At 37.9% G+C, this 144179-nt stretch overlaps 1 protein-coding gene and 1 long non-coding RNA gene across 5 annotated transcripts; one reads left to right on the forward strand and one right to left on the reverse strand.

The window, feature by feature from the left end:
• Positions 1–2563: 2563 nt before the first annotated feature.
• LOC145909734 (uncharacterized) lies at positions 2564–68343 on the reverse strand. The gene is made up of 7 exons (XM_082997088.1): positions 68333–68343; positions 67755–67828; positions 67511–67646; positions 63255–63599; positions 3345–3527; positions 2912–3286; positions 2564–2735 (listed from the first exon to the last, which is right to left on the reverse strand). The coding sequence occupies exons 1-7, from the start codon at positions 68341–68343 to the stop codon at positions 2564–2566; spliced, it is 1296 nt and encodes a 431-aa protein (XP_082853214.1).
• Positions 50877–54868, forward strand: LOC145908426 (uncharacterized). Of its 4 annotated transcripts, none has more exons than XR_014402994.1 (5): positions 50877–51232; positions 51395–51517; positions 51621–51721; positions 53612–54272; positions 54363–54868. It is a non-coding gene; the product is annotated as an uncharacterized LOC145908426 (long non-coding RNA). The 4 variants fall into 4 exon arrangements; XR_014402992.1 differs by having other exon boundaries at positions 54425–54868; XR_014402993.1 differs by having other exon boundaries at positions 54462–54868.
• Positions 68344–144179: the final 75836 nt, after the last annotated feature.

A 144179-nucleotide genomic window follows, 5' to 3' on the forward strand; every position in this document is an offset into this window, starting at 1 on the left:
GTGAACCGTACCGCTCGTATTCTAAATACGTTCAAAAAGTCCAACAACGCGGAGTTGGACAAACGTTGCTCGCCGATAATCGCACGCAGGGAATCATGGAAAAGAGTCAACAGGAATTAAAGCGGACTCGGATCAACGGCAGAAAGCTTAACGGCCTGCACGAATTTGCGAAAATGTACGACGATAAACATAAAGCGCTTATAGTTGAGTTTATGGACAGTGGGTACCGCCGAAAACCCAAGCGCAAACGCGTTAGACAGGAAGCTGAGGTCGAGGAGAAATGGGGGAAGAAGGCAAAGGTTGTTGGGACGGACAAAAGTATAGGAAGATACTTTCAAAGCGAAATGGATAGGGTACCGACGTACACCCCACAAAAGAAGTTTATCCAAATAATTAATGTTAACAGTAGCCATTGGGTAACACTTTCAAATATTTTCGCATTAAATAACCATACCATTCAAGTATATGACAGTCAGCCGGACAAGTATCATTCGGAAGAAAAATTCGTTATTTCTAAGTTGCTAAATTTAACAAATGCCAAATACATAAATCTGGAATTCCCAAATGTGCAAAAGCAATTTGGTTCAGGTAACTGTGGGGTGTACGCCATTGCGTTTGCGGTCGCTTTATGTTATAATCACCATCCAGAACATCTAAATTTTAACGAACCATCGCTGCGAACTGATATAGAAAAAATGTTGCGCAAAAAAGAATTTGAGCCTCTTTTTAAGATGAAGAAGCTTATCGTAAACAGAAGAAAGAACAGCGAGACGGTTGCGATTCATTGTAATTGTAGACTTGCAGAAAATATGCAACAATATTTTATTGAGTGTAGTAAGTGTAAAGAATGGTTTCATCCGGAATGTTTAGAGCGCGCCATACCGGATGAAGCTAAAATCAAGGGCGTGCATTGGTTTTGCGGAAAATGTTAACGTATCCAGCGGGATATTGTAGTATATGCTAAGTGTAGGCTTGTCAATGTAACAAATGTGTAACATTTTTTTAAAGTATTTTTCAGGTTGGTCGCTGGGTTGTTTGTGGCCTATTTGGCTCAAACACCAAGTCATCTGTGTACCTCCTCGTGGTGCGACTGGAAGCAGCTTCGGCTGACCAAACACAGAGGCGAATTTGACAAAGAGTGTGTATCAGGTTGTTTGATTGACGGGATTTCAGCGGTTATTGTTTGTGCAACGTTGCATGGCCGAAACCTGTTCGCGGCGGGCGCAAAACGTGGAAAAGTATAGGGGGTTATGGTTAATATTCTTCAAATTTGAGAAGCTTTCCGTTTTTCCTCGCGAAAAAGTTTGATATTTTTAGATAGTATGGACGCCAAAGAATATCTACCCTCAAGGATGTCAACGGAAATCGATGTTTACTTATAGTTATGGCATAGCAAACATATCATATTCATATTCGAATATTAATGCAAATTTTTTTTTGATTTTTCTTTTGTTGGAAAGTTCAGCCTGTGATCTATCTTTGTGTGAAAAAAGTAAGTCGCTGGCTTATAAGATGGCAGAGTTACACGCGGCCAAAGTTTTGTTAACTGGGAATTTTTTTGTTACCTTTCGCGGCGGGCGCGAAACGTGGAAAAGTATAGGGGGTTATGGTTGATATTCTTCAAATTTGAGAAGCTTTCCGTTTTTCCTCGCGAAAAAGTTTGATATTTTTAGATAGTATGGACGCCAAAGAATATCTACCCTCAAGGATGTCAACGGAAATCGATGTTTACTTATAGTTATGGCATAGCAAACATATCATATTCATATTCGAATATTAATGCAAATTTTTTTTTGATTTTTCTTTTGTTGGAAAGTTCAGCCTGTGATCTATCTTTGTGTGAAAAAAGTAAGTCGCTGGCTTATAAGATGGCAGAGTTACACGCGGCCAAAGTTTTGTTAACTGGGAATTTTTTTGTTACCTTTCGCGGCGGGCGCAAAACGTGGAAAAGTATAGGGGGTTATGGTTGATATTCTTCAAATTTGAGAAGCTTTCCGTTTTTCCTCGCGAAAAAGTTTGATATTTTTAGATAGTATGGACGCCAAAGAATATCTACCTTCAAGGATGTCAACGGAAATCGATGTTTACTTATAGTTATGGCATAGCAAACATATCATATTCATATTCGAATATTAATGCAAATTTTTTTTTGATTTTTCTTTCGTTGAAAAGTTCAGCCTGTGATCTATCTTTGTGTGAAAAAAGTAAGTCGCTACCTCGTAAGGCGGCCGAGTCACGTCCGTTTAAACTTTTGTTAACTGGCGATTTTTTTTTGTCAACTAACATCCCTCTGGTGTGTAAACACCGTGTGAGCCAGACTGTGCTGTGCCGTGCCAAACTGTGTTCGTGTGTTAACGGGCCTTTAGGAATGGGTATTTTTCCTGCAGCGGCGAAACACATCCTTAACACCTGCATTAGTTTATGAGTCGTGCCAATGAAAACAAGTCATGTAGTATTTACAGACACTTAACACATCTTACACCAATGCAAGTCATAGATTCCTAGTTACGCAATGGATGTCAGTGGTTTCAATCCAAAGAATAAACTAATGCTTTATCACTTACTAATGAAATTTGCCACAATCTTTGGTTTTCCCACTTTGACAAAAACATTCATCACTTTTATCGGGACAGTCGGTGACGTCATCACACACATTTGACCTTGAGATGATCTTAGGGTCATTTGTACATTGGAAACATGAACGATGATTAAATGTCTGAGAACTTCGAATGTCTCTGCAAATGAAGTCCATTCTTTTTCAATAAGAACTGATGATGCTTTTAGCGAAACATGTTTTCTTTACAATAAACTGCGTTTGACACGAGGTTATTTATATTGTAACATTACAAGTCCATTCTGTCTTATCTTAACCGGAAGATACTTTCAACCAATCACAACATTTTATCAGTACCTGGCGTCTCCATTCTCCGAGGTGTAACACAAATCAGATTTATCATCACAATCGGCAATGCCGTCCCATAGAAACATTTGCGGAAGATTGCAATTCCTGCCATTCCGAACACATTTGAATCCATGTCCATTATTCCAGTGTTGGAAAGCTGGGCAGTCATTGCAAGGATCGCCATCACAAACAGTCGAACGTTTCCAACACGCTGAATTCGGACACTGGAAGTGGGAGGGGCAGAGGTGCTCACATGGGGAATTCCCCAAACAATGAGCGAGATTGTCGCAGATTTCATTTTTTGAGTTACAGGAAATGTTGGCTTGATAAATTTTGTTGTAACAGACTCCATAATTGTCGAAACAATCACAACGTGGTTTTGAACTAAATAAACATGATAGTTTATTTGCATCAACGAAATAAAAGTTTTTTTCAAACCTACACAAAATTCACTTTCTTGTTCTTAATGCATTGGTCATGGAATTTTCCAATACAACCGCATTCATCACTCATATCAGGACAATCTATGACGTCATTACAAACACTTGACCTTGAGATGATCATTGAGTCATTTTTACATTGGAAACACAATCCTTTTTTCATGGATGAAGAATAACGAATATCTCTGCAATCAGAAACTTGTTTACAGAAACAACATTTTACCACAAGCAAAGCAGTTATCGCCGTTCTTTTTAACATTTATTGCCATAAAACAACTATGCTCATTGGACTAAAACTATATTCGTCTTTGCAAATATTTCAGTTTTTTCTGTTTTCACATGGAGCACAGAGGAAGAGGTTAGTGTGGAGCAGTGCTGAAAATTACGCATATACAAAACACAATCAAAAACGAAATACCTGACATCTCCATTCTCCGAGGTGTAACACAAATCAGATTTATCATCACAATCAGCAATGCCGTCCCATAGAAACATCTGCGGAAGATTGCAATTCCTGCCATTCCGAACACATTTGAATCCATGTCCATTATTCCAGTGTTGGAAAGCTGGGCAGTCATTGCAAGGATCGCCATCACAAACAGTCGAACGGGACTGGAAGTGGGTGGGGCAGATGTCACACAGCGTTTTCCCAACACATTGGATTATTCCTTTGCAAAACTCCTTCACTCTTAGGGCGCATACTTTGTTTGCATTGAAGTCCAACTTGTTGTCGCAACTGTAACAAGAGTAATGTATTACGTCATATATCAATAGTTTCGGGAGATTTTTGTTTGTAAATGTTAAACATGAAAAGTCGTCATGGCTGATAATCTGTTAATGTTGGGTTTGGTTTTAAATAAACTCTTAATGCCAACTAGTCATGCACGATGGTGTATGCAGATGTGTGAATAACAATACACAATCTACGATTTTACAATAATTTTGCGTAACATCTGCTGAAAAAAACTAATAGAAAGCAAATTAGTGCCAATATTATAAGTTCTGTGAGCTGTAAATTGTTCACCACTGTTTCGTACTATAAGGTCTCATCAGTGCAACTTGGTGCGACTGTTGTAAACGATCATGCCGACCATCGGGCAGGCAAATCATTCTACTTTGTGGTGACTATACAGCCACCGTCATCCGTTGGGCACCAAACTAGGTGCATCCATGCGGAGGAAACAAGGTGGAAGAAAACAATTGGAATCAGGTAATTATTCGTGTCTAGAACTCTGCCAAGCAATAGCAAATTTATCAAGTTCCTCGCGAAGTAGTAAAATTTTCTATTTTTCGTGTAACTTTTCCGCTTTCTCGTTTAATGATCTGTTCTGATACACTTACTGATTCCACTCTGTCCAAAGCCAGTCCAGCCCTTGTCTGTGCTGCTGTTGTTTTGGAGGAGAGTTGAGATGCCAGTGGCCAGCCCGTGCGCTATTTGAGTCGTACAAGAAACTGCGTAATCAACTACATGAAGGTAGTTTTCCACCTTAGTGTTTCGGTAGGTGGTGTGAAAGAGGTTGATGCGTTTGCAACGGACGACAACCATGACGTTGAAGCCCGCTTTAACCCTGAGCTATAAAAACTTTTTCAACTGATGAAAGAACTTAAGATGACCGTAATGTGCACGGTGGCAAGAAATTGGTGATAATACACCTTTCCTTAATGCGTCCTGGTCGATGTCAAACATTTTATAAATATAAATTAATTAACCTTCTCTCCTCCCCATTCTTACATCCGCAAAACCTAATCCTGTACCATTATTTAATTGGTTTTTGCTCTTCACGTTTAACATAAATTTCTCTTTCTGGCGTGTTTTTCCCATCCTCTCTACTCGTCTCCCACATATTTCTTTCCATTTAATATTATGTAACATGTATTTTCCGTTTTCTGCCATCGTTTATATTATTTCCGTTTAGATTGCTTTGTGTAAATTTTTGTATGATATTCGTGGGGGCGGATTAGTTTCCCTCATAAAAAAAATGAAAAGAAACAGTGGCCATCTGTCTGCAGCTCACAGAATTCATATTATTGGCTCCACTTCGCTTGTATGCAAGTTAAGCAAATCATTCCAAAATTATCAACAAGAAAAGTTTTACAAATTTGCAATCAATCCAAACAACCATTTCACGTTTCTGGTTTTACTCCCACCATTGAAAACTTCTTTTTTCCACGACGGGATTCGAACCCAGGATATCCCGGCCACGATCAGACCTTCTCCTTGGTATCGAGGGGTGGCCAACTTGTCAGCGAAAGCAATCGAGCTTCTGAATAAGCGACTCACATGCGACGGGAATATTTGAAAGGTGGTCGAATTTTGGGGAAGTTTCCTGTATATTTTCGCAGAACCATGTTTGCTGCTTGAGTTCGAGTTGGGCAGAAAACCTACATGGGGTTTTGCGGCGTCGCATTTAAGGTAGTTTGCGTAGTTGTGTTGGATTACCGAAGAAATAAAGTGCGCATTTTACAAATAAAAGCTTTTACGTCGGTGAATTTCCAAGAAAGTAAATCAGAATGACATTAAATACGTGCCTGTTGTAAGTGGGTTACACACTTTTCGTGCGCTATAATAGTCAATTACTCAACAAAAGGTTTTAGAAGTATATGCATTATGATTGTAACGTATTTATACCACCTACAATATCCAAAATATTTTAACTTTCGTTCTGCGACAAAAATGTTTCAATGAGGAAACTAGTAATAAAGGCACAGAATGTTGCTTCTTCGTATTGCCGAATAATACCACATGTGTGGTAATAATGCCACGCGTTACGAAACACTGCGCCACGTGTTTGGAAAATAGCTCAGTTTAAAAACAATGTGTTAAACTGGCAAACATGAAACTTTCAGTTTTCTCGGTAAATTATGCAAAAAGATTGACGATTACGTTTGTTTAAAATTTTGTAAAGTCAACGCAAACTGTGATGCGATCGACGTGTTGGCCACCCCTGATATAAACCTTTTCTTATCTTAGATTAACTCTTTGCGCCACCCAATGGCCACTTTTTACCTCAACAACATTGTTGTTACGTGTGAGTGTTTAGCAATCAATAATTTCCTTGAAATATTAAAGTAAAAACACTTTTCAACGCGTTGGGTTTTGAAATTCTTTTATTTGACCCGACTTTAATATAAACTGTTCAAAATTGGTTATTTGAAACATATTTAAGTGCTTTCACCTCATGTAAGGACTGGTGAGGTTTTCGGGATAAGTGGGAAAGTTGACCGGTTTCTCATCACTTCCGTCACTGCAATCGGGGCCACGAGAATAATCATTACAAAACAACGCAGCCCACACCTCCCTCCCATCATCGCAAGTGAACTCTGCACAAAACACATCAACGTAAATCGATTTGAAATCCATCAAAATCCGCAAAACTAACCAATATATTAAATTAATTGAGAGTTTATGATTTGTAACAAAATACTTACTATCGCCATATTTATACTGTGCTGAAGCAATTGTGACGAAGGAGAGCAGGATTCCAACCACCTTCAACCAATACCTGATAAAACACCAAGAGTTTATATCTTGCAATGATATATTTCACTTACTCAGGGGAATGACGTAATCATTGATTTTATTGGACTTTTACAAACTTTATGTCCAAGAAACACTGCAAGGTTATTTAAGTTAACTGGTAACCCCCAAATGGCTTTTATATAAACTTTTTCTGATTGTCTTTATTCTCATCCGCTTGTTGCTCAAACGCTTACAATAAATATTCAGTAGTTTTCGCCAAAACACACTGAACCATTCATATTTTTTTATGAAACTTACATTAAAAGGGTTTTATTGTCATTTTTGGCAAAACAAAAGTTTAATCACCACACTGGTTCAACCATATGTCTGATATAAATACTTTAAACCACGTTCAGTTTACTCCAGCACATAAAAAGGTCCGGCAAATATTGTAAGCAACCGTTTATAACCAGATGTCAGATTGTGACCTGGTATAATTTTTGCGCGATATGAACGGAACAAAATTTCGTCCCGCACTCACAGTGCGACTGGCGAAGCGTGAGGCACCGGGCAAGTTTATGAGACAAATTGATTATTCACTTTGATTCACATGCTAGGCCGAGTAAAACCTAACTCAACAAACCTTAGTCTCAGCCATGATAAGACTTTGCAGAGAAATAACAACATTAAATAGTTAAAAATATCCGCGCTTGGTTTGACCCAGGAGAATATTTATTTTCCTTATTATCGCGCAAAATGTAGCTTATTTATGGTTTTTCCGAGAAAAATACGATTATTTATTAACTTGAATATAATTTAAATAGCTTACAAACCTTGCTCCCATTTTTGGTCTGCGGTCAACACGACTGATCCCGCCCCGATCCGTCTTAAATCCACTCTTTGACCAACCAACGACTTCGGCAAAGTCAACGACTTTATGATATAATGTTTGTTGACATAGATTTATTGCAGCCAAACTACCCATACCTGTACGAGATTGAAAAGTTTGTTTGCAAATAAGCTGGCCTAAATCACAGTAAACTCTGAAACAAAAATATTTGCAGACGTTTTATAGAAACGGAAATCAAAATGAATATATTTATTTCACTGAAGAGAGAAGCCTAGTTTCCATTTAAGCAACCTTTCTACTTCCTATACGTTTCAAATCGCACCCTATAGCCGGCAAATAAACACATCCACATATTGCCGCACTAATATATGGATTTTTCGCATTCTTCCTTTATATTCTGACATTTTAAACTGACAGTTTCTAATCCACTGCCTGTCACACGTCTCAAAGACATCCTGTGAAACAAACGTCATTGTGTGAAATTAAAAAATCCAAATAATGACAAACGTTGAAAAGGATTTCCTCGATTCATGCAGTCTACCATTGCACTCGTTTGTTCCGGGGTTGTAATACTGATGTGTTGAGACGCACGCAAGCACCATTTGTGTTCCTACAAACACTTCGTGAAGATTAGTAATAAGAACAATACCTATCATAATTAACTGGCTCGTATACGCCAATTCCTTGCAGAAAAACCTGCACTTCTTCTAGAAAAACCTGCACCGCTTCTAATGAAATTCAAACTTAAATATCCTTGAGGTTGGCTGTCAAACTAATCGTTGGCTGTTCAATGAAACACGTGTACCAAGGTGGCCTAACAGGAATTTCTTACGTTTAGCGAACGATGCAAAAGTACTGCTCGGAAAGACAATTTAACTTAGCCTATGTGCATTTGGCCTGACAGCGTTGTGTGTTAAGCTTTGTTCCATTACCCACCCATTGAACAGGGTTGACTAATAAAAGGTATGCATTCATTTTGGTCTTTGTGTGACTGAATTCTGTATTATTGCATATATTTATTCTATGTTATAAACTTGGATTTTGCAGTGACAACGTTTAATTATATTGTTGATATTTGTTGGTACAGCAGCTCTCATTAATCAGTTAAGTTGTAATCGCACAAGATATTGTGTGTATATAATTGAATAAATCTCTTTTACAGTAAACGGGCATCTGTTTAAATCAACGCAGGCTGATCAAGAGCCAATGCAAACTATTTGACATCTATAGAATTCCTCCCGTCCCTGGGAAAACAAAACGTGGATGTGTAAAATGAATATGTTTATACACTATAATATCCCAACCGCTACAAACCTTACCCTTTTTTGCTCCGGTGTTATGACATTTAATATACTAAGACGAAACAAGCAATAACTTAAAACATGTGTGTTTTTTCCAACTTTGATTTTTCCAACCAAGATAATATTACAAAAGTTAATAAAGAATATTCACTGGACAGGCGAATTGGTTTGTGGTGGCGCGGATTAAAAGTGAATGTTGTAAAATAACTGTGTTGACTTCGAAACATGCATCGTATAAAGTTAAAGAATATGGGCAGTGTATAATTTCAACGTTGGGGAAGATCTTACCTTGCTTCCCGCAGATTTTTATTTTAACGCTCAGTGTTCCTCTTCAACAGCGTGACAGTGACTTCCTGCTCAGCATTGAAATATTTCCACAATCATTACGTTGCAACCATGGTTGCAAGTTGATTGACAGCTTCTTGCTCTGCGCTTCTTGCGTGTCAATAAATTATTAACACGTTGTCTTGGAATTGTTATTTATTCGCATACATCGAATGGTAAAACACAGCCTTATTACCGCCCAGTCATCGACATGTTGGGTGTATATTGCCCACATCCTAACAAACGAACAGAAGGTAATTAACAAAGATATACATGCATTTTTGGCTCTTGTGGGACTGAACTTGGGGTCAGAATTCATGTTTATTTCCCTACGGTTTAAACTTGGATTTTGCCGTGACAATTAGACTTATTTTGTAAATGGTTTCATGGACCCATGACATTTTATGTTTCATATTTGTTGTTCATTGGCGTAGTTAACGTGCAAAATAAAAATGATTTCATATGTAAGCCTTTCGTGATGATTTCATGATTCAGTTACATGACTTGATTCACTTACATGATTCAGTTAAAATGTAATCGTGCGGGATATTGTGTATATTTGACAAAATAAATCCCTTTCAATATTAATGGACATATGTTTAACTCAACGCAAGCTGATCAACAGCATTCAAATTATTTGACGGCGATCGGATCTTATGCCATATTTTGCACCCATTTTACTGGTCACGCTTGAAAAACGTCCTGGTATAAAAACGTCGTTGTGTCAAACGAATGCATATATGTGGAAGCGACATAGGAGTTAACTGCGCTGGTGAACGAACAAGAATATTAAACACGCCCGGTTTCTGACTACAAATACAAAGTTGATTTTTACTTGACAAATCATCATCGAGCAGCCATTGCCAAAAATGTACAAAAGTTTCTGTTGTATGTTTGTTTAGCGTCTGTTCAAAATGATATAAGTTTTTTGGGTGCCCGGACTTTCACAATTTTACCTAACCTTTTGCTTAGGCAGTCGCTTTATTGCAAGAAAAACGCACGAACAACGGTTTTTTAAACTAATTAAAAAGGGAAATTGACAAACTACAAATGATTGACCAAAAACATTTTTTCTGTGAGTAAACTTAAACGTTTTAAACCCCCAAGAAATAATTTCATTTTGACTCTCAGCTTCATAAAGTACAACTGGAAGTCGACTCGCTTGAGGGCGCACTTTTTGGTTAAACATATTGGAAATTTTTGTTTTGAGTACGAACAACGGTTATTGAAATTTTACGCTTTCTTCCTTTGTATTCTGACATTTAAAACTGACAGTTTTTATTCCACTGTCTTTCACACGTCTCAAAGACATCCTGTGAAACAAACGTCATTGTGTGAAATTAAAAAATCCAAATTATGACAAACGTTGAAAAGGATTTCCTCGATTCATGCAGTCTACCATTGCACTCGTTTGTTCCGGGGTTGTAATACTGATGTGTTGAGACGCACGCAACCACCATTGGCTCAAACATATGTGTTCCCTGCAAACACTTCGTGAAGATTAGTGATAAGAACAATACTTATTATAATTAACTGGCTCGTACACGCCAAGTCCTCACAGAAAAAACTGCACTTCTTCTACTTCTAATGAAATTCAAACTTAAATATCCTTGTGGTGGAATGTCAAACTAAAAGGTGGTATGACAGGAATTTCTTACGTTTAGCGAACGATGCAAAAGTACTGCCCGGAAAGGCAATTTAACTTGGCCTATGTGCATTTGGCCCGGCAACGTTGTGTGTTAAGCCTGGGCCCATTACCCACCCATTGAACAGGGTTGACTAATAGAAGGTATGCATTTATTTTGGTTTTTGTGACTGAATTCGGTATCATTACACATGTTTACAGCAGCTCTCATTGGTCAGTTTGGTTGTAATCGTACAAGATATTGTGTGTATTTAATCTGTTTAAATCAACGCAGGCTGAACACGAGCCAATGCAAACTATTTGACATCTATAGAATTCCTCCCGTCCCTGGGAAAACAAAACGTGGATGTGTAAAATGAATATATTTATCCACTATAATATCCCAACCGCTACAAACCTTACCCTTTTTTACTCCGGTGTTATGACATTTAATACACTAAGACGAAACAAGCAATAACTCAAAACATGTGTGTTTTTTTCCAACTTTGATAATTATGCGTGGAGATTTCTCTGGTCAACTCACCATCAAATTTCCTCGGTTTTGACGAAATAAAATCCTTTCACCACCCTGCGATAATTTCGGAAAAAAGTCAAAATAGCAGATAATATTATAAAAGTTAATAAAGAATATTCACAGGATAGGCAAATTGTTTTGTGGTGGCTCGGTTTAAAAGTGAATGTTGTAAAATAACTGTGTTGACTTCTTCCGTTTCGAAAGATACATCGTACAAAGTTAAAGAATATGGGCAGTTTATAATTTCAACGTTGGGGAAGATCTTACCTTGCTTCCCGCAGATTTTTATTTTAACGCTCAGTGTTCCTCTTCAACAGCGTGACAATGACTTCCTGCTCAGCATTTAAATATTTCCATAATCTTGACGTCGCAACCATGGTTGCAAGTTGATTGACAGCTTCTTGCTCTGCGCTTCTCGCGTGTCGATAAATTATTGACACGTTGTCTTGGAATTTTTATTTATTCGCATACATCGAACGGGAAAACATAGCCATATTAACGTCCAGTCATCGACGTTTTGTGTGTATATTACCCATAACCCAACAAAAGAACAGAATGTAATTAACAAAGATATATATGCATTTTTGGCCCTTGTGGGATTGAACTTGGGGTTAGAATTCATGTTTATTTCCCTACGGTTTAAGCTTGGATTTTGCCACGACAATTAGACATACTGTAACCACGTACACTGCGCTGGAACAAACGAAGAACCCCCGACAAGAGGGTTTCGCACTTCACCAAAACTCCCACTTAGCAACATTGAAAGATTTACCAGATGTTGGTTGACAAAAAAAAATCGCCATTTGAAAAAAGTTTGAACGCGCGTGACTCGGCCGCCTTACGAGGTAGCAACTTACTTTTTTCACACAAAGATTGATCACTGGCTGAACTTTTCAACGAAAGTAAAAAAAATGCAATAATATTCGAATATGAATATGATATGTTTGCTATGCCATAACCATAAGTAAACATCGATTCCCGCTGAAATCCTTAAGGGTAGATATTGTTTGGTTTCTGTTCTATCTAAAAATATTAAACTTTTTCGCGAGAAAAAACGCGTACCCTCTCAAATTTGAAGAACATTAACCATAACCCCCACATTTTTCAACGTTCTGCGCTCTCCGCGAAAGGTAACAATATCCCGGACATTATTTACAACTAATTCATTATATTTATTACCGAAAGTATTATTATTTTAATGGGATTTGACGTTTTCCAGTTGTTTACCACAAAGGAATGTTACTTATCAGTTGTTTTCGCAACATTATTTTTATGCTGGACCCTATTAGGCGGGGGGTATCTGATAAGTCGGCGAGCCGAGTGATCGGAATCAGCGAGGCTCAAGGCCGCGCGGCGGGCAGAGAGATCGTGGGCTACGAGACTCAAGATCGGGCGGCGTGTTTTCTGATCGGCACAAATTGGGTGATTATAGTTTCTTCAATATAAGCGAACACAAACAGAAAGTCATTCATTCTCATTGAGAAACCAATTGCAAATGGCGAAGCTACGACATACTTTGTTACGAAACAAGCTATGGAGAAGTCGATTATTCGAAACTGGTTGAATGTTTGTACCCAGCCAAAGGTAAGAACTGTTTTTCGAGCATTGTTTATTGTTAATGTGTATAAATTAAACTTCTTTCACATTTTTGCAGCCATCAAGAGTGGAGAAGTACGGCCTTGGGTTATCTGGGAAGCAAACGATGTGGCGGGTTCCCGTCAAAAGCAGCCGGAAACTGTTGCTGTGCATTTCGACAGAAAGGTAAAACCATGAGAGGGTCTTTTGATTTTGCAGCTTTAAGCATGCCTGGTGCTACCATCGTTGAAGACGTTGTGGTCATAGGGTTTGGCACCAATGATGTTCTCGCAATGAAAGGTGACAACCCTATGAATGGTGGCATTAACGGAATTGTTGGCCGCATGAAAGCTCTTGTCCGATTGGTACAGACTCTATACCCATTCGCCAAGGTATTAAGAAATACTATACATTACTATGAGTTCGTTGGCTATCCAGGATTTTCCCGAATTAAAATGCGGGAACAAAGATGAACCCGAGTCCACTGTCGGTGAGTACGAATGTTTTTACCAACAAAATTATTAAATTAACAACAATATTTTTAACTAGAAATTCATTGAACAAATGGAACTGGTGAAAACAAGACCAACATTTCTTGATGTTGTTCAGGAAAGGGCACATCAGTTAAAACATTACTCTATTATATATATAACTCGCTGTATGTTAGTATAATTTGTAGCCAAACTTGTATTTGCTAGGTTGACAAACCGTCATATGTACGGTTAGCCCCAGTACAGCGATCGCTTCCATAGTACGATTGGCTCCAGGGTCCCGCTCAAATATGGGGAGGGGGGGTTTTACTGGATTCCAACCAACAAGACTTGCGGTCGTCCACCAAACTGCGCACCAGACCACAACGGAAAGTGACGGAAGCATCGGAGTCCGGATGGAAGGTTGTATCAAGAGGAGGAAGAGCGTCGGGGTACTCGAGTAGCGAGGGGTTCCAGCCCAGCCCAACATCTGAGGACACGGAGATCACCAACTCAACATCTGAGGACACCGAGATCACCAACTCAACATCTGAGGACACGGAGCTGACCAACTCAACACCTGAGGACACCGAGGAGACCACCTCCCCATTGAAGAAGTGTACGAAGAGAAAGAGGAAGAAGAGTCCTAACGCCAAGAAGACCGCGTCACCACCGATGAAGTTCACACGAAAGGGAATTCCCGATGCTAAGAACACCAACTCCCCTTCCAAGTGTTCGAGGCCATCATCATATTCAACGAACGTAGAAGCCATCGATGAAATGCGAGAGTTCGAGGAGGGAAAGTGTTGATGTTGGGAAGAGAGTTCGAGAAGGAGAAACCCCGCCCCATTTCCGAAGTGCGCAAAAGGACAAGCTCGAGGTAACCTAACAGTAGACATGTTTGTGTCAGCATTATCCACGTACACTTCATTTGACCTTCACACCCCCTCTTCATGACATGTATTAATAAAGCATTTTTTTCCGAAGACATGTCGGGATAACAAAATTCGAAATCTGAAATACTTCTGGGCAAAACATGACGGTCAAATAAAATGTTGTCTCGATTTGTTCGGCGACTGTAATGTTGATGGTAAAACCGAAAACAATATTAATAACTGACAAAATATTTGAACATCAATGCAATGTCCAGCGTAGTGTCGACACAACCCATTCATATGCTCGAAAAAGTTGAACCCGGCGTCTTAGAATCAGGAAATGTTACGCGGTCGTATCGGGAGAAGCAAGTGACAGGCAGTTAAATCAGAAGCCGTTCCTACATTTATGTAATAGTCACATAATGAAAAACTTGAAACAATTATGCGGATTAGTCAAAAAGCGACTCGCCGAATCGATGTTTATCGTTGGTTTGTTAGTAGCCGCAGAGGGTATGAAGGAAATTGAAGAAATTTTGTTCCACATGACTTTGCTTTATAATTCAAAAGACGCAATTCAAGCTAAAACCAATTGGGGTAAAAATAAAGCGCAAAAATGTTGACCCCACATTTCATTTAACTGAAACTGTAGAAGACATTGACGATACCTTTTCCACAACCAACACCGATAATCCATTTAAGGACCATTTTGGACAAGTGATTAACCGGGCTAATTTAAATGTCACCCATACCTTTACAATTAAAAATGATTTTTATTGTCCCGAATATATAACCAAATTTACCGAAAAATTCCTTCCGAAAAACCTCTGTGAAGCGCTTTACTCTTGAGGGATCTAGGTCGTCACGGAAGTAGTGAACCGTACCGCGCGTATTCTAATTACATTCAAAAAGTCCAACAACGCGGAGTTGGACAAACGTTGCTCGCCGATAATCGCACGCAGGGAATCATGGAAAAGAGTCAACAGGAATTAAAGCGGACTCGGTTCAACGGCAGAAAGCTTAACGGAATGCACGAATTTGCGAAAATGTACGACGATAAACATAAAGCGCTTATAGTTGAGTTTATGGACAGTGGGTACCGCCGTAAACCCAAGCGCAAACGCGTTAGACAGGAAGCTGAGGTCGAGCAGAGATGGGGAAGAAGGCAAAGGTTGTTGGGACGGACAAAAGCATAAAATACTTTCAAACTCCCAACAAACCTTTGCGTGCTCCCAGCAGATCATCAGAAAAATCATGAAGTCAGGCGTGTTTAAAAATAAACAACAATATTTAATTGAGTGTAGGGAATAAAAAACTAAAGGACATAGGCCAATTTGGTTTTCAGCGCTCGTTTTGTACTGGCATCGTGTATTTGTGTGCAAAACTTCAAGTCGCCTGATTCAAAAAGATTCAAATCATAGGCGGGCAAGTCTCAAATTTACTTAATTCCGCCCAACCTTAGCCACCTTAGTGTCAAACATGCGTTTTCACGCAGAAACAAAAAACTAAAGGACATACGCCAATTTGGTTTTCACTGCTCGTTTTGTACTGCCATTTAGTATTTGTGTGCAAAACTTCAAGTCGCCTGATATAAAAATGTTCAAATCACAGACGGACAACTCTCAAAATTACTTAATTCCGCCCAACCTTAACCACCATAGTGTCAAACATGCGTTTTCGTTCGCGAATAAAAAACTAAAACACATACGCCAATTTGGTTTCCACTGCTCGTTTTGTACTGGCATCTAGTATTTGTGTGGAAAATTTCAAGTCGCTTGATATAAAAATGTTCAAATCACAGACGGACAACTCTCAAAATTACTTAATTCCGCCCAACCTTAACCAGCGACAAACAATAACTACCCAAAAAATATTATTCAGTAAAAACCTATTCCGCCGAACCTATAGGGATACGCAATTCCTCACCTGTTCAACACATCACATCGTCTAAGTATGCGAGTGTTCCTTGCCACTATACACCCTGTAGAACAATACGCATTAAGTGTTGGAAGCTCGCCGCTGAATTGCATAATCCCATAGGCATCACGGTGAATTCAAACAAACCCATGTGACTGGCAAAAGCTGTCTTTTCCCTTGATTGTTCGTCCATGGGGATCTGCAAGTAGCCAGAATTCAGATCAAGGGTGGAAAAGAAACGTGACCCAGACATTTCATCCAGGCTATCATCAAGCCGGGGAATAAGGTAACTGTGTTTATTTGGTTGCTTCGTTTACTTGTCGATAGTCGACGCAAAATCGCAACTCACCAGACTTCTTTTTCACCAGAACAATCGATAATAATAGACATGCAACGTTGCCAAAGCCGTGTACTGGAATCGTGACAGCCACCTGGTTGCTGATGGTACTAGGATTGGGTCATCGCTAAAATTGGCTATACGTATGTTTACCTCATTTTTCCGCACAGTTGAGACACAGTTCGCTGTACAGAGTCCAATCTTTTCTGTGAACCCCGGTCTTCGCGCAATATACACTTCGAAGTCGGGGATGTCTTCTTCGCGGGCGTCAAGGTGGTAACGACATGTGACCCACACCTCCGACATTAGAGGAACTTCTGTCGCGTCGGTCACACAAATATCTCTGGTACGTTGTACGAAAGACGACGAGAGTAATGGCACTTTAGCACGGCCCGCTGTCAACAAATTTTGGTCGTAACACACAAAACATCATTGAGATATCGAGATGGAATCTTGTGGCCTTGTTAAAAAACTTAGGTGTCAGTCATACACATGTTAAAGTGCATGTGGCATTGAAAATTAAAAAAAAAAATAATAATAATAATTTAACTAAGAGATGTTCATAACTTTTAACAAAATTTGGCGAAAAAAGTAGCTTGATAGGGCGACTGGTTTCTGAAATACAGCTGATCGACAACTCCATGAAACCTTTTTGATGATGGCCAATGTTACGACCTACAAGTTCCCACAAATGCAGCACGGTGTGACTGTGGAAGATCTTGTCGACCAAACACATTGGGGCGAGACAGCAATATTGATGTAGCTTTTGGTTGGCCATTGCAATGTACCCGCCTTGTTTCTCCGTGTTGGTGCCCAACGAATGACGAAGAAAGTTACCAGAAAGTTATAGTCTTTTCCTGGCCGTTTTGCCGGCAAGTTCAAGTTACTGACTCCGTGTTTATCTCCGCATAAACCTATGTAAAATGCTGCTTTGATCCATATCTTTTCATAACGAAGTACATACTAAGCAAAGCCCATAAATGTCCACAATCACCATTGTTTGCTTAAAATCTATGTGTTGTCTGTGTGATTTCTATGTTCTCGCGTCAACACATTTTAGGGCCCTGCATTGCAATGCTCTATTAGTCATTTTTCTGCTTGTTGTAAATATTTCAAACAATCCTGGCTTTCTGATTCGTTCGTTAATTTCTTGGTTCACAATCAAACACCAACAAGTAACCATGCACGACCGTGTTATTTTCGTTGAATTTATTTTATCTGATATCATGAATTGCAACAAATACAGAGGCAACAACACCCGCCTACGTCGTGTTATGTAGCTGAGTGATAGATCCAACATATTCCACGCACTTTATATCAAGAAACAAGCAATGTTGGTTAACTAACTAATCACGTGCCACGTTTTGAAACACTGTCATGCTCTGGTGCTCCCACGCAGTGACTTTATTGTTACAGACTATGTTTTTGTCACTCAGTAATGAATGGATAAAAGTTAAATTGGGACTCAATTGTATTTCGTAAATTAGAACAACATTACAATTATACTGCTATTTTTGTTGCCAGGCATACTAATTAATCGGAATTGCTCTTCTGGCACTTAGTTTCTAAAGTGTTTTATGTGCGTGATGCTTCACTCTTTCACATAACCCTGAAAAAGTCTCGCCGGATGGCAGACAGAAACGTTGGTTTCCAATAAACACTTTAGAAACTAAGTGCCAGAAGAGCAATTCCGATTAACATTACAATTATCCTCATAATGCTCTGATTTGAAAATCGAACAACTGGAAATTGACAACTACAATGAACGTGAACTCTCGTACGTTTGCCAATGTGTGTCGCAATACGCACGATGTACTCAAACAAAATCTATATTGCAAAATACAAATCGTTTTTTGTTCTAAATCATGACATCACTCTTTGCTTTATTATTGAAACTTAATGTACACAAAATTCTCACAACAAAATGGATTCATCTAATAACTCTAACACAGTTACAATGCAATATATTGTTTTAACATAAATCGATTATATCATTAAGAGGTGTGATTAAAACTAAACACATTTCATGTAAGCTTCCTCAGGGTTGTTTTTCACACCCGTATTTACGTAATCCGGTTATTTGATGACGTCATAGTTGTGGACAACTTTGTTTCTTTCATCTCGATTTCTGGGTTCTGTGAAAAAGAAACCAATACATATTTCTCAACCCCGACGATTTTTGTGAAATATTTGGAAAGGGTTAATTCATACTGAAATTGTTGAGGTAAGTTTGGTTAAGTGAGGAAATGTGTTAACTCACCTATAGACGCAACATTCTCCATAAGGTTGATTTGAAGATCAACTCTAAATATCACATTTTTACACACTCGTTAGTTGAAAACAAGTAACGTTAATCATATGCAACAGCACACAGACTTACATATGTTTTGTACGCGACCAGAAGCAGATAATCCCAATGACAACAGCAACAATAATAATGCCAGGCTATGTTCATGATTGCAGGGTCGTGATTGTATTGGATTGCATCTGACGAACCTGTGAGAATTGTTGCTCAAGGCAAACAAAAGCATTTGTTCCGGAAAGTGAAAATACTCTTTCTTTAGTTAATAAAAATTAACTTACGTGTGGATGTTGCAGAATTTGGTTTTGGATCCTTTGTAGCAGAAGTTTGGAGATCAATGGTTGCGGTTGTAGCTGGGTTTGGTTTGTAAGAGGCTGCGTGGGTTGTGGCGTGACTCGTTGCTATTGTCCTCGTTGTTGTTGTGCTTGATGTTACTATTAAACATGTGCACGTCTAACATATAAGCAACCTAACAGTGTTTGTAGATTATTAATTTAAGTTGGATTTTTAACCAAGGTGTTCCCTGACATGTCGATCGCGCACCGTATCTCGATATGTATTTCTATGTAAATTCCAATACAGCGATCATGCACAAAACTCCGTTTGTTGATGCTCAGAAAATATATTTCGCATGAAGACATCATCAGCTTCTGATTCAAATACAACCCGTTTTGAATAACATTTATCACATTAAGAAACTGATGGCGCCTTTAGACGAAATATAACTGAGCTGTCTGCATGACTTGTGTTGGAAGTTACATATATGTTTTTTCTATAGAAATACATAACAACCTATGTGTTGTATGTCAATGCATATCTATAGAATATTATTTTAATGCGTCTGGGTAATTACCTCCTGGTAATCTTTGACAAATATATCTCGAAGTAACATTGCATTCCGTACTTCTCCACTTGTATGTTGAATCAAAGGAAGTCAAAGAACCAATTATCACACAATACTTGGATCCTATTGCGATCGGTTCCCCTGTTGCCCACTGTCCATTGACAATATTCGATCCATTCCACGTCCACATATAGATGCTTGTTCCTGCTGCTCGTGTTGCTCCGATGTAGAACGAATATGGGGCGACTGTGCACATCAACAATTTAATGTGGTTTAATGTTACATCCATGAAAATGTATGCATGTAGTTCCAGCACGAATCCTGTTGACTCGTGGGTGATGTCAAATAAAAATAATTTACTTAGAAATGTGACTTTGTTACGTTTACGTTTTTATTTGTTCCATTTTGAACGAACATTATGTTTCTGAGGAGAAGAAACGAAATTTTATACCTGTTGTATTTCCAATTATTTCAACCAGAAAGTCAAATATGGCTGTTGTTTGAACATTGGCGAGTTGTGCATTGTGTGCAGCGCATGCAGTTTCAGCTTTTGTGTATGAATTAACTTTGGATCCGATCAAATATTCGTGGTGGTCGCCATACTTGTACCAAGTTTGTCCAAAAACAACCGGTAGATAATTAACAAATAACACAACAAATATTTTCATTGTCCTCTCTGTCCAATTAATGTAAACTTTGTTGGAATTATAAAGGGTGATTATCTTTACACGCACAAACTGATGACATATGAAACGCATACACGTTAATTAAATATTTGAAAATGAACGCTTTATTGCATTGTAGATATTTGACGAATGCGAATTTTTTCTATAACTCTCTGTGTGTGACGTCACAAATTGCAACAACCTGCAAACGCATCACTAGTTTACAGGAAATAAGTGTAGTGGAAAACTGCGTTTTTGTGACCAACTTCAATTCTAAACGAGCCCACATCTCATCAACGCCATGTTAGCAAATTTCTATCAACAAAAGTTACAAAAGAATTCGTCAACTCGTTTAAACGTTTACAAGGATGTAAGTCATTTGCATCATTCTAAACCATTGTTGCAACTGACAAAATTCCGAGAGAACAGACAGAAGCAAAGTTTATGTAAATTGAAATTTACATATTATATGCGCAAAGGAGCCATAACAATCAATGAGAGCTGCAGACAGGGTGTATACACGCACTGCTACGACCTGTAAGGTCTCATCAGTGCAGCTGTTGATGTGGCACTGTGCTAGCTGGTAGACTAGCAGGCACACAGATTTCCACTTTGTGGTACCTTTCGGTCAATCGTCGGTATGTTGTGTACCAAACTAGATACCAATTAACACAGACGAACCACGTGGAGCGCACTATGGCCAAAACAACTGTTTGGGATCCAATAGCGCTATCGGCTCGGCTTTCACCCAAATCATATTATATGCGCAAAAGAGCCATAATAATCAATAAGAGCTGCATACAGGGTGTATACACGCACTGTTTCGACCTGTAAGGTCTCATCAACTGTGCGAGTATACACCCTGTCTGCAGCTCTCACAAATTTACATATTTCATCAATAAAACAATTTAAAACCACAGACCGCAATGTAATATAGCTGCTTCTACTTACTGCTGCGGTTACAACGGCTTGCAAATACGTCATCAGCCCATGTTCAGAATGGAGTGGGTTCTTGTGGTGTTTTGTTTCCTCTTGTGTCAGCGAAGAACAAATAAGTTGTGGATTTTCTACGTATGCATAAAAAAAACATAAAATTTGAGTCTTCGCAAGCTGCTATAGGTTTAACCTATTACCAGTACATGGCCAAAGAAAATGTGCTAAGTCAGGGTCGGAGCCATCGCACAAATCAAATGTTGTTGTGAATCCTAATCCTGCTGCGTGAATACTTTTAACTAGAGTCTTCGAGAGAGAAAACTACTGCGAAGTAACGTAGCCTTCACGATAAGATTTCCTTAGTTTAAAAAACAAACAATGGTATTCGTGGCCCCATTTTTTGTTAACGGCCTCCACAGACGGACAGGGCCCACAATACCCGGAACCGGCTGTACTGCCCCAACTTGTGGGGCTGCTTTTAACATAACATTTGAAGTCTTTCCGTCAGTTGTAATGATGATAATACGTGGGACGCAGTCCGTAAAACACACCAGTAAACTGCGCACAGTGGAATGCTCTGCAACATAGAGGTAACCACAATATTACCCACCCACATTACAGTCGTATTGTATATTTAGTTATCTTGTTTCACAACAAATATATCGCTGTTTATTGATGAGATTGTCACGTGGTAGAAAACGGAATACACCAGACAGAAAGACTCAACATATAATGAACCAACATGTGTGTTGCCATTCGCGATCTTATATTTCCGCATAAAATCGCTAAGTTTTGTAAAATCTGATTTTAAACCGTACGTCGCCATGTGCTACCAATGAATTAGCTTTATATCTGTTGTCACAAGGTTATCTCATAAATCTCACTTATTGTAATCAACAAGTTTCTATCCTGTCTATGGCGAGTATAAATTTATTAAAAATAGAAAAAACGCGATTTCAGTGCAAACTAACTCGTACGTTTTTTAATTAAAGTTGACTAAAAATCAATAAAACTAATTAAATTCGAACGAATCACAACGCAATTGTATTTTCAAATTTTGACGGAATTTTAAAAACAAGTTTTAATACGACAAAGTGAGTGTGCATGAAGCAACAAAATACAAATTTACTCCACGAAACCCATTGATCCTAATGTTTTCTACAAATTCAGTTTGTATGAAGATTTTAAGCTAATAGTGGTTCAAAAAGCAACAGCAACATGCAGGTATTTTGGCAACATTTGAGTTTTAATCCATAGAGTCTTACTCATAGGATACATTGTGAAACAACAAGCATCAAATTTATGTCATTTTATTTGAAAAAATGTAAGCATCGTCAGGTTCTGCAAATATTACATGATAATAATAATAATATAAAACACAACACACATAAACACCGCTGCACATAAGTTGTTTGAAATTGGAAACTGAAATTCTATTTTTGACGCTATACCTTAAAAGGTGTTACTGTAAACAACAGTGTGGTAGCGAGTTATTGAGCAAGTCCTACTCATGTTCATTATTGTAAACTTCACGTGATTTTTTACTTCTGCAAAATAATTTTTTTTTCACGAGACAAATTAATTGTATAAACGCATCAATTTTGATGCGACTTATTTTAATATTCGTTGATTAAACCGGGGACGAATCAGAATTAATCCTAGACGCATTTTATGTAGGCGTCTTCAATCCCAGTATTGAAGTTGCTTTGCAAGCCAGTATTTGCATAATTCTATTGCTTGATGACGTCATACTTGTGAGATTTGTAATTTTTATCTTGGTTTTTGGAACCTGTTTAGTTTCAAAAGATGCCGATTATATGTCAGGTAAATTGAGAATAAATTCGTAAAAATAACCTACTCGGTACATTCGATTGTTCACCCAACATATTTCCAATTTCAAGGTTGTTTTGGTGATCAACTCTAAAATTAACAAAACAATGGCTTGCATAAAGTTCTGATTGCAAACGAGCCAACAAAAGACAGTAGCATAACAACACATGAACTTACGGTTGTTTCTTACGCGACCTTAAGCAGATGATTGCAATAATAACAGCACCAATTGTGATGACGTCAACCACCACAAAGGCAATAATCATGCTGGCGTTGTCCTTAATACGTTGGATTGCATCTGACAAACCTGTGAGAATTTCTGGTAACAAATAAACAAAGCTGCCATGTGAAGAAATTGGAATAAAGTAATGACAAAGGTTGGCTCACGAATGGAAGTAAGGGAGTTTGGGTTTGACTCTATTCTGTTATCTGTACTGTGGTGAGCAATTGTGACGACGCTTGTTGCTGATGTTGGCTGTGCAATGAATGCGTAAGTTGTTACGTCACTAGTTGCTGTAGTTGTGGTTGTTGAGCTTGGTGTCACTGGTTAGACGGTTTAGTCGGTATGTTAGACAAATATACAGCTTTGTACAGTAATTTATTGTTTCAACCGTTGTAGTATTTAATGTGGTGTACGCGTGAACCCCTTGTGAAAGATGGTATTTCTTCTGCTATTTCCACGGTTACGTAAATTTGCAATTTTGCATTTATCCGACAGAAATTCTTTTGTAAATATTGAACATTCTTAACTTCTTCGAAAAGTCAAAGGAGCTTGTTGATTACCATAACTGTGCATTAAGGCTAAGGCAAGAAGTAAACGCAACGTGTGTTACCAGTCGGGATTCCATAGTAAATGTATGTTGGCATATCATTTTATGGAAACGGGAAACCACCCCAATGCACATTATATTTTAACAAATGCTACGGGGATGATTTACTAAATTACTATAATCGGATACAAGACACATGTTGTTATAACGCCTACATTGTGGAATTCTTTCACAAATGTATCTCGAAGCAAATATGCAAGGAACATCTCTCCATTTGTATGTTGGTTCAAGTGAGTAAATCCATCCCATTATCACACAATCCTCATTTCCACCCTGGTTGTTTGGTTCTTGCGAAAGCCACTGCCCACTGTTAGCACTTGATCCATCCCACCACCGGAAGTTGCGTATCCCCGGAACTCGTGTGGCTCCGACAGTTTAGCCCACAAGAAATTTTCGCTTCATTAATAAGTTTCAAATTAAAAATAATTTGGCTGTAAAGTAACCACGATGGTGAAGATTTTTGCTCATAATTGCTCACAACTTGTACACAAAAATTATCTATTTTGAAACATCACTGACTGCGGAATAAAAATTTTCTGATCTTTACTCAAACACATGCAAAAACAAGTATCACATACATAGATCTACAAGTAATTTTACGAAACCAAAGTAAAACTTTTCTTTAACAAAGAATAGTTAATGATCAACGCATTACCTGTTATTGTCACAATCTTTTCCACCGAAAGTTAAATATGTTTGTTGTTTTAACATTAGCGAGATGTGCATGCAGTTTCAGCTTTTGTGTATGAATTAACTTTGGATCCGATCAAATATTCGTGGAAGTCATCCAACTTGTACCAAGTTTGTCCAGAAACAACAGGTAGAAGATTTACAAATAATATAACAAGCAATCTCATTGCTGGTTGTATTGCCGGTCTAATTTAATTGCATAACGTTTTAAGCTTCGCTAAAACCAATGGGATTATGTTGAATAAGTTCCTTTTTTCTCTCACTCATAAAAATTTTTTTCCATATACTCACCGAAACTTTAACCATGGAAATATTTTTTAACATTAAGACAAAGGCGACATCTAGAGGATACAATTGTTCGTTTCAGCAATGTTGTTGAGTGAATAAACAGACTGTAATTTAAAAACAAGCAATATATCCTATGTAGCTACTACGAAGTTCAATTTCATACAGACGTTTCGATTGTAACCACACTCATTCTCGATGTGAAATGCAGACGAGAAGACAAATTGTTGCTGTAAAGTAGCATGAATGAGGTAACAGTTTATTTTAGCTGATTATAATTGACATTAGAGCAAGTGGTATGAAAGACCATGTTGTGAAATTAAGACAAGACTTGTCTCAATATGCATGAGCCAATGGCGGTACGCAAATTTTCCTGAGGCTTGCGCTCTACGCTTGCGTGAGTGATCGACTGTGTGCTGTCGCGCACGTGTTCTGTTAGTGTGGTTTTTCGTTCTTGTCCAGGTGTATGTACTATTTTCTCTTGATTTTAACGCAAAATGTTTTGAATGAAAACAGAAAACAACTGCGTTATTTTCAACAAAAAACATCTGGCAATCGCGCTCAAAGCTCCTTCCTTGTCGAGAACATACGAACACGACAACTTGCTGAAACTGGCGTGGTTTCTAATCAAATCAGAAACACAATTTACGCACAACCGATTCAATGCTGAACTGTTATTGCGAAACTAGCAATGCGTGTGCTTCAGTCGAACCAATTGCAACGTGTATGAGACGACTCACTTCACACAGTACTTCCGTTGATTTTAACGCAAAATATTTTGGATCCCACTCGGCGACGTCCGCTCAACGGAAAATGTGTTGCAAGCTCGCTGTGAGGCTTGTTGATTGCAATTACCTTCTCCATACAAGTGTGTGCGGTATCCAACCTTTCATTCCATTGTTTATTATTCAAGACAAAACGTTCGAATACATGGAAACACATTGCGTGTCAATCGTGTCAGAGGTACAATTATGACGACCCACCAGTTATGAGGGGAATTTCAGCTGCTACAAACTGATGAAGTTTAATCATAGCCCAATCCAATACTTGTATTTGACTCACTGGTGATTTGCAAATTTCTCTCGAAAGTTACCATTGTTATAACCCAAGATTATACAGAAAGTTGCTCATTAAACAAAAACTGTTTAAAACCCAATCTCATAGTAGTAAAATATTCACGCATGCATCTCAAAGTGGACCGCGAAAACATAAACCGATGAAATTGCGAGCTGAAGAGGTTGGGTACTGATCTTACCAATATACTCACCGAAACCTTAACCATGGAAATATTTTTCAACATTAAGACAAAGGCGACATCTAGAGGATGCAATTGTTCGTTTCAACAATGTTGTTGAGTGAATAAACAGATTGTAATTTTGAAACAAACAATATATCCCATGTAGCTGCTACGTAATTCAATTTCATACAGACGTTTCGATTGTAACCACAAACATTCTCGATGTGAAATGCAGACGTGAAGACAAATTGTTGCTGTAAAGAAACATGAATGAGGTAACAGTTTATTTTAGCTGATTATAATTGACATTAGAGCAAGTGGTATGAAAGACCATGTTGTGAAATTAAGACAAGACTTGTCTTAATAGGCATGTGCTAATGGCGGTACGCAAGTTGCCCTGAGCCTTGCGCGCTCTACGCTTGCGTGAGTGATTGACTGTGTGTTGTCGCGCACGTGTTCTGTTAGTGTGGTTTTTCGTTCTTGTTCAGGCGTATGTACTGTTTTCTCTTGACTTTAGCAGTTGTTCCTTACTTACAGTGTCTTAAAGCCTGATGTATGAAATAAACAATTATCATCACCACAATTTAAGTCACTGTTATATGATATGGATGCGTCAATGAAACCAGCACGATTGGATTTGGACTCAAATTCACCAAGTGCAGGAAAAAAATGGAAGCACTGGAGGAAGACATTCGAGAACTACACCGATGAAATCTCTGCTGGACTTCGAGAGGATCAGACTCTAGATAAGTTGAAACATCTAACTAACTGCGTATCACATAACGTGTACGAGTATATTGAGGACGTGGGAACCTACGACGACGCTATAAACGTTTTGCAACGGCTATATGTGAAAACTCCAAATGAAATATTTGCTCGTCATATTTTGGTTACAACACGACAAGAACAAGGTCAAGACGAGTTTTTGCAAAAACTTCGTAATCTCAGCAAAGACTGCAATTTTAAGTCGGTGACCGCAGAGGTTTATGGAAAGGAATATATTAGAGACGCATTTATTAGCGGAATATTGTCCAATTCTATACGACAGCGCCTCCTAGAAAATAAAGTCCTTTTGAAAACAAAACATGGATGTGCAAAATGTATATATTTATCCACCGAAACATCCCAACCGCTACAAACTTCACTTATATGCTCCGGTGTTATAATATTTAATATACTAAAACGCAACAAGCAATAACTTAAAACACATGTGTTTTTTCCAAGTAATTTTAAAAGAAAAGCAATGATAATTATGCGTGGGGATTTCAATGGTCAACCCACCATCAAATTTCCTCGGTTTTGTGTTCCAACCTTTACTGAATATTCTTTGATTGCACACAGCAACATTGCAACGTGTTAGAGATGCCTAACGACGCAGAGCAGTTCTGTTGATTTTAACGCAAAATGTTTTGAATCAAAACAGAAAACAACTGCGTTATTTTCAACAAAAAACGTATGGCAATCGCGCTCAAAGCTCCTTCCTTGTCGAGAACATAAGAACACGACAACTTGCTGAAACTGGCGTGGTTTCTAATCAAATCAGAAACACAATTTACGCACAACCGATTCAATGCTGAACTGTTATTGCGAAACTAGCAATGCGTGTGCTTCAGTCGAACCAATTGCAACGTGTATGAGACGACTCACTTCACACAGTACTTCCGTTGATTTTAACGCAAAATATTTTGGATCCCACTCGGCGACGTCCGCTCAACGGAAAATGTGTTGCAAGCTCGCTGTGAGGCTTGTTGATTGCAATTACCTTCTCCATAAAAGTGTGTTCGGTATCCAACCTTTCATTACATTGTTTATTATTCGAGACAAAACGTTCGAATACATGGAAACAGATTGAGTGTTCAATCGTGTCAGAAGTACAATTATGACGACCCACCAGTTATGAGGGGAATTTCAGCTGCTACAAACTGATGAAGTTCAATCATAGCCCAATCCAATACTTGTATTTGACTCACTGGTGATCTGCAAAGTTCTCTCGAAAGTTACTATTGTTATAACCCAGACTTATACAGAATGTTGCTTTATAAAAAAAACCCTGTTTAAAACCCAATCTCATAGTAGTAAAATGTTGACGCATGCATCTCAAAGTGGACCGCGAAAACATAAACCGATGAAATTGCGAGCTGAAAGAGGTTGGGAACCGATCTTACCAATATACTCACCGAAACCTTTACCATCAGTATTTGCTAACTTGAGCAAAAACTGCCACCCAATAGCAATAAAATCACGGAGATTTTCAGTATTCGACCAACAATATATTGCCCAAGAGGTGTCTCGGTTATACAAAGACGGAAAAATCAGCCCAACTATAAATCTATATACTTAATTAGATGCATATCCGTTACCCCGGATTGATGACATTGTTAACAACCTTGCGAAAAACTTCTGGTTTTCCACGTTTGACCTCAAGTCTGCGGCATTTACAACCATCGATGAGCATCAGACTTTCGTAGTTGAATGCGACGCATCCGATATTGCTATCTCCGCCACACTTAACCAAGGGGGACGACCGGTTGCATTCTGGCCTCGTGCTCTCCAAGGAAGTGAACGGTTTTACCCGGCAGTCGAAAGGGAAGCAACTTTTATAATAGAGGCTGTAAGAAAGTGGGGTCATTTGTTGTCCCGAGCTCCCTTTGTTATTATTACAGATCAACGTTCAGTTTCGTTCATGATGGACAATCGTCGTCGATCTAAAATCAAGAACAGCAAAATCCAATCCTGGAGATTGGAGCTTGCTTCTTATTCATATGAAATACGATACCGACCTGGAAAAGACAATATTGGCCCGGACACGTTTACTCGAGCAACTTTTTCTACCGTTTTTCCATCGTCGCTTATGGATATACATGCTGGATTATGCCACCCTGGGGTAACACGTTTATTTCATTTCGTACAGTCTACAAATTTGCCTTTCACAACGAGTGATGTCAGGCGAGCTTGTACTTCGTGTAAAGTTTATGCAGAACTAAAGCCTAAGTTTTATTCACCGTCTGATGCTACATTAATTAAGGCAACACACCCGTGGGAAAGGATATCTGTTAATTTCAAAGGCCCGTTGCCATCATCAACAAAAAATGTGTATATGCTCACGATAATAGATGAGTACTCGCGTTTTCCATTTGTTTTTCCTTGTGCGAATATGTTATCAACCACTGTTGTAAAATGTTTTGAAACATTATTTTCTCTGTGTGGTTTGCCCAGTTACGTTCATTTGAACCGCGGTAGATCCTTCATATCTTCTGAGTTAAAAGATTATTTGCTCCAACGTTGCATTGCGTCCAGCCATTCAACCCCTTGTCATCCGCTTGTTAATTCGCAAGTGGAACGATTTAGTTGCATTATATGGAAAGCAGTTCGTCTATGCTTGCGTTCCAACAACATGCCAGTTACTCAATGGGAATTAGTATTGCCCAATGTACTCCGGTCAATTCGTTCGTTATTGTGCACCGCTACCAATTCTACGCCCCATGAGTTACTTTTCGCTTTTTCCTGTCGCTCACCGAATGGGAAATCACTGCCATCTTGGCTACGAGATTCCAATTACCCTTTTCTCCGAAAATTTGTGCGTTCTCATAAGAACGATGATTTGGTTGAACGGGTGGAACTAAAAGATGTTAACCCCACGTACGCAAGAATCCGTTTTTCTGACGGGCGAGAGGATAATGTGTCAGTGCATGATTGATCGCCTTGTCCACCTGCGAATGAGTCAAATCATGATTTATCATCTAATGTGGACGAATCGGGTGATAATGTTGGGCTCAACATTGAGGAAACTGTGAACCAGCTGTGAATGACGATATTGTTCATAATGACCGCACGAGTAATTTGCCACTAGAACCTGTTCTTCGTCGTTCTTCACGTTCCAATTTTTGGTCCACCTCCGCGCTATTGCAACAATTTATAGCTGGGGAGAATGTTATGAAATTAAGACAAGCTTAATAGGCATGAGCCAATGGCGGTGCGCAAGTTGCCCTGAGCCTTGCGCGCTCTACGCTTGCGTGAGTGATTGACTGTGTGTTGTCGCGCACGTGTTCTGTTAGTGTGGTTTTTCGTTCTTGTCCAGGCGTATGTACTGTTTTCTTTTGACCTATGTGTTTTGGAATTTTTCCTTAGTTACAGTGACTTAAAGCCTCATGTATGAAATAAACAATTAACATCATAACAGACCGGATATTTGTTTAATAGATTTTACGAAATGATTTTCCAACGACTTTTATTGAAAACACACTTTGGTTGCGCTCAGGCTTTATCAACGTGTTAATGTCGTCATTTTACAGCAAAAATGTTGAAAAAATTAGATGTTTTGTCTGTGCTGAGTGCGACGCGGACGCACATTAAGGGTCATACATCTTATTAAAAGTTTCCATGGATTTTGACTGAGAAGTGGTATGTATGTCGACCATGCTATAAAATTAATGGTTTATAGCTGGTTGGTCTTCATTCATGCTCGACGTAACCTTGGATTAAAAGGGGCCCAAGCAATTACCTTTCAAACAACAATGGCAGTTATAATGTTTCTGTTGCTGCCAGGCCTATTGTAATTTAATAATCTGTTCTTCTGGCACAATAAAAACGTAACTTTATTCACAGACATTTTTCACAATAAAAACGTAACTTTATTCACAAACATTTTTCACAATAAAAACGTAACTTTATTCACAGACATTTCGCTTGTTACTGAACAATGACATAGAGTGCTCAATGAGCACTTAACTAACGTTACTACTCATCTGATTACCAGGAATGGAAAGTAACAAGTAGGACCGGATTGATGTCAGGGCGATAATGTTACAGAAGGAAAATTGACAAGTCTTGTCGGGAAAGAATCTGAATATTTTGATCTGTGTTTTGCTCATGTCTTACATTTGAATGCAAAATTTCCCGGCAGAAAACGATCTTTGTGGTAAGTCCAAAAACCTCATGATCTCGAAATGTTTCCAGACCCTAGTTTCGTGACTTGTTCGTGAGTCCTTTGGATCGTGAATGACTTTATAAATTTGCCAGGCGCTCAAAGATCTGCCATATAGTTGTGTGCAATGGCTTTTGAACTTGCACCACAATAAGTTATCTATGTTTAGCATGCGTCCAATATTGTGGTCAGTTATACGCTGGAGTTTATAGTTGTTAAATTCGTGATTACAAAATGCAGATTCTTTCAAAAAAATCATAAATAAGTTCAAGCTTCACCTGAAAAGGCTTGGTGTTTTTGTTGTTGTGAAAACATCAGTGCTTTTGCGTAGTTTGAGAAAAGCTGCAAAAAATGTTGTTTGCAAAAATAGAGGATCTCCATCACCGTATGTGAAGGTCGCCTGACAAGTTGTGCGCTTGCGCACCAGTATACCTTGGCCACAATATACCCCGTGAAGCCACTGAGCTCCTGTTGCTCAGTTGGTAGAGCGTTGGGCGTTGTTAGCCAAGGGTTGTGAGTTCAAACCTCACCGGGAGCTTGATTTTTCAGATTTCGCTCCGACTTGTTTGGAAAAGTGGTCGATCCAGCTTGGCTGTAATGCCTTGGCTGCGAAGCCGGTGAACCTTATGATTAGAATATTAGAGCTGTGATCGCCAAATATAAAGGGACTGTGCAGTGGGGCGATCCTGCCTTGCTATGCGAAAGCATGGCATTACTTCTGCATACACCGAAGTATTTTTGTTTATAACGCGCTATAATCGTAAAAACGCTTTTTTTCTGCGTGACAGCGTTTGTCAAAAACGCATGTTATGTTTACTGAAAAAGTTTAGTCGCAAAAATGACTGTGCGGTTATTTTCTGTAGTCCAGCGTTGCAAAACTAGGGAAGAATTAAATACCAAATAAAACCTGTGATCACCTGGTTTTCCAAAGATCGTAAGTATTTCAAGAACAAGTTCAGAATGAAGGATTTTCCTTTTCTTAAAGCTCCAGCAATGGAATGAATTGCCACAGGCATTCCCCTCACATTATGAAAGAGTTCATTGAGTTCATCTTTGGTAATTTGCCGCCCTTCTGTGTCCGAAATCAAAATCACCCGATGGTTGTCATCTGCTTGCTGTACAGTTTTCAAATTTAATTTCTCGTTCAAACATTGTGCGAGTTATAATGGGTTTGAAGATACATTTAAGTCACTCCGAGATTGTATGACAAATATCACGCAAAACCAAAATTACTACAAACATTGGAGTAAAACGTGCTCGATGATGATTTGTCAGACTTTGCTTTCATTTGTAAAGTAAAACTCAACTTAGTATTTGTAGTCAGAAACCGGGCGTGTTTAATATTCTTGTTCGGTCACCAGCACAGTTAACTCCTATGTCACTTCCACATATATGCATTCGTTTGACACCACGATGTTTTTACGCCAGGATGTTTTCTAACAGATAAACAGGGATTGAAAGTAAAAACAAATGATCAACGAAAAAACGCTTGTTTCCCAATATTTCAGATGAAGATTGTTTGAGAACTTGTTCGAACAACGGTGAATGTTTGTCTGGAGTTAACGACCAACATTGTTCTTGCAACCCCGGGTTGAACGGGTCAGACTGTGAAATAGGCAAGGAATTGCCCTGAAAACTGGAATATTTAATACTTTGAAAAAAATTAATCACAAAAAAAAGAAGGCGAACTCCGTTTGAATAATATGCAAAACTCACACTGAGTCTGTCGCCTATTAAATATTCTGTTATGCGACAAAATACTTAATAGTTCCGAGTTTTTGGCATTACGAACTTTCACTTCCCGTGTTGAAGGAGCTGTTCTTAATGAAGTTCATGCCTCGCGTTTACTTCGGAGTTAAATGCCACTCAGCATGTAACAGTCCACTGAAATTAATCGTAATTATCATATTCAGATATAAACGAATGCGTGAATGTAATGCACAACTGTCATCAACATGCAACTTGCATCAACACCGTCGGCAGTTTTCAATGTTCTTGCAACGCAAACTACACTGGAGATGGCATTGATTGTTCTAAGTTTGACGTCGTTTTTACAATATTCAAATACAGGGATTCCATCCTTCGGGCCGCGAACCGGTTTGAGTGCGTGAGGCATTCGTAACCGGTCAGTAAAAAAGAGAAAAATGATGGCTTACATTTGTGGAGGCTGTACATGAGCATGAAGAATGCAAACCCGCAATATTAAATCAAAGTTACTTTTAGTTCCAGATTTATGTGCACAAAATCCTGATATTTGCCAGAACAATGGAACATGCATGGACACAAAAATCGTCTCCAATAATGCAATCCTAAACTAAACGTTTTACAAATTTAAATAAAAACTAAATACAAATGTTGTAAAAATTCGAATAATAGTTGGTTTTAAAGTCAAATGCATTTGATGAGCATTTACCGAAACAAAGTGAACCTACAGGCCCACCAAGCAAAACGTTTCAACACGCTCAGCATCAGTTAATCCAATTTAAATTCCAGTGTATTCTACAATATTATTACAACGAATGAATTTAATCAGGTTTGGAGAAACTGCACGAAATCACCAGTGCGGTCACTAGATTTCGCCTTCGTGTTGATGTTCAGGATTTTTCCGGAGATCAAGGTTTTGCCAAGTATAGGTAAGAAGACTATGGCGTGTTTCACAACTTAATAAATTCGAATCAACGATAATTTTACCAGATGCTGCCAGTTCGTTATAACTAACAAAATATTACTGACCAATATATTGGGGGAGGAATACCCCCCCTTATTACCCCAGATACCAAAAAATTAAGTTCAAATCAACACAGAATATTCTTGCTGTGTTTCAATGCATTTACTCGGTTCAAAATAATCATGAAAACAAAAAGTTTAGATACCGCACACACATAGGAATGGTAATTAACTTGTAACGGCCTACATCACCGTTCTTGAAGTTTGCGCGATCGCGTGGTCGTTGCGTGGTTAATTGGATATGGTTGGGCCTTTCAGCAAGAAAATGGGTGCATTGCCCTGGAAAGTTGATTCCTTATTCCATAGTCTTTGACTGGAAATTTATCCGCTTTGTTCTTCAGCTACAACAAAGCCTCTTTGTAATCGCCTTAAATGAACGTTTAACCGAGGCCCACGTACCCTGCCAGTGACGTAGGATCAGAAATATTAAGAAACTTATCACAAACAACATAGCTAAATGCGGGTTACGGAATAGTCTCGGCAAAAACTCATCTAACCTTTGCTTCCAATGTAAGATATTCCAAATACATCTTGCAATGTCAGCAATGTATGCTTGATTGACATCTTATTTAAATGGAACAGGTTTCAGGTTGCTTAAAAATGGACCTGAAGTCATTTGTGAACTTGAAGTTGAAAATATCTGGGTTTCCTTCTCAAAACTTCTAATCCCACTCTGTGTTTATTGCTTAGTTGACAAATAATTGTCCCACACAACACAATGTATGACACATGTCGTTTATTACGTCATAAAGTGTTTTATTTTTAATAATTATTTCCATGAGCAACAAACCAATGCAAGCGGATTGATTTAAAACAACAAATTATCCGTTGTTATTTTAATTACTTTGCATTAAACTAAACATTATGACATTGTTGTTTTTATTACTTTCAGCATTGGCGATGAAGGAAGTTCTTACACAATTACTATATCCGGATATTCGGGGAATGCAGGAGACTCCATGTCAACCTTTTTACGGGGAGAGATTTACAACTCGCAACAGACACAATGAAATGTGAGTAATAATAATACAACACTCCCAAATAAAGGGATACAACACTCCTTTCTCTCCCAAATAAAGAAACAAACATTTCGTAATCAGACAATGGCAACTTTTGATGTAACCAGTTTATTCACCAACATCCCGGTAACCTTTACAATTCAACTAATCCTGGACGAAGTTTTCTCTGGCGGCGTAACTGACTTTCAAGGTCTAAATAAAGATCAATTGAAGAAACGTTTGTCATTGTGCGTCTGCCACACAACCTTCCGGTTCAACGACAAGTTGTACAGGCAAGTCGATGGCGTTGCAATGGGCTCCCCGATAGCGCCTCTAATGGCTCAAATCGCACTGTGATATACTGCTTATTGCGTTGATTGCAACAGCTTACACATACGTCATCAGCCCATGTTCGGGATAGAGTAGGTTTTTGTAAAGTCTGGTGTAGACTTGGCTCTGGTGATGAATCCCCACAACATATTTATTTCCTTTTTTAACTTTTAACAAACGACTCGACTTCGTGCCAGTGTGAACGACCTGAGGCAATGCCAGTGCAGCACATAGTGTCCATATTAGTGGGGAGTTACCCTAAATAACAAAAATGCCCACAAACACTATCTTTTGCTTCAAAACCCTTCACAAAGGGTTGTCCATCATAAATGTTCGATTCAACCCAAATGTGTTTTCCATGTTCTCGCGGCGACACATTTTAGGGCCCTGCATTGCAATGTTCTGTTACTCATTTTTCTGTTTGTTGTGAATATTTCAAACAATCCTGGCTTGCTGATTTGTTCGTTAATATCTTGGTTCACAATCAAACAGCAACATTTAACCACGACCGTGTTATTTTCTTTGGATTTATTTTGTCTGATATCATGAATTGCAACTAAAACAGAGGCAGCAACAGCCGCCTACATCGTGTTATGTAGTGGAGTTATAGATCCAACATTTCCCACATGCATTATATTAAGAAACAACCAAGGTTGGTGCAGTTATACGTATTTTTGTTAAGTACGAACCACACTGTACCTGTCGTACTTTGTTTGAATTACGGAATTCTTGAAAATCCACTGCCAATCGAAAAGTTAGCGGAGAAAAATGAACGCGTAATTTATAAAATTCATGTTTGTTTTAAAGCTTAAATGAAAGATAACAACAGGCCAATAAATGTATCAGTTGGATTGCTCAACGGGTGTGCAGGTTTGTTTTAACTGATTATGACGTAACAAATGTCTGACAATATATTTCCGCTCCGAAAACAATGCTGTAAAAAGTTTGTTTCATACGTCATAAAGCAATTTGGACAAAGCTACTACGCGTTCAGTTTGTAAATTTGCGAAAAGTTCTGATCAGGTTTCAAACAAAGATCGTAAAGCGAGGGTTATTAAATTACTTAGCGTTCAAAAGTTGTGCAAAACATATAATTGCTCTTCACAACTGTTACTTTCTCATCACCTGTTGTCTATCTAATCACGTGCCACGTTTTGAAACACTTTCATGCTCTGGTGCTCCTAGTGACCTAAATGGATGAAGGTTAAATTGGAACTCAATTGTATTATATAAATTAGAAGAACATTACAATTATCCTCATATTGCTCTGATTAGAAAATAAAACAAACAGAAATTGACAACTACAATGAACGTGAACTCTCGTACGTTTGCATGTGTGTCGCAAAGATGTTCTCGAGCACAATCTGTCTGGTGACACAGAAATCGTTTTTTTGTTCTAAATCATGACATCACTCTTTGCTTTATTATTTAAACTTAACCTGGTGATCCCAGTGACTTTATCGTTACTGACTATGTTTTTGTCAGTCAGTCATAAATGGATGAAAGTTAAATTGAAGCTCAATTGTATTATACAAATTAGAAGAACATTACAATTATCCTCATATTGCTCCGATTAGAAAATAAAACAACTGTTCTCAAGCACAATCTGTCTCGTGAAACAGAAACAGTTTTTTGTTCTAAATCATGACGTCACTCTTTTGTTTATTATTGAAACTTAACGTTCACAAAATTCTCACGACCAAAATGATTGATTCAATAATTCTGACACAGTTACAATGCAATATATTGTTGTAACATAAGTCGATTATATTATTAAGAAGTGTGATTAAAACTAAACACATTTCATGTACGCTTCCTCAGGGTTGTTTTTCACACTCGTATTTACGTAATCCGGTTGATTGATGATGTCATAGTTGTGGACAACTTTGTTTCTTTCATCTCGATTTCTGGGTTCTGTGAAAAAGAAACCAATACATATTCCTCAACACCGACGATTTTTGTGAAATATTTGGAAAGTGCTTATTTATACTGAAGGTGGTGAGGTAAGTTTGGTTTACTGAGGAAATGTGTTTACTCACCTATAGAAGCAATATTCTCCATTCTAAGGTTGATTTGATCAACTCTAAAAATAAATATGTTACATTATTGCACACCCTACTAGTTGAAAACAAGTAACGTTAATCACAATCGGCAACAGCACACAGACTTACATATGTTTTGTACGCGACCAGAAGCAGATGATCCCAATGACAACAGCAACAATAAGAATGGCATCAAGTGCCAAAGAGGCTATGTTCATGATTGTAGGGTCGTAACTGTAATGGATTGAATCAGACGAACCTGTGAGAATTGCTGTTCAAGGCAAACAAAAGCATTTGTTCGGGAAAGTAAAAATACTCTTTCTTAAGTTAATAAAAATGAACTTACGTATGGAGGTTGTAGAATTTGGTTTTGATTCCTTAGTAGCAGAAGTTTGGAGATCAGTGACTGAGGTTGTTGCTGGGTTTGGTTTGTAGGAGGCTGCGTAGGTTGTGGCGTGACACTTTGCTATTATCATCGTAGTTGTTGTTGCTGTCATTGTTGTTGCTGCTGTGCTTGGTGTTACTAGTAAACATTTGCATGTCTATCATTTACGAAACCTGGCATTGTTTGTAGAATATTAATCTAATCAAGGTCCCTTGACAGGCTGTCGATCGCACACCGTATCTCGATATGTATTTCTCTGTAAATTCCAATACAGCTCTGCTGGTTGATGTTCAGAAAAATATATTTCGAGTGAAGGCATCACCAGCTTCTTATTCAAATACAACCCTTTTTTGAATAACATTTAATTTATCACAATAAAAAACTGATGGTGCCTTTAGGCGAAATATAACTGACCTGTTTTCATGACCGCAGTGTTGGAATTTATATAGAAATATAACAATCTAATAGTTGATTGCTTTGAAACAATGGTTCTTTAGTTGTGAAGTTAGATTTTATTGATTAATAATCTATACGTTGTTTGCTGATGCATATTTTCAGAATATTATTTTAATGCATCTTGGTAATTACCTTCTGGAATCCGTTGGCAAATATATCTCGATGTAACATTGCATTCCGTACTTCTCCACTTGTATGTTGAATCAAGTGAAGTTAATGAACCCATTATCACACAATACTTGGATCCTAATGGTATCGGTTCCCCTGTTGCCCACTGTCCGTTGACAATATCTACTCTATATTCCTTCACTTGATTCCACCACTTATAGTTGCTTGTTACTCCATCTCGTTTTGCTCCGATGTAGAACGAGTATGGGTCGACTGTGTAGATGGACAATCAATGTGGTTTAATGTTACGAAACATCCATGAAAATGTATGAAAACGAATCTAGCACAAAGGCTGTTGACTCGAGAGATGTCAAACAAAATATTTAAATTATAAATGTGAGTCTGTTACGTTAACGTTTTTAATTGGTCGTTTTTAAACAAATGTTTCTGAGGGGAAAAACGAATTACATACATGTTGTATTTCCACTCTTTCCAACCAGGAAGTTAAATTCAGACCGTTTTTTAACACGGGCGAGATATGCATTGTGTGCATTGAATGCTGTTTCAGCTTCTGTGTATGAATTAACTTGAGGTCCGATCAAATATTCCCTGTAGTCATCCAACTTATGCCAAGTTTGTCCACAAACAACAGGTAGAAGATTTACAAATAATATAACAAGTAATTTCATTGTCCCCTCTGTCCAATTAATGTAAACTTTGTTGGAATTATTAAGGGTGATTGCCTTTACACGCAAACGCTGAAATTAAAGTTCTTATCATGGCTAGCACTAACTAGGTCAGCTACCACAACAAAAATCCTTCGCAAACTAATTACATATGGCACACAAACACGTTAAATAAATATTTGAAAATGAACGCTTTATTGCATCGTAGATATTTGAGGAATGCGAACTTTTTCTACAACTCTCTGTGTGTGACGTCACAAATTGCAACAGCCTGCAAACGCAATACTAGTTTACAGGAAAAAAGTGTAGTGGAAAACTGCGTGTTTACGACGAACTTCAATTCTAAACTAGTCCAAATCTTATCAACGTCATGTTAGCAAAGTTCTATCAACAAAAGTTACAAAAGAATTCGTCAACGCGTTCAAACGTTTACAAGGATACAAGTCATTTTCATCATTTCAAACCATTGTTGTAACTGACAACATTCCGAGAGAACAGACTGAAGCAGAGTTTATGTAAATTCAAATTTACACATTTTATCAACGAAACAATGTATAACCACACACCGCACTGTAATATAGCTGCATCTACTTACTGTGCTGATTGTCACAGTTTACAAACACGTCATCAGCCCATGTTCAGGATAGAGTGGGTTCTTGTAGTGTTTAGTTTCCTCTTGTGTCAGCGGAGAACAAATAAGTTGCGGGCTTTCCATGTTGAAATGTTTGTAAACTTATCTCGTAGTCATGTGTAAAGTGTTTGATGCTATAGCTTTGGCCAGTGGTCAGTACATTTGGCGAAAGAAAATATTTGTAGACTACGTGATACATTAGGTCGAAGCCAACCCCCAAATCAAATGTTATTGTGAATCCAAATCCTGCTCAGTGCATACTTAACAACTAAAGAAAAAAATAGTCCGTTGTGTGGATCCTTTTTGTGATGAAGATCACGTGACATCTTTAAAGGAACCCACTCTTTACGATAGAATTCCCTTAGTTTAAAAACAAACAATGATATTCGTGGGGCCCCATTTGCTATTTAAGGCCCGATACACAGACAGGCTCCTAGATACGCGGCACCGGCTGCACTGTCCCAACCTGGGGGCTGCTTATAATATTTGAAGTTTTTTCGTCAGTTTTGATGATCATTTTACGTGTGACGCAGCTCATAAAGCACACCAATAAACTGCGCACAGTGGAATGTTTTGCAACATAGAGGTAACCACAATATTACCCACTCACATTACAGTCGTATTGTATATTTAGTTATCTTGTTTCACAACAAATGTATCGCGGTTTATTGATGAGATTGTCACGTGGTAGAAAACGGAAAACAACAGACAGAAAGACTCAACATATAATCAACCAAAATGTTTATTACAATTCGCGATCTTATATTTCGGTATAAAATAGCTTAGTTTTGTAAAGTATGTTTTTAAACCGTACGTCGCCATGTGCGACCAATTATTTAGCTTTCTGCTGTCAAAGAATTCCTTATAAATCTCACTCATTGTAAATTTAACAAGTTTCTTTCATGTCTATAGCGCGTATAAATTTAACTAAAAATAGCAAAAACACGATTTCTGTGCAAACAACCTCGAACGTGTTTTAATTAAAAGGCACTAAGACACCAATAAAATTAACTAAACTCGAACCAATCACAATTCAATTTTATTTTCCAAACTATAATTGACGACGACTGTATAAGAAAAGTACGGTAGAGTGGCTGTGCATGACTTTGAGGATCAAAATACAAAACGACTCAACGAAAACAATTGTTCCAAAAATTTACCACAAATTCAGTTTGTATAATATACAATATTTGAGTTAATATTGGCACAAAAACAACAGTAAAATGTAGTTATTTTGGTAACATTTGTGTTTTAATCCATACAGTCTTACTCATAGTATATATTGTGAAACAACAAGCATCTAATTTATGTCAATTTATTTGAAAAAATCGATTTCGCTTATGTAGGCTACTGGAAGCATCGTCAGTTTCTGCAAATAATGCATGATAATAACAATAAAATAAAACACACAAAAACACCGCTGCACATAAGTTATTTGAAATTGGAAACAGGAAGTCTTTTTTTGACGTTATACCTTTTAAGGTCAAACTGTAAACTGCAGTGGTAGCGAGTCATTACGCAAGTCCTACTCATGTTAATTATTTTAAACTTCACACAATTTTTTACTTCTGCAAAATATATTTTTTTTCACGAGACAAATTAATTGTACAAACGCTACAATTTTGAAGCGACTTCTTTTAATATTTGTTGATTAAACCTCGGACCAATCAGTATCAATACTAAACGCATTTCATGTAGGGGTCTTCAATCCCAGTACTAACGTTGCTTTTCATGCCAGTGTTTGCATGATCCGGCTGCTTCATGACGTCATAGTTGTGAGATTTGTTTTATCTTGGATTTTGGAACCTGTTTAGTTTCAAAAGATGCTGATTCACATTTCTCATCATACGATTATATGTGAGGTAAATTCACAATAAATTCGTAAAAATAACCTACTCGGTACATTCGGTTGCTCACCAGACATATTTCCCGTTTCAAGGTTGATTTGTTCATCAACACTAAATTTAACAAAACAATAGCTTGCATAAAATTCAGATTACAAACGAACCAAAAAAAGAGTAGCATAACAACACATGAACTTACGGTTGTTTTTGACGTGACCTAAAGCGGTTGATTGCAATGATAACAGCACCAATTGTAATGACGTTAAGTACAACCAAGGTAATAATCATGCTCGTATTGTCCTTTATACGTCGGATTGCATCTGACAAACCTGTGAGAATTTCTGCCAAAATATAAACAAAGCTGGTATGCGAAGGAATTGTAATGGAGTAATGACAAAAGTTGGCTCACGAATGGAAGTAGGGGAGTTTGGGTTTGACTCCGTTCCGACGCTTGTTGCTGATTTTGGATGTGTAATGAATGCGTAGGTTGTTACGTCACTGGTTGCTGAAGACGTGGTTGTTGCTGTAGTCTTAGTAAATGCTGCTGTTTTTGTTGTTGTTGATCTTGCTGCCACTGGTTGAAAGGTTTAGCCGATATGTTAAACAAATATACAACATTGTACAGTAATTTAATGGTTCAACCGTTTTTATGTAGCATTTAGTTTCTTTTGCTATTTCCACAGCTATGTAAATTTGCAATTTTGCATTTATCCGACAGAATCTCTTTTGTAAATATTGTACATTCTTAACTTGTTCGAAATGTCAAGGTAGCTTGTTGATTACCGTAACTGTGCATTGAGGCTAAGGCAAGAAGTAAACGCAACGTATCTTACCACTGGGGACTCCATAGTAAATGTATCTTGGCACATCACATTATGGAAACGGGGCAGCAACCCCAGTCCACATTATATTTTAATAAATGCTACGGGGATGTTTTACAAAATTACTATAATTTCTATAGAGATACAAACCACATGTTGTTATAGCGCCTACATTGTGGAATTCTTTCACAAATGTATCTCGATTGATGTCAGCAAGGAACATCTCTCCATTTGTATGTTGGATCAAGTTCGTAAATCCATCCCATTATCACACAATCCTCATTTCCACCAATGTTGTTTGGTTCTTGCATAAACCACTGTCCATTGTCAGCACTTGATCCATCCCGCCACCGAAATGTGTGTGTCAACGAAACTCGTGTTGCTCCGATGTAAAATGAGAATGGAAACCCTTAACGTTATTTATCAAAATAATTTTGAGCCGATCAAAACTTTAGACCACAAGAAATGTTCGCTTCATTAATGAGTTTCAAATTAAAAATAAGTTTTACGGTAAAGTAACCATGATGGTGAAGATTTTTGCTCACAATTGCTCACAACTTGTACACAAAAATTACCTATTTCGAAACATGAGTGACTGCGGTATAAAAATTTTCCTATCTTTACTCAAACACATGCAAAGAACAAGTATCATACATCAAGCATCATAAGCATCATGCATAGATCTAAAAGGAATTTTACGAAACCAAAACTTTTCCTTAACAAAGAAGAGTTAATAATCATTGCATTACCTGTTACTGTTCCAATCTTTTCCACCAGGAAGTTAAATATGTTTGTTGTTTTAACATTAGCGAGATGTGCATTGTGTGAACTGCATGCTGTTTCAGCTTCTGTGTAAGAATTAACTTGAGGTCCATTCAAATATTCGTGGAAATCATCCAACTTGTACCAAGTTTGTCCACAAACAACAGATAGAAAATTTACAAATAATATAACAAGGAATCTCATTGCTGGTTGGATTGTCGGTCTAATTTAATTACATAAACTAATTACATAAACGTTTTGAGCGTAAACCACTGGGATCAACTTGAATAAGTTACTTTTTTCCCCTCAATTCATTAAATTTTTTTTCGGTCACGCAATCATTCCAAATAAAAAGCTGTAACGGCGCACCCGAGAGATGTTGACGTACAGTGATTCGTTTATATCACTGCTACACAGAGGTATATGCGGTAACTAATTTCCACAAGTAAGTTTGCGACGCCCCCAAGAACAACAAATGGACGCGTGCGTCATTTGGAACCTCCGTAAGGAAATGTGTGATTGCCCAAATATCTGTAAGTCAGCAAACCTTTTCGGGGTTTGACGGATGCGGGAGAAAGAAAACCCGCGATACCTCGAATAAATCCTGCTTTCACAGCTACCATAAAATGTTACAGCGAGTTTGAGTTCAAATTTATGTCTACGTTTAAGAGTCTCAGTGATATTTTCACAGTACGCAGTATTTTAACACCATTGTAAATAATTATCCCCTTTCCTGCGCATCTAGTTATAAGAGATATGCTACTGTATAGTGCTGCTACCAGCTTAACCCATCTTCTTCTATTGACTTTTTAGGAGGCATCATATTGTAGGTGAAAATGCACTCACCGATGATCACGCAAGCAGTGGGTTGAACATGTGGGACAAGTCAGGCGGGAAATTAACATCATCCTAAACTGGCATTATGACTCTAACTCACAATTACGCCTCTAGCTTAAAAACTGTCAGAAAGTTTGGGCGATCTAGTTATGTTACTCAATTACATACGAACACCTGATGGTGGTGAGGATAATCCACGTTGTGTTTTACCTCCGCATTAACCAATTCTTACTTGTTTTGTGATGTCATAATTGCGAGCTGCATGAGTTGCTAGACTGTGTTGGTACGTTGGCGCGTTGTAGAGGATTGGTTGATGAAACAGTTTGTGGAACAAGGTATAATAAATCTGGCTGCATTCCAGCATTTGTTTTTAGTTTAAATACAATTGATTGTACAAACCTTTGTCTAATGTCGTCTCCTACGGCAGAGCGTGAATCTCCTCGAGTAAAACCGATGAGCTCCTGGCCTGGTCAATGGGGCTCTTCCACGCAAGACATAGTTACGGGCAGACTAATCTTGCAATTTATGTTAAATATATTCTAAACCATAAGCCGTAGGAAAAACCTACCAACATATATTTATTCGACTCCCAATTACACAAAAAGTTTTTAACGAAAAATATCCTAAATTGTGGTTTTTGGGAATTGTTATGTGAGTAGCAACTCCCAGACATAAGTAGGTTTATTTCAAGGTCGATCAGAACTTTTATAGCGTTTCGTCCAGGGCGACACCTTGCGGACAATAAAATAAACAACATACACAGCATACATTTGGCTGATGGTGCCCCTTTAAGGCGAAATATATCTTTTTTCTCAATAAACATCTACCATCAGAGCTGTCTACAGATCGCTTTGTGGAATTTAACATATATAATTTTTAAATAGCAAAAACACTTCATTTGTATTGTAATGAAAAGTGATTATGCTATCAACAAAACTAATTAAATTCGAACGAACCAAAAAGCAACTCGAAAAAGTGAGTGTGCATGACTTTAAGCAACAAAATACAAAAGACTCTACGAAAACTGTAGATCCAAGTAGTGAAGTAAATGAACCCATTTCACACAATACTTTCTGTTGCGATCGGTTCCTCCAGCGCCCACTGTCCATTGACAATATTTGAAAAACGGTGGTCACTCATAGTTCACTGTTAAAAATGTGGGTTTGTTTACCCAAAAAAAATGGAGAAACATTTTGCGTATCCTCAAAATCTACCCAAGTGAAATTGGGTAGCATGTCTACCCAAAATAATTTCAATCAATCATTGGGTACAAAAACATTCTACCCAATTCCATGAAAACTTTTTTTTGGGGGTAGTCAGCTTTTATACCCAAATATGCAACCGAGTTTTGTGCCCAAAATAAACGAATTGGGTATGATCAACAAGTACCTAAATTAAAATCTGTACTTTGTTGGGTAATGACTGTTGTTCAGACAGACTTGGGTATTTCAACCCCAAAATAAAATAACATGTTCAAACATTGGCGGTAAAAAATTGCACAAAAATTGCCTTGTTGCAATGTCTTGGCTGCGAAGCCTGTAAATCTTATGATCAGAATATTAGAGCTGTGATCGCCAAATTTGAAAGGCCTGCGCAGTGGGGCGATCCTGCTTTGCTATGCTAAAGCATGGTATCACTTCTGCGTTGTTTTATTTAATTTTTATAGCTTTGCAATTGCATAAAAAGTCGCCGCGAAGAGTTTTGAAATCAAATTTCAAAATTGCCGCGAAACTTTACGTCACACCCAGTGCGGCGCGGCAATAGAGGATGCTTTTGTTTTGCTCATGGTGCGGCGTGGTTTAAAAGTTAAATGATATTTTCTGTTTGTTTGCGAAGGAAATAGTGCTCGTTTTCACGTTTTTCAATATCAGAAAGTCATAATGAACCGTAGTGTAGACGATGTTGTAGCTATTCTGTCCTTGGCGTTAAAAGATGAGGATGATAAAGAAAGGGAAAGTGTCTGTCAACAATTTTATGGTAAGACAACATGTGTATTTTTGAAAATTAAAGCCAAAGCTAAAATGCTGTTATACATTAGTAAACGTTTCGAACACTAACTGCGTTCATCATCAGTACTACAATGAGTGCATGCAAGAAAAGCGTCGGGGTAATAAAGGACTGAGCAGGCAGAAGGGAAACAGCAGCAGCAGCAACAACGCGCAACAAGCCAGAGGCATGTCGCGTGACAACAACATGGAAGCACAGCAGCGACGTCATCATTAACGATGTGTCAGGCCGCAGTACGGACCTAGATGTTGAATAGGTAAAGCGGTTTTGAGCTATCATCCACGTTCAGAGCTGGTTTATGGTGTTGGATGTACAGTGTTTCCAGAATTAGTAATTTAGATTTTATATTACAAACTTTAGGCAAATTGAATTTAACCTGATGATCCGAATTTTCCCACAGGTGGTTGCTGACCTCGCTTTCAGCTTTCGTAGAAGGATGATGCTCCTTCATGCGAGTGGCAAGGTTGCGCGTGGTCTCACCAATGTAAGTGGCCCCACAGGAGCAGGTGAGTTGGTACACAACATTACAGCGATGGAGAAGCTGTTGCTTGTCTTTAAAGTTGAAGAGTTTGGAGAGGGAAATGGTATCGTGGATCATGCTGCTGAGAAAGCTGGAGAAAGCTGCGTGTGTTAATGAATTGTCGTAATTCCTGACGTATGTAATAGTTTACAGGGCCAAGGAACACTGTTAAAAATTTTGGGTACAAATTTCTAAAGTTTTGGGTGGTGTGTTTGTTTACCCAAAAAAATGGAGAAATATTTTGGGTATCCTTAAAATCTACCCAAGTGAAATTGGGTAGCATGTCTACCCAAAATAATTTCAATCAATGATTGGGTAGAAAAACATTCTACCCAATTCCATGAAAACTTTTTTTTGGGTAGTCAGCTTTTATACCCAAATATGCAACTGAGTTTTGTGCCCAAAATAAACGAATTGGGTATGATCAACAAGTACCTAAATTAAAATCTGTACTTTGTTGGGTAATGACTGTTGTTCAGACAGACTTGGGTATTTCAACCCCAAAATAACATTGCATGTTCAAACAAAAAATTGCACAAAACACAACCACTGTGCCACTTTATAACATAACTATGATCCCAAAACATTTGTTTATTTTCACACAATCCGATTAGCTTAAATACACACATGCAGAATATTTCAAAGACTCCAACCTAAATTTTGGACAAACAAATTTCTCAAACAAGCCAAACGGGGAAACTACACACAAAGGATGGGGATAACATAATTTTTTTTGGAGAACATATGCTTTCACTGATGTGTGTTCTACGGACCATGCATGATAATGTTCATTGTAATAATTAACACAAAGCATGTGTCCAACAAGTATTACACCACATGATTGACTGAAATAAACAGCATCTACCGACAATAAATCTGGCACCCCATCTTCACAAACATGTGCACACACAACACACTGTGCCGAGTACATTAAACCATCATAACTTAGATTATCAGTTTTTTTAATGTAAGTTTCATCAGTGGGGCTGCTACTTGATCCAAACACATCATATGAATTTACAGTTGTAAACTTTTTCATTGTGAAAGGGCATGAAAATAAGTCATTTTCTATAATATTTGATGCTAATTTTATTTGATGCTGGACAGCAATTGTATGTGGAACATTAATGTAATTGTTGCTCCTAGTGATTATTTGCTTCAAACTTTTATGCTTGGCCTCAAATCTCAAGCACGAAAATTGCATTAGAGGACCAATTTCTTTAATTAACCTTGGATAATGTAATAAAAAATGCAGTTTAGGTGTAATTGCTGCCTCTGGATAACTGCCATGAAACATGCTAAAAAAGCTTCGCAATTCCATTTCCAGTTCAGTTATTGTTGTGCATGAAATAAATGGTGCACAGCAAATATCAACAATTCCACAAAATGTTATATATAACTCCCATGCATCATCTTCATCAGGAATGTAGCTTCCAATTAACATTGGCAAACATCGAAGTAGACACCAATATTGTGAAGCTAATAACAAAAGAAATATAGCCAAAAATAAATTTGCTTGAACAAATGTACACACAATACCATACCAGTTTGGCGCAAATTTTTGCTTTTATCATCAACCAATTTGCCATAAGAAATATGAGACGGTTTGTTTTTATGGTCCATGCCATACTTAAAGCAATCAATTTTGTTATTCAGACAATCAAGACTAAATAGCTTTTTTTTGATTATCAGATTCTGTTTAAAGAGAAAAAAACTGATAATTTGGAGGTCAAAATGTATTTATGATTACTAACAATCAAAATACCTGTAAAGTCAGTTTTAATATGTATGGGATTGCTCCCTCAAATATATCATGATGAACATCAGCAGCAAAATTTTCTGCTGGGTGAAAATACTGAGACAACAGTGGACATCGAAATTTTATTCCCTGATGAGGTTTTCCTGTTGTCTGGGCTACTTCTACTGAGTTGTTGTACATTTCCCGGGTACGTATTTGACATTGCTTGTAAGAATTCTGTTTTAAACAAGTTGAAAGTGTCTTAAAATACTACCAAATATGACCGCTTTAGAAGTGAAAGGCATTATTTTAATAAACAACACAGAAAAGGTTTTTACCTTTGTCTGAATGTCATTTCCAGTACATGTACAGTATCTTGATACAAATGTATTAAACCCTGAAAATCGCTCAGTAAAGCCTAAAATGGAGTGAGCAGCTAAATTATCTAAAGCAATTTGTGCAACTGTCCCTCGAACAGTAACCTCTGAACCATTGTAACTGAAATGAACACCCTCCTGGGAAATAAATACATAAATTCAGTTAAAGTTGCAATTACGCTATAACTAATGAAATTTTACTTACTGTTTCAAGTTGCTGTATGTCCCGATTAAGTGGCTGCAAAATTTTGACCCAACCAATTCGAGGGTCCTTTAAATCTTTACTGTAAAAAAGTGTGCTGAGAAAAATTCTATTTACAGCTGATGCAAGTTTGGGGCGAGTGTTGAGTATCAAAAAATAGATTGCACCTTGGAAAAAGGAGTGCAGGGTTGATTGCACAATACAACAAACAAAAATGGCTATGTACCCATATTATGTGTGCCTCTTTTGGATCCAAGTGGATTGACAACCTCAAACCCATCGTAGTAAAATAGAAGTTGTAAATTTGGTACTGCTTCAGTAAAAAGAGAATGTGATTTTGCATATTCCCCATGCGAAAAGCTTTTGTAGACATCTTCATCATCCAAGTCCTCTTCTGATTTAGTGATCTTAAATTATTCAGGAAGGATGATGTTTGTCATTGAACTAATTATACATAATCACATATTGCATATGTACTTACCCAATCATAAAGACTGGAATTTTCCAGCAAGGTTTTTGAAAGTGCAGTTAGTGAAATATACTCAAGTGAATGGTACTCCATGCCTTGTTTTGAACCATCTTTTGGACATTCAAATAATATATGTCGTGTAGGAGTCTGAACAAGTACTTTGCTTAAAGAAATACAATGTTTGCAAAACAAACTTACAACCAACGAGGGAAGAAGTTTTCTTCTTTGATATTCAGTTATAATATCATGAAAGGGGTTGGCTAATCCCATTGCCAGTTGAAATACTTCCTCTTGACTGGAAGACAATGATGCCGTAGCCTTGATTCCTCCAATCAAAGTTTGAATACTTTCTTCTAATAGGCCTTCTGTCCAAGTTTGTACTAAATGCAGAGCCGACTCAGTCAAATTACAATCAACCTTCAGTTTGGTCAGTGAGAGAGCCATTAATTGCTTTCTGTTGTGTAAGTTTTGCCTTGTGTTTCTGTATACATCAATGTCCTTATCAATACAAGAATCTTCGCTAGTTGCAACACTGCAAGTAGTGTTACAATCACTACCAGAATCCATTTCTTCTTCCTTCGGTGTGTCATTTGGCAAGGACAATTCTTCTAAATCACAGGAACTGTTTCTGGACGAGTATCTGTACCAACAAGTCGGCATATGCCAAGACTTCCCGCAGTGCCACCTTTTTATGTGATGTCGCAATGAAACTTTGTCATTTAGCTGTATAGAGCAACCCTCTATATTGCAAATTAGCTTGAAAGACTTGTCGTAGCAATGGTGAGAAAACACATGTCTTTTCAAAGCCATTTTACTTTTAAAATAGTTTGCACAAAACGTGCACTTGAACAAAATACTGTTCACACAACTCATGTTATTTAACTTGTCACTGCCTTACCATGACTCCTGCATCCAACAGAACAGTTTGTCTAAAAAAATCCCTTCTTACAAATTCGGATGAGCGTAACGCAAGCGTAAAATTATTGTTTATTTCAATGATTTATACTCAAAAATAGTGAACCTTTTTATTTATTACCCCATAAAGCCACTGAGCTCCTGTAGCGCAGTTGGTAGAGCGTTGGGCCTGGTTAGCCCAGGGTCGTGAGCTAAAACCTCACCGGGAGCTTGATTTTTCAAATCTCGCTCCGACTTGTCGGGAAAGTGGCTGATCAAGCTTGGCTGCGAAGCCTGTGAACCTTATGATCAGAATATTAGAGCTGTGATCGCCAAATATAACGGGCCTGCGCAGTGGGGCGATCCTGCTTTGTTATGCGAAAACATAGTATCACTTCTGCGTTGTTTTATTTATTATTTATAGCTTTTCAACTGCACAAAAAATCGCCGCGAAGAGTTTCAAAAATCAAATTTTAAAATTGGCGCGAAACGTTACGTCACACCCAGTGCGGCGCGGCAAAAATCGTCTAGAGGATGCGTTTGTTTTGCTCATGGTGCGGCGTGGTTTGAAAGTTAAATGATATTTTGTGTTTTTTTCAATTCAATTCAATTCAATTCATTTTATTTCTCGCAAACGTCAGCGAATACGCACAACAACTTGCAGCAATCATTTCGACTGGTGACGTGACGAAGGACCGGTGGAACCATTCTTGGTCATAGGACCGGCCCTATGGAAGGTACGGGCGTTGCAAAAAGACAAACACATATCGGCAACTGGAAGAAAAACTTTTCATTTTTTCTTTTATATCAACTAGTTTTATATTTTTTTGTTTTTTTTGAAAAAAAACAAAACAACAACAACAAAAGATGTGTTACGTATCTATCATTAATAAGCTTGGCAGAACACATTAGACGGTGTGAAGATATATCTAGGCACGTCTGTGGAGTGTGGACTTATGTTGAGGCACGTGATGGCGGCACGTGCTGGCGGCAGGTTTGCGATAATTATTTGATTAATTGGTGTCGTGTCTGATTGAATTATAACATTCCTGGGGGTGTTTACCTCGCCCACGTGTTGTTGTTTAGATTTATGTCAAGCGATTCGATGAGGAATGCGTGCAGTGCTTTGTGGAATCCGACCAAACTGAACTTTTTTATGTTTTCAGGAATGTTGTTCCAAATTTCTACGCCTTTGTAATTTAAGTTTTTTTTGCCCAATTCCGTTGATGCACGTGGAAGAAAATATTTGAGGTTGGTATGACTTCTGGTTGTGTGGGCATGAACTCTAGCAACTGGTGTGAAATAATTTTTGAAAACTGGTGGCAAACGTTGATTTTTGTACTTGTGTACGAACCTTCCAATTTGTAAATTATGCATTAAGTGAATCGGCAGAATTTTGGTGTTTAAATGTAGTTGCCAGGTGTGGGTGCGAAAAGGACTATTGGTAACTAAGCGCAGTGCCCGATTCTGCATAACCACTAGAGGATGTAGCAGTGACGGACTAGCAAAACCACATGTTAGAAGACCATATCTTAGGTGAGAGTGTACTAGTGCATGATACACAATTCGAAGTGTGTCTTGGCCTAAGTGGTGCTTGAGCTTGTACATGATAGCGATGGTTTTGGCTATTTTTTTGCAGAGCATGCTGATGTGCGGACCCCATAAAAGTTGGCTATCGAACTCAATGCCAAGATATTTAGCTGTTTCAACTTGTTCAAGTGTGACGCCATTGATTTTCAGGTGAAATGACTTATTGTTTAATTTTTTACATCTGGAGAAGAGCATGAACTTGGTTTTCTGGCAATTAACTGTTAGTTTGTTGGACTGCATCCATGTATTGACCTTGTCAATTTCAATATTGGTATATTTCTCCAAATCCTCTATGTTTTTATGTGACATGATTAGACATGTGTCATCTGCAAATAGTGTTGTGTGGAATGTGGAGGCGCAAGGCAAGTCATTGATGTATATAAGGAAGAGGAGGGGTCCTAAAGGCGATCCCTGAGGTACGCCGCAAACCACATTGGAAACATTGGAGTGTGAATTGGCAATTTTTGTATATTGCTGTCGGCCTGTTAGGTAGCTCTTAAGGAAGGTTATAATTTTACCCCGAAAACCATGAAATTCTAGTTTTTGTAGTATGATGTCATGATTGACTGTGTCGAACGCTTTTTGGAGGTCAAGGAATATTGCGCATGTTTTCTGTTGGTGGTCTAACAAATTGGCTATGTGATCATAGATGTGTGCTATGGCTAAGTCGGTTGAATGTCCAGGTCTAAATCCATTTTGAAATTTGGTGAGTAGGTCAAATTTTAGTAAATAGTCCATCATCCTTTTATGTATAATTGTTTCAAATATTTTGGCAGAGATTGGTATTAATGATATTGGTCTGTAATTACTTAAGTTTTCAGAGTCCCCTCCCTTAAATAGTGGTATCACTTTAGATATTTTTAAGCATTTAGGATATGTTGCTGTTTGGATGCAGCGGTTTAGCAATTGGCAAAGGATTGGTGAAATAACTGGTGCTGCTAATTTAACTAGTTTAATGGGAATGTCATGAGGGCCTGTTGATTTATTTATGTCTAGTTGTGCAATGGTGTTAAATACTTCGTTTATTTCCACAGTGTGGAAAAAGAAGGATGCTGATGGACTGTTTGTGAGGTAGTCTATTGGTTTTGTGAGAGTTGGAGGAACAAGTAGTGCCATATTTTTCCCAATGTTGGTGAAAAAATTGTTAAATTCACTTGCAATGTGCGTTGGATCTTTAACTGTGCCATTGGGTGTGGTAATTTGTGATATGGGTGTTTTCTTTGTGGCGTTATTTGTGGTTATTTTGTTGATAAGTTTCCAGGTTTGCTTTGGGTTTGCCTTGTTGACATTAAATAAGTTTTTGTAGTGATTTTGCTTGGCTGCTCTTATAACTGATTTTAGTTTATTGGAATATAATTTGAAGTTGGGTGTGAGATTTCCTTTTTGAATGAGTTTCCTATAAAGTTTGTTTTTATGTTTTATAGATTTTAGGATACCCTTGGTGATCCAAGGCTTTGCCTTGCGCCTTCTGTGTTGTAGTGTGTATGGAGCATGCTCTTCTACAGTGTTTTGAAAAATGTGAATGAAGGTTGCAAATTGATCCTGAACATCCGATTCATTCCAAATAATGCCGGCTCTGTTTTCAATCATAAGTAGGAAACTGTCTGTGTCAAATTTGAAATAATTTCTAGTAAGTGTAGGGTATTCCATGATTTGGGGTTCGGACTTGTGAATAATGGCAAAAATAGGCAAGTGGTCTGATATGTTGAATGTAATGAGACCAGGTGTAATAGCATTTGAAAAATTGTTTGTGTAGATATGATCTATAGTGGATTGTCTCTGTGATGGGGCTGTGTGGGATGCTTTGTCTATTATAATTTTGGTGTTCAGACTCTCTATCATCAGTTTGTATTCTTGTACATGAGGTGTTTTTCTTGAAATGTCGATGTTGAAGTCACCAAGAATGTAAAAGGTTTTGTTTTTTTTGTTTAAAGTATGGATAGTGTGTTCTAAATGTGAGGCGAAAATTGTTATGTTGTGATCTGGGTGTCGGTAGATTATTCCAATTACCATTGATTTCTGTTTGTTTTTTTGTTTCAGGTCAACTTCAATCCACAAATTTTCGCAACGAGGTATATGAATTTTATACTGGTCGCTTCTACGGTAAACCAGTGGTCTTTTAACATATATGCCCACACCACCAGCATGTGTTGGGGAGTTTTCTCCAAGGAAGTCATATCCATCTAAAGATATGTTGGTTGCTGTGTTTTTTTTAAGTTTTGTTTCGGAGATTCCAATTATATGAGGTAGTACACTGCACGCATTAGCAAAGGCTTCTAGAATAGGTAGATTATGAGGCAAACTTCTTACATTAAAATGAGTCATAACGAAATTTTGTTGGTGTGGTTGTTTGGTTGCAGCATCAAATTCTTGCATACTATAATATTTGCTACACATGTTTGTGTTCATGGAGGTGTTTGTTAATATGGTGTTGTGCAAAGCTGTTGTAAAACATTAAACAAAATAAAAATACACTGACAGACAAAATATCACAATGATTGTTTTTGCAGGTGAACATCATCATTTTTACACTAATTGACTGCATCATTACAGTACCTTATTGGATGCTTGGTATTTTGTACTTCCGTAGATCATCTTCATTTTTGATCCACAACGCTGGAGTGCCTTCATCTTTTTTGAGTAGTGTTGTACCATTTTTAGTCCAAATAAACTTGAATCCGTGGTTTCTTTTATATGCAAGGCAAGTATTGAATATTTTTCTATTTACTTTTGTTAAGCTTTCATTGATAAAGATTTTGTTGACCATATTTTCCATGTTTATTTTTCGTAGCTTTGCCCGATTCTGAAACAGACTATCTCGAGTTTTTCTTGACAAAAACTTTGCTATTATAGTTGGCGGTTGCTGAGTATTGTGCTTATGCATTTGCAGTCTGTGGGATATGCTGATGTCACTTTTGTTGATAATCACTCCCACTTTTTTTGCAATGGAGACAACAATCTCATCTGTGCATTCCTCCTTTGTGTGAGGAATGCCTTTAAACTCCAGACAATCTCGCCTCCCATACTGTTCCAATGCATTGACTTCATCAGAACAGGCAGCCATTCCAATTCTTAATCGTTTGACATTTTCCTTCAGTTCCAAGTTTTCTTTTTTGACTGTTTTTAGTTCTTCTTCAGTTTGATTCAGTTTTTTTTCCAGAGTATCAAATTTTTGTGACATGAAATTTTGACTTTCTTTGATTGCTTGTAAATCTGCCAATGCTGAGTTAAGTTTGTCAGTTACGTGATTTTTGTTCTGCTGCACTTGCTCAATTAAAATGTCCACTTTTGCAGAGAGTGTTGATCCAGGTAGTTTTTTTGGAGTATGTGGTGACATAACACAGTTTCAGCTAGGCTTGATTAAGTGTAATTCAAATTTAACACCACTCTAATACCTTATTCAAATGGAAATGTCAATTTTGTGTTCGAATTACTCTGCCATCACAAATAGAATTCCACACATAAGCGTATGGAGTCGGTTCTGTCAATTCGATGTCAGAAAAATGTACTTCATATTTTGCACAAAACCAAACCCAAGGTTTATTTACAGAGCAGTTTCTGCTTCAACCACATGTAAGTTTTGTCGGTTAGCAACCACAACCACAATTTCCTGTCGCTCTTCCTGTGGTTGAGGTCTGAAAACGGCACGTAGGCCATCACGGACTATCATAAAGCAGTTTCGGTGCGTTGGAGTAGATGAGGGGATTTAGAGAGCTGCTGATTGGGAGTAGGATGATTGCTGACACAGCGTACATCACTGGAGGCATAGGGACTCCACCGAAGTTTACAAATGCCATGATGGAAATTGGAACCCAGCAGAGAAAATCGGTAATTATCAGTCGGAGGATTTTCTTTTGCATTTCTGCCGAAACTAACAGCATTAATGGAATAAAATGTTTGCAAATACAAATGCGGTTACCTTTGTTTTGTCTTGCCGCCCTGCCATCTCTTGGTCTCTCGTTCACTTGCCTGGCACTGGCAGTTGTCTTCTTGTATATCCAAAAATATGTAATTGCCACAAACAAGAAAGCCAGAAAGTTTAGAGTAATGATGGCGATTGAATATCCCCATGCCTTGTCGTTGGTCGTTACATACAGTTTGCTAATGCAAACACTGCTGCTGCTGTAATATCTACACATAGATAATTTTGAGGTGATAAAATTGACGATTTTGTGAGTATAAAAACGAACCCCAAATATCCAGAAATATCAAATAGCTCAGTGTAATTGTAATCCTCAAGAATATCCATAAAATCCATCCAGGAATTAGCATCATTCACTCGCATGATGGCAGTGTTGAGTACTTGGGAATCGTTGCTTGTGAAGTTGTGTTGGAAAGTTACAAATCGATCCAAGAAGTTATTCATGTCTGCAAACGCAGCGCTAGTGTCATTCGAAACTGGTTTCATCACCAACATCTACGACAAAATCTTACTAGAGAAGTCGACTGCAACATTGTCAAAAAACGGATTCTCATTCATCAAAGATTTAGTTTCAAACAAATGTTGAAGTTGAGTTGTGAGTGGAATAAAAGCAATTGTAAACGAGAATGCCCAGGATAGGATAATGGAAAAGATGACAGTTTTCAATTCCGGTTTCAAGGATGCATCGAGCGGCTGAAACAAAAAAGAACATTCACGTGTTTTCATTAAATACAATCAGTTTGCAAGCTTAGTGGTTATTTCAAATCGCGGGATAGTAACATAGTTGTCAGTTCTAATTCTATCGGACTGAATATTGCTCCTTCTTGCTCTACTCTGTAGTTCCCAAATTGGGCAAAACTGTGGCATTTTAACAATATTCGTTTTAATTTCGTTTCTCATGTCAGGCTTAGATTCTAGCGATATCTGTAAGAGTGATAATAAATAGCTTTCCGAAGATGAAAGATTTCCAGAGAGAAGGTTGTCATAAAATTTTGGAAAGGGCCGTCACCGGTTCAACGAAGTTGGCAATAGCTGACTTAACCAAATACAATTGTTTCACTTACGTTTTTCACAGCATAAAGTCGGAATATGGTCAACAGAACCATTGTGAACACCGATGTTTCGCTTGAAAGCAAAACCAATAAACCCATTGTGGTGCAACTTCCGCTTGATCTCCAAATAAGGTCATGGGCACAATAATTTCCGGAGTATCTGACACCAGCGGCGCCCAGCATGATCAGATAAACTCCCATGAGTAGATCGGAAACGGATAGATTCAAAACGAGTAGATGGTTTGTGCGAAATGCAGCAGATTGTGATTCTGTCGTCGCTAACGTTTTACCTTCCATCACCATGACAACCTTGAAACAAATTAAAGGAATATAACACGTGTTCTTATTGTGCAACCAAGACTAAACAAACTTAGTTTAATTTACCAAATTTCCGGCAATGGCGAGCATCCCCATTATCCACACCATGGCTCGTAGAAATGGATTTGCAATTAACTCGTATCGTGATGAAAATATGTTTTCGTTGATCACTTTTGTATTTGTTGGGCACTCGTCTGACCAATCAGAGCATTCGCCGACTCCATTGAATTTCTATATGGGGTAAATTAAAGAAAACTATGTAGTTAAGTTGGTCATATTGGCGTCTGTAAACAGCACAATGCGAAATTACTGTTTTGTATGTAATTGGTGAACAACGGAACTATGGAAATAAAAAATGTGTACTGCAATATACATGTGTAGTTTTGTGTACGTGGAAGGCGTGTGACGCGCTAATTGGCCAGAAATCTGGCGACAAAAATTAGAAGTAATTGGTAAACTGGCAGTTCTCATCTGGTGGCAAAGTTGAGGTGTGCTTGTGCCGTTAGTTGTAAAGAACATGATTTGTGCAGTGGGTCGCACTTTATTCGTTGGTATTCGTCCTTTCAACGTTGGGCGCTTCTAAAGTTTCTTTCATATTGACTTCATTTTATTTAATTATGGAAGTATCCGCCTCTGCAGTTCGGCTCCCAACTTTTGTTTTGACGGTGAGTCGTTAATGCAGGGTGAACTGAGCGTTTACCATAATTGGAGTTGGAAAATTAAGCGCTGAAAAACGGAGAAAAGATCTTTCTAAATCGGTCTTAAAACTTCCATACCCGCCCTCCCAACAAATTCAGTCCGAATTCGGGATCGCTGAATTAATTTCGGTCACAATAATAACATGCACGGAATCAAAACATATTTGCCACTGGACACAAAACTCAAATATTGTTAACATGTGTTTACCTTCTCCTTTTTAACGAACAATGGATCTTTATTTTCGCAATAAAACAATGGATCTTTATTTTCGTCCTTTGTGCAGTTTATTTCGTCACTTTGATTATCGCAGTTAATTGTGAGGTCACAAACATCCGATGCGTTGACAGAAATCTGTCACAGAAATCTGGGAAATACTTAAATCGTCTTTGTGGTTAACTGTGTGCGAAAGATTCAACAAAGGACATTATGACAAACAATACTGAACAACAGACACCGATAACTATTTGACTTTTATAGTTAAAATACAGTTTTGAAGCGATTTTACTCTAATTCTTGCAATTAAGGTGTCTTGAATTTTTTGTGGTTTTGTTGACAAGAAATAACTTTACTTTGGCTCCATTTAACGTTGGACAGTAGAATCTTCCTTACTTTGTGCAGTTTTGTTCTGGATATTCGTCACTTTCATCCTTGCAATCGATGAAACCGTCGCATACTTTGGACATAGGAATATTGAGAAGTCCGTCTATTGTGTCGCAGTATTTCCGATGTTTGCAAAATTGAGGATCTTCATCGTGGTCGAAGTATCGACGTGTGTCATAATTGTAGATCTTATAACCACAATCCCGCCTCCCATCGCACAGTAGTTTGTTGTCGAACCTATTCCCCCACCCATCCTGTGCAAAACACATCACGTGGTTTCTGGTATGTTTTTGAGCGAACAATTTGTTGCTATAGGAATATTTTTGTTATTACTTTGAACGAAAGGCTTGTCAGGATTTCGTGGCAGTTCAAAGAGGTTTTATCATTAGTAAGTTTTCAAACAGATTTCTCTGCCACAAAATCTGTGAATCCGGTGGCGACAATTCAGCAGTGACCTTAAACTTTTTGCTTGTGTGGCGTAAAAGGCACATGGCACACAGCACTAACTCTTGTCGTTATGTTATTTTTGTTCACCTGCGTTGTTTATTTAAATCACAGTTCATTACATATATGCTCACATCACATCGCACTTTTGTTTATGTTTCCATCTTTTCTCACACTTTATTTTTACACTTTATTTGTTTTTCTATGTTTGCCACGTGATCCCGTAACGCCCCATTGATTTCATGAAAAACCGTTGATTGGTTAATTTACCGGTGCGAGGAGGTGCTTGGGGTACGATCGAGTTAGTTTCGAGATGGGTGTCGTGCTGTACTGAGAGGGAGTGCGGAAAAACGAAAAGAGTATCGATGGTATTGGTTTTTACTGAGTATATGCACGTTTTACCGTCGTTTTAGCCTGTTCATTAAAGAAAAGCCTATTTGGCGAACCAGCGTGAGAGACTTTGGATTCAGTGGTGATCCGTTACTGCAGGGTCCGGGCCGAGGTAGGAAATAAATCCGTGACAACTTGCGAACTCAATTTGTCAGGTAACAGTGTCCATGTGGGACACTTAGAAACGGCCAACAAAGCACTGACAGCAACAAACGTCGTGACAGCAAAGTTGTTCGGGATATTTGTACCTGGGAATGTGATCACTATGTGATTGTCATGCATTACAAGATGTTTATTTCTCAAATGTTTTGTCGTAGTTTTTGCATCAACCTGGTAAAAAACAAAGAAAATAGCAAAATAAGCTTGACGAACAAATACAATTTGTGACGAAAGCGAGAATTAACTCTTAAACGTGTGGAATGTGACAACGAAATTGACTTTTCACGCCACTCCTCTTTCAAACTCTCCCCGTGGTCGCAGTACTTTAAGTACCCACATAAGTCTGCCTCTTATTTTTGTGGCAATTGTTAAACATGTAGGAATCACAAATCAGTACTCCATGCCGTGTTGAGTGGTTCAGTGCAACCCAAATACCACATAAATTCCACGCATGTCAACGTTGCACAGGAAACGTCTGGGGAACACGGTACAAGCACGAGTTCCAACTGTTAGCGACCTTGAAGGTATTACTATAGTAAGATATTTTTACTCGCGATAAAAGTATTCACGGGGATGTTTGTCGGCTACGACAGTGAAGTTCGGTATTACGAAGTGGCTCAACCTCATAAGACATCGGGTTCGTGCATCGTCCGTGAAGATAATGGCAAAGTGAGATGCGGCGGAAGTCATATTCACTCTAGAGCAGCCGAAAGCAACGGGCTTTGGACAAATTAGCTACACTCTGTGTTTTGTAGCAACGAAGTACGAACAGGAACATTTATAATTGGAATAAATGGATGATCTCGGTACTGTGACGTTGTCGTATCTAACACAAACATCTTCGAGACACAGGTATTCATGTAATTGCGCAGTGTGACGCTCTTTGATCATATAAGAATGAAGAATCGTGTTAAAAAATCTTTCTATTGTGCTTCGTGGATTAGTTCGCTTTGAAACTAACAAATGAAATTGTAAAACCACAACGTTGGTTGTAACTCGGTTCATGTCTCTGAGTGTTGGTTTGTTCCACAGTAGTTTAGAAAACTACAGGAACCAAACCATTGATTCACGTTTGACGGAATAAATCAGAATCTTTGTAAGTTCATTACGTTCATCTGCGTAAACATTGTTGCAAACGTTTGTTTAAACTGGATTTTGTCCAGCAAGTGAGTGAGTACATTGTGTTGGTAAGAATCTACAAATGTACGTAAACATCTAAACCATTTTCATTAAGTCTGGTAAACTTATTTCCGACTAGAAATAAGTTATGTATTCTCACTTACCATGCACTCCCACCTCCCCTGTATGTAGTTGGTTGTTGTTGTTGAGCAGTCGTTCTTCACTTCCTCATCCACACTGAAAATATTTGAATGTTTTGCGTTTATTTTATAATTAAAAACTCAAAATGAGTGCAGATGCGGTTTCCTTGCGATTCCTGTAGTAATTAAACAAATATTTTTGAAACCCATACAGGGGAATTCAGCTCAAAACTGACCCAAAATTACGAAACGATGTTCAACCTATAAAACACCTGCTGCACTCCACTGAAGCAAAAACGCCTCACACTGGATTTGTTACAGCGTCTTGTGATAACATCAATAGTATGTCAAGAAATATAAACAATAACAAACATTCGCTTGATCCTAATTGGTTTTAAAACACGGTAGCTGAAGAACCCAAACATATTGAAACCACTTTAACCCAACAAATAAAACTGGCAACTTGGTACAAAGCAAATTTCCCATGGTTGGTTGCCCATTATTGAAACACTGTTACGTCACAGAGGTTGGTGGCTTGTAGTGCCTAGATATGCGATGACTTGCATTTAAAGTCTTTTTCAACTATAATACTTTGTAATCAAGGCCCAAAACATCTTTATGATGTCATAACAGTAAAGGCCCGTTTACACTACAGACGATTCCGTGTTTGTTTTATTGTGCGCGCGTGCTGAGTTGTGCTGGGATGGGATGTGCCAGTCTGTGCTGGGATGTGCTCGCTTTTGCTCGACGAGCATAAATTCGGACACAGTTGGGCACATTTCAGCGAACATTGATGCGAAAGTGCAGCGCGACTGCCTAAAAATGTAGGACGTATATTATTTTGGTTTGTGGTTGTGTGATGTGACCGCGTTTGACATGTGAGCGATTGTTTTGAGCGCACGAAATGGTGCCGTAACTGAATTACAAAGTGGTGTGTGGAACGGCGTCTCAGCGGGATGCTGCTGTGGAAAATCATTGTCCTGGTTCAATTTTACCATCTTTGTTTTCATTGTCTGTAGTGCTACCTTGCGTCGTAAAAAATTATGTAAAACAGTAACTGCCTTAAGTATGTAACACAGCACATGCCTTAAGTATGCAACACAGCACATGCCTTAAGTATGTAACACAGCACATGCCTTTAGTATGTAACACAGTACATGCCTTAAGTATGTAACACAGTACATGCCTTTTGTTGAAGAATATGCACAGCCAATAGCAACAACTTCAATTTGTACCTATAATAACGCTGGCGGGGCCGAGAAATGCAAGGCAAGACTTCTTAAAAATTATCAACGTAACTTGTCACTTTCACTTGTCGGTTTCGTGTTCGATTATTCCAGTAGTGTAAACACCGTGTGTGCCAGACTGTGCTGTGCCGTGACAAACTGTGTTCGTGTGTAAACGGGCCTTTAAGGAATGTGTATTTTTCCTGCAGCGCCGAAAAACATCCTTAACACCTGCATTAGTTTATGAGTCGTGCCAATGAAAAAAAACAATGTAGTATTTACAGACACTTAACACATCTTACACTATTGCAAGTCATATGTTTCTGGTGACGCAATGGATGTCAGTGGTTTCAATCCAAAGAATAAACTAATGCTTTATCACTTACTAATGAAACTTGCCACAATCTTTGGTTTTCCCACTTTGACAAAAACATTCATCACTTTTATCGGGACAGTCGGTGACGTCATCACACACATTTGACCTTGAGATGATCATGGGGTCATTTGTACATTGGAAACATGAACGATGATTAAATGTCTGAGAACTTCGAATGTCTCTGCAAATGAAATCCATTCTTTTTGAACAAGAACTGATGATGCTTTTAGCGAAACATGTTTTCTTTACAAAAACTGCGTTTGACACGAGGTTATTTATATTGTAACATTACAAGTCCATTCTGTCCTATCTTAACCGGAAGATACTTTCAACAAACCACAACATTTCATCAGTACCTGGCATCTCCATTCTCCGATGTGTAACACAAATCAGATTTATCATCACAATCAGCAATGCCGTCCCATAGAAACATTTGCGGAAGATTGCAATTCCTGCCATTCCGAACACATTTGAATCCATGTCCATTATTCCAGTGTTGGAAAGCTGGGCAGTCATTGCAAGGATCGCCATCACAAACAGTCGAACGTTTCCAACAAGCTGAATTCGGACACTGGAAATGGGAGGGGCAGAGGTACTCACATGGGGAATTCCCCAAACAATGAGCGAGCTTTTCGCAGATTTCATTTTTTGAGTTACAGGAAATGTTGGTCTGATAAATTTTGTTGTAACAAACTCCATTATTGTCGAAACAATTGCAACGTGGTTTTGAACTAAATAAAATTGATAGTTTATTTGCATCAACGAAATAAAGGTCTTTTCAAACCTACCCAAAATACACTTCCTTGTTCTTGATGCATTGCTCATGGAATTTTCCATTACAACCGCATTCATCACTCATATCAGGGCAATCTATGACGTCATCACAAACACCTGACCTTGAGATGATCATTGAGTCATTTTTCATTGGAAACACAATCCTTCTTTCATGGACGATGTATTACGAATGTCTCTGCAATAACAAATTTGTTTACAGAAGCAATATTTTACCACAAGCAAGCAGTTATTGTCATTCTTTGTTAACATTTATAGCCATAAAACCACTAAGCTCATTTGACTGAAACTATATTCATCTTTGCAAATGTTTCAGTTTTTTCGTTTTCACTGCAATAGGAAAAGTGACGCCGAATAATGGTAAGATAAGGAGCACAGAGGTAGAGGTTAGTCTGAAGCAGTGCTGGCAAGTACGCATTTGCAAAACACAATCAAAAACGGAATACCTGACATCTCCATTCTCCGAGGTGTAACACAAATCAGATTTATCATCACAATCGGCAATGCTGTCCCATAGAAACATCTGCGGAAGATTGCAATTCCTGCCATTCCGAACACATTTGAATCCATGTCCATTATTCCAGTGTTGGAAAGCTGGGCAGTCATTGCAAGGATCGCCATCACAAACAGTCGAACGTTTCCAACAAGATGAATTCAGACACTGGAAGTAGGAGGGGCAGCTGATGTCACAAGGTGTTTTTCCAACACGTTGGATGATTCCTTTGCAAAACTCCTCCACTCTTAGGGCGCATACTTTGTTTGAATTGTAGGTGTCAAACTTGTTGTCGCAACTGTAACGAAGTAATGTATTAGGTCAGATAATAATAGTTTCGGAAGATTTGTGTTTGTAAATGTTGAAACATGAAGAGTCGTCATGGCGGATAATATGTAAATGTTAAGTTTGGTTTTAAATAAACTAAATTAATGCGAACTGGTCATGCACGATTGCGCATGCAAATGTGTGAATAACAATACACAACCTACGACTTCACAAAAATTTCGCGTAACATCTGTTGAAAAAAAACCTAAAAGAAAGCAAATTGGCGCCAATGTTATAAATTCTGTGAGCTGTAAACAGTTGACCACTGTTTCGCACTATAAGGTCTCATCAGTGCAACTTGGTGCGACTGTTGTAAACGATCATGCCGACCATCGGGCAGGCAAATCATTCTACATTGTGGTGACTATACAGCCACCGTCACCGTTGGGCACCAAATTAGGTGCATCCATACGGAGGAAACAAGGTGGAAGAAAACAATTGGAATCAGGTAATTATTCGTGTCCAGAACTCTGCCAAGCAATAGCAAATTTATCAAGTCTCTCGCGAAGTTCGTGTAACTTTTCCGATTTTTTGTTTGATGAGCCACTCTGTGCAAAGGCAGTCCAGCCCTTGTCTTTTGTTTTGAGAGGAGAGTTGAGATGCCAGTGGCCAGCCCGTGCGCTATTTGAGTCTTACAAGAAACCACGCTAGTGGCCAACCTTGACGTTGAAGCTTGCTTTAACCCTGAGCTATGAAAACGAAATTTTTAAAATCATGAAAGTATCTCAGATGACCACAATGTGTACGGTGGCAAGAGATTGGTGATAATGCAAGCATAAGTACTCGCCCCAAACTCTATTCCCGAGCGCTTGCTTGTTGGAAGAAAACAATACAGTTGAGGTGTTGCAAGAAGGGAAACGACAGACGCCCGACTCGTATCCCATCCTGGGTTCAAATCCCGGGGAGATGTCGCCACAACTCCAGTGGTTCCTACTGAAGCATCTACGCTACCAGTTGCCACATCCACCCCAAAGTCAACCATGCGGGACGACGGCATTATAGAAATGCGGTCCCACAAACGGAAGAAAACATCGTACTGCCGCACTACATACGCATGTTGCGTTTTAATGCGTGTTCTTCTGTAAACACCGTAATCCGACACCAATCAGGTAATCAATCTTGTATTAAGATGGCTGAAACGTACGCAGCAGTCCAAATGAAACCACAAGTAGAATGGAATAATCATGCAAGCCATTGTGGCCCATATAAAGCTTGAACACAAGTCACAAGTGCCCGCTAGGCATGTCAGGGCGGACCAACAGGTTACAGCACTTTATAGTCCTTTATTGTTTTAGAGCCAGGGCGGTCGTTGTTTAAAGGTCTGTAATTATTACTGTACCACGTTTAGTTTGACCTTTGTACGTGGAAACCCGGTCACGAATATAAACAGTTCCAATATTACAATTTTCATATTAATATAAGCTACACTGTGTTCGCTACACGCAACATCGGGCAAGCATCTTAAATGTCTATGCGGTCAAGTACATTCAAAATACCGTGTCACGTCTGGGTTTCTGATGAAACCCATCCCGTTGTAACCACGCAGACTGAGAGTGTTTATTGATTAGTTGTACATGTGGCACATGTTATATTCTAATGCCCGATGATAAGGTTGTGTGTAATATATGAGGCAATAATACTAAGTGAATTCAACACAACCTGTTTTTAATCAGCCAATGTCTTGTACTTTTGTTATAGTTTTTGACAATGGCGCCTACTTCGTACATACGTGTGTGCATTGAGGACTTCCGGTCCAATCCTCTTAAACTCGGTGCCTCTGCAGGAATTGGTTGTTACGGCGCGGTCAATAATCACCCTCTTTGCTGACCTCTCACTCCTCTCTCCTTTAAAATAATATTACAAAATCCGATATACTGGAAACCCCCAACATTCCCTTATTGAATACAACCTTGGAATGCCCATAGCTAAATTACTTGACTTTGGAATCAGACCCTCACTGTCATTTTTGCACAACTACACTTTAAATCTTTAAACATCTTTTTCACGACTGCCCATCCATCCAGCTCTTACTAACTCTGGGAAACAAAAACCATCAACGCACTTCTCCTTAACTTTCCCAAAACTCCCACAACCTATAACACAACCTACGCCACAACCCTTGCAGCCCTTCTGAACACCTCTATGTTGCCATACCATTAGGAAACCCGTAACTGAATCCGCAATGACCCCCGCCCATTGAACAAGATCCCCAACACCTCATCCAGTCCCTTAAACAGTCCATAAACTTTAAGCTAGCAATCCAGCGGAACAAGGACAACACCTTTTCTGAATCCGTCCGGGCCGAGTCAACATTCTATAAATATAAATTAATCAACATTCTCTTCACCCCATTCTTACATCCGCAAAACTTAATCCTGTACCATTACTTAATTTGTTTTTGTTTTGTTTGTTTTTCACGTTTAACATAACTTCCTCCTTCTGTCGTTTCCCTTTCTTCCCTCTTTTCTCTTCTCCCATATTTTTCTTTTCATGTAAAATTATGTAACATGTGTTTTCCGCATTTTGCCATCGTTTATGATTTCTGTTTACATTGCTTTGTGTAAGTTTTTTTATGATATTCGTGGTGGCGGATTAGTTTCCCTCATAAAAAAAAATGAAAAGAAACAGTGGCCATCTGTCTGCAGCTCACAGAATTCATATTATTGGCTCCACTTCGATTGTATGCAAGATAAGCAAATCCTGCCAAAATTATCGACAAGGAAATTTTACAAATTTGCCATCAATCCAAGCAACCATTTCACGTTTCTGGTTCTACTCCCGCCGTCAAAAACTCTTTTTTTACCACGACGGGATTCGAACCCAGGATATCCCGTTCACGATCAGACATTCTTCTTGGTATGGAGAGGTGGCCAACTTGTTAACGAAAGTAATCGAGCTTCTGAATAATCGACTCACACGCGATAGGAATATTTAAAAGGTGGTCGAATTTTGGGGAAGTTTCCTGTATATTTTCGCAGAACCATGTTTGCTGCTTGAGTTCGAGTTGGGCAGAAAACCTACATGGGGTTTTGCGGCGTCGCATTTAAGGTAGTTTGCGTAGTTGTGTTGGATTACCGAAGAATTAAAGTACACATTTCACAAACAAAAGCTTTTACATCGGTACGTCCGCCAGGTACTGAATTTTTAAGAAAGTAAATCAGAATAACATTAAATACGTGCCTGTTGTAAGTGGGTACACACTTTTCGTGCGCTATAATAGTCAATTCCTCAACCAAAGGTTTTGCAAGTAAATGCGTTATGATTGTAACGTATTTATACCACCTACAATATCAAAAATATTTTAACTTTCGTTCTGCGCCAAAAATGTTTCACTGAGGAAACTAGTAATAAAGGCACAGAATGTTGCTCCTTTGTATTGCCGAATAATACCGCATGTGTGGTAATAAAGAGACGTGTTACGTAACAATGCGCCACGTGTTTGGTAACAATGCTCATTTTGAAAACAATGTGTTAAACAGGCGAACATGAAACTTTTAGTTTTCTCGGTAAATTATGCAAAAAGATTGACGATTACGTTTATTTAAAATTTTGTAAATTCAACGCAAACTGTGATGCGATCGACGTGTTGGCCACCCCTGATATAAACCTTTTCTTATCTTAGATTCACTCTTTGCGCCACCCACTGGCCACTTCATACCTCAACAACATTATTGTTACGTGTGAGTGTTTCGCAATCAATAATTTCCTTGAAATATTGAAGTAAAAACACTGCTGAATGCATGGGTTTTTGAAACTGTCTCCGAATTTAATACAAACTATTCAAAATTGGTTATTTCAAATAAGTCAAACCCTGATAACATCGTCTATTGGTTGGTCAACACTAATACAACGAATGTAGGGAACATATTTAAGTGCTTTCACCTCATGTAAGGACTGGTGAGGTTTTCGGGATAAGTGGGAAAGTTGGCCGGTTTCTCATCACTTCTGTCACTGCAGTCGGGGTAACCCTCACAAATCAACCAAGCCCACACCTCCCTCCCATTATCGCAAGTGAAACCTGCACAAAACACATGAACGTAAATCTATTTGAAATCCATAGAAATCTGTAAAACTAAATAATATATTAAATTAATTGAGAGTTTATGATTTGTAACAAAATACTTACTATCGCCACGTTTATACCGTGCTGAAGCAATTGTGATGAAGGAGAGCAGGATTCCAACCACCTTCAACCAATATCTGATAAAAACACAAAGAGTTTATATCTTGCAATGATATATTTCTCTAACTCATGGGAATGACGTCATCATGGATTTTAGTGGAGTTTTACAAACTTTATGTCCAAGAAACACTGCAAGGTTATTTAAGTTAACTTGTAACCTCCAAAATTGCTTTTATATCAACTGTCGTCACTTTTTCAACCATATGTCTGATATAAATCCTTTAAACCATGTTTAGTTTACTCCAGCACATAAAAAGGCCCGGCAAATATTGTAAGCAACCGTTAATAACCAGATGTCAGATTGTGACCTGGTATAATTTTTGCGCGATATGAATGGACCAAAACTTCTTCCCGGACTCACCATGCGACTGGCGAAGCGTGAGACACCGGGCAAGATTATGAGACAAATTGATTATTCACTTTGATTCACATGCTAGGCCGAGTTTAACCTAACTCAACATACCATGGTCCCAGCCATGATAAGACTTCTAACTTGGAGATAATTTAAATAGCTCACAAACCTTGCTCCCATATTTGGTCTGGATTCAACACGACAGAACCTGCACTGATCCGTCTTAAATCCACGCTCTCACAACCAACGACTTCTGCAAAGCCAACGACTTAATGATATAATGTTTGTTGACATAGATTTATTGCAGCCAAACTACCCATACCTGTATAAGATTGAAAAGTTCGTTTGCAAATAAGCTGGCCCAAATCACAGCAAAATATCCTAACTCTGCATAAATAGAAATCAAAATGAATATATTTATTTTACTGAAGAGAGAAGCCTAGTTTGTATTTAAGCAACCTTTCTACTTCCTATAGGTTTAAAACCGCACCACATAAGCGGCAATTAAACACATCCACATATTTCCACACTAATATAGCCGCACTAGTCTTTCACACGTCACAAAGACATCCTGTGAAACAAACGTCATTTGTGAATTTAAAAAAATCCAAATTATGACAAACGTTGAAAAGGATTTCCTCGATTCATGCAGTCTACCATTGCACTCGCTTGTTCCGGTGTTGTAATACTGATGTGTTGAGACGCACGCAGCCACCATTGACTCAAATATTTGTGTTCCTACAAACACTTCGTGAAGATTAGTAATAAGAACAATACTAATCATAGTTAACTGGCTCGTGTACGCCAATTCCTTACAGAAAAACCTGCACTTCTTCTGCTTCTAATGAAATTCAAACTTAAATATCCTTGAGGTTGGCTGTCAAACTAACGGTTGGCTGTTCGTTGAAACACGTGTATCAAGGTGGCCTAACAGGAATTTCTTACGTTTAGCGAACGATGCAAAAGTTCTGCTCGGAAAGACAATTTAACTTATAGCCTATGTGCATTTGGCCCGGCAGCGTTGTGTGTTAAGCTTTGGCCCATTACCCACCCATTGAACAGGGTTGACTAATAAAAGGTATGCATTCATTTTGGTCTTTGTGTGACTGAATTCTGTATTATTACATATATTTATTCTATGTTTTGAACTTGGATTTTGCAGTGACAACGTTTAATTATATTGTTGATATTTGTTGATACAGCAGCTCTCATTGATCAGTTAAGTTGTAATTGTACAAGATATTGTGTATATTTGATTGAATAAATCTGTTTTGCAGTCAACGGACATCTGTTTAAATCAACCCATACTGAACACGAGTCAATGCAAACTATTTGACATCTGTAGAATTCCTCCCGTCCCTGGGAAAACAAAACGTGGATGTGCAAAATGAATATATTTACACACTAAAATATCCCAACCGCTACAAACCTTACCCTTTTTTGCTCCGGTGTTATGACATTTAATATACTAAGACGAAACAAGCAATAACTTAAAACATGTGTGTTTTTTCCAACTTTGATTTTTCCAACCAAGATAATATTACAAAAGTTAATAAAGAATATTCACTGGATAGGTGAATTGGTTTGTGGTGGCGCGGATTATAAGTGAATGTTGTAAAATAACTGTGTTGACTTCGAAACATGCGTCGTATAAAGTTAAAGAATATGGGCAGTGTATAATTTCAACGTTGGAGAAGATCTTACCTTGCTTCCAGCAGATTTTTATTTTAACGCTCAGTGTTCCTCTTCAACAGCGTGACAACTGACTTCCTGCTCAGCATTGAAATATTTCCACAATCATTACGTTGCAACCATGGTTGCAAGTTGATTGACAGCTTCTTGCTCTGCGCTTCTTGCGTGTCAATAAATTATTAACACGTTGTCTTGGAATTTTTATTTATTCGCATACATCGAATGGGAAAACACAGCCTTATTACCGCCCAGTCATCGACATGTTGTGTGTATATTGCCCACATCCTAACAAACGAACAGAAGGTAATTAACAAAGATATGCATGCATTTTTGGCTCTTGTGGGACTGAACTTGGGGTCAGAATTCATGTTTATTTCCCTACGGTTTAAACTTGGATTTTGCCGCGACAATTAGACTTATTTTGTAAATGGTTTCATGGACCCATGACATTTCATGTTTCATATTTGTTGTTCATTGGCGTAGTTGACGTGCAAAATAAAAATGATTTCATATGTAAGCCTTTCGTGATGATTTCATGATTCAGTTACATGACTTGATTCACTTACATGATTCAGTTAAAATGTAATCGTGCAGGATATTGTGTATATTTGACAAAATAAATCCCTTTCAATATTAATGGACATATGTTTAACTCAACGCAAGCTGATAAACAGCATTGAACGGACATTTAAAGATTTGGGTGGCGCAGGGGTCAAATTGATCTAAAGTAAGTGGTTCCCTGCCTATGATAAGCGAAAGGCATCCAGGCGGAACAGGGAAACATTTAACGAATATTGTTTGGCGCTAACAATTTAGCTTGTACATTTAACGTTTGAAATTATTTAGAAATCATGAACTCCTACACGAAAACAAGGTTTAAAGATGACACTTTCCTCAATTGTGCCATAGATCATAAAGTTTTCAGGCAATGCAGCCCAGCTCGATCAGCCACTTTTTCCTGACAAGTCAGAGCGAGAGTTTTGTATATACTGTGGCCAAGATATACCATAGATTATTTTTTTTGTTTAAATGTAGAGCAAATGTACAGGATTTTAAAATGGTACGCGATGTAACTCAGGTTGGAACCACTGGTCTGAGCGGTCAAATATACAAAAGACCTGCCGGCTTACATTACTATGAACAAACAACCAGTGACACAAACTAATGAACCTTTGCCAGTTTTCGTTTCGAACAACAAGAACGATATGAAAATTACATAAATTAAACCGTGTCAAAAGTTACAGCATGGAAATTAAATATTAAACAGATTCGCTAAACCCAAACTCTGTGCCTGCCCACAGCTAACTTCAAATTTATTGGAGAGTTTTAGAAACAAAACAAAAATCTGAGGACAAGTTACATGGTTTTATTCAACAAAGCACGTTTCTTCATCAAAAGAGATTTTTTTGCGGGTTTCTTGCAAGTTTTCGCAGAAATTTCGCGTTTTCTCTTTAGTTTGAGTGTGGCAAGGTCCGCCTTTGGATTGGCTGCTTTACCGCCAGCACCTCCCTGATTGGTTGAACTGGGGTCGTTTAGCGCCGCCTCTTTTTGGCTGTTGTTGGTGGGCGATTCGCCTCGGCTATTCCCATTGGATGATTCGTCAAGGTCTGATTAGTGCACTGACCGCTTTTTGATCTTTGCCGACCCTAGATGGAGTTTTAAATTGAGTTTTGTTTTACCACACCGGGATTCGATCCCAGGATGTCCTGCCCACAAATCCCGATCAGGTTTTCTTCTAGGTATATGGGTCGGGCGCTTGACCAATGCTGCCAATCGGCCGCCCTTTCATCACCGTCCAAATCCCTCCACTGGAAGCTGTTTGTTCCCGAAACTCGTGTTGCTCCGATGTAGAATGAGAATGGAAACCCTGAACGTTATTTATCAAAATATTACTGAGCCGATCAACCACAAGAAATTTTCGCTTCATTTAAGGAGTTTCAATTTTAAAATAAGTTTGGCTGTAAAGTAACCACGATGGTGAAGATTTTTGCTCACAATTGCTCACAACTTGTACACAAAAATTACCAATTTCGAAACATCAGTGACTGCGGAATTTAAATTTGCCGAACTTTACCCAAACACATGCAAAGAACAAGCATCATACATGGATATAAAAGGAATTTTACGAAACCAAAATAAAACTTTTCTTTACCAAAGAATAAACCGAAACTAACTTTGGTAGCCATCTCTTTTAAACGCAATAAATTTAAACAAAGCATGTGCTGGATTGGATCTAATCTTACCATACAGCCTTTTATTGGCACTTATAGAATAACCTCGATTGCTGTACCAAATGCTCAAAGTTGATTTTCATCATTTCGGTGAAAAAAAAAATAAAACGAACAAACATTTGTGCAGTTTGAATAATGATTCTAATCTAAACTGAACTTTGCGTATTAGAGTTGGATGCAGTAAAAAGTTTCGGTTTCGGCCGAATTTTGCAAAAATATTTGGCCGAAACCGAATATTTATAAAAACCTTAATTTTCGGTCGAATAAATTCGGCAAACCGAACTTTCGGTGAATCCCTAATTCCTAATCTTTTACTCAAGTGAATTTAAAAATTCTTCTTTGTTTTATTTCGTGATCCAAGAGGCTTTTGTCGACACCAAAATAAAAGTAGTGAAATATATGCCATACTGGTGCCATGTCGGTGACACGTATGTGTGTCATTCTGGTGCTACGTGGCCCATGTCGCTGGTGTCATGTGGCCCAAAACCATACCGGAGACACGTAGGAATGCCTGACACCGTGCGTGTCATGCTGGTGCCACGCGGCCTTAAATTCGGTGACAATTGTGCTACGCTGGTACTACGTGGCCCATGTCACTTTTTCTTAGACCAGGTTCATCCCAATGAAATTTGCAAAGGAAAATTCAAGCGAATGAATGCAGCACACGGGGGTCTTGATTTCTTTTAACATTAGCGACGAAAACGAGAAAAATCTGTAAACTTCGCCGATTTAATTCGTGCCATAGCATCGACCCCACCTTACCTAGTGTAAAACCATGTTTGCTGTTAAGTGCAACATTAAACTCATCTTTTTACAGAAGGATACATAAATATTTACGCTGACCTTTTTGCGTCATAGATTATTGCATTGCTTTAGCTGAGCGAAAAATATGATGACGCTCATAAAACGTCAAATAACAGCGTTTGACCAGCAAGGTTTGCAGGAAGGGAAAAGATTGGAGAAGTTTAAAACAAATCAAATTGATCCCTCGATTTGTATGAGGGGAAGAGAATATGGAGTTTGCCACGTATTTAGGCAGGAGATGCCGCCGAAAACCAAATATTTGAACGCCCGAAACGAGTCCATGTGCGTAGTGTTTACAAACGTAACGTAAATCTTTCCTATATGTAACGCCACTAGGTGTCACAATATGCCAATATTGCTGTAGCTTTTGCATGCCCATTGTATAAATGTTCCCGCCTTGTTTCTACGTGTTGATGCCCAACGAATAACGAAGATTGTAGAATTACCAGAAAGTGAATGTCTTTGCCTTGCCAGGAAATTCAAGTTTACTGACAACGTGTTTATCTCTGCATAAACCTATGTAAAATGCTGCTTTGATCCATATTTTTTCACAACGAAGTACATACTAAGCAAAGCCCATAAATGCCCACAATCACCATTGTTTGCTTAAAATGTAAGGGTTGTCTGTGTGATTCCAGGTTCTTTCCGCCGCAAAAACAAAAATTTGGTTCGTACGTCATAGAGAAATTTGGTCAAAGCTGCTACGCGTTGATTTTTTAAATTTTTACGAAAAGTTCTGGTTTATTAAATTACTTAGTGTTCAAAAGTTGTGCAAAACATATAATTGTCCTCTATAACTGTTGCTTTGAAACTTATCACCTCACCAGTTATCTGACTAATCACGTACCATATTTTGAAACACTTTTCTGCCCTGGTGATCACAGTGACGTTATCGTTACTGACTATGTTTTTGTCAGTCAGTCATAAATGGATGAAAGTTAAATTGAAGCTCAATTGTATTATATAAATTAGAAGAACATTACAATTATCCTCATATTGCCCTGATTTGAAAATAAAACAACTGTTCTCGAGCACAATCTGTGACACAGAAATCGTTTTTTGTTCAAAATCATGACGTCACTCTTTGCTTTATTATTTAAACTTAACGTTCACAAAATTCTCACGACAAAAATAGATTGATCCAATAGCCCCGACACAGATACAATGCAATATATTGTTTTAACATAAGTCGATTATATTATTAGGAGGTGTGTGATTAAAACTAAACACATTTCATGTAAGCTTCCTCAGGGTTGATTTTCACACTCGTATTTACGTAATCCGGTTATTTGATGACGTCATAGTTGTGGACAACTTTGTTTCTTTCATCTCGATTTCTGGGTTCTGTGAAAAGAAACCAACACATATTTCTCAATTCCGACGATTTTTGTGAAGTATATGAAAAGGGTTTATTCATACCGAAGTTGTTGAGGTAAGTTTGTTTAACTGAGGAAATGTGTTAACTTACCTATGCAAGCAACATTTTCCATAAGGTTGATTTGAAGATCAATTCTAAATATCACATTTTTACAAACCCTACTAGTTGAAAACAAGTAACGATAATCATAAGCAACAGCACACATACTTACATATGTTTTGTACGCGACCAGAAGCAGATGATCCCAATGACAACAGCAACAATAAGAACGGCATCAAGTGCCAAAGAGGCTATGTTCATGATTGTAGGGTCGTGACTGTATTGGATTGCATCTGATGAACCTGTGAGAATTGCTGCTCAAGGCAAACAAAAGCATTTGTTCGGGAAAGTGAAATACTCTTTCTTAAGTTAATAAAAATAAACTTAGGTAAGGAGGTTGCAGAATTTGGTGTTGATTCCTTAGTAGCATAAGTTTGGAGATCAATGGTTGCGGTTGTAGCTGGGTTTGGTTTGTAAGAGGCTGCGTAGGTTGTGGCGTGACTCGTTGCTATTGTCCTCGTTGTTGCTGCTGCTGTTGTTGTTGTTGTCGCTGTTTTTGTTATGCTTGGAGTTACTAGTAAACATGTGTACGTCTATCGTCTAGCAACCTGGCAATGTTTGTAGATTAATCTAATCAAGGTTCCTTTGACAGGCTGTCGATCGTGCACCGTATCTCGATATGTATTTCTATGTAAATTCCAATACAGCGATCATGCACAAAACTCCGTTTGTTGATGCTCAGAAAAATATATTTCGCCTAAAGACATCATCAGCTTCTTATTCAAATACAACCTTTTTGTGAATAATATTTATCACATTAAGAAACTGATGGTGACTTTAGGTGGAACATAACTGAGCTGTCTGCATGGCCGCTGTGTCGGAATTTACATAGAAATACATAACAACCTAATAGTTACAATGTGATTATTGAATAAAAACTGGATCTATTTAAAAACCAAAGGCCCCTGGCAGGCTGTCGATCGCTCACCGTATCAATATTATTACATATTAAATTTCACAAAGCGATCTATAGACAGCTTGATTCTATTTGAATAAGTTGGAGAAACTGATGATGCCGTTTTAGGCGAAATATATTTTTCTCAAAAAATCCATCTGAGCTGTCCACAGATCGCTGTGTGAAATTAATACATAACAACCTAATAGTTAATTTGAAATTAATACATAACAACCTAATAGTTAATTATTTTGAAACAATGGGTTTTCATGACATCTTATTGTTAGGTTCTTTAGTTGTAAAGTTAGATTTTATTGATTTATGATATGCGCTGTTTGCCATTGTATATTTTTAGAATATTAATTTAATGCATCTGGGTAATTACCTGCTGGTTTTCGTTGACAAATAGATCTCGAAGCAACATCGCATTCCGTACTTCTCCACTTGTATGTTGGATCAAGTGAAGTTAATAAACCCATTATCACACAATACTTTTCATCTGTTGCGATCGGTTCCCTTGTTGCCCACTGTTCATTATTAACATTCGATCCATCCGTCCACTTATAGATGTTTGTTCCTACAGCACGTTTCGCTCCGATGTAGAAAGAGTATGGGGAGGCTGTGTACATGGACAATCAATGTGGTGTAAAGTTACGAGACATCCATGGAAATGATTTCAATAAAAATGCTCTTGACTCTTGACTCGAAAATTATTGATCCAAAATTTTACTAGAAGCTCAGTTTGTATAATTTGCACGATGTTAAGGTAATAGTGGTAGAAAAACAACAGTAAAATGTAGTTATTTAGGTAACATTTGTTTCAATCCAAGCAGTCTTACTCATAGTATATATTGTGAGACAACAAGCATCTAATTTATGTCTTTTATTTGAAAAAATCGATTTCGCTTATGTAAGCTACTGTAAGCATCGTCAGTTTCTGCAAATATTACATGATAATAATAATAAAATAAAACACACAAAAACAGCGCTGCACATAAGTTGTTTAAAATTGGAAACTGAAGTCTTTTGTTGAAGATATACCTTCAAAGGTCTTACTGTAAACTACAGTGTTGTAGCGAGTTATTGAGCAAGTCCTACTCATGTTCATTATTTAAAACTTCACGTGATTTTTTACTTCTGCAAAATATTTTGTTTCACAAGACAAAGTAATTGTAGAAACGCAACAATTTTGAAGCGACTTTGTTTAATATTTGTTGACCTGGGACCAATCAGTATTAATATTAGACGCATTTCATGTAGGCGTCTTCAACCTCAGTACTAACGTTGCTTTTCATGCCATGGTTTGCAAGATCCGGCTGCTTCATGACGTCATGGTTGTGAGATTTGTTTTTATCTTGGATTTTGGAACCTGTTTAGTTTCAAAAAGATGCTGATTCACATTCCTCATCATACGATTATATGTGAGGTAAATTCACAATAAATTCGTAAAAATAACCTACTCGGTACATTCGGTTGCTCACCAGCCATATTTCCAATTTCAAGTTTGGTTTGGTCATCAACTCTAAAATTAACAAATTTAAAATTAAAAAAAAACTTCGGATTACAAACAAACCAATAAAAGAGTAGCATAGGAACATATGAACTTACAGTTGTTTTTTAAGTGACCTAAAGCGGATGATTCCAATGATAACAGCACCAATTGTAATGACGTTAAGTACAACCAAGGTAATAATCATGCTCGTATTGTACTTAATACGTTGGATTGCATCTGACAAACCTGTGAGAATTTCTGCCAAAAAATTAACAAAGCTGGTATGTGAAGAAATTGTAATGAAGTAATAACTAAGTTTGGCTTACGAATGGAAGTAAGGGAGTTTTGGTTTAACTCTGTTCCGTTATCTGTACTGTGGTGAGTAATTGCGACGACGCTTGTTGCTGATTTTGGGTGTGTAATGAATCCGTAAGTTGTTACGTCAATAGTTGCTGTAGTCGTGGTTGTTGTTTTTGTTGTTGAACTTGGTGCCACTGGTTGAAAGGTTTAGCCGATATGTTAAACAAATATACAACATTGTGCAGTAATTTAATGGTTCAATCGTTTTTATTGTAGTATTTACTGTGGTTTACCCCCTTGTGAAAGATAACTTTTACTTCCACAGTTACGTAAATTTGCAATTTTGCATTTATCCGACAGAATCTCTTTTGTAAGTATTGAACATTCTTAACTTGTTCAAAATGTCAAGGTAGAGTGTTCATTACCATAACTGTGCATTGAGGCCAAGGCAAGAAGTAAACGCAACGTATCTTACAAGTCGGGACATAGTAAATGTATCTTGGCATATCACTTTATGGAAACGGGGAAACCACCCCAACCCACATTATATTTTAATAAATGCTACGGGGATGATTTACAAAATTACTATAACCCAGGGTTACAAGACACATGTTGTTATAGCGCCTACATTTCGGATTTCTTTCACAAATGTATCTCGATTGATATGAGCAAGGAACATCTCTCCATTTGTATCTTGGATCAAGTTCGTGAAGCCACCCCATTATCACACAATCCTCATTTCCACCCTGGTTGTTTGGTTCTTGCGAAAGCCACTGTCCATTGTTAGCACTTTTTCCATCCGTCCAAATAAAGTTGTTTGTTCCCAAAACTCGTGTGGCTCCGATGTAGAATGAGAATGGAAACCCTGAACGTTATTTATCAAAATAATATTGAGTCAATCAACAGTTTAACCTACAAGGAATTTTCGGTTCATTAATGAGTTTCAAATTAAAAATAAGTTTGGCTGTAAAGTAACCATGATGGTGAAGATTTTTGCTCAAAATTGCTCACAACTTGTACACAAAAATTACCAATTTCGAAACATCAGTGACTGCGGTATAAAAATTTTCTGATCTTCACTCAAACACATGCAAAGAACAAGCATCATACATAGATCTACAAGAAATTTTACGAAACCAAAGTAAAACTTTTCTTTACCAAAGAGTAGTTAATGATCATCGCATTACCTGTAACTGTCCCAAGCTTTTCCACCAGGAAGTTAAATATGTTTGTTGTTTTTATATTAGCGAGATGTGCATTGTGTTTACTACATGCAGTTTCAGCTTCTGTGTATGAATTAATTTTGGATCCGATCAAATATTCGTGGAAGTCATCCAACTTGTACCAAGTTTGTCCATAAACAACAGGTAGAAGATTTACAAGTAATATAACAAGCAATCTCATTGCTGGTTGTATTGCCGGTCTAATTTAATTGCATAAACGTTTTGAGTGCCGCTAAAACCACTGGGATTATATTGAATAAGTTTCTTTTTTTCCCTCACTCCATTAAAAATTTTTCCAGTGACGCAATCATTCCTAATGAAATGATAGAACGGCGCCCCTGAAAGATGTTGACGTTTTTTTTTCGATGAATCCGCTCACGTTATAAGCTGATCCGTTTATATCACTGCTGCACAGTGGTATATGCGGTAACAAATTTCCACCAGTAAGTTTGCAACGCCCCCAAGAACAACAAATTGTCGCGTCATTTGGAATCTCCGCAAGTAAATGTGTGATTGCCAAAATATCTGTAAGCCAGCAAACCTTTTCGGTGTTCGACCGATGTAGTAGGAAAAAAACTTACGATAACTCGAACTAATCCTGCTTTCACAACAACCACAAAATGTTACAGCGTGTTTGCGTTTAAATTTATGTCTACAAGTTCAAGAGTATTCAGTGATATTTTAACAGTACGCAGTATTTTGACACCACCACTGTAAATCTCTTCCGACATCAAAACATCTGGTTATAGGAGCAATACTACTGTATAGTACTGCTGCCTGGTTAACCCTTCTTCTTCTATTGACTTTTTATGAGGCATCATATTGTAAATGAAAATACACTGACTAATGATCACGCAAGCAGTGGGTTGAACAGGTGGGACAAGTCAGGCGGGAAATTGACATCATCCTAAACTGGAATTGTGACACTAACTCACAATTACGAGTCTCGATGGCAACTCGGCCTCGTAGACAACTTGCCTTGTCTATGTCAAGGTTACTGTTGGAGTTAAATAACTCCTTTACACAAGTCTGTGCATCTTCTAAATAGTCTAACTCCCGACTAAACCCATACATCCACCAAGCTTTAAACCAGTTGTTACTAAATCCGTCCAAGACCCTAACACGGCAAAAGCTATATAGCTCGATTAGCCAAGTTCCCTACATAGGTTATTTATGTTTGGGTTGACTTTGTTTTTCGATTAACTAAAAGTAGTTACGGCTTCAATAATTTAAGGCTCTTCTGGCAAAAAAACTTGTTTGGACGACGTTTCGGTGGTTATTCAACAGACCTTCATCAGGACAAGCGAAGTAAAATAAAACGCCAACACGGCGATAAATAGCAACGCGTGACAAAAAAGGCGAAAAAGAGCGAAAAAAGCAAGAAAAAAGCTGAAAAACGGGGAGGGGAGCACAAAGAATTAAAAATGCGCGCCAACAAGGAATGAGATACCGGGGTCTAAATCACAGTGCCCTGTGGTACGCAGGACCATCAGGTTTAATCAGGGGACGTGTCGCGCAGACCGTTATCAAATGCCGATAAACGGGTGGAAAAAAGGTTTCCCTTTTGTCATTAAGTGCAGATTCATGTCCATTTATATGCACAGACTCCAATGAACATTCTCTTGTACTTGTCCTTTTCCCTGTCCAGAATTGTTGTATCTTTAAAATTGACCATGTGCCCTGTTTCTGCTACATGTTGCGACAGTGCCGTCCTTGTAAATTTCTTGGGCTTGACATCCCGCTGATGCTCCTTTAATCTTGTCCGTAAGGCGCGACCCGTCTCGCCAATATACACCTTCTCACACTCTCCGCAGAGGATGCGGTATATCACACCCCCAGCATCTAGCGCGCCTCCAGTGCGATCTTTGGGATACGAGACCAAGGAGCGTAATGTGACTGAACGACGCTCGAACACCAGGGTGGAAAAATCCTCCAGCAGTCTCTTCAAGGTCTCCGAAAGTCCTGGAAAATATGGAAGAACAACCACACCCGCGGAGGGCCTTTTGTCGCATTTAGGCAGGGATGCATGGTTTCGTCGCAGAAAGGAGCTTGCATGGGTAACCATTCCTTAACAGAGCATCCCGCACACTACCCGCCTCTTGTTCTCGGGCCTTTTTCTCTGTAACCAGATTCTCCGCTCTAGCGTATAGTGCACGCACTACAGCCCGCTTGTGGGATATAGGGTGCGCTGACCGGAAAGATAGATACCTGTCAGAATGCGTCGGTTTTCGGTAAACACTCGTGCGTAGGGACCCACGGTTTTCCCTTTGAACAGCAACATCTAAAAACGATAAAATCCCACCATGCTCAACCTCCATGGTGAACTTAATGCTCGCTTCGATCGAGTTGAGGTTCTCAAGCAGCGATTCCACGTAGTCGCGATGCACAACCACAAAGGTATCATCCACGTAATGTCGCCAAAGTGGGGGACTCGAAAACGTTGACAACGCTCTTTGCTCGACGGATTCCATGACTATGTTGGCGACCACAACTGAAAGCGGAGACCCCATGACTGTACCAAAAATTTGCTTGTAAAATTCACCTTTGAACGACAGATAGGTGGCGTCCAGACAGAGTTGAATGCATTCCACGATCTCCGGTAGTGGCCACGAACAACTTGCCTCCAATGCCTCATCTCTCTGCAGTCTTTCTGCTGCCACTCCCACCGCCAACTTCACCGGTACGTTTGTGAAGAGAGAGACGACATCAAATGATACCATTACCTCCTCCTGCTCCACGCTCAATTCTTTAATATGTGCTGCAAAATCGATAGAATTCCGGACGATCTCATCCGTCGCACCCACAAGGGGGGCCAAAATACGGGCCACATGTTTAGCAAGATTATACGTGGGAGATCCAGGAACGACACAATAGGCCTAACTGGAACCCCAGGCTTATGAATCTTTGGATGACCATAAAGACACAGCTTCCGCCCATCCGTGCTATGCAACTCGAAAAACTCCCTTACTGATAACACTTGCTTGTCCCTGTGTAAGCGACCAACCATTGCATTAACCTTTTGTTTAACAATGTGACCGGGATCCCTCTTCACCTTGCGGTAGGTCTTTTCGTCAACCAACATTAACTTAAGCTTGTTCTCGTAATCCAATCTATTCATAACCACCGTCACATTTCCTTTGTCCGCAGGGAGTATTACAATGTCATTATTATATACGTATCTGGGGATGCTGTTAGAATCTGTTGTGTTGTCGTAACTTCTTTTGTCGTTTTCTCCAGCACGATTTCAGTTGTTTGTTGGGGTTGTTGTACTTGCTAAAAGGTATGTAATTAAAAATTAAACAATATGTTTATGTAAGGCTCCTTACTTGCTCACACCAATATGTTGTTACGTTTAAATATTCCTGAAAACATTTTGATTTTATATATCAATGTAAGGCAATTTAATTGTAACAAACTAACTTAAAAATGGCAATAAATTCTGTTCGTCTCACAGTTACGACCTGTGAGGATGAGTAAAAATATTTATATATTTTATTTAAACTTTGTCCGTCTGAAGATACCTACTGATATCCGTTGACAAATATATCCCGAAGTAACATTGCATTCCGTACTTCTCCACTTGTATTCTGAATCAAAAAAAGTTAATGAACCCATCATCACACAACACTTGGATCCTGTTGTGATCTGTTCCCCTGTTGCCCACTGTCCATTGACAATATTTGAAAAACGATGCCCACTTATAGTTGCTTGTTGCTGCATCCCGTTTAACGACCTCTGTTTAGCAAAATAATCACCATAATGTGGAAGTCTTCGCCTGGTTTTACGGGCAAGTTATTCATCAGGCAGCAAGCTGAACGGGTGAGAATTAAATTCCTCGCAACAGTGGCGTAACCGCAGCTCACTCCAATCATCATTGGTTCCAAGACAAGCATGGAAACGTATATTGATCAATTTAAATAGTGTACCGACTGTACTTTTTAAATCTCAATATATTTGACTTTGCTAGAAAGCTGACTGAATTAACATGTTGCAAAACGTTTCAGTGCTTCTGTTATGATGGGTGTTATGATGTTAATTGTTTATTTCATACATGGGGGTTTAAGTCACTGTAACTAAGGAACAACTGCAAAATACATAGGTCAAAAGAAAACAGTACATACGGCTGGACAAGAACGAAAAACCACACTATCAGAACACGTGCGCGACAACACACAGTCGATCACTCACGCAAGCGTAGAGCGCGCAAGGCTCAGGGCAACTTGCGTACCGCCATTGGCTCAAGCATATTAAGACAAGTCTTGTCTTAATTTCACAACAATGAGGTATAAGAGTTTATATTTATCATCTTGCTGCAATACAGAAGTAATTCCATGCTTTCGCATAGCAAGGCAGGATCGCTCCAATGCGCAGGCCCTTTATATTTGGCGATCACAGCTCAAACATTCTTGGCGGTCACAATTCTTGCTGCAATATTTACGTTTTGTCGTTACATTTCTTACTATTCCACATAAATATTACGCCAAGAGTTAACCTTAATTGCTCAAAAATATTTTCAATGTTCCTCACAAAAATGTCTGACCACAAAGAATGGACGCAGCCAGACACATTTCTACCTTAACCACACATAGTTTCATTAAACTAGGATTTCGCAGGTTAAACATTCGATCTTAAGCTGGTTGTTTTTTGTTCTTTATAACACAACAACATGAGGGAATCGAGTGGATATTCATTCCTTCCTTACCCTGAGGAAGCCAAGTTGAATAACAGGCTTATAAAAATAAAAACGTTGGTCAATAAAAATAAAAAACAAAAAGACATACGCCAATTTGGTTTCCACTGCTCGTTTTAAACTGCCATCTAGTATTTGTGTGCAAAGTTTCAAGTCGCCTAATACAAAAATGTTCAAATCAAAGGCGGACAACTCTCAAAATTACTTAATATCCGCCCAACAGTAGCCACCATAGTTTCAAACATGCGTTTTCGTTCGCGAACAAAAAACTAAAAGACATAGGCCAATTTGGTTTTCACTGCTTGTTTTGTACTGGTATCTAGTATTTGTGTGAAAAGTTTCAATTCGCCTGATATAAAAATGTTCAAATCAAAGGCGGACAACTCTCAAAATTACTTAATATCCGCCCAACAGAAGCCACCATAGTGTCAAACATGCGTTTTTGTTCGCGAATAAAAAACTAAAAAACATAGGCCAATTTGGTTTTCACTGCTTGTTTTGTACTGGTATCTAGTATTTGTGTGCAAAATTTCAAGTCGCCTGATATAAAAATGTTCAAATCAAAGGCGGACAACTCTCAAAATTACTTAATATCCGCCCAACAGTAGCCACCATAGTGTCAAACATATGTTTTTGTTCGCGAATAAAAAACTAAAAAACATAGGCCAATTTGGTTTTCACTGCTTGTTTTGTACTGCCATCTAGTATTTGTGTGCAAAGTTTCAAGTCGCCTAATACAAAAATGTTCAAATCAAAGGCGGACAACTCTCAAAATTACTTAATATCCGCCCAACAGTAGCCACCATAGTTTCAAACATGCGTTTTCGTTCGCGAACAAAAAACTAAAAAACATAGGCCAATTTGGTTTTCACTGCTTGTTTTGTACTGGTATCTAGTATTTGTGTGCAAAGTTTCAATTCGCCTGATATAAAAATGTTCAAATCAAAGGCGGACAACTCTCAAAATTACTTAATATCCGCCCAACAGTAGCCACCATAGTGTCAAACATGCGTTTTTGTTCGCGAATAAAAAACTAAAAAACATAGGCCAATTTGGTTTTCACTGCTTGTTTTGTACTGGTATCTAGTATTTGTGTGCAAAATTTCAAGTCGCCTGATATAAAAATGTTCAAATCACAGGCGGACAACTTTCAAAATTACTTAATTCCGCCCAACCATAGCCATTATGGTGTCAAACATGCGTTTTCGTTCGTGAATAAAAAACTAAAACATATAAGCCAATTTGGTTTTTACTGCTCGTTTTAAACTGCCATCTAGTATTTGTGTGCAAAATTTCAAGTCGCTTGATATAAAAATGTTCAAATCACAGGCGGACAACTTTCAAAATTACTTAATTCCGCCCAACCATAGCCATTATAGTGTCAAACATGCGTTTTCGTTTGTGAATAAAAAACTAAAACACATACGCCAATTTGGTTTTCACTGCTTGTTTTGTACTGGCATCTAGTATTTGTGTGCAAAATTTCAAGTCGCTTGATATAAAAATGTTCAAATCAAAGGCGGACAACTCTCAAAATTACTTAATTACGCCCAACCGTAGCCATCATAGTTTCAAACATGCGTTTTTGTTCAAGAATAAAAAACAAAAAAACATAGGCCAATTTGGTTTTCAGTGATAGTTTTGTACTGGTATCTAGTATTTGTGTGCAAAATTTCAAGTCGCCTGATATAAAAATGTTCAAATCAAAGGCGGACAACTCTCAAAATTACTCAATTCCTCCCAACCTTAACCACCATATTGTAAAACATGCGTTTTCTATCGCGAACAAAAAACTAAAAGACATAGGCCAATTTGGTTTTCACTGCTCGTTTTCAACTGCCATCTAGTATTTGTGTGCAAAATTTCAAGGCGCTTGATACAAAAATGTTCAAATCAAAGGCGGACAACTTTCAAAATTACTTAATTACGCCCAACCGTAGCCATCATAGTTTCAAACATGCGTTTTTGTTCGCGAATAAAAAACAAAAAGACATACGCCAGTTTGGTTTTCACTGCTTGTTTTGTACTGGTATCTAGTATTTGTGTGCAAAATTTCAAGTCGCTTGATACAAAAATGTTCAAATCGAAGGCGGACAACTCTCAAAATTACTTAATTACGCCCAACCTTAGCCATCATAGTTTCAAACATGCGTTTTTGTTCGCGAATAAAAAACAAAAAGACATACGCCAGTTTGGTTTTCACTGCTTGTTTTGTACTGGTATCTAGTGTTAGTGTGCAAAATTTCAAGTCGCTTGATACAAAAATGTTCAAATCAAAGGCGGACAACTCTCAAAAATACTTAATTACGCCCAACCGTAGCCATCATAGTTTCAAACATGCGTTTTTGTTCGTGAATAAAAAACTAAAAGACATACGCCAATTTGGTTTTTACTGCTTGTTTTCAACTGCCATCTAGTATTTGTGTGCAAAATTTCAAGTCGCTTGATATAAAAATGTTCAAATCAAAGGCGGACAACATTCAAAATTACTTAATTACGCCCAACCGTATAGCCATCATAGTTTCAAACATGCGTTTTTGTTCGCGAATAAAAAACAAAAAGACATACGCCAGTTTGGTTTTCACTGCTTGTTTTGTACTGGTATCTAGTATTAGTGTGCAAAATTTCAAGTCGCTTGATACAAAAATGTTCATATCAAAGGCGGACAACTCTCAAAATTACTTAATTACGCCCAACCGTAGCCATCATAGTTTCAAACATGCGTTTTTGTTGGCGAATAAAAAACTAAAAGACATACGCCAATTTGGTTTTTACTGCTTGTTTTAAACTGCCATCTAGTATTTGTGTGCAAAATTTCAAGTCGCTTGATATAAAAATGTTCAAATCAAAGGCGGACAACTCTCAAAATTACTTAATTACGCCCAACCGTAGCCATCATAGTTTCAAACATGCGTTTTTGTTCGCGAATAAAAAACTAAAAGACATACGCCAATTTGGTTTTCACTGCCTGTTTTCAACTGCCATCTAGTATTTGTGTGCAAAGTTTCAAGTCGCTTGATACAAAAATGTTCATATCAAAGGCGGACAACCCTCAAAATTAATTAATATCCGCCCAACAGTAGCCACCATAGTGTCAAACATGCGTTTTCGTTCGCGAATAAAAAAGTGAAAAACATAGGCCAATTTGGTTTTCACTGCTTGTTTTGTACTGGTATCTAGTATTTGTGTGCAAAGTTTCAAGTCGCCTGATATAAAAATGTTCAAATCAAAGGCGGACAACTCTCAAAATTACTTAATTACGCCCAACCGTAGCCATCATAGTTTCAAACATGCGTTTTTGTTCGCGAATAAAAAACAAAAAGACATACGCCAATTTGGTTTTTACTGCTTGTTTTAAACTGCCATCTAGTATTTGTGTGCAAAATTTCAAGTCGCCTGATATAAAAATGTTCAAATCAAAGGCGGACAACCCTCAAAATTAATTAATATCCGCCCAACAGTAGCCACCATAGTGTCAAACATGCGTTTTTGTTCGCGAATAAAAAAGTAAAAAACATAGGCCAATTTGGTTTTCACTGCTTGTTTTGTACTGGTATCTAGTATTTGTGTGCAAAGTTTCAAGTCGCCTGATATAAAAATGTTCAAATCAAAGGCGGACAACTCTCAAAATTACTTAATATCCGCCCAACAGTAGCCACCATAGTGTCAAACATGCGTTTTTGTTCGCGAATAAAAAACTAAAAAACATAGGCCAATTTGGTTTTCACTGCTTGTTTTGTACTGGTATCTAGTATTTGTGTGCAAAATTTCAAGTCGCTTGATACAAAAATGTTCAAATCAAAGGCGGACAACTCTCAAAATTACTTAATTACGCCCAACCGTAGCCATTATAGTTTCAAACATGCGTTTTCGTTCGCGAATAAAAAACCAAAAAACATAGGCCAATTTGGTTTTCACTGCTCGTTTTCAACTGCCATCTAGTATTTGTGTGCAAAATTTCAAGACGCTTGATATAAAAATGTTCAAATCAAAGGCGGACAACTCTCAAAATTACTTAATTACGCCCAACCGTAGCCATCATAGTTTCAAACATCCGTTTTTGTTCGCGAATAAAAAACAAAAAGACATACGCCAGTTTGGTTTTCACTGCTTGTTTTGTACTGGTATCTAGTATTAGTGTGCAAAATTTCAAGTCGCTTGATACAAAAATGTTCAAATCAAAGGCGGACAACTCTCAAAATTACTTAATTACGCCCAACCGTAGCCATCATAGTTTCAAACATGCGTTTTTGTTCGCGAATAAAAAACAAAAAGACATACGCCAGTTTGGTTTTCACTGCTTGTTTTGTACTGGTATCTAGTATTAGTGTGCAAAATTTCAAGTCGCTTGATACAAAAATGTTCAAATCAAAGGCGGACAACTCTCAAAATTACTTAATTACGCCCAACCGTAGCCATCATAGTTTCAAACATGCGTTTTTGTTCGCGAATAAAAAACAAAAAGACATAGGCCAATTTGGTTTTCACTGCTCGTTTTCAACTGCCATCTAGTATTTGTGTGCAAAATTTCAAGTCGCTTGACATAAAAATGTTCAAATCAAAGGCGGACAACTCTCAAAATTACTTAATTACGCCCAACCGTAGCCATCATAGTTTCAAACATGCGTTTTCGTTCGCGAATAAAAAACTAAAAGACATACGCCAATTTGGTTTTTACTGCTCGTTTTCAACTGCCATCTAGTATTTGTGTGCAAAATTTCAAGTCGCTTGATATAAAAATGTTCAAATCAAAGGCGGACAACTCTCAAAATTACTTAATTACGCCCAACCGTAGCCATCATAGTTTCAAACATGCGTTTTTGTTCGCGAATAAAAAACAAAAAGACATACGCCAGTTTGGTTTTCACTGCTTGTTTTGTACTGGTATCATCTAGTATTAGTGTGCAAAATTTCAAGTCGCTTGATACAAAAATGTTCAAATCAAAGGCGGACAACTCTCAAAATTACTTAATTACGCCCAACCGTAAATATCATAGTTTCAAACATGCGTTTTTGTTCGCGAATAAAAAACAAAAAGACATACGCCAGTTTGGTTTTCACTGCTTGTTTTGTACTGGTATCATCTAGTATTAGTGTGCAAAATTTCAAGTCGCTTGATACAAAAATGTTCAAATCAAAGGCGGACAACTCTCAAAATTACTTAATTACGCCCAACCGTAGCCATCATAGTTTCAAACATGCGTTTTTGTTCGCGAATAAAAAACAAAAAGACATACGCCAGTTTGGTTTTCACTGTTCGTTTTCAACTGCCATCTAGTATTTGTGTGCAAAATTTCAAGTCGCTTGATATAAAAATGTTCAAATCAAAGGCGGACAACTCTCAAAATTACTTAATTACGCCCAACCGTAGCCATCATAGTTTCAAACATGCGTTTTTGTTCGCGAATAAAAAACTAAAAAACATACGCCAATTTGGTTTTCACTGCTCGTTTTCAACTGCCATCTAGTATTTGTGTGCAAAATTTCAAGTCGCTTGATATAAAAATGTTCAAATCAAAGGCGGACAACTCTCAAAATTACTTAATTACGCCCAACCGAAGCCATCATAGTTTCAAACATGCGTTTTTGTTCGCGAATAAGAAACTAAAAGACATACGCCAATTTGGTTTTCACTGCTCGTTTTCAACTGCCATCTAGTATTTGTGTGCAAAATTTCAAGTCGCTTGATATAAAAATGTTCAAATCAAAGGCGGACAACTCTCAAAATTACTTAATTACGCCCAACCGTAGCCATCATAGTTTCAAACATGCGTTTTTGTTCGCGAATAAAAAACTAAAAGACATACGCCAATTTGGTTTTCAGTGATTGTTTTGTACTGGTATCTAGTATTTGTGTACAAAATTTCAAGTCGCCTGATATAAAAATGTTCAAATCAACGGCGGACAACTCTCAAAATTACTCAATTCCTCCCAACCTTAACCACCATATTGTAAAACATGCGTTTTCTTTCGCGAATAGAAAACTAAAAGACATAGGCCAATTTGGTTTTCACTGCTTGTTTTGTACTGGTATCTAGTATTAGTGTGCAAAATTTCAAGTCGCTTGATACAAAAATGTTCAAATCAAAGGCGGACAACTCTCAAAATTACTTAATTACGCCCAACCGTAGCCATCATAGTTTCAAACATGCGTTTTCGTTCGCGAATAAAAAACCAAAAAACGTAGGCCAATTTGGTTTTCACTGCTCGTTTTCAACTGCCATCTAGTATTTGTGTGCAAAATTTCAAGTCGCTTGATATAAAAATGTTCAAATCAAAGGCGGACAACTCTCAAAATTACTTAATTACGCCCAACCGTAGCCATCATAGTTTCAAACATGCGTTTTTGTTCGCGAATAAAAAACAAAAAGACATACGCCAGTTTGGTTTTCACTGCTTGTTTTGTGCTGGTATCTAGTATTAGTGTGCAAAATTTCAAGTCGCTTGATACAAAAATGTTCAAATCAAAGGCGGACAACTCTCAAAATTACTTAATTACACCCAACCGTAGCCATCATAGTTTCAAACATGCGTTTTTGTTCGCGAATAAAAAACAAAAAGACATACGCCAGTTTGGTTTTCACTGCTTGTTTTGTACTGGTATCTAGTATTAGTGTGCAAAATTTCAAGTCGCTTGATACAAAAATGTTCAAATCAAAGGCGGACAACTCTCAAAAATACTTAATTACGCCCAACCGTAGCCATCATAGTTTCAAACATGCGTTTTAATTCGCGAATAAAAAACTAAAAAACATAGGCCAATTTGGTTTTCACTGCTCGTTTTCAACTGCCATCTAGTATTTGTGTGCAAAATTTCAAGTCGCTTGATATAAAAATGTTCAAATCAAAGGCGGACAACTCTCAAAATTACTTAATTACGCCCAAACGTAGCCATCATAGTTTCAAACATGCGTTTTTGTTCGCGAATAAAAAACAAAAAGACATACGCCAGTTTGGTTTTCACTGCTTGTTTTGTACTGGTATCTAGTATTAGTGTGCAAAATTTCAAGTCGCTTGATACAAAAATGTTCAAATCAAAGGCGGACAACTCTCAAAATTCCTTAATTACGCCCAACCGTAGCCATCATAGTTTCAAACATGCGTTTTTGTTCGCGAATAAAAAACAAAAAGACATACGCCAGTTTGGTTTTCACTGCTCGTTTTCAACTGCCATCTAGTATTTGTGTGCAAAATTTCAAGTCGCTTGATATAAAAATGTTCAAATCAAAGGCGGACAACACTCAAAATTACTTAATTACGCCCAACCGTAGCCATCATAGTTTCAAACATGCGTTTTTGTTCGCGAATAAAAAACAAAAAGACATACGCCAGTTTGGTTTTCACTGCTCGTTTTCAACTGCCATCTAGTATTTGTGTGCAAAATTTCAAGTCGCTTGATATAAAAATGTTCAAATCAAAGGCGGACAACTCTCAAAATTACTTAATTACGCCCAACCGTAGCCATCATAGTTTCAAACATGCGTTTTTGTTCAAGAATAAAAAACAAAAAAACATACGCCAATTTGGTTTTCACTGCTCGTTTTCAACTGCCATCTAGTATTTGTGTGCAAAATTTCAAGTCGCTTGATATAAAAATGTTCAAATCAAAGGCGGACAACTCTCAAAATTACTTAATTACGCCCAACCGTAGCCATCATAGTTTCAAACATGCGTTTTTGTTCAAGAATAAAAAACAAAAAGACATACGCCAGTTTGGTTTTCACTGCTCGTTTTCAACTGCCATCTAGTATTTGTGTGCAAAATTTCAAGTCGCTTGATATAAAAATGTTCAAATCAAAGGCGGACAACTCTCAAAATTACTTAATTACGCCCAACCGTAGCCATCATAGTTTCAAACATGCGTTTTTGTTCGCGAATAAAAAACAAAAAGACATACGCCAGTTTGGTTTTCACTGCTCGTTTTCAACTGCCATCTAGTATTTGTGTGCAAAATTTCAAGTCGCTTGATATAAAAATGTTCAAATCAAAGGCGGACAACTCTCAAAATTACTTAATTCCGCCAAAACTTAGCCATAATAGTTTCAAACATGCGTTTTCGTTCGTGAATAAAAAACTAAAAAACATACGCCAATTTGCTTTTTCCTGCTCGTTTTGTACTGCCATCTAGTATTTGTGTGCAAAATTTCAAGTCGCTTGATACAAAAATGTTCAAATCAAAGGCGGACAACTCTCAAAATTACTTAATTCCGCCCAAACTTAGCCACCATAGTTTCAAACATGCGTTTTCGTTCGTGAATAAAAAACTAAAACACATACGCCAATTTGCTTTTTCCTGCTCGTTTTGTACTGCCATCTAGTATTTGTGTGCAAAATTTCAAGTCGCTAGATATAAAAATGTTCAAATCAAAGGCGGACAACTCTCAAAATTACTTAATTTCAACCAAACTTAGCCACAATAGTTTCAAACATGCGTTTTCGTTCGTGAATAAAAAACTAAAACACATACGCCAATTTGGTTTTTACTGCATGTTTTCAACTGCCATCTAGTATTTGTGTGCAAAATTTCAAGTCGCCTGATGCAAAAATGTTCAAATCAAAGGCGGAAAACTTTCAAAATTACTTAATTACGCCCAACCGTAGCCATCATAGTTTCAAACATGCGTTTTTGTTCGCGAATAAAAAACAAAAAGACATACGCCAGTTTGGTTTTCACTGCTTGTTTTGTACTGGTATCTAGTATTTGTGTGCAAAATTTCAAGTCGCCTGATGCAAAAATGTTCAAATCAAAGGCGGAAAACTTTCAAAATTACTTAATTACGCCCAACCGTAGCCATCATAGTTTCAAACATGCGTTTTTGTTCGCGAATGAAAAACAAAAAGACATACGCCAGTTTGGGTTTCACTGGTTGTTTTTTACTGGTATCTAGTATTAGTGTGCAAAATTTCAAGTTGCTTGATGCAAAAATGTTCAAATCAAAGGCGGACAACTCTCAAAATTACTTAATTACGCCCAACCGTAGCCATCATAGTTTCAAACATGCGTTTTTGTTTGCGAATAAAAAACTAAAAAACATAGGCCAATTTGGTTTTTACTGCTTGTTTTCAACTGTCATCTAGTATTTGTGTGGAAAATTTCAAGTCGCTTGATATAAAAATGTTCAAATCACAGGCGGACAACTCTCAAAATTACTTAATTACGCCCAACCGTAGCCATCATAGTTTCAAACATGCGTCTTTGTTCGCGAATAAAAAACTAAAACACATACGCCAATTTGGTTTTTACTGCTTGTTTTGTACTGCCATCTAGTATTTGTGTGCAAAATTTCAAGTCGCTTGATATAAAAATGTTCAAATCAAAGGCGGACAACTCTCAAAATTACTTAATTACGCCCAACCGTAGCCATCATAGTTTCAAACATGCGTTTTTGTTCGCGAATAAAAAACTAAAAGACATAGGCCAATTTGGTTTTCACTGCTCGTTTTCAACTGCCATCTAGTATTTGTGTGCAAAATTTCAAGTCGCTTGATACAAAAATGTTCCAATCAAAGGCGGACAACTTTCAAAATTACTTAATTACGCCCAACCGTAGCCATCATAGTTTCAAACATGCGTTTTTGTTCGCGAATAAAAAACTAAAAGACATACGCCAGTTTGGTTTTCACTGCTTGTTTTGTACTGGTGTCTAGTATTTGTGTGCAAAATTTCAAGTCGCTTGATACAAAAATGTTCAAATCAAAGGCGGACAACTTTCAAAATTACTTAATTCCGCCCAACTTTAGCCATTATAGTGTCAAACATGCCTTTTCGTTTGTGAACAAAAAACTAAAACACATACGCCAATTTGGTTTTCACTGCTCGTTTTGTACTGGCATCTAGTATTTGTGTGCAAAATTTCAAGTCGTCTGATGTAAAAATGTTCAAATCACAGGCGGACAACTCTCAAAATTACTTAATTCCGCCCAAACTTAGCCACAATAGTTTCAAACATGCGTTTTCGTTCGTGAATAAAAAACTAAAACACATACGCCAATTTGTTTTTTCCTGCTCGTTTTGTACTGCCATCTAGTATTTGTGTGCAAAATTTCAAGTCGCTTGATACAAAAATGTTCAAATCAAAGGCGGACAACTTTCAAAATTACTTAATTACGCCCAACCGTAGCCATCATAGTTTCGAACATGCGTTTTTGTTCGCGAATAAAAAACAAAAAGACATACGCCAATTTGGTTTCCACTGCTTGTTTTGTACTGGTATCTAGTATTTGTGTGCAAAATTTCAAGTCGCTTGATACAAAAATGTTCAAATCAAAGGCGGACAACTTTCAAAATTACTTAATTCCGCCCAACTTTAGCCATTGTAGTGTCAAACATGCCTTTTCGTTTGTGAATAAAAAACTAAAACACATACGCCAATTTGGTTTTCACTGCTCGTTTTGTACTGGCATCTAGTATTTGTTTGCAAAATTTCAAGTCGCCTGATATAAAAATGTTCAAATCACAGGCGGACAACTCTCAAAATTACTTAATTCCGCCCAAACTTAGCCACAATAGTTTCAAACATGCGTTTTCGTTTGTGAATAAAAAACTAAAACACATACGCCAATTTGCTTTTTCCTGCTCGTTTTGTACTGTCATGTAGTATTTGTGTGCAAAATTTCAAGTCGCCTGATATAAAAATTTTCAAATCACAGGCGGACAACTCTCAAAATTACTTAATTCCGCCCAACTTTAGCCATTATAGTGTCAAACATGCCTTTTCGTTTGTGAATAAAAAACTAAAACACATACGCCAATTTGCTTTTTCCTGCTCGTTTTGTACTGCCATGTAGTATTTGTGTGCAAAATTTCAAGTCGCCTGATATAAAAATTTTCAAATCACAGGCGGACAACTCTCAAAATTACTCAATTCCGCCCAACCTTAACCACCATATTGTAAAACATGCGTTTTCGTTTGCGAGTAAAAAACTAAAAGACATAGGCAAATTTGGTTTTCACTGCTTGTTTTGTACTGGTATCTAGTATTTGTGTGCAAAATTTCAAGTCGCTTGATATAAAAATGTTCAAATCAAAGGCGGACAACTCTCAAAATTACTTAATTCCGCCCAAACTTAGCCACAATTGTTTCAAACATGCGTTTTCGTTCGTGAATAAAAAACTAAAACACATACGCCAATTTGCTTTTTCCTGCTCGTTTTGTACTGCCATCTAGTATTTGTGTGCAAAATTTCTAGTCGCCTGATACAAAAATGTTCAAATCAAAGGCGGACAACTCTCAAAATTACTTAATTCCGCCCAAACTTAGCCACCATAGTTTCAAACATGCGTTTTCGTTCGTGAATAAAAAACTAAAACACATACGCCAATTTGCTTTTTCCTGCTCGTTTTGTACTGCCATCTAGTATTTGTGTGCAAAATTTCAAGTCGCTAGATATAAAAATGTTCAAATCAAAGGCGGACAACTCTCAAAATTACTTAATTACGCCCAAACTTAGCCACAATAGTTTCAAACATGCGTTTTCGTTCGTGAATAAAAAACTAAAACACATACGCCAATTTGCTTTTTCCTGCTCGTTTTGTACTGCCATCTAGTATTTGTGTGCAAAATTTCAAGTCGCTTGATACAAAAATGTTCAAATCAAAGGCGGACAACTCTCAAATTTATTTAATTCCGCCCAACTTTAGCCATTATAGTGTCAAACATGCCTTTTCGTTTGTGAATAAAAAACTAAAACACATACGCCAATTTGCTTTTTCCTGCTCGTTTTGTACTGCCATGTAGTATTTGTGTGCAAAATTTCAAGTCGCCTGATATAAAAATTTTCAAATCACAGGCGGACAACTCTCAAAATTACTCAATTCCGCCCAACCTTAACCACCATATTGTAAAACATGCGTTTTCGTTTGCGAGTAAAAAACTAAAAGACATAGGCAAATTTGGTTTTCACTGCTTGTTTTGTACTGGTATCTAGTATTTGTGTGCAAAATTTCAAGTCGCTTGATATAAAAATGTTCAAATCAAAGGCGGACAACTCTCAAAATTACTTAATTCCGCCCAAACTTAGCCACAATTGTTTCAAACATGCGTTTTCGTTCGTGAATAAAAAACTAAAACACATACGCCAATTTGCTTTTTCCTGCTCGTTTTGTACTGCCATCTAGTATTTGTGTGCAAAATTTCTAGTCGCCTGATACAAAAATGTTCAAATCAAAGGCGGACAACTCTCAAAATTACTTAATTCCGCCCAAACTTAGCCACCATAGTTTCAAACATGCGTTTTCGTTCGTGAATAAAAAACTAAAACACATACGCCAATTTGCTTTTTCCTGCTCGTTTTGTACAGCCATCTAGTATTTGTGTGCAAAATTTCAAGTCGCTAGATATAAAAATGTTCAAATCAAAGGCGGACAACTCTCAAAATTACTTAATTACGCCCAAACTTAGCCACAATAGTTTCAAACATGCGTTTTCGTTCGTGAATAAAAAACTAAAACACATACGCCAATTTGCTTTTTCCTGCTCGTTTTGTACTGCCATCTAGTATTTGTGTGCAAAATTTCAAGTCGCTTGATACAAAAATGTTCAAATCAAAGGCGGACAACTCTCAAATTTATTTAATTCCGCCCAACTTTAGCCATTATAGTGTCAAACATGCCTTTTCGTTTGTGAATAAAAAACTAAAACACATACGCCAATTTGCTTTTTCCTGCTCGTTTTGTACTGCCATGTAGTATTTGTGTGCAAAATTTCAAGTCGCCTGATATAAAAATTTTCAAATCACAGGCGGACAACTCTCAAAATTACTCAATTCCGCCCAACCTTAACCACCATATTGTAAAACATGCGTTTTCGTTTGCGAGTAAAAAACTAAAAGACATAGGCAAATTTGGTTTTCACTGCTTGTTTTGTACTGGTATCTAGTATTTGTGTGCAAAATTTCAAGTCGCTTGATATAAAAATGTTCAAATCAAAGGCGGACAACTCTCAAAATTACTTAATTCCGCCCAAACTTAGCCACAATTGTTTCAAACATGCGTTTTCGTTCGTGAATAAAAAACTAAAACACATACGCCAATTTGCTTTTTCCTGCTCGTTTTGTACTGCCATCTAGTATTTGTGTGCAAAATTTCTAGTCGCCTGATACAAAAATGTTCAAATCAAAGGCGGACAACTCTCAAAATTACTTAATTCCGCCCAAACTTAGCCACCATAGTTTCAAACATGCGTTTTCGTTCGTGAATAAAAAACTAAAACACATACGCCAATTTGCTTTTTCCTGCTCGTTTTGTACAGCCATCTAGTATTTGTGTGCAAAATTTCAAGTCGCTAGATATAAAAATGTTCAAATCAAAGGCGGACAACTCTCAAAATTACTTAATTACGCCCAAACTTAGCCACAATAGTTTCAAACATGCGTTTTCGTTCGTGAATAAAAAACTAAAACACATACGCCAATTTGCTTTTTCCTGCTCGTTTTGTACTGCCATCTAGTATTTGTGTGCAAAATTTCAAGTCGCTTGATACAAAAATGTTCAAATCAAAGGCGGACAACTCTCAAATTTATTTAATTACTCCCAACCGTAGCCACCATAGTTTCAAATATGCGTTTTTGTTCGCGAATGAAAAACTAAAAAACATAGGCCAATTTGGTTTTTACTGCTCGTTTTGTACTGCCATCTAGTATTTGTGTGCAAAATTTTAAGTCGCTTGATACAAAAATTTTCAAATCACAGGCGGACAACTCTCAAAATTACTCAATTCCGCCCAACCTTAACCACCATATTGTAAAACATGCGTTTTCGTTCGCGAATAAAAAACTAAAAGACATAGGCCAATTTGGTTTTCACTGCTTGTTTTGTACTGGTATCTAGTATTTGTGTGCAAAATTTCAAGTCGCCTGAAAAAAAAGGTTCAAATCACAGGCGGACAACTCTCAAAATTACTTAATTCCGCCCAAACTTAGCCACCAAAGTTTCAAACATGCGTTTTCGTTCGGGAATAAAAAACTAAAACACATACACCAATTTGGTTTTCACTGTCCGTTTTGTACTGCCATCTAGTATTTGTGTGCAAAATTTCAAGTCGCTTGATACAAAAATGTTCAAATCACAGGCGGACAACTCTCAAAATTACTTAATTCCGCCCAACCATAGCCACCATAGTTTCAAACATGCGTTTTCGTTCGGGAATAAAAAACTAAAACACGTACGCCAATTTGGTTTTCACTGCTCGTTTTGTACTGCCATCTAGTATTTGTGTGCAAAATTTCATGTCGCTTGATATAAAAATGTTCAAATCACAGGCGGACAACTCTCAAAATTACTTAATTCCGCCCAACCTTAGCCACCATAGTTTCAAACATGCGTTTTCGTTCGTGAATAAAAACTAAAAGACATACGCCAATTTGGTTTACACTGCTCGTTTTGTACTGGCATCTAGTATTTGTGTGCAAAATTTCAAGTCGCTTGATACAAAAATGTTCAAATCACAGGCGGACAACTCTCAAAATTACTTAATTCCAGCCAACCTTAGCCACCATACTTTCAAACATGCGTTTTCGTTCGTGAATAAAAACTAAAAGACATACGCCAATTTGGTTTTCACTACTCGTTTTTTACTGGCATCTAGTATTTGTGTGCAAAATTTCAAGTCGTCTGATTCAAAAATGTTCAAATCACAGGCGGGCAACTCTCAATATTAGTTAATTCCGCCAAACCTTAGCCACCATAGTTTCAAACATGCCTTTTCATTCGCGAATAAAAAACTAAAAGACATACGCCAATTTGGTTTAACTGCCCGTTTTGTACTGGCATCTAGTATTTGTGTGCAAAATTTCAAGTCGCCAGATATAAAAATGTTGAAATCACAGGCGGGCAACTCTCAAAATTATTTAATTCCGCCCAACCTTAGCCACCATAGTTTCAAACATGCGTTTTCGCGCAGAAATAAAAAAACTAAAGGACATACGCCAATTTGGTTTTCACTGCTCGTTTTGTACTGGCATCTAGTATTTGTGTGCAAAATTTCAAGTCGCCAGATATAAAAATGTTGAAATCACAGGCGGGCAACTCTCAAAATTATTTAATTCCGCCCAACCTTAGCCACCATATTTTCAAACATGCGTTTTCGCGCAGAAATAAAAAAACTAAAGGACATACGCCAAATTGGTTTTCACTGCTCGTTTTGTACTGGCATCTAGTATTTGTGTGCAAAATTTCAAGTCGCCAGATATAAAAATGTTGAAATCACAGGCGGGCAACTCTCAAAATTATTTAATTCCGCCCAACCTTAGCCACCATAGTTTCAAACATGCGTTTTCGCGCAGAAATAAAAAAACTAAAGGACATACGCCAATTTGGTTTTCACTGCTCGTTTTGTACTGGCATCTAGTATTTGTGTGCAAAATTTCAAGTCGCTTGATACAAAAATGTTCAAATTGCAGGCGGACAACTTTCAAAATTACTTAATTCCGCCCAACTTTAGCCACCATAGTTTCAAACATGCGTTTTCGTTCGCGAATGAAAAACTAAAGGACATACGCCAATTTGGTTTTCACTACTTGTTTTGTACTGCCATCTGGTATTTGTGTGCAAAATTTCAGAATTAAGAAATTAATGTTCTAAGTAACGTTAATCACAAGCAGGGCTTCCATTTTTTCTGCATGTCGGACATCATGAGAAAAAATTGTCGTGCGTGTCTAATAGTAAAAATGTCGTATCTGGTGATTAACGCATGAGAACTCCAGGCTTATTTCGATTACATGATTCTTGTACTTACATAAGTTTGGTATACTGGTTAAAATAACCCCAAAACATTTATAATCCTTGCATGTTGTAAGCTGCTATAATGGTACTTGTTTCGAAACAATGCAACATATGTTCTGTAACAATGTCACGTGTTCGGTAACAATACCCCATGTTTGGAAACAAGGTTTAGTTTTAGGTTTAACGCGCTGATTCACTGAACGGTAAAGCAAGTTTTCGCTGGTTTTGCATAGATTTTGTCCAAAAATTTATTGCGGTTGCGTTTATTAGCCATGTAAACAGACAAATTTATTTCAGGTGGGGAACCCAAACGATGATGCCATTAAGTTTTCAACACTACGTTCACTGTTCAGTAACAAGCTGCTGTTTCATAGTGAATAAAAATACAAATTTCTCCACAAAAAGTTGTTTGCGTTTTGAAATTTAACGACTTATACTGGCACGAACATCTTCGAACCACTTTCCAACCAGCATGTACCGCAAAAAATTAATAAATAACTACATGTTTATAAGAGAATCATTGCCGTCCAATCTTCGAAAAAAGATAACTAGTAAGATCAATGTGAATGTTGCAAGATTGGCGATACGTTAATTTGTGGACTTTTGTAGATAACAATAGTGTTGTTCTCTTCATGTTACTGCATATCGGTAACTTAAAATTTATTCACGCCGAACAGTGGCGTCGCGTGTCGAACACTTAGATTGTCGAAAAAGGCATAAATCGACACCCTGATCATAAGCAACAACACACAGACTTACATATGTTTTGTACGCGACCAAAGCAGATAATCCCAATGACAACAGCAGCAATAATAATGACATCAAGTGCCAAAGAGTCCATGATCATGATTGCAGGGTCGTGACTGTATTGGATTGCATCGGACGAACCTGTGAAAATTGCTGCTGAAGGCAAACAGAAGCATTTGTTCGGGAAAGTGAAATAACTCTTTCTTAAGTCTTACGTTTACGTGTTCACGTAACATGGACATTGGATATTTACGCATATCATGAACATTGATCACAAATAGCGAAATTACGTCATTAAAGTTCGGGACCTCTCCAATTCTGATTGTACCTCGGTAAAATAGGAATGCGCTTTCGTTGGTGACCGCATTCCTTTGTTTACGTAGAATTGTGCTTTTGCAAACATTCCACGCTATTCTCACGCGATGTTCGTTGTTTTGTTTGATGGACATGTGGCCATAACTGACCAGTCGATCTCTTTGCTGACCTTCAGTCTTTGTGGACGCACGCTTTGTGTTCGCACGAGATCTCTATAGTCATTGTTTGCAGAAGTTTCGCTTCTCACCTAATTGCTGTAATGCATCAATCGTTCTGGTTTGGTTTTCAAGTACTTGTTTTGTGAAGAGAATGGGCTGCTGTCCATCAGATAAGATAATAGCTTATGTCATGGTAATTTCGAACCGACTTTTTCGTGTGGTGAGTTTTATCGAAGTGTATATATATATACATGCTTCCTTGACTAACGCAGTCAGTCACAATCTCTGTCTCAGTTTAACTCGGTCTATGTCTAATTCAACTATGCTTTGCTTGTAATCAGTTTGCTAATCAATATAATCGCGTATCCTTAATCTAATAAATGGTAAAGTAACTTTCTATCAGGTTTGTAATTGAAATCAGATCAGAAAACACAAAAGTTAGAACTCACGTATGGCCTTCCTCGCAACAGTGGCGTAACCGCAACTTACCCCAATCATAAAGTTCCAAGACAAGCATGGGAACGCATATTTGATTTAAATCCATTCAAATAGTTTACTGACTGTGCTTTTGAAATAGCTATATATTTGCCTTTATAAGAAAGCTAACTGAATAAACATGTTACAAAACGTTTTCGTGCTTCTGTTATGATGAGTGTTATGATGTTAATTGATTTTTCATACATGAGGGTTTAAGTCACTGTAACTAAGGAACAGAAAATAGTACATACGCCTGGACGAGAGCGAAAAACCACACTAACAGAACACGTGCGCGACAGCACACAGTCAATCACACACGCAAGCGTAGAGCGCGCAAGGCTCAGGGCAACTTGCGTATCGCCATTGGCACATGCATATTAAGACAAGTCTTGTCTTAATTTCACAACAATGAGGTATAAAAGCTGATCCAGCTTGGCTGCAATGCCTTGGCTGCGAAGCCTGTGAACCTTATGATCAGAATATATTAGAGCTGTGATCGCCAAATATAAAGGGCCTGCGCAGTTCGGCGATCCTGCCTTGCTATGCGTAAGCATGGCATTACTTCTGCGAGGTATAAGAGTTTATATTTATCATCTTGCTGCAATACAAAAGTAATGCCATGCTTTCGCATAGCAAGGCAGGATCGCCCCACTGCGCAGGCCCTTTATATTTGGCGATCACAGCTTTAATATTCTTGGCGATCACAGCTCTTGCTGCAATAATTACGTTTTGTTGTTACATTTGTTATTATTCCACATAAATATTAAGAGATGTTAACCTTAATTGCTCAAAAATATTTTCAATGTTTTTCACAAAAATGTCTGACCACAAAGAATGGACGCAGCCAGACACATTTCTACCTTAACCACATAATTTTATTAAATATTAAACCAGGATTCCGCAGGTTAAACACTAAGTGTTAAACTTGCTGTTTTTGTTCTTTATAAGAGACATTGTAGATTATATTGTTATTTTTTCACCACAACGGCTCCCAATAATTCGTAGATTCCGATCTGGAAAAAATCTTTGGCGTGAATTTCGGTGGTTATCTTGGCCAACAATATCAATCAGGATATAGGTTGAGTTCTTAGTAGATTTTAAAAAGCTCATCAATTCCACAACGGAATTCAATTAAATTTTATTTCTGCGCAAAAAGAACTGAACGCGTATGAACAATAATAATGCAAAACAAAATGGAATGAGGACCGATAACATGATGAGGGAATCGAGTTGATATTCATTCCTTCCTTACCCTGAGGAAGCCATGTTGGATAACAGGCGAAACGTCGGTCAATAAAGTAACGTTTTTATTGTGTCAGAGGAACAGACATTAAATTTGACAAAACGATTGTAACATGTCTGTGAAATTTGAAATATTTTTTAACGAAAACACTTTAAAGGGACAAAACTAACCGCTAGTTTGTACCAAACTGTAGTTGATGGCAAGAAGAATTAACTTCAAACAAAATATCTTGTTGCTGCTCGTTTGATGTCACGTTACGATAAACGCAATTCTTATTGGAATTTACACTGACAGTTTGTCCTGCCAAGAATTTTACAACATCTTGTTTGCATTAAATCATACTTATCCATGTTATCCATGATATACATGATTATGTACAAGGCATGTGAAAGGTGGTTTTCAACATTTTTCGGTGAAGTTTTGTAGTTGGCAGAATATATTTCCCTCTACCGATAGTTTGTATTGGTTTCATGAAACATTTCCAACATCATAACATTATATTTACAAGTGAACGATCATCCAGCAACATGATAAGCTCATATCCGTCGTTAAACACACTGATTTCATCCCCATTATGTTCCAACTTTATCATATTTCATCTCATACGATGGTTGGTACTTTGCACGCCACAAATGCACTCAAATGTTTCTCCAATTCGATAGAAAACAAAATAAAGCGGGGAAGTCACTGGCAGCAAGGGGAATCAACGCATCATTGTAATATCTAAAATGATTCTACCCAAGTTGATGTCAAGCGTTCCAACACTCACACATGATAACAATGTCCATGTGTTGGATGCCGAGTCCAACCAACTCATCACGTGACTCATACCATGCTACATAAAATGATTACTCACAAATTAAAACTGAAAAGCATGACCGGGCATTAATAGAGACAAGGAAACCAAAAATGTCATTTGAAATATCAATTTTGTGTTGGAATTATTCTGCAATCACAAACAAAATTCCACACATGGAAGGTAAGCGTATGGAGTCGGTTCTGTCAGTTCTATGTCAGAAAAAGTACTTCATATTTTGCACAAAACTGAATGCAAGGTTTATTTACAGAGCAGTTTCTGCTTCAACCACATGTAAGTTTTGTCGGTTAGCAACCACAACCACATTTTCCTGTTTCTCTTCCTGTGGTTGAGGCCTGAAAACGGTACGTAGGCCATCCCGGACTCTATCATAAAGGAGTTTCGGTGCGTTGGAGTAGATGAGGGGATTTAGAGAGCTGTTGATTGGGAGTAGGATGATTGCTGACACAGCGTACATCACTGGAGGCATAGCGACTCCACCGAAGTTGACAAATGCCATGATTGAAATTGGAACCCAGCAGAGAAAATCGGTAATTATCAGTCGGAGGATTTTCTTTTGCATTTCTGCCGAAACAAACAGCATTATTGGAATAAGATGTTTGCAAATACGAATGCGGTTACCTTTGTTTTGTCTTGCCGCTCTTCCATCTCTTGATCTCTCGTTCACTTGCCTGGCACTGGCAGTTGTCTTCTTGTAAATCCACAAATACGTAATTGCCACGAACATGAAGGCCAGGTAGTTAAGAGTAATAATGGCAATGGAATATCCCCATGCCTTGTCGTTGGCCGTTACATACAGTTTGCTAATGCAAACGCTGCTGCTGCTGTAATATCTACACACAGATATTTTTGGGGCGATAAAATTGAAGATTTTGCGAGAATAAAAACGAACCCCAAATATCCAGAAATATCAAATAGCTCAGTGTAATTGTAATCCTCAAGAATATCCATAAAATCCATCCAGGAATTAGCATCATTCACTCGCATGATGGCAGTGTTGAGTACTTGGGAATCGTTGCTTGTGAAGTTGTGTTGGAAAGTTACAAATCGATCCATGAAGTTATTCATGCCTGTATACGCAGCGCTAGTGTCATTCGAAACTGGTTTCAACACCAACATCAACGACAATATCTTACTAGAGAAGTCGACTGCAACATTTTCAAACAACGGATTCTCATTCATCAAAGCTTTAGTTTCAAACAAATGTTGAAGTTGAGTCGTGAGTGGAATAAAAGCAATTGTAAACGAGAATGCCCAGGAAAGGATAATGGAAAGGATGACAGTTTTCAATTCCGGTTTCAAGGATGCATCGAGTGGCTGAAACAAAAGAAAACATTGACGTGTTTTCATTAAAAGTAATAAGTTTGCAAGCTCGGCGTTCGTTTCAAATCGAGGGATGTGCACAGTTGTCAGTTCGAATCCCATCGGACTGGAAATTGCTCCTTCTTTCTCTACTCTGCAGTTCCCAAATTGGGCAAAACTGCGTCATTTTAACAATATTCCTTTTAGTTTCGTTTCTCATGTCAGTCTTAGATTCTAGCGATATCTGTGAGTGTGAAAATAAATAAGTTTCTAGAGATAAAAGATTTCTAGAGAGAAAGTTGTCATAAATTTTGGAAAGGGCCGTCAACGGTTCAACGAAGTTGGCAATAGCTGACTTAACCAAATACAATTGTTTCACTTACGTTTTTCACAGCATACAGTCGGAATATGGTCAACAGAACCATTGTAAACACCGAGGTTTCGCTGGAAAGCAAAACCAATACCCCCATTGTGTTGCAACTTCCGCTTGATCTCCATATAAGGTCATTGGCACAATAATTTCCGGAGTATCTGACACCAGCGGCGCCCAGCATGATCAGATAAACTCCCATGAGTAGATCGGAAACGGATAGATTCAAAACGAGCAGATGGTTTGTGCGAAATGCAGCAGATTGTGATTCTGTCGTCGCCAACGTTTTACCTTCCATCACCATGACAACCTTAAAACAAATTAAAGGAATATAACACGTGTTCTTATTGTGCAACCAAGACTAAACAAACTTTGTTTATTTTACCAAATTTCCGGCAATGGCGAGCATCCCCATTATCCACACAATGGCTCGTAGAAATGGGTTTGCAATCAACTCGTATCGTGATGAAAAAATGTTTTCATTGATCACTTTTGTATTTGTTGGACACTCGTCTGACCAATCAGAGCAGTCGCCGACTCCATTGAATTTCTATGTGGAGTAAATTAAAGAAAACTTTGTAGTTAAGTTGGTCATATTGGCGTCTGTAAACAGCACAATGCGAAATTACTGTTTTGTATGTAATTGGTGAACAACGGAACTATGGAAATTAGACAAAAAATGTGTACTGCAATGTACATGTGTAGTTTTGTATACGTGGAAGGCGTGTGACGCGTTAATTGGCCAGAAAGGTGGCGAGAAAAACAAGAACTAATTGGTAGACTGACAGTTCTCATCTGGTGGCAAACGTTGAGGTGTGCTTGTGTGGTTAAGTCTAAAGAACATGATTTGTGCAGTGGGTCGCACTTTATTCTTTGGTATTCGTCCTTTTAACATTGGGCGCTTTAAAAGTTTCTTTCATATTGACGTAACTTTATTTAATTATGAAAGAAGCCGCCTCTGTAGTTCGACTCCCAACTTTTGTTTTGACGGTGAATCGTTAGTGCATGGTGAACTGAGAGTTTACCATAGTTGGGGTTGGGAAATTAAACGCTAAAATACGGAGAAAAGGTCTTTCCAAATTTCAAAACCTAGAACTTCCATACCCGCCCTCCCAATAACTTTACTCCGAATTCGGGATCGCTGAATTAATTTCGGTCACAATAATAACATGCACGGAATCAAAACATCTTTGCTACAGGAAACAAAACTTAAATAATGTTAACATGTGTTTACCTTCTCTTTCTTAACGAACAATGGATCTTTGTTTTCGCAATAAAACCTCCCGTCCTTTGTGCAGTTTATTTCGTCACTTTGATTATCGCAGTTAATTGTGAGGTCACAAACATCCGATGCGTTGACAGAAATCTGTCACAGAAATCTGGGAAATACTTAAACAGTCTTTGTGGTTAACTGTGTGCGAAAGATTCAACAAAGGGCATTATGACAAACAATACTGAACAACAGATACCGATACCTATTTGACTTTTATAGTTAAAATACAGTTTTGAAGTGATTTTGCTCTAACTCTTGCAATTAAGGTGTCATTAATTTTTTGTGGTTTTGTTGACATGAAATAACTTTACTTTGGCTCCGTTTAACGTTGGACAGTAGAATCTTCCTTCCTTTGTGCACAATTCTTCTGGATATTCGTCACTTTTATCCTTGCAATTGATGAAACCGTCGCATACTTTGGACATAGGAATATTGAGAAGTCCGTCTTTTGCGTCGCAGTGTTTCCGATGTTTGCAAATTTGAGGATCTTCATCGTTTTCGAAGTATCGATATGTGTCATAAGTATCGATATGACCAGCATTGAAGATCCAACCAACGCAATCCCGCCTCCCATCGCACAGAAGTTTGTTGTTGAGCTTCCACCACAACCCATACTATGTAAAACACATCACGTGGTTTCTGGTATGTTTTTGTGCGAACAATTTGTTGCTCATGATGGATGGAATATTTTGGGTATTATTTTAAACGAATCTTTTATTAGTTATTGTTAGGCTTGTCGAGATTTCGTGGCGGTTACATGAGGTTTTATCATTAGTAAGTTTTGAAACAGATTTCTCTGCCACAAAATCTGTAAATCCGGTGGCGACAATTCAGCAGTGACCTTAAACTTTTTGCTTGTGTGGCGAAAAGACACGTGACACACAGCACTAATTCTTGTCTTTATGCTTTTTTTGTTCACCTGCGTTGTTTAATTAAAAAACCGTTCATTACATATATGCGCACATCACATCGCACTTTTGTTTATGTTTCCATCTTTTCTCACACTTTATTTTTGCACTTTATTTGTTTTTGTATGTTTGCCACGTGATCCCGTAATGCCCCATTGATTTCATGAAAAACCGTTGATTGGTTAATTTATCGGTGCGAGGAGGTGCTTTGGGTACGATCGAGTTAGTTTCGAGATGGGTGTCGTGCTGTACTGAGGGAGTGTGGAAAAACGAAAAAGTTTTTTCTGAGTATATGCACGTTTTACCGTCGTTTTAGCCTGTTCATTAAAGAGAAGCCCATTTAGCGAACCAGCGTGAGAGACTTTGGCTTCAGTGGTGATCCGGTACTGCAGGGTCCGGGCCGAGGTAGGAAATAAATTCGTGACACTTGCGAACTCAATTTGTCAGGTAACAGTGCCCATGTGGGACATCTGGAAACGTCCACCAAAACACTAACAGCAACAAACGTCATGATAGCAAACTTGTTCGAGAATTCTATACATGGGAATGTGATCACTATGTGATTGTCATGCATTACAAGATGTTTATATCTCAAATGTTTTGTGATAGTTTTTACATCAACCAGGTAAAAAACAAAGAAAATAGCAAAATAAGGTTGACGAACAAATACAATTTGTGACGAAAGCGAGAATTAAATCCTACACGTGTGGAATGTGACGACGAAATTGACTTTTCACGCGACTCCTCTTTCAAACTCTCGCCGTGGTCGCAGTACCCACAAAAGTCTGCCTATTATTTTTGTGGCAATTGTTTGAAATGTAGGTATCACAAATCAGTACTACATGCCGTTTAGTGCAACCCAAATACCACATAAATTCCACGCATGTCAACTTTGCACAATAAATGTCTGCGGAAACTCGGTACAAGCACGAGTTCTAACTGTTAACGACCTTGAAAGTATTTCTTTAGTAATGTATTAGGAATTTGTAAATAATTATTATCACGTATTGAAGTCTTGTTCGAATTTTTGTAAAATTAAACTTTGGAATTTTTTTTCAATGTTTCAGATAAGCAATCTTGCATGCGAAGCTAGTTTTACTCGCCACTACATCTCATAGTTGGTTTTGAGCAATGGGATGGTATTCCAAACTCTGAGCTTTTAAAATTTAAGTACATTACAAACAGTTAACAAATGTACAAAGTGTCAAAGAGAGCGAACAATCTTCCATGATGATAAGGAATTTGGTTGCAAATATCTAAGATGTTTTAACTCGCGACAAAAGTATTCACGGGGATGTTTGTCGGCTACGACGATGAAGTTCGGTATTACGATGGCTCAACCTCATCAAACACCGGGTTCGTACATCACCCGTAAAGATTATGGCAAAGCGAGATGCGACGAAAGTGATATCCACCCTAGAGCAGCCGAATACAACGCGCTTTGGTGGAATTAGTTGAACCATGTGTTTTATAGCAACGAAGTAGGTGTAGTGCGGTTATTGTGATGATGTCACTGAATGTTGCCCAATAGTATATAACAACATGTGTACAACGTAATCTTTTTACATGCAACAGTATTTGAAGTGATCGCGATGGCGCCACAGACAGGAACATTTTGAATTGGAATAAATGCATGATCTCGGTACTGTGACGTTGTCGTATCTAACACAAACATCTTCGAGACAGAGGTATTCATGCAATTGCGCAGTGTGACGTTCTTTGATCATATAAGAATGAAGAATCGTATTAAAAAATCTTTTTATTGTGCTTCGTGGATAAGTTCGCTTTGAAACGAACAATTTTTATTGCAAAACCACAACATTGGTTGTAACTCGGTTCATGTCTCTGATTGTTAGTTTGTTCCACAGTAGTTTAGAAAACTACAGGAACCAAACCATGAAGGTAAAAAATATTCATTGTGTTCGACTGCGTAAACATTGTTGCAAACGTTTGTTTAAACTGGAGTTTGTCCAGCAAGTGAGTAAGTACATCGTGTTGGTAAGAACCTACAAATGTACGTAAACATCTAAACCATTTTCATTAAGTCTGGTGAACTGACTTCCGATTAAAAAGAAGCTATGTATTCTTACTTACGTAACAATCCCATTCCCCCTGTATGTAGTTGGTTGTTGTTGTTGAGCAGTCGTTCTTCACTTCCTCATCAGCACTGAAAATATTTGACTGTTTTGTGTTTATTTTATAATTAAAAATTCAAGTTGAATGCAAATGATATTTACTTGCGACTCCTGTAGTAATTAAACAAACATTTTTGAAACCCATACAGGGGAATTCAGCTCAGAACTGAAACAAAATTACGAAAGGAAGTTTAACCTCAAAATCCCTGCCGCACTACACTGAAGCAAAAATGCCTCACACTGGATTTGTTCTCTTGTGATAACATCAATAGTATGTCAAGAAATATAAACAATACCAAACATATGCTTTATCATAATTGGTTTTAAAACACGATAGCTGAAGAACACAAACATATTGAAACCACTTTAACCCAACAACTAAAACTGTCAACTTGGTACAAAGCAAATTTCCCATGCTTGGTTGCCCATTATTGAAACACTGTTACGTCACAAAGTTTGGTGGCTTGTAGTGCCTAGATATGCGATGACTTGCATTTAAAGTCTTTTTCGACTACAAATACTTTGTAATCAAGGCCCAAAACATCATTATGATGTCATAACAGTAAAGGCCCGTTTACATTACAGACGATTCCGTGTTTGTTTTATTGTGCGCGCGTGCTGAGTTGTGCTGGGATGGGATGTGCCGGTCTGTGCTGGGATGTGCTCGCTTTTGCTCGACGAGCATAAATTCGGGCACAGTTGGGCACATTTCAGCGCACATTGATGCGAAAGTGCAAGGCGACTGCCTAAAAATGTAGGACGTATATTATTTTGGTTTGTGGTTGTGTGATGTGACCGCGTTTGACATGTGAGCGATTGTTTTGAGCGCACGAAATGGTGCCGTAACTGAATTACAAAGTGGTGTATGGAACGGCATCTCAGCGGGATGTTGCTGTGGAAAACCATTGTCCTGGTTCAATTTTACCATCTTTGTTTTCATTATCTGTAGTGCTTTATGTAAAACAGTAACTGCCTTAAGTATGTAACACAGCACATGCCTTAAGTATGTAACACAGCACATGCCTTAAGTATGTAACACAGCACATGCCTTAAGTATGTAAGACAGTACATGCCTTTAATATGTAACACAGTACATGCCTTAAGTATGTAACACAGTACATGCATTTTGTTGAAGAATATGTACAGCCAATAGCAACAACTTCAATTTGTACCTATAATAACGCTGGCGGGGCCGAGAAATGCAAGGCAAGACTTCTTAAAAATTATCAATGTAACTTGTCACTTTCACTTGTCGGTTTCGTGTTCGATTATTCCAGTAGTGTAAACACCGTGTGTGCCAGACTGTGCTGTGCCGTGCCAAACTGTGTTCGTGTGTAAACGGGCCTTTAAGGAATGGGTATTTTTCCTGCCGCGCCGAAAAACATCTTAACACCTGCATTAGTTTATGAGTCGTGCCAATGAAAACAAGTCATGTAGTATTTACAGACACTTAACACATCTTACACTATTGCAAGTCATAGATTTCTGGTGACGCAATGGATGTCAGTGGTTTCAATCCAAAGAATAAACTAATGCTTTATCACTTACTAATGAAATTTGCCACAATCTTTGGTTTTCCCACTTTGACAAAAACATTCATCACTTTTATCGGGACAGTCGGTGACGTCATCACACACATTTGACCTTGAGATGATCATGGGGTCATTTGTACATTGAAAACATGAACGATGATTAAATGTCTGAGAACTTCGAATATCTCTGCAAATGAAGTCCATTCTTTTTGAATAAGAACTGATGATGCTTTTAGCGAAACATGTTTTCTTTACAATAAATTGCGTTTGACACGAGGTTATATATATTGTAATATTACAAGTCCATTCTGTCCTATCTTAACCGGAAGATACTTTCAACAAACCACAACATTTCATCAGTACCTGGCATCTCCATTCTCCAAAGTGTAACACAAATCAGATTTATCATCACAATCAGCAATGCCGTCCCATAGAAACATCTGCGGAAGATTGCAATTCCTGCCATTCCGAACACATTTGAATCCATGTCCATTATTCCAGTGTTGGAAAGCTGGGCAGTCATTGCAAGGATCGCCATCACAAACAGTCGAACGTTTCCAACAAGCTGAATTCGGACACTGGAAGTGGGAGGGGCAGAGGTACTCACATGGGGAGTTTCCCAAACAATGAGTGAACTTGTCGCAGATTTCATTTTTTGAGTTACAGGAAATGTTGGATTGATCCAATGTGTTGTAACAGACTCCATTATTGTCGAAACAATCACAACGTGGTTTAGAACTAAATAAAATTGATAGTTTATTTCCATCAACGAAATAAAGGTCTTTTCAAACCTACCCAAAATACACTTCCTTGTTCTTAATGCATTGCTCATGGAATTTTCCATTACAACCGCATTCATCACTCATATCAGGGCAATCTATGACGTCATCACAAACACTTGACCTTGATATGATCATGGAGTCATTTTTACATTGAAAACACAATCGTTCGTTCAGGGATGATGTATTACGAATATCTCTGCAATAACAAATTTGTTTATTGATGCAATATTTTACCACATGCAAAGCAGTTATCGCCGTTCTTTGTTAACATTTATAGCCATAAAACCACTAAGCTCATTTGACTAAAACTATATTCATCTTTGCAAATGTTTCAGTTTTTTCGTTTTCACTGCAATAGGAAGAGTGACGCCGAATAACACTGTTAAAAATTTTCGTAAATTTTACCGCTTTCGACGCCGTAAAATTTTACGAAACATATTTGTAAAACATTTTACAGCATATAACCAGTGAATTATATTATATTTTACGGGAGATTCTCGTATTGTTTATAGCAGTCTGCTAAAGTATATTTCATCCAATTTATTGTTGTTTTGGCAGACAGATTCATTTTTTTACTGTTTTAAATACTTCCGGTCAGATTCAAACTGTCCGATCCGAACAAGAAAATAATTACACCTGGTCAAACTTTTTTGCTTTTATGGCGATATTGTTGAAAATAATTGGATATTTCTCTTTTTTAATGGAGACAATACTGCTAATGTAGTCAGTACTGTTAGCACGGTGCGTTTTTAGTTATCCTAGCACTTTGACTCATCCGTCAAATGTTTCTATGTTCCGTATGACGTAATTATAGGTGAGGGGTCAATGTAATCTTCGGCGGGAAAGACTTGGCGTGGTCTTCTGGTTTTGTTTTCCGATGGTTGGAAGTTGTTGGTGAGTAGCACTATTTGTACTTCGTAGTGTAATTTATAAATATATGTTTTGTAACAGATTACAGCTACTGTTAAGTTTCTTAGAATTTTTGCTGGTTAAAAAAGGAATGGTCATGGTTTCAAACTTTACATGTAGGCCGCATCTCTCAATTAAATCCCAAAAATTGAGTTTTAGAAGTCATTTGTTATTGTGCACCTGGTTACAGTTTCTCTTGTTTGCCAAAAACAATTGCCGGGTCTGATGAATCATGAAGGGGAACTACTATTGCTGAACAGAAAAAAAATTGATTGCAGCTGCATTAAGACAGCACAATGGGGGGTTTTGCTAAGGCTAACTGCTAAATTGTCAGTCCTAGGGGGTGTACAAACAGCCCCGGTGGGGCCCCAAGACAATTACAAGACATCTAATTCTTCATGAATTGTGTAGAGGAGGGTTGGTGGCTTCACTTAATCGCAAATGGAGGTAACTTTCTGTGATTCATTTTTTCACAAAACAAACCTACACTTTTTTCTGCTTTTTTGACCAAAATAATGGCCAACAGAGGGTCAAAATGCCCCCGGGGGAGCAGTTTAAGTAGTTATTTCGATTATAAATTTGGCCACAATTCCTTGCCAAGGGTCCGCACTGACAGAAAATCACAAATTGAACATACTTTCTGTGATTCATTTTTTCACAAAATCAACCTCAATATTTGGGTAGTTTTTCAGCTACATGTACAACAGCACCCTCTACCAATTTACTGCCTGACTAATAACCCTGAAAAACAAACTAAAACTGCCCCAAACACGCTGAAAATCGCCCTGGCAACAGCCTGTTCATCTGCGCTCATTCAACCAAAACACTGGCGCCCATGCATGACCCATTGCATTGTTACACATAATTTTACTCTGTTACGCAGGAGTTCGAGAAGGGCAATTCCCAACCGGGAAAGTCTTTTCCAGAGAAATACAGAGATGCTGCCTGTAGCTTGGAATTTTGCCAAAAAGTACTTCTTACTGGGGAAGATGTAGTTTTCACTACATCCCAATTCTGCAAACTATTAAATCCATGTTTAAAGATTCACTGGTTAAGCATCAGTTTTTAAACCCTATCAATCACACAACTGGTATAACTGACTTTGCAGATGGTTTGGTATTTAAATCTAATCATTTGTTTCAACAAGAAAAACACTGTATAAAAATCATACTGTATCAAGATGCATTTGAAATTGTAAATCCGCTTGGCTCTGCAAAGAAAAAGCACAAAATTTTAGCAGTTTATTACACGCTTGCAAATTTCTATCCCTGGAACAGATCAAAGGTTGATTCATTTCAGCTAGTACAACTGTGCAAAGACAAAGATGCAACTGAAAGTAACAAAGACAGTTTGTTTCGTCCACTGATAGATGATCTAAAATTGTTAGAGAATGAAGGCATTGATATTGGTGTTGGTTTTACTGTTCGTGGAAGTGTCTTGATGATTTGTGGTGATATTCTTGGAAGTCATTGGTTAGGGGGTTTCACAACAAATTTTAGCACATCTTCCAACTTCTGTCGCTACTGTAGTGTAACTAGATCCGAATTTAAGGAAAACTGTACAATGAAGAAAAACATGCTGACAAAGCTTGACTATAACTCTCACTTATTCCATGATGGTTCCGTGAAAGGAAGTATTTTTAATGAGTTGCAATTTTTTCATGTGTGTAACCCTGGATTGCCACCTTGTACTGCCCACGACATATTTGAAGGTGTGGTTGCATTTGATATGATGTTGTACATTTCTTACTTGGTAAAAAACAGGTGGTTTACGTGGGAAATTGTCAATGGTAGGATTGAAGAATTTTCGTACACACCTTCAGATGCCCTTTCCAAACCGCCTAAATTAAACCCAACATCCAAAAGGCTCTCGGGAAATGCATCACAAAATTGGTGTACTTTGAGGCTTTTTCCACTATTTATTTTAAATAAAATTCAGAACACAGAAGATGATGTTTGGAAACTGTTGCTCTGTTTGAGAAGCATTGTTGAGTTTATCTCCAGTACTTCACACAATGAAGATTCTGTTTGCTATTTAAACTTCTTGGTTTCACAGTATTTGGAAAACAGAACTACTCTATTTCCAAACATAGCACTTCGTCCGAAGCATCATTATATGCTTCATTATTCATGGGCTATATTGCAGTTTGGCCCATTGGTGTATTATTCAACTTTGAGGTTTGAAAGCAAGCATTCATATTTCAAACGAATAATACGACACAAAAATTTTAAAAATGTTTGTTACTCCTTATCACACAGCCACCAGTTGCTTCAATCATGCTTACTTGAATGTGGTTATTTTGGACCCGAGGTTGAAATTGTGTGTGGAAATGTATCATATCCACAGGAAATAATTGATGCTGTAAAAAATTTTGGAGTTGATGCTCTAAAGTGTGTATTTGTGAAATCGGCGAAATTTAATTGCACACTGTTCCAAATCAATATGTATGTAATAATTTCTAAAGTCAACCTTGACCTGCAATTGGGTCTTTTGATTGGTTTATTCATTCATGAAGGCAGTTTACATTGCATTGTCCGCAAACACCTGGCATGTTGTTATCCTCACTATGGTGTTTATACTATTTCACCCCAGCTATCTGAAATATGTTGTGTGTCTGTACACACACTGCCTTCACATGCTCCATTCTTTATTTATAATGTTAATGGTGCTAAAATATTTGCGCTGAAACAATCTGTACTTTAAGTGAAATTGTTTTGCAATAGCATCCAAAAAAATTTCGTACTTTTTATAGGTGACAAAATGAATGCTAACTTACTGAGAATTTTACCCGAATTGTCAAGTAATGACACACACTTACAAAACTGCTCCTCATTTTTGGAGAGTCTTGGAGTGTTGACATTGAAAGACTTGGAACATGTAGATACGAGTGATTTACTTGGAATTTTTAATTTAGTCCAGGCCCGGAAACTTTTGAAAGCTGCTAAATTTGATACAGGTTGGTAAGTTAGAAGTTGGTGCATATAGATTTGCTGGTAATAATTTTATTGTTATAGATTCTATATCTGGTTCTTCGACGGAGCCCTGTTCCTCACAAAGTTCAAATGATGATTTAAACACATCACAGTGGATGTATAGTTTCAAAATTCCATGGAATAAATGCTCTCCGAAACTCATGGACATTTTGGAAAGTGGAAAGAGACCCCCAATTTATTTAAGCAAAGAGATTGTCCATGCAACAGTTGAAGATGTTATGAAGGTTATATTTAGTTATAATAGTAGATACGTGCAAAAAACTACCAACAGTTTTAACTCAGTTTAGCTTTTGTTGTAGTGTCGAGTTTGGATTTATATTAGTTTAATTATAAGTTGTTACTGTATGATTGAGGCAAAATGAAAGGTTTTTTATTCAGATAACCAAGACTCCAGGCAGGAGAAACCTCGAAAGAATCGCGATTGCGATAGTTGAGAAATATCCAGATTCTTTTAGGGATCTGATTGATGGCATCCCTATTGGGAGTGGCCACAACACCCTAACGAATCAGCTCTACTATAGGTTTGAAAATGAAAGTAGAAAGTTTAAAAAGCTTCAATGTACTGGAAACAGGACAGTACCACAAAGTGGGAAGCGTTTGCAGCCATATGGAGTGGTAAATTGGAAGCCCGATGTAGATGTATCCGATACAACCGCCAAAACATGGCTTTTAAATGAATTTAAAAAAGTTGACAAAGATATTGAACAAGTTGGCAGGGTAATGAAAAGTACTTTTGGTCAACAAAGGAAGAGTATAAACGATGGTAACACAATTAAAACAGTTATGGAGGATTGGCCATTTTTAAGCAAACCGCAATATCTTTTGCAACATTATGATCAGCTAATGCAGACTCATGACACCTTTAAACGACTTCCGACAGATGTGAGGAAACGAAGTCAGCAAATATACAAGTAATTTCCAGCAGACATTTTTATCCTTTAACCAGTCTATTCAGTGCATCTTTTGTAGGGCACTGAAGTTTTCTTCAAAACTTCCAATAAAAGCAGTGTATAAAGACATTAAAGATCAGTGTGTTCAATTAGAGGAAAAAAGTCCTAAAACAATGGAAGTTTTGGCATTGCTGACAGCCTATTTCAACGAGGAACAACATGCATTAATTAAATGCTACATGGTATTTATAATTAAAACATTTGAAACTTGTTTATTGTTCAGATAAAATAATTGACCATGTCAAGTTCAAATTGAATTGTACCTGGACAAATTTAGTTTTATGTAACATGTGAAGTACAAACTTACTTTATTGCTTACATGTATATAATGCAATTTTGTATCTAGGATGAATTTATGATGGACGACATTTTGGGAGAAATTCCACCCACACCATTTTTGATCATATTTGGTATGTAAGCCAATTCCAAGTTTACTTTCTTTTGTTATGAGATTTGATTTTACAGGTAGCTCTCCGTCCTCCAGCAAAAAGATATGTGTTGCAGCCGAAAAAAATATTGTATGCTCCACAGAAAACTTTTTTGTGGCCTTGGTCTGCCTTTTTGCAACGTACTATGTGTTTAATATAAGTTATCCCAAGTATGGTAAACTCACTATGGAGTTCTTACAAAGGTATGATACTTAAAATCATTTAGTCTGAAGTTTGTGACAAATTTTGTTGATCATGTAGATTTATCTTCAAGATTAATGCACCTGGTGCAAAATCCACCAAAAAAAGGAGTATTTCAGGAGTTAATTCCAAGATTTTAAAGCTTGCAAAGCTTCTGGGAAATGACACTGAAGCATAATTATCTGTAAAATTAAGTGATTATTTTGTTCGCTGTGGCACCCGTTGTTGAAATGTGTTTCGTTCGCTGTGGCACCGGTGGTTGGTATGTATTTCGTTCGCTGTGGCACGGGTTGTTGGTATGTATTTCGTTCGCTGTGGCACGGGTTGTTAGTATGTATTTCGTTCGCTGTGGCACCGGTTGTTGGTATGTATTTCGTTCGCTGTGGTACCGGTGCTTGGTATGTATTTCGTTCGCTGTGGCACGGGTGCTTGGTATGTATTTCGTTCGCTGTGGCACCGGTGGTTGGTATGTATTTCGTTCGCTGTGGGACCGGTGGTTGGTATGTATTTCGTTCGCTGTGGCACGGGTGCTTGGTATGTATTTCGTTCGCTGTGGCACCGGTGGTTGGTATGTATTTCGTTCGCTGTGGGACCGGTGGTTGGTATGTATTTCGTTCGCTGTGGCACGGGTGCTTGGTATGTATTTCGTTCGCTGTGGCACCGGTGGTTGGTATGTATTTCGTTCGCTGTGGGACCGGTGGTTGGTATGTATTTCGTTCGCTGTGGCACGGGTGCTTGGTATGTATTTCGTTCGCTGTGGCACCGGTTGTTGGTATGTATTTCGTTCGCTGTGGTACCGGTGCTTGGTATGTATTTCGTTCGCTGTGGCACGGGTGCTTGGTATGTATTTCGTTCGCTGTGGCACCGGTGGTTGGTATGTATTTCGTTCGCTGTGGGACCGGTGGTTGGTATGTATTTCGTTCGCTGTGGCACGGGTGCTTGGTATGTATTTCGTTCGCTGTGGCACCGGTGGTTGGTATGTATTTCGTTCGCTGTGGGACCGGTGGTTGGTATGTATTTCGTTCGCTGTGGCACCGGTGGTTGGTATGTATTTCGTTCGCTGTGGGACCGGTGGTTGGTATGTAACTATGTATTTCGTTCGCTGTGGCACCGGTGGTTGGTATGTATTTCGTTCGCTGTGGCACCGGTGGTTGGTATGTATTTCGTTCGCTGTGGCATTGGTGGTTGTGATGTTGAAACACCAAAATATACTTATGAATCCACAGTAAAGTTGGTGCTATAACTTGAAATTTTACGGAGGTATAGACAGTAAAATGTAGGCAAGTTTTGACAGTATGATTTGGTAAATTACCCAAAAAAACATTGTAACATATACATACATTTTGCCGTAAAATTTACGGGACGGGTTCGTCTTTTTACTGACAGTAGTTTTTACTGTAAAATTTTTTAACAGTGTAATGGTAAGATAAGGAGCACAGAGGTAGAGGTTAGTCTGGAGCAGTGCTGGCAAGTACGCATATGCAAAATGCAATCAAAAACGAAATACCTGGCATCTCCATTCTCCGATGTGTAACACAAATCAGATTTATCATCACAATCGGCAATGCCATCCCATAGAAACATCTGCGGAAGATTGCAATTCCGGCCATTCCGAACACATTTGAATCCATGTCCATTATTCCAGTGTTGGAAAGCTGGGCAGTCATTGCAAGGATCGCCATCACAAACAGTCGAACGTTTCCAACAAGTTGAATTCGGACACTGGAAGTGGGAAGGGCATCCACCGTCACAAGGTGTTTTTCCAACACATTGGATTATTCCTTTGCAAAACTCCTCCACTCTTAGGGCGCATACTTTGTTTGAATTGTAGGTGTCAAACTTGTTGTCGCAACTGTAACGAAGTAATATATTAGGTCGGATAATAATAGTTTTGGGAGATTTGCGTTTGTAAATGTTGAAACATGAAAAGTCGTCATGGCGGATAATCTGCAATTGTTAAGTTTGGTTTGAAATAAACTAGATTAATGCCAACTAGTCATGCACGATTGTGTATGCAAATGTGTGAATAACAATACACAATCTACGACTTCACAATAATGTAGCGTAACATCTGTTGAAAAAAACTAATGGAAAGCAAATTGGAGCCAATGTTATAAATTTTGTGAGCTGTAAACAGTTGACCACTGTTTCGCACTATAAGGTCTCATCAGTGCAGCTTGGTGCGACTGTTGTAGACGATCATGCCGACTATCCGGTCAGGCAAATACTTCTACATTGTGGTGACTATACAGCCACCGTCATCTGAAGCCACTCTGTGCAAAGCCAGCCCAGCCCTTGTCTGTGCTGCTGTTGTTTTGAGAGGAGAGTTGAGATGCCAGTGAAAGAGGCTGAACCGTTTGCAACGGACGACAACCTTGACGTTGAAGACCGCTTTAACCCTCAGCTTTAAAAACTTTTTCAACTGATAAAAGAACGTAAAGTGCATATATGACACGGCCATGGCAACTTTGCGTAAAACTAAAGGAACATCTACAACAAACATACATCCAAAGTTTTACGGTTCTACGTCAAACAAAAAAATGTAGAAAACTCCACGAAAAGTAACGGCGACAAAAAATCGTAAACCTTTTGCGCTAAGGAGAAAAGCACAGCGCACAAGGCGCTCGAGTCGAAAAAATGCATTGTTTAGATAGATGAAGGCACATTTTTTGCAGATATCGAATAGTTTCAAAAATAGGAGAATCCACAGATTGCGTAACCTTAAAGGTCAGGACAGGCTTATTTGTCCCTAATTAACGGAAGACCATAGGGTATAGCAGAAACGACATTACTCTGTACTCCGATAAGACAGGAATGGTGCGTTTCTTTGCTCAGTGACATTACATGACGTCATTTTGGGTGTGATGTCATAACTATAACTTCCCCTTTATGTTGACTTTAATTTGATGATTCCAACATTTCGTAAATCATTTATGACGCGAACTCGTAGGCAACGCTATACTGTCGGACAAAAAGTGGTACTATGACAGAATAATCAGCCAATTGGGTCGGTTTTTCTCGGCGATCTTTGTCAGTCTCAAAATTCAATTATATCTTCTATATCTTTTGCTGTGAGTGGACAAAACGACAAAGCTAAACTAACGGTTTGTTTCTGTCGTGTTTTTAAATGTTTATGTATCACGTTAGCGATCATAATACTGTAACAACAAGAACACCCTGTCCCAGTAACTGTTTTATTATTACACAACTAAATAAGACATAATAGGTCGAACAGCGGCCTTCTGACTTCAGCTTAAATTAACATAAAAATCCGTTTATTGCACTTGTTCACATTTTGTCCCCTGTTTAATGCAATATTACGCTAAACCAGTTTTAGATTCTTTTGCATTCCTACGCATACGGCTTGCTGCCAGCACTGACGCACGACCGCAGCGCCTTCTATGAAATCACGCAACAACATCTCGCTTTCGCATGATTTCGTTCACAGCGGCAAAAGTGCGACTTTGATCAGCTCTATCTCAGAAACCAGTCGCCGTATCAAGCTACTTTTTTCGCCAAAAATGTTCTAAAGTTATGAACGGATCTTTTTTTGAATATTAGCATGTTACATTTGTACGTGTCATATGCACTTTAAGATGACCATAATGTGTACGGTGGCAAGAGATTGGTGATAATACAAGCATCAGTACTCGTTCATTAGATTAAGACCTCAGAGGCGGGCGCAGCTTCGCTCATCCAAACGACAGAAGCCCGACTCGTATCCCATCCTTGGTTCAAATCCCGGTGAGATATCGCCACAACTCCAATGGTTCCTACTGAAGCATCCACGCAACCCGTTGCCATATCCACCCCAAAGTCAACCATGCGGGACGACGGTATTACCAAAATGCGGTTTCGCAAATGGAAGAAAACATCGTACTGCCACACTACATACGCATCATCAGGCAAGCATCCTAAATGTCTATGTGGCAAAGCTCATTCAAAATAACGCTGTGACGACTGGGCTCCGGATGAAGCCCATCCCGTTGCAACAACACAAACTGCCTTTGTTTATTGATTAGTTGAACATGTGGCACATGTTATATTCTAATGCCCGATGAGAAGGTTGTGTGTAACTATATGAGGCAATAATACTAAATGAATTCAACACAACCCGTTTTTAATCAGCCAATATCTTGCTCGTTTGTTGTTGTTTTTGACAATGGCACCTACTTCGTAGATACGTGTGTGCATTTTGGACTTCCGGTTCCATCCTCTTAAACTCGGCGCCTCTGCACGGATTGGTTGTTACGACGCGGTCAACATCCCCCTCTTTGTTGACCTCTCACTTCTCTCCTCCTTTAAAACATTATTACAAACTCCGACATACTGGAAACCCCCAACCTTTCCTTATTGAATACAACCTTGGAATGCCCATAGCTAAAATACTCGACTTTGGGATCAGACCCTCACTGTCATTTCTGCACAACCACACTTTAAATCTTTAAACATCTTTTTCACGACTGCCTATCCATCCAGCTCTTACTAACTCTGGTAAACAAAAACCCCCAACGCACTTCTCCTTAACTTTCCCAAAACTCCCACAACCTAACACAACCTACGCCACAACCCTTGTGGCCCTTCTGAACACCTCTATGTTGCCATATTATTAGGAAACCCGTAACTGAATCTGTTATGACCCCCGCCCTTTGAACAAGATCCCCATCACCTAATCCAGTCACTTAAACATTCTATAAACTTTAAGCTAGCAATCCAGCGGAACAGAGACAACACCTTTTCTGAATCCGTCCTATAGCCGATGTCAACATTCTATAAATAACGTTCTCTTCACCCCATTCTTACATCCGCAAAACTTAAACCTGTACCATTACTTAATAAGTTCTTAAATTTAATTATTGTTTTTTTCCTTTTTACGTTTAACATAACTTCCTCTTTCTGGCGTTTCCGTTTCTACCCTCTTTGCTCTTCTCCCACATTTTTCTTTCTCTGTAATATTATGTAACATGTGTTTTCCGCATTTTGCCATCGTTTATATGATTTCTGTTTAGATTGCTTTGTCTAAGTTTTTGTGATATTCGTGGTGGCGGATTAGTTTTCCCGTACATAAAAAGAAAAGAAACAGTGGCTATCTGTCTGCTATCACATAATTCATATTATTGTATCCACTTAGCTTGCATGCAAGATAAGCCAATCCTGCCAAAATTATCCACAAGAAACTTTTTACAAATTTGCCATCAATCCAAGCAACCATTTCACGTTTCTGGTTTTACTCCCGCCATTAAAAACTCTTTTTTTACCACGACGGGATTCGAACCCAGGATATCCCGGCCACGACTTTCTTCTTGGTATGGAGGGGTGGCCAACTTATCAGCGAAAGCAATCGAGCTTCTGAATAACCGACTCACATGCGACGGGAATATTTAAAAGTTGGATCGAATTTTGGGGAAGTTTCCTGTATATTTTCGCAGAACCATGTTAGCTGATTGAGTTGGATTTGGGCAGAAAACCTACGTGGGGTTTCTGCGACGTCGCATTTAAGGTAGTTTGCGTAGTTGTGTTGGATTACCGAAGAATTAAAGTGCGCATTTTACAAACAAAAGCTTTTACGTCGGTACGTGCGACAGGTACTGAATTTACAAGAAAGTAGACCAGAATAACATTAAATACGTGCCTGTTGTAAGTGGGTATACACTTTTCGTGCGCTATAATGGTCAGTTACTTAACACAAAGTTTAAGAAGTAAATGCATTGTGATTGTAACTTATTTATACCACCTACAATATCAAAAATATTTTAACTTTCGTTCTGCGGCAAAAATGTTTTGCTGGGGAAACTAGAAAAGGCACAGAATGTTGCTTCTTTGTATTGTCGAATAATACCACATGTGTGGTAATAATGGCACGTGTTACGGAACAATACGCCACGTGTTTGGTAACAATGCTCATTTTGAAAACAATGTGTTAAACTGGCGAACATGAAACTTTTAGTTTTCTCGGTAAATTATGCAAAAAGATTGACGATTACGTTTATTTAAAATTTTGTAAAGTCAACGCAAACTGTGATGCGATCGAAGTATTGGCCACCCCTGATATAAACCTTTACTTATCTTAGATTCACTCTTTGCGCCACCCACTGGCCACTTCTTACCTCAACAACATTATTGTTGCGTGGGAGTGTTTCGCAATCAATAATTTCCTTTCAATATTGAAGAAAAAACACTTCTGAATGAATGGGGTTTTGAAACTGTCTCCGAATTTAATACAAACTATTCAAAATTGGTTATTTCAAGTAAAGTCAAACCCTGATAACATCGTCTATTGGTTGGTCAAAACTAATACAACGAATGTAGGGAACATATTTAAGTGCTTTCACCTCATGTAAGGACTGGTGAGGTTTTCGAGATAAGTGGGAAAGTTGGCCGGTTTCTCATCACTTCTGTCACTGCAGTCGGGATCAGCATCACAAAACCACCCAGCCATCACCTTCCTCCCATCATCACAAGTGAACTCTGCACAAAACACATGAATGTAAATCTATTTGAAATCTATAGAAATCTGTAAAACTAACGAATAATTTAGATTAATTGAGAGTTTATGATTTGTAACAAAATACTTACTATCGCCACGTTTATACTGTGCTGAAGCAATTGTGATGAAGGAGAGCAGGATTCCAACCACCTTCAACCAATACCTGATAAAAACACAAAGAGTTTATATCTTGTAATGATATATTTCTCTAACTCAGGGGAATGACGTCATCATTAATTTTTGGTGGACTTTCACAAACTTTATGTCCAAGAAACACTGCAAGGTTAAGTTAACTGGTAACCTCCAAAATGGCTTTTATATCAACCGTCGTCACTTTTTTCTGTTTGTTTTTATTCTCATCAGCTTGTTGCTCAAACGCTCAGAATAATATTCAGTAGTTTTCGCCAAATCTCGACAGCTCACTGAACCTTACATTGAAAGAGTTTTTTTGTCATTTTTGGCAAAACAAAAGTTTAATCACCACACTGGTTCAACCATACGTCTGATATAAATACTTCAAACCACGTTTAGTTTACTCCAGCACATAAAAAGGCTCGGCAAATATTGTAAGCGACCGTTGATAACCAGATTTCAGATTGTGATCTGGTATAATTTTGGCGCGATAGGAACGGAACAAAATTTCGTCCCGTACTTACTTTGATTCACATACTAGGCCGAGTTGAACCTAACTTAACAAACCCTAGTCTCAGCCATGATATGAATTTGCAGAGAAATAACAACATCAAATAGTTAAAAATGACCGCGCTTGGTTTGACCAGAGAAAATATTTATTTTCATTATTATCGAGCAAAATGTAGGCTTATTTATGGTTTCTCTGGGAAAAATGTGGCTGTTTATTAACTTGGAGATAATTTAAATAGCTCACAAACCTTGTTCCCATTTTTGGTCTGGGGTCAACACGACAGAACCTGCACTGATCCGTCCTAAATCCACCCTCTGATCAACCAACGACTTCTGCAAGGCCAACGACTTTATGATATGGATTTATTGCAGCAAAACTACCCATACCTGTATAAGATTGAAAAGTTTGTTTGCAAATGTGCTGGCCTTAATCACAGCAAAATATCCTAACTTTGAAAAACAATATTTGCAGATGTTTCATAGAAACGGAAATCAAAATGAATATATTTATTTCAGTGAAGAGAGAAGCCTAGTTTCTATTTAAGCAACCTTTCTACTTCCTATAGGTTTAAATCTCCACCCCATAAGCGGCAATTAAACATATCCACATATTGCCGCACTAATATATGGATTTTACGCATTCTTCCTTTATATTCTGACATTTAAAACTGACAGTTTTTATTCCACTGTCTTTCACACGTCTCAAAGACATCCTGTGAAACAAACGTCATTGTGTGAAACTAAAAAATCCAAATTATGACAAACGTTGAAAAGGATTTCCTCGATTCATGCAGTCTACCATTGCACTCGCTTGTCCCAGGGTTGTAATACTGATGTGTTGAGACGCACGCAACCACCATTGATTCAAATATTTGTGTTCCTACAAACACTTCGTGAAGATTAGTAATAAGAACAATACTTATTATAATGACTGACTCGTACACGCCAAGTCCTTACGGAAAAAACTGCAGCTCTTCTGCTTTCTAATGAAATTCAAAATTATATCCTTGAGGTGGAATGTCAAACTAAAAGGTGGTATCACAGGAATTTCCTACGTTTTGATCAGTTAAGTTGTAATCGTACAAGATATTGTGTGTATTTAATCTGTTTAAATCAACGCAGGCTGAACACGAGCCAATGCAAAATATTTGATATGTATAGAATTCCTCTCGTCATTGGGAAAACAAAACGTGGATGTGTAAAATGAATATATTTATACACTATAACATCCCAACCCCCTTATACCGCACTCATATGTTCCGGTGTTATAATATTTAATATTCTAAGACGCAACAAGCAATAACTTTAAACACATGTGTTTTTTCCAACTAATTTTTGAAAGAAAAGCAATAATAATTATGCGTGGGGATTTCTATGGTCAACTCACCATCAAATTTCCTCGGTTTTGACGAAACAAAATCCTTTTACCACCCTTTGACAATTAAGGTTTAAAAGTCAAAATGGCAGATAATATTATAAAAGTTAATAAGGAGTATTCACTGGATAGGCGAATTGTTTTGTGGTGGCGCGGATTAAAAGTGAATGTTGTAAAATAACTGTGTTGACTTCTTCCGTTTCGAAAGATGCGTCGTATAAAGTTAAAGAATATGGGCAGTGTATAATTTCAACGTTGGGGAAGATCTTACCTTGCTTCCCGCACATTTTTATTTTAACGCTCAGTGTTCCTCTTCAACAGCGTGACAATGACTTCCTGCTCAGCATTGAAATATTTCCACAATCATTAGGTTGCAACCATGGTTGCAAGTTGATTGACAGCTTCTTGCTCTGCGCTTCCCGCGTGTCGATAAATTATTGACACGTTGTCTTGGAATTTTTATTTATTCGCATACATCGAACGGGAAAACATAGCCATAATACCGTCCAGTCATCGACGTTTTGTGTGTATATTGCCCATACCCAACAGAAGAACAGAATGTAATTAACAAAGATATATATGCATTTTTTGGCCCTTGTGGGACTGAACTTAGAATTCATGTTTATTTCCCTACGGTTTAAACTTGGATTTTGCCGCGACAATCAGATTTATTCCGTAAATGGTTTCATGGATCCATGATATTTTATGTTTCGTATTTGTTGTTCATTGGCGTAGTTAACGTGCAAAATAAAAATGATTTCATTTGTAAGCTGTGATGATTTCATGATTCAGTTACATGACTTGATTCACTTACATGATTCAGTTAAAATGTAATCGTGCGGGATATTGTGTATATTTGACGAAATAAATCGCTTTCAATATCAATGGACATATGTTTAACTCAACGCACGCTGATAAAACATCCAAATTATTTGACGGCGATCAAATGTATGCCATATTTTGCACCCATTTTACTGATCACGCTTAAAAAACGTCCTGGTATAAAAACGTCGTTGCGTCAAACGAATGCATATATGTGGAAACGACGCAGGAGTTCACTGCGCTGGTGACCGAACTAGAATATTGAACACGCCCGGTTTCTGACCACAAATACAAAGTTGATTTTTACTTTGCAGATGGAAGCAAAGTCTGACAAATCAGCCATTGCAAAAAAGGTGCAGACCTTACAGGTCGTAACAGTGTGTACACCTGTCTGCAGCTATCAAAACAGTGTAATTCGATAGCATTGGCCTATACGCTATTTCACTCACAGTTCGCCAAGTATCAACACAAATTACACTAAGCGTGGGTGCCAAGTTGACTTGCTCAAATGCATTTACAAATGCAAATGCGTTTATAATGTTATTATCGCAAGTAACAAGCAGGCCTAGACGAAATTAAGCAGGATTATTTTATTTTTAAAAGGAATTTTTAAAACATGAAACCAAAAGGAAGATCTGAGTTGTTGCTGCCTTTCAGGTGAATAATACGTGGGGTGGTGATAAAGACGAATAGATGTATTGGTATTTATACTTTCATTACAAACACGGCAACGTAACGTTGGGTTGTTTTCGTTGTTTTCGATGGTTTCCTTCAATTTATTCTAAAACGCAGGATAGTTGTACTAAAATTTTTTATGTAAACATTGCGTTTGTTGGTATTTTTGCGTTCAAAATCTTGAAAGAATTTGTCTCGAGTTATTTGAGCTTTTTGTGCAAAGTGGTTTTGAAATTAATGTTTCCGAGCAGTGTTCTTGATGTAAACACTTAAAAAACTTGGACGTAAGGCAGGAATGTTACTAAAGGGGGGGATTGGAAGAAATTTGTACAGAACTTATTAATGTAGAGCAAATATTGCCGTACATTTTGCCATTTATGTTTTATGATCGAACAACTCCTGGGTTTCCATCAAAAAACAGCAATCTGTGAAGCAAACTTCGGTAAAAACTGACATACAGTGATCTCTAAATTTTTCATAATATATTAACAGACGATCATTTTTAAAATATTCAACAACAACTGCCGCCAAACCGCGGCAAAATGTCGAATCTGACAAAGAACAATTGCTTGAAATCCAGATGTCATAATTAGTCTTGTTTCATCCACGCTTGTACTGCAATACATACTGTAACCACGTACACTGCGCTGGAACAAACAATACCCCCCGACAAGAGGATTTCACACTTCACCAAAACTCACACTTTGAACGGACATTCAAAGATTTCGGAGGCGCAGGGTTCAAATTGATCTAAAGTCAGTGGTTCCCTGCCTATGATACGCGAAAGACATCCAGGTGGAACTGTTTGGCGCTAACAATTTAGCTTGTATATTTAACGTTTAAAATCATTTAGAAACCATTAAGTATTCCACGAAAACAAGGTTTAAAGATGACACTTTCCTCAATTGTGCCATAGATCATAAAGTTTTCAGGCAATGCAGCCCAGCTCGATCAGCCACTTTTTCCTGACAAGTCAGAGCGAGAGTTTGGTATATACTGTGGCCAAGATACACCATAGATTATTTTTTTTGTTTAAGTGTAGAGCAAATGTACAGGATTTTAAAATGGTACGCGATGTTACTCAGGTTGGAACCACTGGTCTGAGCGGTCAAATATTCAAAGGACCTGCCGGCTTAGATTACTATGAACAAACAACCAGTGACACAAACTAAGGCACATTTGCCAGTTTTCGTTTCGAACGACAAGAACGATATGAAAATTACATAATTTAAACCGAGTCAAAAGTCAAAGCATGGAAATCAAACATTAAGTAGATTCGCTAAACCCAAACACTGTGCCTTACCACAGCTGACTTCAAATTTATTCGAGAGTTTTAAAAACAAAACAAAAATCTGAGGACAATTTACATGGTTTTATTCAACAAAGCGCGTTTCTTCATCAAAAGTGATTTTTTCGCTGGTTTCTTGCAAGTTTTAGCGGAAGTTTCGTGTTTTCTCTTTAGTTTGGGTGTGGCAAGGTCCGCCTTTTGATTGGCTGCTTTACCGCCAGCAACTCCCTGATTGGTTGAACTAAGGTCGTTTAGCGCCGCCTCTTTTTGACTGTTGTTGGTGGGCGATTCCCCTCGGCTTTTCTCATTGGTGTTTCGTCACGGTCTGATAAGCGCACTGACCGCTTCTTAAACTTTGCCGATTTCGGCGGAGTTTTAAATTGAATTTCATCATCGTCCAAATCCACCACCATCTCTGTACTGACATCTAGCAGTTTGGAATCTTGGTTGGTGATGATGATGGTTGGATTCCTACATTTTTGGGTTCCATTTTTGGGTTCCATTTTTGGTTTGTTGTAACTGTTTATAGCAATTTTTCTTGTGGATGGTTTATAAAACATTCTGTCAGATCCTTTGAAAGTTTCAGGGTGAAGTTGATATTTCGGGATTACTTCGCCTGGCAACAATAACGTAACCAAAATTTAAACCAAAGTATTGGAAGCAATCGTTGAGTGGAGCTGTTGGGAGTTAAAATATTTAGCAATGCTTGACCCAGGACTCCTTATAGAAGGCTATACACGTTGTGATACCCATAGGCGCCTAGTTTTCATTTTTCCAGAGGGGATGGCTATATTATGATGTCTGCGAGACTGACGTTGCAACAACAGATGTCAGCTACGCAAGCGAAACTAGGTCAACATATTTTGTGTGCGTCGTGTAAGAAACACATTGTTTTTAGGAGATTTTTCTTTGAATGTTACAAATGCGACGAGTTACATGGTGCGGACAGACGCACGTAATAGCCACTCTTTTTTTAAATAGTTGATTCCGCTGCAAAATAAATACAACCATCCATTGCTTTAGTTATTGGTAGGGTGTCGATTTATGCCTTTTTCGCCATTCTAAGTGTTCGAAACGCGACAGTGCCACGAAGAGACCAACGCTATTGTTATCTACAAAAGTCCATAAATTGAATTGCTATAATAACTTAATTAAGCCTAACATATTAGCCATTTATTTTTTAGAAGATTGGACGCTAACGATTCTCCTATAACATGTAGGCTAGTTGTCAATTGTTTTGCCGTACATGCTGGTGGCAAAGTTGGTTCGAAGACGTTGGTGCCAGTATAAGTCGTTTTATTTCAACCGCAAACTATTGGGGAGAAATTTGTGTTTCGAGTCTCAATCCAACAACAGCATTTAACTGGGACGGTTACGCAGCGTTGAAAACTTAATGACATCATCGTTCGGGATTCCCACCCCAAATAAAACAACTAAATAAACGCAACCGCAATAAATTGTTGGACAAAATCCATGCAAAAACCAGCCAGCACTTGCTTTGACCTTTAGCGAATAAGCGAGTTAAATTAACCATTGTTTCCAAACATGGACTATTGTTACCGAACACGTGCCATTATTACGCAACATGTTGCATTGTTACGAAACAAGTACCATTTCTCGCTCAATCGGATCTGAAAAGAGACATAACAGCCTACAACATGCAAGGTTTTAAATTGTTTTGTCGTTATTTTAACGTGTTTTCTAAACTTATGTAATGTGTTTTCTAAACTTACGACACGCAATAAAAAATAAAAAAAAAATTAAACATTGGTCCGACGTTTCATTTGGGGCAATATAAAGTCCAATCATTTCTATTGTCCTGTAGGGATACGGGGGTCTCTAATTAGACAGAAGTTAATCAGTTGTCTAATAATCATAGTTTTGTTACGTATTTAAATTTCAGATTGAATACAATCCGTTGGTTCAACGGTTCCTAATAGTGAACGGTCCCGAAACAGCATTTTATTATTATTATTATTATTTTTTAAGTTTCCGAATAAATTCGATCGAATAAACCGAAACTAACTTTGGTATCCATCTCTTTTAAACGCAATAAATTTAAAGAAAACATGTGCTGGATTGGATCTAAATCCTATCATACAGCCTTTTATTGGCACAGAATAACCTCGATTACTGTACCAAATGCTTAAAGTTGATTTTCATCATTTCGGTGACAAAAAAATAAAACGAACAAACATTCGTGCAGTTTGAACAATGATTCTAATCTAAACTGAACTTTGCGTATTAGAGTTGGATGCAGTAAAAAGTTTCGGTTTCGGCCAAACATTTTTGCAAAATTCGGAATATTTATAAAAACCTTAATTTTCGGCCGAATAAATTCGGCAAACCGAACTTTCGGTGAATCCCTAATTCCTAATCTTTTACTCAAGTGAATTTAAAATTCTTCTTTGTTTTATTTCGTGATCCAAGAGGTTTTTTTCGACACCAAAATAAAAGTAGTGAAATATATGCCATACTGGTCCCATGTCGGTGACACGTATGTTTGTCATTCTGGTGCTACGTGGCCCATGTCACTGGTGTCATGTGGCGCAAAAACATACCGGAGACACGTAGGAATGCCTGACATCATGGGCCGTATTATAGAACAAGGCTTAAGCTTGACTTTAGTCTTGCTTATAAAATTGAGACTTAAGTGCGCTCGCTTATCAACAGGCACACGGTATTATAAAAGGTTTCTTAAGTCTCACTGCAGTTTGCACTTTCAAGTCAGACTTGCGTGACGGTTTCGAATATTTTTTCGTATCGTCGAGTTATTACGTCATCGATAACTCAAACGCGCCACATAGCGTTGGCGTCGGCAGTTGTCTGCGCAACAATGTCAAAGGTTTTGTTTACTGTTTTGTTTTGCTAAATTAATGTAAATGTACACGCATAAGTAAATAACTTCTCGTATTTTGCCACAGTACAAACATGGATAGCAAAAAAAGGTGTGTTTTCACTGAAACCGAAAAAACGTTGTTGATCGAACTTGTAAAATGTAACATACACATACTTAAAAATAAACACAACGTCTGCACTTCTTTAAACAAAAAAAGGAAGGCTTGGGAAAATTTGGCCACAGAGTTTAATAGTAACCCAAATGTCCAAAAGTTTGGTTGGAATCAACTTAAAAAGTGTTGGGCCAACTTAAAAGCCAGGTATGTAGGCTACTCCCTTGATGCAAGGAAATATCTTGAGGTTTTCATATCTTTCACTTTTAGATCCAAAAAAGACATTGCACATGAAAAAAGAGAGCGCAGGAAAACAGGGGGAGGTCCACCCCCAGCTGATACTCCGGAAATTTCCCAAAAAATTTATCAATTGATTACTTCACAATTTGACCCACTTGAAAATAATTTTGACGATGACGCAGACAGCTTTTTTGCAGTTGAAGTACCTGCAGATAGTTGCAACTCTGGTTAGCTTAGCTGAAAACATAAGATATTTGAATAAATTCCAATCTATTTTTTTTTACTATTTGAAGATGTGTAGATGATAAATGAGACAGCTAATGATGCTGTCTCATTTCATCAGTTTTCATTAACCCTAAAAAAATCAAAAACGTCCCCAAAATGAATTAGAAAACTTTTTATTGGAGTCTCAAAAACTTGAACATGAATTAAGAGTTAAAAAAGTTAATTTGGAAATAGATTGTTTGCAAAAAGAGCATGAATTAAAAATGAAACTTATGTCGAAACAACTGCAAGAGGAAAATATTTTAATCAGTTAGGTTTTTGTAGCTCATTTTTTTCTGTAGTTCTGTTTTCACACTTTCTTGACTCTACAACTTTTGAAATAAAATATACTCGTTTTGTATTAACACAAAAAAAAGTGGTCTTGGAAACAAGAAAATAGCAGTTACACAAGTTCATGAAGCACATACACATGGCTTTCAAACACAAAAACTACATCAGACTAAGCTGAAAAGTGGCTTTGCACTAGTATATTTCTTCTGGTCAGTCCTGACACACTATTCCTAGCTGTGCTAGGCTGTTGAGTGCTGTCTGTACTATTGTGTTGGACCTCAAGTACTTCTTCTTCAATGTACCTAGTCAAAGAATGACAAGAATGAATGAAACTCAAGTTGTAGCACAAATATTTCTTACAAAAACCTTGACAATTTTGAAAGGTTTACAAATGACCATATGAGATGAAATGCAACATACCTGTATTTCATTGCAAAGTTGTAGAGCACTGCAGTTGCAACAATAACAGACAAAGCTGTTTGAACATGGACTCTTAAGCCTTGTGAAAGACAGGGAAATATCCTTTTCCACACTCCAAACATTCTTTCAATGGTGTTTCTTGTTTTCACATGGGACTTGTTGTATTTAACTTGGGCAGAGGTTTGGGGAGTTGAAAATGGTGTCATAAGGTAAGGCTTGCATGGGTAACCACCATCACCCAGAAGAATATTTTTGTATTGTCCACTTTCAAATTTTTCATACAATCTAGAGTTTTCAAATATTCTGGAGTCATGTACAGACCCTCTCCATCTGGCAACAATATTTGTAATAGACATGTCTGCATCACAAACAGCCTGCACATTAATCGAAAAATACCCCTTTCTGTTTCTGAATAGTTCAGCATCTGGACCTCCAGGAGACTGTATTTTTATATGGGTGCAATCAATAGCTCCTATTACACCAGGAAACTCAGCTTTCTCATAAAACTTTCTTGATTGCCCAAGTACATTTTCTGGACTACTTGGAAAGCAAATGAACTGACTTCTTTTTCTTGCAATAACTTTGCTGATTTTTTTCACCAGTAAGCTTACTGTAGGCTGTTAAACGCCTTCCAAATCTCCTGCAACTATTTGATAACAGCCGGTGGCATAAAATCTCAAAACTACAGTGAACTGTAAAATTGGGGGCAAAGGCAAACCTCTGTTTGAATCTCTTTGCAGATCATTTACCAACAGTGGCATAAATTGGTACACTCCTTCTTTTGTAAGCCTATACCGCATATAAAACTGATAGTTTGTTAGACTTTCCACAGGATTCTGTCCATCAGTTAAATATTTTCGGATTTTTGGTGCCTATTTTCTTTGAATTAACTGCAGAATTGCTATTGCCTCCATCTTATCAATTGAACTTTGACCTGTGAGTCTGACTTAAGAACGCTATACCGTGAACTCGAAAATTGCTGCCCGAGTCAGCAACAGAAAACCCTACTTTATCTCTTGTAATACCACAGTAACTCAAGTCAAACTCAAATAGGATTGTTACAGCGAGAATTAACGCATGGCTGATTTTAACTTTCACCGTGTTTGTATTCATCCGCGCATGTGGCTGTCTTTAGAGCGACATGTTGTTGGCGAGATTGTGCTGCTGTTAAATTGTACTGCTGTTAAAATGCTAACTATATTTATCTGGTTTATAGTCAAAATAAGGGTTAAGACGTTATTATATCTGAATTGAACGTTGGTGCAACCACTAGCCGCAGGCTAATACAGACATGGGTCACCCCACAGTTGGTACGCTTCTTTTTCCATGTGTTTTGAACTTGTGAAGTGCTTTGACTCGGCGACATAATTTCCGAGTCTTGTACATTTAAAATGTTAATGATTAACGTAGATACAATTTGTAAACTGAATAAGGAGGCATATTTTGTTGTCCATTGTTTCACTACGTACATTGTGACGTGGCAATCTGTTATTTATAATTGTTGTGGTTGCAGAAAAACCGCTACGCAACCTAATACACAGGACGACCAGGAGTGGATTGTCCTGTTGGTTATGAAGTTGGGTGGGCGCGTTTTTGCCTAGTGGGACGACAGCGCAGGACCAGGCTGTGCACAAGCGGTCGTAACAAGGGTTAAGTCTTACCTAAGTCTGACTCCATCTTCTGAGTTGAGTCTGGTCTTGTAATACCGTTATTTCTGCCAAGTCTGACTCGGGTCAAAATTAAACTCAAGTCAGGTCTCCTAATACGGCCCCATGTGTGTCATGCTGGTGCCACGCGGCCGAAAATTCGGTGACAATTGTGCTACGCTGGTGCCATGTGGCCCAAAATTTGTTCTATGTTTGCCATTCTGTTGCTACGTGGCCCATGTCACTTTTTCTTAGACCAGGTTCATCCCAATGAAATTTGCAAAGGAAAATCCAAGCGAATGAATGAAGCACACGGGGGTCTTGATTCCTTTTAACTTTGGCGACGAAAACGAGAAAAATCTGTAAACTTCGCCGATTTAATTCGTGCCATAGCATCGACCCCACCTTACCTAGTGTAAAACCATGTTTGCTGTTAAGTGCAACATTAAACTCATCAGTTTACAGAAGGATGCATAAATATGTACGCTGACCTTTTTGCGTCATAGATTATTGCATTGGTTTAGCTGAGCGAAAAATATGATGACACTCATGAAACGTCAAATAACAGCGATTGACCAACAAGGTTTGCAGGAAGGGAAAAGATTGGAGATGTTTAAAACAAATCAAATTGATCCCTCGATTTGTATGAGGGGAAGAGAATATGGAGTTTACCAGGTATTTAAGCAGGAGATGCCGCCGAAAACCAAAAATTTGAACGCCGAAACGAGTTCATGTGGGTGCGTAGTGTTTACAAATGTAACGTAAATCTTTCCTATATGTAACGCCACTAGGTGTCACAATACACCAATATTGCTGTAGCTTTTGCATGCCCATTGTTTAAATGTTCCCGCCTCCTTTCTCCGTGTTGGTGCCCAACGAATGATGAAGAAAGTTACCAGAAAGTGAAAGTCTTTTCGTGGCCGTTTTGCCAGGAAATTCAAGTTACTGACTCCATGCTTATCTCTGCATAAATGTAAAATGCTGCTTTGATCCATATTTTTTCACAATGAAGTACTTACTATAAGCAAAGCCTATAAATGCCCACAATCACCATTGTTTGCTTAAAATGTAAGGGTTGTCTGTGTGATTTCAGGTTCTTTCCGCCGCAAAAACAAAAATTTTGTTCGTACGTCATAGAGAAATTTGGACAAAGCTTGATTTTTGATTTTTTAAATTTTTACGAAAAGTTCTGGTTTATTTAACCAAAGATTTTGTTTAACTCCCAATCCGTAAAGCATGGGTTATTAAATTACATAGCGTTCAAAAGTTGTGCAAAACATATAATTACCCTCTATAACTGTTGCTATGAAGCTCATCTCCTCACCGGTTATCTAATCACCATATTTTGAAACACTTTTCTGCCCTGGTGTTCCCAGTGACGTTATCGTTACTGACTATGTTTTTGTCAGTCAGTCATAAATGGATGAAAGTTAAATTGAAGCTTAATTGTATTATACAAATTAGACTTGACGTTCACAAAATTATCACGACAAAAATGGATTCATCTAATAGCTCTGACACAGTAGCAATGCAATATATTGTTTTAACATAAGTCGATTATATTATTAAGAAGTGTGATTAAAACTAAACACATTTCATGTAAGCTTCCTCAGGGTTGTTTTTCACACTCGTATTTACGTAATCCGGTTGATCGATGACGTCATAGTTGTGGACAACTTTGTTTCTTTCATCTCGATTTCTGGGTTCTGTGAAAAAGAAACCAATACATATTTCTCAACCCCGACGATTTTTGTGAAATATTTGGAAAGGGTTAATTTATACTGAAGTTGTAGAGGTAAGTTTGGTTTACTGAGGAAATGTGTTAACTTACCTATAGAAGCAACATTTTCCATCAGGTTGATTTGACGATCAACTCTAAATATCACATTATTACAAACCCTACTAGTTGAAAACAAGTAACGTTAATCATAAGCAACAACACACAGACTTACACATGTTTTGTACGCGACCAGAAGCAGATAATCCCAATGACAACAGCAGCAATAATAACGGCATCAAGTGCCAAAGAGGCTATGTTCATGATTGTAGGGTCGTAACTGTATTGAATTGCATCTGACAAACCTGTGAGAATTGCTGCTCAAGGCAAACAAAAGCATTTGTTCGGGAAAGTGAAAATACTCTTTCTTAAGTTAATAAAAATAAACTTACGTATGGAGGTTGCAGAAATTGTTTTTAATTCTTTAGTAGCAGAAGTTTGGAGATTAACAAAACTGTCATTGTTTTGTTGTAGCTTTCATTGTTGTTATGCTTGGTGTTACTAGTAAACATGTGCACGTCTATCATTTAAACAACCTAACAGTGTTTGTGGAATATTAATCTAATCAAGGTCTCTTGACAGGCTGTCGATCGCGCACCGTATATCGATATGTATTTCTATGTAAATTCCAATACAGCGATCATGCACAAAACTCCGTTTGTTGATGCTCAGAAAATATATTTCGCCTAAAGCATCATCAGCTTCTTATTCAAATACAACCCTTTTGTGAATAACATTTATCACATTAAGAAACTGATGGTGCCTTTAGACGAAATAAAACAGAGCTGTCTGCATGACCGCTGTGACGGAATTTACATAGAAATACATAACAACCTAATAGTTACAATGTGATTATTGAATAAAAACTGGATCTATTTAAAAACCAAAGGCGCCTGGCAGGCTGTCGATCGCTCACCGTATCAATATTATTACATATTAAATTTCACAAAGCGATCTATAGACAGCTTGATTCTATTTGAATAAGTTGGATTAACTGATGATGCCGTTTTAGGCGAAATATATTTTTCTCAAAAAATACATCTGAGCTGTCCACAGATCGCTGTGTGAAATTAATACATAACAACCTAATCGTTAATTATTCTGAAACAATGGGTTTTCATGACATCTTATTGTTAGGTTCTTTAGTTGTAAAGTTAGATTTTATTGATTTATGATATGCGCTGTTTGCCATTGTATATTTTTAGAATATTAATTTAATGCACCTGGGTAATTACCTTCTGGTTTTCGTTGACAAATATATCCCGAAGTAACATTGCATTTCGTACTTCTCCACTTGTATGTTAAATCAAGTGAAGTTACTGAACCCATTATCACACAATAATTTTCTCCTGTTGCAATCGGTTCCCCTGAGCCCACTGTCCATTGACAATATTTGAAAAACGATGCCCACTTATAGTTGCGTGTTGCTGCATCCCATTTAACGACCTCTCTTTAGTAAAATAGTGACCATTATGTGGAAGTCTTCGCCGGGTTTTACGGGCAAGTTATTCATCAGGCAGCAAGCTGAACGGGTGAGAATTAAATTCCACGCAACAGTGCCGTAACCGCAACTCACTCCAATCATAATTGGTTCCAAGACAAGCATGGGGACGTATTTTTGATTTAAATCCATTCAAATAGTGACTGTGCTTTTCAAAGCGCAATATATTTGCCTTTATTAGAAAGCTGACTGAATTAACATGTTGCAAAACGTTTCCATGCTTCTGTTATGATGGGTGTTATGATGTTAATTGTTTATTTCATACACGAGGGTTTAAGTCACTGTAACTAAGGAACAACTGCAAAACACATAGGTCAAAGAAAACAGTACATACGCCTGGACAAGAACGAAAAACCACACTAATAGAACACGTGCGCGACAACACACAGTCAATCACTCTCGCAAGCGTAGAGCGCGCAAGGCTCAGGGCAACTTGCGTACCGTCATTGGCTCATGCATATTAAAACAAGTCTTGTCTTAATTTCACAACAATGAGGTATAAGAGTTTATATTTATCATCTTGCTGCAATACAGAAGTAATTCCATGCTTTCGCATAGCAAGGCAGGATCGCCCCACTGCGCAGGCCCTTTATATTTGGCGATCACAGCTCTAATATTCTTGGCGGTCACAATTTTTGCTGCAATTTTTACGTTTTGTTGTTACATTTGTTACTATTCCACATAAACATTACGCCAAGAGATGTTAACATTAATTGCTCAAAAATATTTTCAATGTTCTTCACAAAAATGTCTGACCACAAAGAATGGACGCAGCCAGACACATTGGCTACCTTAACCACACATAGTTTAATTAAACTAGGATTCCGCAGGTTAAATATTAGGTCTTAAACTCGCTGTTTTTTGTTCTTTATAAGAGATATTCTAGATTATATTGTTATTTTTCACCACAACGGGTTCCAATAATTCGTGGATTCCGATCCGAAAAAATACTTTGGCGCGAATTTTGGTGGTTATCTTAGCCAATAATATCAATCAGGATATAGTTTGAGTTCTTAATAGATTTTAACAAGCTCATCAATTCCACAACGGAATTCAATTGAATTTTATTTCTGCACAAATAGAATTGAACGCGTATGAACAATAATAATGCAAAACAAAATGGAATGAGGACCGATAACATCATGAGGGAATCGAGATGATATTCATTCCTTCCTTACCCTGAGGAAGCCATGTTGGATAACAGGCGAAACGTCGGTCAATAAAGTAACGTTTTTATTGTGTCAGAAGAACAGATATTAAATTTGACAAAACGATTGTAACATGTCTGTGAAATTTGAAATATTTTTTAACGAAAACACTTTAAAGGGACAAAACTAACCGCTAGTTTGTACCAAACTGTAGTTGATGGCAAGAAGAATTAACTTCAAACAAAATATCTTGTTGCTGCTCGTTTGATGCCACGTTACGATAAACGCAATTCTTATTGGAATTTACACTGACAGTTTGTCCTGCCAAGAATTTTACAACATCTTGTTTGCATTAAATCATACTTATCCATGTTATCCATGATATACATGATTATGTACAAGGCATGTGAAAGGTGGTTTTCAACATTTTTCGGAGAAGTTTTGTAGTTGGCAGAATATATTTCCCTCTACCGATAGTTTGTATTGGTTTCATGAAACATTTCCAACATCATAACATTATATTTACAAGTGAACGATCATCCAGCAACATGATAACCTCATATCCGTCGTTAAACACACTGATTTCATCCCCATTATGTTCCAACTTTATCATATTTCATCTCATACGATGGTTGGTACTTTGCACGCCACAAATGCACTCAAATGTTTCTCCAATTCGATAGAAAACAAAATAAAGCGGGGAAGTCACTGGCAGCAAGGGGAATCAACGCATCATTGTAATATCTAAAATGATTCTACCCAAGTTGATGTCAAGCGTTCCAACACTCACACATGATAACAATGTCCATGTGTTGGATGCCGAGTCCAACCAACTCATCACGTGACTCATACCATGCTACATAAAATGATTACTCACAAATTAAAAGTGAAAAGCATGACCGGGCATTAATAGAGACAAGGAAACCAAACATGTCATTTGAAATATCAATTTTGTGTTGGAATTATTCTGCAATCACAAACAAAATTCAACACATGGAAGGTAAGCGTATGGAGTCGGTTCTGTCAGTTCTATGTCAGAAAAAGTACTTCATATTTTGCACAAAACTGAATGCAAGGTTTATTTACAGAGCAGTTTCTGCTTCAACCACATGTAAGTTTTGTCGGTTAGCAACCACAACCACATTTTCCTGTTTCTCTTCCTGTGGTTGAGGCCTGAAAACGGTACGTAGGCCATCCCGGACTCTATCATAAAGGAGTTTCGGTGCGTTGGAGTAGATGAGGGGATTTAGAGAGCTGTTGATTGGGAGTAGGATGATTGCTGATACAGCGTACATCACTGGAGGCATAGCGACTCCACCGAAGTTGACAAATGCCATGATTGAAATTGGAACCCAGCAGAGAAAATCGGTAATTATCAGTCGGAGGATTTTCTTTTGCATTTCTGCCGAAACAAACAGCATTATTGGAATAAGATGTTTGCAAATACGAATGCGGTTACCTTTGTTTTGTCTTGCCGCTCTTCCATCTCTTGATCTCTCGTTCACTTGCCTGGCACTGGCAGTTGTCTTCTTGTAAATCCACAAATACGTAATTGCCACGAACATGAAGGCCAGGTAGTTAAGAGTAATAATGGCAATGGAATATCCCCATGCCTTGTCGTTGGCCGTTACATACAGTTTGCTAATGCAAACGCTGCTGCTGCTGCTGTAATATCTACACACAGATATTTTTGGGGTGATAAAATTGAAGATTTTGCGAGTATAAAAACGAACCCCAAATATCCAGAAATATCAAATAGCTCAGTGTAATTGTAATCCTCAAGAATATCCATAAAATCCATCCAGGAATTAGCATCATTCACTCGCATGATGGCAGTGTTGAGTACTTGGGAATCGTTGCTTGTGAAGTTAAAAAAACCTGATCGGGATTCGTGCCCAGGATATCCTGAGTTCAAATCCCGGTGCGGTCAAAAAAAAAAAAAAAAAAAAAAAAAAAAAAAAAAAAAAAAAAAAAAATAAAAAAAAAGTTGTGTTGGAAAGTTACAAATCGATCCATGAAGTTATTCATGCCTGTATACGCAGCGCTAGTGTCATTCGAAACTGGTTTCAACACCAACATCAACGACAATATCTTACTAGAGAAGTCGACTGCAACATTTTCAAAAAACGGATTCTCATTCATCAAAGCTTTAGTTTCAAACAAATGTTGAAGTTGAGTTGTGAGTGGAATAAAAGCAATTGTAAACGAGAATGCCCAGGAGAGGATAATGGAAAGGATGACAGTTTTCAATTCAGGTTTCAAGGATGCATCGAGTGGCTGAAAAAAAAGAAAACATTGACGTGTTTTCATTAAAAGTAATAAGTTTGCAATCTCGGCGTTCGTTTCAAATCGAGGGATGTGCACAGTTGTCAGTTCGAATCCCATCGGACTGGAAATTGCTCCTTCTTTCTCTACTCTGCAGTTCCCAAATTGGGCAAAACTGCGTCATTTTAACAATATTCCTTTTAGTTTCGTTTCTCATGTCAGTCTTAGATTCTAGCGATATCTGTGAGTGTGAAAATAAATAGGTTTCTGGAGATAAAAGATTTCCAGAGAGAAAGTTGGCGTAAAATTTTGGAAAGGGTCGTCACCGGTTCAACGAAGTTGGCAATAGCTGGCTTACCCAAATAAAATTGTTTCACTTACGTTTTTCACAGCATACAGTCGGAATATGGTCAACAGAACCATTGTAAACACCGATGTTTCGCTTGAAAGCAAAACCAATACCCCCATTGTGGTGCAACTTCCGCTTGATCTCCATATAAGGTCATTGGCACAATAATTTCCGGAGTATCTGACACCAGCGGCGCCCAGCATGATCAGATAAACTCCCATGAGTAGATCGGAAACGGATAGATTCAAAACAAGCAGATGGTTTGTACGAAATGCAGCAGATTGTGATTCTGTCGTCGCCAACGTTTTACCTTCCATCACCATGACAACCTTGAAACATATTAAAGGAATATAACACGTGTTCTTATTGTGCAACAAAGACTAAACAAACTTTGTTTATTTTACCAAATTTCCGGCAATGGCGAGCATCCCCATTATCCACACAATGGCTCGTAGAAATGGGTTTGCAATCAACTCGTATCGTGATGAAAATATGTTTTCATTGATCACTTTTGTATTTGTTGGACACTCGTCTGACCAATCAGAGCAGTCGCCGACTCCATTGAATTTCTATGTGGAGTAAATTAAAGAAAACTTTGTATTTAAGTTGGTCATGTTGGCGTCTGTAAACAGCACAATGCGAAATTACTGTTTTGTATGTAATTGGTGAACAACGGAACTATGGAAATTAGACAAAAAATGTGTACTGCAATGTACATGTGTAGTTTTGTATACGTGGAAGGCGTGTGACGCGTTAATTGGCCAGAAAGGTGGCGAGAAAAATAAGAACTAATTGGTAGACTGACAGTTCTCATCTGGTGGCAAACGTTGAGGTGTGCTTGTGTGGTTAAGTCTAAAGAACATGATTTGTGCAGTGGGTCGCACTTTATTCTTTGGTATTCGTCCTTTTAACATTGGGCGCTTTTAAAGTTTCTTTCATATTGACGTAACTTTATTTAATTATGAAAGAAGCCGCCTCTGTAGTTCGACTCCCAACTTTTGTTTTGACGGTGAGTCGTTAGTGCAGGGTGAACTGAGAGTTTACCATAGTTGGGGTTGGGAAATTAAACGCTAAAATACGGAGAAAAGGTCTTTCCAAATTTCAAAACCTAGAACTTCCATACCCGCCCTCCCAATAACTTTACTCCGAATTCGGGATCGCTGAATTAATTTCGGTCACAATAATAACATGCACGGAATTAAAACATCTTTGCTACAGGAAACAAAACTTAAATAATGTTAACATGTGTTTACCTTCTCTTTCTTAACGAACAATGGATCTTTGTTTTCGCAATAAAACCTCCCGTCCTTTGTGCAGTTTATTTCGTCACTTTGATTATCGCAGTTAATTGTGAGGTCACAAACATCCGATGCGTTGACAGAAATCTGTCACAGAAATCTGGGAAATACTGAAACCGTCTTTGTGGTTAACTGTGTGCGAAAGATTCAACAAAGGGCATTATGACAAACAATACTGAACAACAGACACCGATAACTATTTGACTTTTATAGTTAAAATACAGTTTTGAAGCGATTTTGCTCTAATTCTTGCAATTAATGTGTCTTGAATTTTTTGTGGTTTTTCGTTGACAAAAAATAACTTTACTTTGGCTCCATTTAACGTTGGACAGTAGAATCTTCCTTCCTTTGTGCACAATTCTTCTGGATATTCGTCACTTTCATCCTTGCAATCGATGAAACCGTCGCATACTTTGGACATAGGAATACTGATAAGTCCGTCTTTTGTGTCGCAGTATTTCCGATGTTTGCAAAGTTGAGGATCTTCATCGTGGGCGGAGTATCGACGTGTGTCATGATTGTAGATCCGACCACCGCAATCCCGCCTCCCATCGCACAGCAGTTTGTTGTCGAGCCACCACCAGACCTGTGCAAAACACATGTTTTGCGCGAACGATTTGTTGCTCATGCTGGAAGGAATATCTTGGGTATTATTTTAAATGAATCTTTTGTTAGTTATTGTAACGCTTGTCAGGATTTCGTGGCAGTTCAATGAGGTTTTATCATTGGTAAGTTTAAAAACAGATTTTCCTGCCACAAATCCGTAAATCCAGTGGCGACAATTCAGCAGTGACCTTAAACTTTTTGGTTGTGTGGCGTAAAAGACACATGACACACAGCACTAATTCTTGTTTTTTTTCTTTTTTTGTTCACCTGCGTTGTTTATTTAAATTACAGTTCATTACATATATGCGCAGATCACATCGCACTTTTGTTTATGTTTCCATCTTTTATCACACTTTATTTTCACACTTTATTCGTTTTTCTATGTTTGCCACGTCGTCCCGTAACGCCCCATTAATTTCATGAAAAACCGTTGATTGGTTAATTTACAATTTGGTTTTTACTGAGTATATGCACGTTTTACCGTCATTTTAGCCTGTTCATTAAAGAAAAGCCCATTTAGCGAGAGAGACTTTAGCTTCCATATTTAGCCATTAATTTCATGAAAAACCGTTGATTGGTTAATTTAACGGTGCGAGGAGGTGCTTTGAGTACGATCGAGTTAGTTTCGAAATGGGCGTGGTGCTGTACTGAGAGTGAGTGTGGAAAAACGAAAGGAGTATCGATGGTATTGGTTTTTACTGAGTATATGCACGTTTTACCGTCGTTTTAACCTGTTCATTAAAGAGAAGCCCATTTAACGAACCAGCGTGAGAGACTTTGGATTCAGTGGTAATCCGTTACTGCAGGGTCCGGGCCGAGGTAGGAAAGAAATCCGTGACAACTTGCAAACTCAATTTGTCAGGTAACAGTGCCCATGTGGGACATAAAAACGTCCAACAAAACACTAACAGCAACAAACGTCATGATAGCAAAGTTGTTCGAGATTTTTATACCTGGAAATGTGATCACTATGTGATTGTTATGCATTACAAGATGTTTATTCCTCAAAAGTTTGGCTAAAGTTTTACATCAACCTGGTAAAAAACAAAGAAAATAGCAAAATAAGCTTGACGAACAAATACAATTTGTGACGAAAGCTAGAATTAAATCTTAAACGTTTGGAATGTGACAACGAAATTGACTTTTCACGCGACTTCTCTTTCAAACTCTCGCCGTGGTCGCAGTACTTTAAGTACCCACATAAGTCTGCCTCTTATTTTTGTGGCAATTGTTAAAAATGTAGGTATCACAAATCAGTACTACATGCCGTTTAGTGCAACCCAAATACCACATAAATTCCACGCATGTCAACTTTGCACAATAATTGTCTGTGGAAACTCGGTACAAGCACGAGTTCTAACTGTTAACGACCTTGAAGGTATTTCTTTAGTAAAGTAATAGGATTTTGTAAATAATTATTATCACGTATTGAAGTCTTGTTCGAATTTTTGCAAAATAAAACTTTGGAATTATTTTTTCAATGTTTCAGATGAGCAATCTTGCATGCGAAGCTAGTTTTACTCCCCACTACATCTCATAGTTGGTTTTGAGCAATGGGATTGAATTCCAAACTCTGAGGTTTTGAGATTAAGGTACATTACAAACAACAAAGAGAGCGAACAATTTTCCATGATGATACGGAATTTGGTTGTAAATATGTAAGATGTTTTAACTCGCGATAAAAGTATTCAAACTTATAACTCGCTTCATGTCTCTGATTGTTGGTTTGTTCCACTGTAGTTCAGAAAACTACAAGAACCAAACCATGAAGGTAAAAAATATTCATTGCGTTCGACTGCGTAAACATTGTTGCAAACGTTTGTTTAAACTGGAGATTGTCCAGCAAGTGAGTAAGTACAATGTGTTGGTAAGAACCTACAAATGTACGTAAACAACTAAACCATTT

Source organism: Ascidia mentula, chromosome 7, assembly GCF_947561715.1.
Source record: "Ascidia mentula chromosome 7, kaAscMent1.1, whole genome shotgun sequence".
Taxonomy (NCBI): domain Eukaryota; kingdom Metazoa; phylum Chordata; class Ascidiacea; order Phlebobranchia; family Ascidiidae; genus Ascidia; species Ascidia mentula.

Bases quoted from the DNA above. Each gene is read 5' to 3' on its own strand.
- LOC145909734 (XM_082997088.1), bottom strand. The intron at 63,600-67,510 runs GTGAAAGCACTT...ACTTCGTTACAG, and splicing joins CTCACCAGTCCTTACATGAG to TTGCGACAACAAGTTTGACA. The intron at 3,528-63,254 runs GTATTCCGTTTT...TTCTGATTGCAG, and splicing joins TCGGAGAATGGAGATGTCAG to AGATATTCGTTATTCTTCAT.